General features: G+C 46.2%; 4 protein-coding genes across 4 annotated transcripts; 2 read left to right on the forward strand and 2 right to left on the reverse strand.

Annotated features, from left to right (window-relative positions):
• Positions 1-4,466: 4,466 nt before the first annotated feature.
• On the reverse strand, positions 4,467-17,072 carry SHBG (sex hormone binding globulin). The gene is made up of 8 exons (XM_030187728.1): positions 16,689-17,072; positions 14,657-14,772; positions 10,065-10,254; positions 9,335-9,496; positions 8,692-8,860; positions 8,212-8,345; positions 6,522-6,741; positions 4,467-5,519 (listed from the first exon to the last, which is right to left on the reverse strand). Exons 1-8 carry the CDS (start codon positions 16,785-16,787, stop codon positions 5,350-5,352), a joined length of 1,260 nt encoding a protein of 419 aa, XP_030043588.1. The 5' UTR covers positions 16,788-17,072; the 3' UTR covers positions 4,467-5,349.
• Positions 17,073-44,952: 27,880 nt separating this feature from the next.
• Positions 44,953-62,754, reverse strand: ZBTB4 (zinc finger and BTB domain containing 4). The gene is made up of 4 exons (XM_030187731.1): positions 62,659-62,754; positions 57,593-57,684; positions 49,990-52,693; positions 44,953-49,958 (listed from the first exon to the last, which is right to left on the reverse strand). Exons 3-4 carry the CDS (start codon positions 52,673-52,675, stop codon positions 47,851-47,853), a joined length of 4,794 nt encoding a protein of 1,597 aa, XP_030043591.1. The 5' UTR covers positions 52,676-52,693; positions 57,593-57,684; positions 62,659-62,754; the 3' UTR covers positions 44,953-47,850.
• Positions 62,755-71,411: 8,657 nt separating this feature from the next.
• SLC35G6 (solute carrier family 35 member G6) lies at positions 71,412-72,464 on the forward strand. Its single transcript, XM_030186424.1, has one exon. It carries the CDS (start codon positions 71,412-71,414, stop codon positions 72,462-72,464), a length of 1,053 nt encoding a protein of 350 aa, XP_030042284.1.
• Positions 72,465-97,627: 25,163 nt separating this feature from the next.
• POLR2A (RNA polymerase II subunit A) lies at positions 97,628-137,321 on the forward strand. Its single transcript, XM_030186343.1, has 28 exons — positions 97,628-97,896; positions 105,587-105,719; positions 106,775-106,911; positions 107,149-107,322; positions 108,398-108,841; positions 109,003-109,223; positions 117,689-117,821; positions 118,975-119,099; positions 119,628-119,838; positions 119,943-120,152; positions 120,264-120,432; positions 125,293-125,387; positions 125,505-125,708; positions 125,806-126,028; positions 126,499-126,682; positions 127,083-127,254; positions 128,679-128,784; positions 129,086-129,291; positions 129,999-130,223; positions 130,557-130,803; positions 131,077-131,177; positions 131,267-131,371; positions 131,483-131,665; positions 131,782-131,985; positions 132,338-132,524; positions 132,914-133,027; positions 133,142-133,291; positions 135,794-137,321. The coding sequence occupies exons 1-28, from the start codon at positions 97,810-97,812 to the stop codon at positions 136,990-136,992; spliced, it is 5,949 nt and encodes a 1,982-aa protein (XP_030042203.1). The 5' UTR covers positions 97,628-97,809; the 3' UTR covers positions 136,993-137,321.
• The last annotated feature ends 6,468 nt before the right edge of the window (positions 137,322-143,789 follow it).

The raw sequence follows: 143,789 nt of genomic DNA on the forward strand, positions 1-143,789 counted from the left end.
CAGAAAAAGACCTGCACGGTCCATCCAGTCTGCCCAACAAGATAACTCATATGTGCTACTTTTTGTGTATACCTTACCTTGATTTGTATCTGTCTTTTTCAGGGCACAGACCGTATAAGTCTGCCCAGCACTATCCCCGCCTCCCAACCACCAGCCCCGCCTCCCACCACTGGCTCTGGCACAGACCGTATAAGTCTGCCCAGCACTAACCCCGCCTCCCAACCACCAGCCCCGCCTCTGCCATCCAATCACCGCTAAGCTCCTGAGGATCCCTTCTTTCTGAACAGGATTCCTTTATGTTTATCCCACACATGTTTGAATTCCGTTACCGTTTTCATCTCCACCACCTCCCGCGGGAGGACAATTGAGGGAGGAAGTCCCAGAGCAGGCCACAGGCAGTCTATGAGTGCAGCTGCTGCTGCCCAGATGAAGACTAAGCCGAGAGGATTTTAAGGTAAATGTGGAGGTGGAGTGGGGAGGGGGAGACGCTCCCCCTGTAAAATGTTCCTGGCTACGCTACTGGTATGATCCTTGGAGTTTCAGTGACGAATAGCAAGATATGCCACTGAAAATCCGGGGAGAACACCACATCTCAAAAAAGATATAGTGGAATTAGAAAAGGTGCAGAGAAGGGCGACAAAAATGATAAAGGGGGTGGGACGACTTCCCTATGAGGAAAGACTAAAGCGGCTAGGGCTCTTCAGCTTGGAGAAAAGGCAGCTGAGGGGAGATATGATAGAGGTCTATAAAATAATGAGTGGAGTGGAACGGGTAGACGTGAAGTGTCTGTTTACGCTTTCCAAAAATACTAGGACTAGGGGGCATGCAATGAAACTACAAAGTAGTAAATTTAAAATGAATCAGAGAAAATATTTCTTCACTCGACGTGTAATTAAAGTCTGGAATCTGTTGCCAGAGAATGTGGTAAAGGCGGTTAGCTTAGCAGGGTTTAAAAAAGGTCTGGACAACTTCCTAAAGGAAAAGTCCATAGACCATTATTAAAATGGGCTTGGGGAAAATCCACTGTTTATTTCTGGGATAAGCAGTATAAAATGTTTTGTACTTTTTTGGGTTCTTGCCAGCTATTTGTGACCTGGATTGGCCACTGTTGGAAACAGGATGCTGGGCTTGATGGACCTTCGGGTCTGTTCCAGTATGGCAACACTTATATACATCACTGTGCTTAGTGCCAAGACAGCCCGGCATTCAGCGGCAGTGCCCACATTGCTCTCTGGTTAACTTAGGACAGCAAAATGGCAGTCCTACGTTAACCGGTGCCGTCACAGTGGCCACCTTGAGTCTGGACCCTTAATGCTGGTGCCCAGCTAAGAGAGTCTAATTTAGCCATCATTTAAAGAAATGCTGACCACTGCCGGCTGAATTTTGTCCCTTACATTTTATAGGGCAAATTCATGAAGAGAATGCGCACTTGAATACACATCCCTAAGAGGAGATGAGGTGGCCCTTCTGAATAATATCGTGGCTTTTTTCCTCTCAGGTTTCCAGCCTCAGAAGCGCAACTGGACTGTGATTAACCCGTTTGATACCAGGTGGCAACGTTTCAAGGTTGGCTTGAGCAAAGTCCCTTCTGCTGGTGAAAAATAACACCCCTCCCCCCCCCCCCCCCCCCCCCAAATATCAAATCCAGTTTGGAGTGAGAGAGACTATATTCCAATGTATTCTTCTGACCAGTTTCAGAGCGGTTTTGAGGGGAGAATGTTTGTAAGTCATTTTTCCCCTCCCTCTCGAAGTTTAAAAAATCATTTTGTATTTATATTGCACTCTGCCTATTTGCTGTAAAAGGTTCACCGCAGGGCATGTTTGATCTGGGTCCGCGGCTCTCAGGCATTTGGCATGTGGCTCTGTTACATATTAGCTGGGGAAGTGCACGGAAAAGGATGGAGCAGGGACAGCCCCTGTCTCATAGAAGGGCCCAGCTCCAGGCAGAGGTGTGCAGGAAAACTCAGAGAAGCCTAAATCACTACACAGAGCAAAAGCAGGCCGTGGGCAACCCCTTCCCAAACAACAGACATGAAGAGAAGCTGCCTCCACGGTCAATGGACAAATTTAAGGAGGAAAATTATGTGTCCGTCCAAATCGCCTTTATTAGTTACAAAGCAGATCTGCTTGAGAAAAGGTCTTTAGAAAGTTCTGAAACTGTTCTGTGCACCGCCCTAGGGGCCAGAGCCAAATATAGAGGGTAATTCTCTATAGGTCACCTAAAATTATATGCACATGCAGGACGTCAGACTCACAGAAACAGAAGCCTGCGCGGCCGCATTGCTGATCTGCAAGGGCAGGCTTCTACATGGAATGTTGCTAGTGGAGGAGTAGCCTAGTGGTTAGTGCAGTGGACTTTGATCCTGGGGAACTGAGTTCCATTCCCACTGCAGCTCCTTGTGACTCTGGGCAAGTCACTTAACCCTCCATTGCCCCTGGTACAAAATAAATACCTGAATATACGTAAACCGCTTTGAATGTAATTGCAAAAACCTCAGAAAGGCAGTATATCAAGTCCCATTTCCCTTTCCCCCTTTCCCTTATGACATCACAATATCAGAAGTGAGCCAAGTATCGGGCAATCAAGCCATTGTGACATCACTGATGAGGTTGGCTCTTATTGGTGGAATGAGTGGAGGAGTAGCCTAGTGGTTAGTGCAGTGGACTTTGATCCTGGGTAACTGGGTTCTATTCCCACTGCAGCTCCTTGTGACCCTGGGCAAGTCACTTAACCCTCCATTGCCCCAAGTCAGGGGCGTAGCCAGACATCCAATTTTGGGTGGGCCTGGGCCCAAGATGGGAGGGCAAAAGAACTCTGCCTTATCCCACAAGTGATTTGGTCTCTCCCTCTCTCGTCTGCATGCCATATGGTCTCTCAAACATCCCCCCCCCCCCCTCCCCTGCATAGATTTTAAATAGCAGATTTTCACTGGCAGCCAGAAGCAACTCCTGCTCACCTTGGCCTCGCAACCTTCCCTCTGATGCAACTTCCTGTTTCCAGGAGTACATCAGAGGGAAGGCTGTGGGGCTGGTGCAAGCAGTATGTATCAGTTGCTGCAAGCGAAGATCTGCTATTTACAAGGTATGCAGGAGGGACAGTTGTTGGGAGTTTTCAGCTGGTGGGGTTTGGGGATACCTGCCAGCCACATCATAGGTATGTTGCTACTAGGTGGGCCTTAGCCCAAAGTGGGTGGGCCTCGGCCCACCCGGGCCCACCCTTGGCTATGCCACTGACCTGTAGTTGCAAAAAAACCACAGAAAGTAGCATTCCTCATTTCCATGACATAGCAAGCAATAAAGGGCAAGAAGAGAAAAAAGACCATTAGCTTTTGCTAAAAGGAAGTCCCTCCCATTAATGCATGCATACTATAAGAATATCTTGGCCTATAAACACGGATGCTAATTTAACCAGGCTTTGTCATAGGGTAGTTCTCTTCTTAGGTGGATCCTAGGATTTCCACCTTTCTCCACGAAACCCAGCTTGGAAGAAATGTGATAAAAGTTCCTTTCACCCCACTATCTACATTCCCTGTCCTGGTGATTTCTTTTGGCTTCTCATTCCTTGGTGTCTCATAATGAGACAGAACTGCATCAGGTTAAGTAGATTTGTTCATCGGATTCTGTCTAGAGTCAGAGCAATTCCTGTTCTACAGATAGAGCTGGAGGTGCAATGATTTCCTGGTAACCTCATGCCTCTAATTGTCTGTCTCTCTTTGCCCTCTTCAGGCTCAACCTTCTACTGGGAAGGACACATAGAAGACCTCATTAATGACCGTTCTTCATCTATCTTCTGAGAGACCCTTTTCCCACCCATCTTATTCTTGAAGGTTGACCATCTCCAAGATTAACCTTGCTAGTCTAGAAACTATGGTGGCCATCACTCCTACATAATGGGTAAGAGAAACATGGATGTCAGTGCTGCCCAGATGATAAGGGACAAGAAGATTTGAGCCCAGCTGAAACTGCCTCACATCACCTAGTGAGAGCAACCGAAGAAAGGATGGGAACTGGACTTCCATAATCTCTGCATCCTGGACCCTTTTGGCCAATGCCTCTTCCAGAAGTTCCTGGAAGATACTAAAGATTTCAGGACAGTGGGAGACTTCTGGAAGGGCCTGGAAGACTACAAAACCACAGAGGAGAAGGACCAGTTGCAAAAGACCCAAAGGATTGTCAACAAGTACTTTTGACATGGCTTCAAAGCACTTCTATTAGTTTTTAGAAAGAGTATGTCAGGAATGGGTGAAGTGACTTACTCCTGCTGAGATATTTGGAGAAGCAAATTCTAAGGAGGTTTCTCAGGTTCCTCCAGTTTAAATGATCGGAGGCCCAACCGCAGATAGAGGGCAGGTTCCTAAATGTGCAGGTGCTGGACAAGGGGGGAAGGCGTTGGGGAAATCTTTGCCACAGAGATGAAGACAATGATGTGTAGCAACAGGAGGATGAACGAGAAAAGACTGAAGAAGTGCAGTGGGTATTTTTTATTTATTTATTAAAGCATTTCTATTCCACCTAAGGTACTAAGCATTTCACATTGATAACTGAACAAGGAATAGTAAACATACAAGATTATTACTCATATAAAACAATCTAATACAACTAGGACTGACCAGGACGTTTGGGCATTGCCATTGAAGTTCCCTCATCCCCACCTTTCCCTGGGAGTTTTCTCATTAGTTTTAGCCAGAGAGGGGCTCATAAGTGTGGTTTCCCTTGCCTACTTTGTCTCTGGCCATTGGGTGTGGGGGGGGGGGGGGGGCGGGGGGAGGGTTACAAAGGGCAAGGAAGTCCTATTAATAGTGAGGTGAGAAGGACAAATTCAACATTAACACCTGCAGCATTTGGGAGGGGGGTGCTGCTCTCCCATTCCCCTCTCCCCAACTAGGCTGGCTATAGGTTTAGGGTAAGAGATATACAGAACAATACAGTATATTACAGCAGGACCGCCAAGAGACAAAGCCGGACCCAGGGCAAACAAAGGTCCCACGGCCTCCCCCCTCATTTTTGTAAAAACTGAGGTCCCCCGCGTACTTTTTAAACCAGCAGGTCTTCGCTGGCAGCAAGCACGAGTAGCCAGCGACTGATACACACTGCTCCCGCTGGTCCCACAGACTTCCCTCCTGTGTGTTCCCGCCTGTGAATCACCAAAAATGAATTGGCAAATCGATTCGAATTGCGAATCGGTCAGTATTAGCACCGAGCCCGGGAAATCTTGTCCCCCCCCCCCCTCCCTTCTCGACGGCCCTGTATTACACAGTTCCAGGGGCAAAGATGAATTTATCCAGAGGTAGGGGACATGCAATACACACACATTCACACATCCTTTTAAGTCTGTGATGTCCAGGCCTCCTAAGAGTCCTCCTGGCCGTAGGAGGAGGACCGGGGGCAGCTGTGGGCCCAGACTGTATCGCTCTTGTACAGGGCAGAGTCCAGGTCCAGTGTACGCCCCTGTAGCCGGATTTCAGAGAGACAGCCCTCAAAGAACACAGCAGTCTCTGTAGGGAACAGCCGCTCCATGTCTGAAGAAGGAAGAGAACCATAAAATGCTGTAAGTGGGAAGGTCAACGGGTTTTAATTGAGAGTCCTGGTGCGCTTGGGTTTTCTGGGAGTGGTAAGGAACCCACACACTGAGCTCATCAAATAAGTTACTGTCGTATGTACCTCCCTTTGCATATTAGTTTGGATGACTGCCGGTTGAGCGTATTTTCAATCGCACGGGAGCTACGATGTATGGGGAATTTTCTCCAGTTCTGGGAGCTGTTGAAAGCTTTTCTATTTTCTGAAGCTTTTTAATGGTAGACAAATAGGGACCTTTTTACTGAGCCGCATTGGCGCCTACCTGCGCCTAACACGCGTCAGTCTGGAGTTACCGCCCGGCTACCGCGTGGCTCTTGCGGTAATTTCATTTTTCAAGCGCATCTGAAAAATAGTTTCTGACGCCCGTCAAATAGCTTTCTACGTGCGTAGGTCATTACCGTCCGTTTAACGCATGAGACCTTACCGCTGGCAGTAAGGTCTCAGACCCAAAATGGACGCACGCCAATTTTGATTTTGCCGCACGTCCATTTTCAGCCAAAATTTTTATTAAAAAGGCGTTTTTTTTACAGGCGCACTGAAAAATGTACGCGCCCAAATCCCGCGCCTACACTAGCGCAGGCCGTTCTTTTCAGCGCACCTTAGTGCAAGGACCCCCATAGTCACTTAGCCATCTGTACATTGATTTTGAATTGTAAGAATTAATTATGGGGTCCTTTTAAAAGGGCTACTGCGGGATGGCTGAGGTATCCTGCAGTAAATTCCAAAGGTGCACACGCTGTCTGCAGGCTAAAAAATATTTTGTAATTTTTTGTTGAGGGGGTGTGTCTGAGGGGTAGAGAGTAGGCGTGTCTGAGCTAATTACTTATGGCCATGTGCCAGAGGCAGACAGACCATTCAGGCTCTACCCGGTTGCCCACCGCCGCCGCTGCTGCTACACATTATAGCCCTCCCCGGTCGTACCTAGTACAAAATTGAGCACTTACTTGGGGGTCCCCCAAGGAAAATCCGACCTCCCTCCTCGTGCCAGGCGGTCTTGAGTGTCTGGTAATCCTGCATTTGGACAGGGAGCTCAATCTTTTCATCACCCAGCTTCCAGGTGAGGTGAGTAGGGGATATGGTGAGGAACAGCGGGAAGCCAAGACACATCTCATGGGGGAAAGGCACCTCCAGAGAGGTCTTATTGCCAAATTCCAAGGAAAAACCCTGCAAGACAAGCAGCAAACTCATTGGCAGCTATTTCTAATACCTTCGTCATCTAAGCAGGGCTAGCTCAACCATTAGGCAGTCGCCTAGAGCAGCAGCTTCTGTGGAGGGGAGGGGGGGGGGGGCAAAGAACAACTACAGTCTAAACAAAACAACAGGTCCCGACAATCACACAAACTCAAAGAACAATCAGCACTATAATTTTTAGGGTTATTGTGTTGTGATTATGATTACTGAGTGTAATTATCAAAATTATGGGGGGAGGCTGCAGGCTAGGATTCTGCCTAGAATGCCCCGCCACCCTTGCACTAGCTCTGCATTTAAGAATAAAAGCTTAGGTAAGTATCTCACTGGGCTTGGAGAGCATGACACACGTATCCTTGGGGATATGGATCCCACCATTTCCAGAGGCTGTGAGTCTGAATCTTGACATTAGTTTCCTGGGGGTGGGCACGAGATTCCTGGCACTAGTGCCCTGGGGCTGCAGATCCCACTGCCCTCAGAGGCTAGAAATATGAGCCCTGGCACTAGGGCACGTGGGTGGGTGGATCCAACTAGGTTCGTTGGCTAGAAGTGTGATTCCTGGCACTTGTGTGTCTTGATGTGTGTATCATAGTGCTTAGTGGCTGGGAATATGGCTTCTGACATTAGTGAATCTGAGTGTGGACCTCACTCTGCTCAAAGGCTGGGTGTGTATATCCTGGTACAATTGTACTGGGGTGTGTGGATCCCAATAATGTGTGGAGGCTGGGAGTGTGAATCCTGGTGCTAGTGTGCTAGGGTTTGTGGATCTCTTGATAATGGAGACTGGGAGTGTGAATCCTGGTGAAATTGCACTGGGGTGTGTGAATCCCATGATAATGGAGGTTAGGAGGTGAATCTTGGTACAATTGTACTGGGGTGTGTGGATCCCTTGATAATGGAGGCTGAGAGTATGAATCCTAGTGCGGTTGCACTAGAGTGTGTGAATCCCTTGATAATGGAGGCTGGGAGTATGGAATCTGGTACAATTGAACTAGGGTGTGTGGATCCCTTGATAATGGAGGCTGAGAGTATGAATCCTGGTGCGATTGCTCTAGAGTGTGTGAATCCCTTGATAATGGAGGCTGAGAGTATGAATCCTGGTGTGGTTGCACTGGGGCATGTGAATTCCATGATAATGGAGGCTGGGAGTGTGAATCCTGGTACAATTGCACTGCAGCATGTGGATTCCATGAAATTTGAAGGTTGCGTTTATGAATCTGGGCACTAGAGTGCAAGGAAGAAGTGCATAAGGAAAGCCTTGACACTAGGTCCTGCCTCACTGCTACAGTGGGAATGGGGTGGGATACTGGAGCCATGGCTTGATCAATATTTTGCCCAACAGCAGATCAGAAATTAGACAGCCTGGGGGCAGAACCAGAGATGGTTTGTTTGGCCTCTCCAACCAAGAATGTGTCCCACTGCCCTCGGCCTCAGATACCCTCGCACCTGTCCCTTCATCCTCAGCATCAGCAGTGGTCTGTAGTCCTCCACTGAGAATGCCACCAAGATTCCTGTCCTCTTTTCCATACGAATGAGCATCTCTAGTGTCAGTGCCCAGTCATCCTGTGGCATGATGCCCTCTATGTCACGCCCATTGCCAGACGGGGGAGGCAGGAAGGCAAAACCCAAAAAGGAAAAAGACAGACAGAATTACCCCATTGCATCACAACTAAGACCTTCAATATTAGCCTCTCCTAAACCAAACAGTGCATTCAGGCCTTTGTTAAAAGGCCTCGGAACCTCGCTTGAGCCTAGGATCTTCAGATTTCCCACTGCAAAGCCTCATGGAATTTGTAGTCCTGCCATCCTGTGCAACACTAGGGGACCACTAGTTCTCTAGAGAAATGGAGGGAGGAGGGGCAGAGGACAAAGAGATCTGTGGGGAGCCTTGAATCCACTCTTTCCTGCACTGGCCTATCAGATTACCTGAGGTGCGGAAAACAGCCACCCCTGCCCCAGAGAAGAAGCTTCCCCTCTGGATGAAGGAGAAACAGGGCTTCCTGCCAGGACCTTCAGCTGGGGGTCCGCTATGCCAGTTGCTGGTTTGATTCAGCCATTTCCACTTCCGAAAGCATGCGTCCAGAGCTGTGTTCATCTGTAATAGTCAGAAGACGACCCATGAGGGCTCATTAACCCTTACCTCATCCCTTCTAACACCTCTCATCCCGCTGTGACCCCCCCCCCCATTATAAACCAATCATCCTTTCTAACACTTCTCATCACACTGTGACCCCCCAAATATAAAGCAATATCTCTTCTAACACCTCTCATCTCTCTGTGACCCCATTATAAACCAATCAGTCCTTCCAACACCTCTTATCCCACTGTGACCCCCCCAATATAAAACAATCATCCCTTCTAACATCTCTCATCTCTCTGTGACCACCCCGTCATTATAAATCAGCTACCCCCTCTTCCTTCCAACACTCCTTACCTCTCAGTGACCCCCTCATGTCCCAATACCTCTCATCTCTTGATGGTCATCTAACTTGTTATATGGCTGGCAACCCCTCTTCCCTCAGTAACCTCTCATTAGAAGGTAGCCTTTGAGCTCCATGCGAAGCCTTACTGGGATCAGTAGATCACTCCGATTGGTCAAGATGCCCCCAACAGCGATTCTCATCTCCAGGATCTCTCCACTGTTGAGAGGTTCGGTGACCTGTCCAATGCTGAGCTTCACCTCCCCGTCCACCTCCAGCAGAACTGTGTCCCCCTCATTGATTACTCTCACCTGGAAACACAAGGGGGTCTCAAAGTCAGGTCTATACCAGCTGTCCTCTGACTCCTTTCCATCTGGTTCTCATCAGGGATCATCTTCCATGGAAGGCCATATTCCTTATTCAATTCCACCTGATTCTCAGCGGGGAACTTCCCTTATTAGGCCCCTCTCTTGCCTCTTAACTATCTGAATCTCATCAGGGATGCCTCATGACACTTCTCACATTACTACCTTTCATCGGTTCTTATCAAGCATTCTCCCAGTAAAGCCTCTCTCTTGCTCTCTTTCAACTGACTCTTATCAGATTCTCCCCTGCCAAGCCTCCCTTCTGACTTCATTCCATCTGGTGCTCATCAGGATCCACCCTGTGAAGCACCTTTCCATACTCCCTTTCATTCCACCCTCATCAGACATCCAACCCCCTGCCCCCTGCCAGGCCTCTCCTTTCTCTTTCTCATCTGATACTCATCCTGGATGTATGGTCTTGAGCTAGGAGGAATAAAGCTCTCATTTCCCATTTTGCTTATGTGGATTAAGCATCTGGGAGCCATACACAGATAGTGGTATAGCCTCCTCCTACCTGGTGCCACTGTCCGTCATTCAACATATCCCCTCCGGAAACAGTGATCTTGGAGATAAGGTTCCGAACCTGGATCTCCAGCTTCCCTTTCCTCATCCCTAGTAGAAACCAGTCCTTGCCATCTCTGGTGTCCCCATAGAAGATCACACCCTCTGGATCAAAGGTCCGGATTTCAAAGTGAGAGGAAGAGCTGTAGAAGGACAAAATAAAGAACTCGGAAACATTTTGTGGTGATCCCACCACCCATCCCATGCCAGTGTCACTCATTCTTGGGTAAAGATGGGATTGGGGAGACAGTGGAAACCTATTGCCCAGTAGGGGAGGAATAGCAGCAGTGAAGCAGTAGTACCTCCATTGCATGCAAATTTATCTCATGCAAATACATTAGGACTATCCTGACAAGAGATGGTCCAAGCATGTGATCAGATCTACAACTGAGTAATTTAAGGAGATGTGTATTAATCAGATGGGACATTTTGGTATGTTTCTTGGCTTATTTTTCTGACACAGCAGTTCCCTCTACTCTTTTGGGCTTCGGCCTCAGTTGGAGCTGGTCTTTCTTAGGCAGGTTCTGGCTCAAAGGATAGTGTCCAGCTTGCTTTAGAATGCCCCCCTCTGAATCACATTGCTTCCGGCTCCCTCCCCCTGTGGGTTCGGCATCAATCCTTCCCTTGGCCAGTATCTGTAGTTCCCTCCCCCCACAACAGTCCAGTCTCACTTTCCTCTTCCTCTGTCCCCCTCCCCATGGGTCTGGCGCTGCTCCCTCACCTCTCTCACTCCCCAGCGGTCCAGTGAGGGGGAAGGAGGAAAGATAACCTGTAGACCAAGTGAGGTCGGAGGCTGGGTATTTTGGCGCCCTTAATCTCTGGTGCCCTGAGCCAGAACCTCACCTGGTCCAATAGTTAAGCCGGCCCTGTTCCTAGGACTGCACCCAGGGCTGGATTTTGCATTCATTGCTGGGGACATGTGTCCAGGAATCAATCCGATCCGATCAATCAGTAACTATCTACCCTTCCGGAAATCACTAAAAACCCATCTGTTTAAGCAAGCCTACCCTAATGACCCAAATTAATCCTATGAACCCTATAACTCAACATATATCCAGGAAACGACGACAATGACTTAGACTACTTCTCCCACCAAAATTTCTTTGCTTATCCCGTATCCCGTCCCCCCTTCCACCTCCTCTCCCCCTCCTCCAGCCCTCACCTACCCTTGTTTATACCTCTCCTACTCCCTTCACCCTTTCCCTTCTCTACCTATATATTTTTTTTGTTATTCGACTATACTTAACTTATATTTTCCCTATCAATACTCTGTAATCCCTATTACTATGTTAGCCGCATTGAACCTGCTTCGAGTGGGAAAGCGTGAGGTACAAATGTAATAATAAATAAATAAATCCTGCACTGAACAGGAAGTTAAGGTTACAAATGGGTAGCTACATTTTTTTTTTAACTGGTAGATCTATCCTGCTCCTCGTTGAGATCCATTGCTGGTGCTATGAGCCCTCATTCACACTACCTGGGGATTGTTTCCTCTTTTATTATATTACATCCCACCCCCGCTCCCTTCAAACATACTCAATCGGGTCATTGCAATGACCATGTTGGGCTAGGGGTCATGTTGCCTGGCTTTGTTTGAACCCTTACAACCATAGGCCCTCACTCTGACCCCCCCCCCCCCCACCCCCCGGGCATTACTCCCTTCCTCCCAGGGCTGTGAAAGTTACTGACCCAGGTACCCTCTGCATGGCAGTGTGCAGCGCTTACCATCTGAGATACTAGGTCAGCCCAAGTACATTTATTTTATCGTGGATCTCTTTTTCCTGTTTGGCGGACAAATGTTTAAAACTGTTATTTCTTAAGATTTATTGGAATGATTATCTTTATTTATTTATTAGGATTTATTTACCGCCTTTTTGAAGGAATTCACTCAAGGCGGTGTACAGTAAGAATAGATCAAACATGAGCAGGAGGCAATTAGAGCAGTAAAAATATTCGAACAACAATACAAAGTATGGCATGGTATACTACTTGCAATGACAACACAATACGTAATAGAACATTATAATTAGTAGTGAGGGGTAAGGCAAAGTTGTAACATATAGATGAGTAAGAAAGTAGGAAGAATTAGAAAGTAAGGTGATTGATTTGAAGAAAGTTGGAATTCGTTGCCAGAGAACGTGGTGAGGGCGGTTAGCTTGGTAGACTTTAAAAAGGGGTTAGACAGTTTCCTAGAGGACAAGTCCATAAACCACTACTAAATGGACTTGGGAAAAATCCACAATTCCAGGAATAACATGAATAGAATATGTTTGTACGTTTGGGAAGCTCGCCAGGTGCCCTTGGCCTGGATTGGCCGCTGTCGTGGACAGGATGCTGGGCTCGATGGACCCTTGGTCTTTTCCCAGTTTGACATTACTTATGTACTTATGTACTTATGTACACATGAGGTCAGAGAGATGGTTTCATTTCTCAGCTAGGGTAGGAGTAGATAAACATGTCCCGCTGCAGTATGTGCAGCCCAAGTCAATCCTTGCATGTGTGTGTGAGTGAGACTAACAAGTTAGTTACTTCTTCCATTAAAGGCGTGGTTGAATCTTCTGTTATTTTCTAATTTCCTTTCTATCAAACATATATGTTTGGTGATAATATAAAAGTTAAATGCAAATAACTAAAAAAAAAAAAAAAAAAATTTTTTTAAACCTTATTTTAAAATATTTTTTTTTCCTAATTGAATCTCTCCCGGATGAGAAGGACAGGTGCCTAATTAATAAGCCGCAAAGGGGTGTGCTTAGTGCTAATTGTATAAGGGCATTAGGGCACAACTAACGCGTTATAAAATACAAGCACAAATCCAATAAGTCTATTCATACCTTGCAATGCACGCAACCAATAGAATTTTATATGTGGTGCAGATTGCTAGATGGAACATCTATGATTTATCCGCGGTCTCACCTGCCTGCGTCCATGGCTCCGGGCCCCCTGCATTCAAGGCGGCAGTCACAGATCACCTCTCTTCTGGCCTTCCCTCCCTGTGTCCCGCCCTCGTCTGATGTAACTTCCGGTTTCCGCGAGGGAGGGACACAGGGAGGGAAGGCCGGAAGGGAGGCGATCTGTGACTGCCGCTTCGAATGCAGGTGGCCCTGGAGCCGAGAAGGCAGGCTGGTGAGACCGGGAACTGCAGCGCCGGTGGCCTGACCCCGGCGCCGGGACCCCCTTGGAGGCACGGGCCCGGGGAATTTTGTCCCCCCTGCCCCCCCTCCCTCTCGGCAGCCCTGATCCTAGGAGTTGGGAACGCAGCCTCCACAGCATGCCTAGCCCTGCAGGACAGTGGGAGCAGAGGTCAGACCTGAGAATCCAGCACACAACACTGAGTATGACACTGATCTCAAAAACCCAAGTAGCCTTCAACTTCTACCCCTGATTGCAACACAGGTTAAAGGCAACCAGAGGAGTCCATGTCACCCAGGATAAGCTCAGGGCCAGGCAGACTAGGCATGTGCTTAGGATCCAAAGTTTGGGGCTCAGGGCTCAAAAGGCTAGGATTGCCGTCCGTCTGGATTTTTCAGGATTCTACAGATGATTGTGCATGAACTGTCTTGAAGCCAGAATGATAGCTAAAGTTCTGGGTATTTTTCAGAGTTTAGCCATTTATAGCTCTCTGTTCTTCCCCCTTTTCAGTGCAGAGACTGGTAGGATCCAGCCAATAGGAAGGCTGCTCTGGTCACAGGTAGAAAGGCACAGCAGGAGTTCAGAGAGACAGCCAGTGAAACCAGTAACCCATGGACGTAGCTAGGTGGGGCCACGGGGGCCTGGCCCCCCCAGATTTAGTCCGGGCCCCTTATTTTGCTGGCAGGGGTCCCCAATCCCCACCAGCCAAAGCCTTCTTCAGTGCTGGTGTCCGGCGCGCCGCGTTCGCTGATCTGTGCTTTCTTGAGCCCTGACGTCTTGCGTGTTCCTTTAAGTGAAACTGAGCATGCTCAGTTTCACTTAAACGAACGTGCAGGACATCAGGACTCAAGAAAGCACAGATCAGCGAACGTGGCACGCCGGAGACCAGTGCTGAACGAAGAAGGCTTCGGCTGGTGGGGGTTGCGGACCCCCACCAGCAAAGGTACTTTGGGCTCTGGAACCCCCTCCCGCCAAGGTCTGGCTATGTCCCTGCAGTAACCCCCAACTTCTCAAAATGGTGGCCAAAATTAGGCATGAGGAACTACAAATTATTCCCAGTTAGTGCTTGTTAAGACCAATAATTGATTCTTATTACCAATTAAGCATCAATTTAGCACTAATTAGCAAACTAAGTTATGCACATAATTACTCCAGTCTATAACTCCATGGCCAATTGTCTGTCTGACTTTGGGTTCTATTTATAGACCTTGAGGGTAAATGGCTACAAATAAATAAATATACCGTAGTTAGAGAAATTGCAACTATAGATCCAGAGAAGAACCAGGAGCTCAGGTTGCCCTTGAAGTCACTTGGAAGCCCTTGAGTGGGACCATTTTAGCCACCCAGGCCAGGAGCATCTTCAGAGTGGCCAGTGCCATAGCATGAATTATGCTGTTGACCCCTGTAGAGTGTTACCTGGTGGTCTGTCTAAGGTCGAGCATCACGGTGGCTGTTGGCTCATCCTTCCCCCACTTCTGGCCAATGTTCAGTGTGTCAGGATAGGCCAGAAAGGTTCGTTGGCTGAGGTTGCACTGACCGGAGCAAGAGGGAGAAGAGTTAGTTCCATCCGCACAACCTGGGTATCCCGAATGATCTCCTGGATCTAAAAGCTTGTCTGGCATTTGTACAGCTAGTACCCTGGGATGCAGGCCTGGGCCCCACTCTGTAGTTACTGTGAAGCTAAACCAAGGATTTGGATCTGAGCCTGTGAGTTCATATTCGACGGAGGTGGAGAAATCACAGGGTCAGCCAAAGGAGCAGTAGACCCATTATCTAAGGCCCAACATGGAGACACAAACACAGGTGTTCCTCTACTTGTGTGACCCTAGAACAGCCTGAGGTGACATCTTTCCCTCACACACAGAGGGGACCCCTCTTCCGCCTTATGACATGAACACAGAGTGTGAAACACAACAAGCATTGACTGAGGGAATTCCTTTCCCAGTGCTTGACCTTAGTCTAACACAGGTTACGAGACCCTTCACTTTCCCTCTTTTGAAACTGGCAAAGAATGGGGGAACCCCTCTTTCTGTATTTGACACCATCACAGACTAGGGGAACTCCTCTCCCTCTGTATGTCATTAGCACAGACAGGGGGGAGCCCCTCTCTATTTGAATGTGACATTAGCATAGGCTTAGCAAGCCCCCCCCCCCCCCCCGTGTTTGAATCTTTCACAGATTGAAGGAATCCTCCACTGCATTCACTATCCCATCCCCTCACTTATTTTTCTCTACGCAGGATTGCTTGCGTGTATCACATTTGGAGGCTCCATGTGTCCTGTATGCATTACCATACAGGACACATGGAACCTCCAAATGTGATACCGTCCGGGAGTGCTGTTGCATCAGTATAATCTGTTCAGCTGCCTATGCTGTATTCATGCTTTACAAGGGGGAAGGGAGGGGCTTTGATGACGATCAGGATAGCAGCGCCCTTCTGCTTCACTTGGGTTCACAATGACAGGAGAGTCTGCGTTAGAGGTGTCTTTTGGCTGTTATTTGGTGTTGGTAAGAACCAAGGCTGGCCGAAGGGTATCTGACACCCTAGGTGAACCATCCCCAGGGCAGCTTACGACCACACCCACCTTCCATCCTAGGTGTACAGTATCTCATTTCCTCTTCCCTTCCTCCCTAGCCCCCATGTCCAGCATCTCTATCTTCCCCTCCCTTTGCTGCTGCCGCCGCCAACCTACCTCTGCTCAGGTCCAAACGATAGTTCAAATGGCGCAGGACCTTGAGCACAAGTCCACATTCAAGGTCTCCTGCATCTCACTCCCTCCAAGATGGACTTCCTGTCAGAGGGGGTGGGAAACAGCAGTGCTAGAGCGTGGATCTAGGCCACAAAGCCTCATGCCATGTGGTCAACAAAAATAAAGTGCTGCTTACCTACCATGCCCACCAAATTCTGCTGTCTTAGCCATATGCCTAGTCCACTTTGTGGCAGAGTCAGTCCTGATAAGAACTCCTCTGAGCAGAGACGGACTGACCATTGGGACAATAGGGCATTACCTGAGGGCCTACAAGAGTAGGGGGCGTATTCTCCCCTAGGTTCCATCTAGGCAGCCACGGTCCACGAGGGCCACAATCCAGTCAGGTTTTCAAGATTTCCACAATGAATAAGCATGAGATTGATTTCAATGTACTGCTTCTATGATGTGCAAATAGAACTTATGCATATTTATTATGGAAATTTTGAAAACCCAATTGGGTTGTGGCCCTTGAGTTTAATTACTTTTGATAGGAGGTTAGGGAACCCATGACCCTTATTGCCCGGAGGCCTAGATTGCTGTCAGTCTGCCCTTGCTTCGGAGTCATTTCCCATTCAAGATCTGGTTTTGCTGGTCTACCAGTACAGGAAATAAAATGGGTTTCTTCCCATTGCTCCGCGTACCCGCCTTCCTACCTCTTCTTTCTCTACACCACCTATTTCCCCCCTGCTTTAACTTACTGTCTCTGAGTAAACAGGTCCTTTATGGTGTTCTTCCACATCTCCTCTGTTTAGCCAAAGAAGTGCCAGGAGCCAAAGAAATCCAGTGAGGTACTTCATGGCCTCGGAGGTTCCTCAGCACAAAAACTAAAATTCTCCACGTAGCCAGAGCTTGGGAAGAGAACAGGAAAGAAACTCTCAAAGCTTCAATGCAGAAACAAATGAAATCCAAACCATTCTCCAGTTAGAAGTGAAGACCACAGATGGGTTGACGACCTAGGGGCTCCCCAGTGAGACCACAACTTTCTAAAGTGACCTCAATGTGAGAAGAAAGGACCCCTCCCTCCTCCCTGCAGCCCTGGAAAAAATGAGGGCTTGGTCTGTCAGTGGAAGAGGCTCACAGCTTTTGCCTCTTGGCCTCTGAGCTGGATAAATATTGAACAGGGTAATTCTAGCTCGTCACTTGTTGACATTGGCTAAGTGGCAGAGGTTATCTGACTACTGAGGTGGGGGATGGACTCTGAGCTCCCCAGTGCCTCTCAATCCAAGAGGAGGCTGATTTTCAATTAATTAATTTTGTTTAGAAGATTGAGGAGACGGTGGAGGATTAGCTTGGAAGAACACCAGAAAAACTTACTCTTCATCTCCAGGTTTCCTGCATAATGTTGCAATAACGCACCTTGATGCCACCTTGATGCAAGACCATCTTTATATACTCTATGAGGGATTGAAGTTGCATTTTATCAACACATTTGCCACAGTATCTGTGCTGTAGAATAGAATAGTGGATTCCATCACAGTCAATCAACCCCTTTCTCACATTGTCCTTGCTATACAGTAGAATAACTGGCTTATTCTATTCCAAGCACCCGTTGGTTTGGTTTATGGTTTATGACGACCCAACATATGTTACAATCCAATCTATTACTCAGAAACTTATATGCAATACCATAACGTATTTTTCTCTACCATGTATGTATGCACCTTAATGCAGTACCACTTTAACCCTATGTCGAATAAGATCTCTCTATAATTGATGACATAACATAAGTTACAGTCCAATCCATCACTCAGGAACCTACCCTGTTTCCCCGAAAGTAAGACATCCTCCGAAAATAAGACCTAGTAGAGGTTTTCCTGAATTGGTAGATATAAGGCCTCCCCCAAAAGTAAGACTTAGCAAATTTTTGTTTGAAAGCAGGGCCGCCGAGAGCCGGACAAGGCCGCCCCCAGGCCGCCCCCCCCCACCCGAGGTTGCCGGGCCCCCCCTCCACCTACCCTCCGTCGCTCCCTGAACTAACCTTAAACGCCTCCTTTCACCTTCGCAGCAAGCAGCAGCAGGGCAGACCTCTCCTTCCTTCCATGCCCCACCCTCGCGGACATCATCTATATGATTCCACCATTCATATGTGGGATATGTGGGAAGTGTATCATGTGTAATATTATGGAGGAGACTAATGTGATCTGGGACAACATAAACAACAAAGGGATACATATGAATTGTACAACAAATTGTACCTCCAAGGCAGTAATATATATGATCACTTGTCCTTGTGGATTAAGATACCCAAAACACGGCATCCAGACTTATCTTTGGCAAGTCAAGATTCGATAGCACAATATCTCTTCGAGAGAAGCTTCATTGGCTCCCCATCAGAGAAAGAATAAATTTTAAAGTCCACACTCTGATTCATAAGATCATATATGGAGAATCCCCTAACTACATGAATAACCTCTTCGACCTCCAAACCAGAAATAGATCGTCTTCTTCTTGTACTTACCTCAATTTACACCTTCCCAACTGCAAAGGTATTAAATACAAGACCTCCTATGCATCCAGTTTCTCCTTTTTGGGCAGCCAGCTTTGGAACGCTCTGCCAAGATCCATCTGAACAGTCAATGACCATCTACCATTCAGAAAAATGTTGAAGACCCATCTCTTCAAGCAAGCTTACCCTAATGACCCAAGTTAACTTTTTAAGCCCACCCACATGATTCCTGCCCCGACGATTATTATACTTTTGACCATGTCTCACAATCTCCTTATGCTCATTCCTCAATCTCTTCCTCTCCATCCTTCCTACTCCTTACCCCTCCCGATCTCTTCTCCTTTTGCTCATCCAATCTTTGTTTACTTCTCCATGCTCAATTTACATATCCTCAAAACCCCACTACTACTATGTTTATTACAACTTGTAACATTCTCCTTCAAGACTTTGTAATTCTATTTACTATGTAAGCTGCATTGAACCTGCTATGTGTGGGAAATGTAATTAATAATAATAATAATAATACATTGGACAAACTAAACACATGTTAAAGACGCGTTTAACAGAACATAAACATTGTATCCCAAAAGAAAAATTGTATATGCCTCTAGTAAAGCATTGCGTCAATAATAATCATATATTTGATCAATTAGGCTGTACTGTAATTGAACATGCAAAAGATAATGGTAGAAGGGGTGACATCTCAAAGGTTTTGCATCAAAAAGAACAAAGATGGATATACCGTTTACATACGATATCTCCTAATGGCCTTAATGGCCCTATGGAATGGGAAGCGTTTTACTGATACACAGTGACAGAAGGAAATGACATCTCGTTGGATGATCATTTACTTGGAAGTGACGTCAGAATAATTAGAAGTTTAACCGCATGAGCGTCCTTATAAGCAGTCGCCATTTTGATATAGATTGTATGCAACAAGGAAGATGAATGTTGATGCATATCCTCTCCTGATGAAGTAGCGAAACAGAGAGAATTCTTTGACTGTCGAGAGAGACTGGTTACTACTATACTATGTGGATAAATTTGTGACTTGTTGTCGGGAGATATTATGAACAGATTTACATTTTATTGATGCTACACCAAGCTGGAAGTGGCCCGTGGATAGCGTGTCGCGTTTTTTCTTTGGATGAAGCTAAGTACTTCTTCATTTTTTGGTGGTGTTTTATGTTATCTTTTGGACATATATTCTCCCGTCAGTATAGTTTTGACTCTTCTGATAATCATTCTTCCGAGAATATAAATAAGATAGGCATTGCTTGTATATTTGGATAACTGATTTGTCACAATTACACTATTACACCCTCTGTTTTTTACTGCAGACTGTTTTCTCTAGATATAGAGTTGTTTCACTCTGCAGGTTTTTCGGAGGTGGTGGATGGCCTGTGATGAAAGCCAATGTAGGTGTGTCCACAGAGTTGGTACCCTTGGCTTATGAGGCCTAAATTTAGAAACATGCAAGAAGTGACCTTTAATATATGGACAAGCAATACCAATTCTTTAGCGTAAACATATGTAATAGTTTCTCATTCTATTGCTCTAAGCAGATTTTGCAATTTTTTGGAATCATCTATATGCCATCAGAAAATATGAAGAGTTTGCAGCTATTAAAAATTGCAACATCTCTAACTTCAAAAAACTATGGACTCCTTTCGATATATTCTATCAAAATACCTACATTTTATTTTCATTGTATTCATATTGCCTTAATCTCTTTGTAAAAATAGCACAGACGTTTTTATTCTAGCAAATCAGTACCAGTGATCTATACAGCATTGCAGTAGTTTGATTTTTCTTGCTTTGTTACGGTTACACGTTCATATCAGGGGGAAAGGGGAAGGAAGGGCAAACCAGGTAAAGGAAAGGAGAAGGGCAACAGGGAACAACCAATCTAACCTACTGTAAAGAAAAGGCCTTTTTAACGAGCCAAGTTTAAAATAAAAGTTTGAAAATTTTGAAAGACTGTTCAGCTCAAAAAGGAAGGGGAAGAGAATTCCACCGAGAAGGGAAAAATAAAATAGAAAGCATGGTGCCTAGTGGATTCAAGTTGTGCATTTTGTAGGACTGGGGAGAACGAGCCGAAAATCTAAGACAGCAAAGTAGACAAGCAGAGGAATAGGGAATTGTGAGATTTGCTAAGTAAGTTTCTCACGGCATTTCTGCTGTAGAACAGAATAGTGGATTATTCCTTCACAGGCACTGATCAGCCCGTTTATCATGGTAATGAAGGGAAAGTTATAACATATAGATGAGTAAGAAAGTAGGAAGAATTAGAAAGTAAGGTGACTGATTTGAAGAAAGTTGCACATGAGGTCAGAGAGATGGTTAAATATTATCTCAGCTAGCCCAAGAATGCGGTGCCCCACAGGGATCTCCTGTTCTCCCATCTTGTTCAATGTTTTAATGTAGCAGTCCAACTTTCTACAGCTGGCTTTCGAGCTTATGTTGGTCTTGCCTTTTACTGATACCATTTCTGATATCCACCATCAGAAATGGAACAGACACTTTGATTGAATGAGAGTCTGATATGTACGGACGGGGAGAGGGATCTTGGGGTGATAGTATCTGAGGATCTGAAGGCGACGAAACAGTGTGACAAGGCGGTGGCCATAGCTAGAAGGTGGTTAGACTGTATAGAGAGAGGTGTGACCAGCAGAAGAGGTTTTAAGGCCCCTGTATAAGTCGTTGGTGAGGCCCCACCTGGAGTATTGTGTTCAGTTTTGGAGGCCGTATCTCGCTAAGGATGTAAAAAGAATTGAAGCGGTGCAAAGAAAAGCTACGAGAATGGTATGGGATTTGCGTTACAAGACGTATGAGGAGAGACTTGCTGACCTGAACATGTATACCCTGGAGGAAAGGAGAAACAGGGGTGATATGATACAGACGTTCAAATATTTGAAAGGTATTAATCCGCAAACGAACCTTTTCCGGAGATGGGAAGGCGGTAGAACTAGAGGATATGAAATGAGATTGAAGGGGGCAGACTCAAAAAAAATGTAAGGAAGTATTTTTACTGAGAGAGTGGTTGATACTTGGAATGCCCTCCCGCTGGAGGTGGTGGAGATGAAAATGGTAACGGAATTCAAAAATGCGTGGGATAAACATAAAGAAATCCTGTTTGGAAGAAAGGGATCCTCAGAAGCTTAGCGGAGATTGGGTGGCAGAGCTGGTGGTGGGAGGCGGGGCTGGTGGTTGGGAGGCGGGGCTAGTGCTGGGCAGACTTCTACGGTCTGTGCCCTGAAAATGGCAGATACAACTCAAACTCAAGTATACACATAAAGTAGCACATATGAGTTTATCTTGTTGGGCAGACTGGATGGACCATGCAGGTCTTTTTCTGCTGTCATCTACTACGTTACTATGAATGGACTGCAGCTTTTAGATTATTTCTTTTTCAGTAGTAGTTCAAGGTGAGTTACATTCAGTTACAGAAAATATTTCCCTGTCGGGTTCACAATCTAATTTTGTATCTGAGGCAATAGAAGGTTAAGGGGCCCTTTTACAAAGGTGAGCTGAAAAATGGCCTGCGGTTTTGGGCGCGCGCAGAATCATTTTTCAGCGCACCTGTAAAAAATGCCTTTTTTAAATTTTTGCCAAAAACGGACGTGCAGCAAAATGAAAATTGCTGCTCATCCATTTTGGGTCTGAGACCTTACCGCCAGCCATTGACCTAGCGGTAAAATCTCACGCGGGCGGTAATGATCTACACGCATCAAATGCCTTTTGGTGTGCGTCCAATATGCATGTCCGAAAATAAAAATTAGTTTTTGGATCCGTGCAAAAAAAATGAAATTACCGCAAGAGCCAGGTGGTAGCCGGGTGGTAACTCCATTTTGGCGCATGTTGGGTGGGCATAGACACTTACGCAGCTTAGTAAAAGGGCCCCTTAATGACTTGCCCAAGATCACAAGGAGGAGCAGCAGTGGGGTTTGAACTGGCCACCTCTGGATATTAAGACTGGTGCTCTAACCACTAGGCTACTCCTCCATTATCTTAACAATGAAAAATCTAAGTTTCTGGTTCTAGGTACAGTGAAACCTCGGTTTTCGTCGATAATCCATCCAAAAGCAATCGGCGAAATCCGAAACTGATGAAAACTGAGGCAATTAATGAGGACGCCCAAAATTGGGAGAAAGACGTCCATCTTCCGATACAAATTGGGAGATGGACGTCCTTCTTTTTCGACAAAATCCGAGTCAACCAACGAAAACCAAGACAAATTTCTCGTTGAAAAAATCAATAAAATCCGAAACCGATGAAAACCGACGTCAACGAAAACCGAGGTATTACTGTAATTCTTCCAAGTCTTACTTAGAGAAAAGCCTCGTTATCAACAAGGTTGTATCCATACATTGTGTTATCTCTGTTACACACTGTTCCATTTATTGTAAGCCGCACTGAACCTGCTATTGAGCGGGAAAGAGCGGGGTATAAATGCTACAAATAAAAATAAATAAATAAATATAAGGTTATGTGTAACTTAGAGAAACAGTTGAAGATTTTCAGTGTTATATTTGATGAACACCTAACTTTCGAACAACATGTAAATTCAGTGATTAAGAAGGTATTTCACACAATGAAGAAATGAAGGAGGATCAGGTCTAGTTTTAATATTAATGCTTTTAGAATTATTGCTCAATCTTTACTTCTAGGTCATATTGATTATTGTTGCACTGTATTTGTGGGGCTATCTAAAGGGCTGGTTAAAAAATTACAGACGTTACAAAATACAGCAGCCCTGATTGATCATAAAGAAACTTCAAACCGCCCAAAACACAGCAGCCAGACTAATATTTGGAAAAACACGTTTTGACAGCGGCAAACCATTACGAGAAAAACTGCATTGGCTACCAATCAAAGAACGCATCACTTTCAAAATCTGCACGACTGTTCACAAAATAATTTACGGCGAGGCACCGGGATACATGACAGACCTCATTGACCTGCCAGTCAGAAACACCACAAAACCTACACGATCATACCTAAACCTCCACTACCAAGCAACAAAGGACTCAAATACAAATCCATCTACGCAACCAGCTTTTCCTACTTAAGCACACAACTATGGAACGCATTGCCAAAAGCAGTAAAAATTACGCTCGACCATCTTGACTTCTGGAAATCATTAAAGACAGACCTGTTCAGAAGAGCATACCCCACCGTCTCAACATAAAATACCTGGAGACCTACGTCATAATGAAAACAACAACCTTAATGAACATTACCTGACTCTTCCTCCCCTCTCCCTCTCTAAAACCCCCAATATGTACTCACCCCACCACAATATCACTTTGTATTATCCACACCATGTATTTGTTCATACCGGAATCGGCTTTTGCTGTTAATGGTAATATGTAAGCCACATTGCGCCTTTCAAATAAGTGGGAAAATGTGGGATACAAATGTAACAAATAAATAAATAAATAAATACATTTATGGATCATCTAGGTTTGATCAGCCTCTCCAATGTTATTGAATCTTCATTGGCTTCCGATCAAAGCTCAAATTATTTTTAAATTATGTGCAATGGCTTTTCTTGCTCTGTATCCGTTTGTCAATCTTTCTCACAGAAACAGAGCATTGTCAAATAGGCTTCAGCTATTACTACAATACCCTAGTCCAGGGCTTCTGAACCCAGTCCTGGGGACACACGTAGCCAGTCAGTTTTTCAGGATGCCCACAATGAATATGCATTGCATATCTCTAACTGTATGCATGGATTATTGGCCAAAAGAGAATCCACAGACGTGGAGAACTCAAGAAGTCCCACGGAGAAACTCAAGTGACGAAAGGAAGTGAGAATGAAAACCAGGATCCCCAAGGACTGGACCACAGAAGTTGTGAAAATAAAGCAAAGTTTATTAACCAATAAAATGACTCGACGCAACATTGAGTTTCGGCCAGAAGGCCTACATCAGGAGTCTATATTCTGGAGTAAAAATGAATATCCGAAACTGGCAATGATGGATTATGGTGGTCTTCGAAAAGACTGTTAGTGAGAACACTCTTGCTAGATCGCAGATGAATCAGTCTGATTGGTATTGTTGGCCATGCATACTGTTAGAGGTATGCATGACCAAAAAATGTTTGGTCCCTGTTCGCTTAAAACAAAATTGTTGGGCATTTTTTTCATGTTTGACCTCTTTGGGGCTGATACTGAGACCGCAGGAGGGAGCCTGGCCAACTCCCACGGTTGGCTGCAAACCCGTAAATTCAATGCCGGGGCTGAATCTGGCAACTGGCATTGAATTTCTGAGTTTTTTTAACCACTAAAAACATAGCCGGTTAAGCTGATATTGATCAGCTGATCAGCTATGTTATAGCAGGCCAAAGAAATACCTGCTATTTACGTGGTCTAGCTGGCCACTAAACATAGCCAGTCAGCCAATGAACACTGGTACTAACCAACTATCCTGCTTATTTTCGAAGGAGATCGCCGGCCATCTTCCGACACAAATCGGGAGATGGCCGGCCATCTCCTCCACCCGGCCAAATCGGTATAATCGAAAGTCGATTTTGGCCAGTTCCAACTGCTTTCCATCGCAGAGCCAGCCAAAGTTAAAGGGGGCATTTCCACAGGGTATGAAAGGCGGGACGGATGCAGGACGGGGGAGTTGTTAAGACATGGCCGGCTTCAGCCGATAATGGAAAAAAGAAGGCCGGCTCGGACGAGCATTTGGCCGGCTTCACTTGGTCCATTTATATATATATATTTTTTTTTTGTTACATTTGTACCCCGCGCTTTCCCACTCATGGCAGGCTCAATGCGGCTTACATATTGTATACAGGTACTTATTTGTACCTGGGGCAATGGAGGGTTAAGCGACTTGCCCAGAGTCACAAGGAGCTGCCTGTGCCTGAAGTGGGAATTGAACTCAGTTCCTCAGTTCCCCAGGACCAAAGTCCACCACCCTAACCACTAGGCCACTCCTCCACTAGGACTAAGCCTCAAAAAAGTGCCCCAATTGACCAGATGACCACCAGAGGGAATCGGGGATCACCTCCCCTTACTCCCCCAGTGGTCACCAACCCCCTCCCACCCAAAAAGAAAACCCAAAAAAACGTTTTTTGCCAGCCTCTATGCCAGCCTGAAATGTCATACCCAGCTCCCTGATAGCAGTATGCAGGTCCCTGGAGCAGTTTTTTGTGGGTGCAGTGCACTTCAGGCAGGTGGACCCAGGCCCATCCTCCCCCTACCTGTTACACTTGTGGTAGTAAATGGGAGCCCTCCAAACACCCCCCCCCCCAAAAAAAAAAAAATAACCCACTGTACCCACATGTAGGTGCCCCCCTTCACCCATAAGGGCTATGGTAATGGTGTAGAATTGTGGGGAGTGGGTTTTGTGGAGGGGATTTGGGGGGCTCAGCACACAAGGCAAGGGAGGTATGCACCTGGGAACAATTTTTGAAGTCCACTGCAGTGCCCCCTAGGGTGCCCGGTTGGTGTCCTGGCATGTCAGGGGGACCAGTGCACTACAAATGCTGGCCCCTCCCACGACCAAATGCCTTGAATTTGGCTGGGTTTGAGATGGCCGGCATCGGTTTCCATTATCGGCGAAAACCGATGCCGGCCATCTCTGACATTTGGCCGGGCCGGCTCCATTGAGACCTGGAATAGTTGGTGCCAGTCTCGCGAGGCTGCCCAGGAAGTCACAGCCGCCATTGTTACAGCACAGCTGATGGGGGCAGGAGCAATTCGTGATGCTACTGCCCCAATGACATCATTAGCCCACCAGGGCCTTTGCATGATTGGCCTGGAGAGGGCCAATGGGGGAGGGGGAAGGGAGAATGCGTTTTCTGTCAGGGGTGGTGGGAGAGACTGGCTTGCAGTGGCAGTGGTGGGGGTCAGGCCAGTTATGGTTATGGTTGTGGTTGAAACCAATCGGCCTTTAGCCTGGTGCTTCCACCTGGGGAAGAAAGGTGTTAGTGGCTGGGATTTCCCTCAATTCCCCCCAAGAAATTCAAAAAGACCACTGTGAACAAGGCTGGCTGAAAGGATAAACAGTTTATTGAACTATTTTAAAATAGTTGTGATAATCAACTTATTAAACATTCTGAGTGAACGGTATTTGATAATCAAACTACGAAACAACCCTTAAACAGTACTCTTGGGCCCAGTTAATCTCCTTGCCAAAATATCTCTTCCTGGTCTATTATTAAGTCTTTTTTATCGGAGTGACAGTTTTACCTATGTCACACTTCCTCCTTCTCTTTCCCCTGCCCTTCCCCACCAGGTCCCTCGGATCTCACCCTCCAGCTGGAGCACCCTGGACCGATGACTGCTGGACGTCCAACGAGGGCTAAGTCAGTCTGCTTTATTAAACCAGGGTAGCAAGGTTCAGACAAGGTTTTTGTTGAGTTTGTTCCATACATTTCAAGGAACATAAACAATGTTTATTCCCGAAGTTACTCTGGTATCAGATTCAGGTGTTGTGAGTCTAAGTTAAGATTGTAGACCGCGATTTTCATGGAATTAAAACCGGAGATCTGATCGTACAAGGTTAGCTGTTTTTTGAATGCTAGGAAAGGCTGTGTAAGGTTTGGTAAGAGAAAATAAAATGTCACCTGCAAATGAGGATGTTTATATCATTTGTGTATCAATGTTGAATTCTCCCCTTACCTAGATCAGACCTCGCCATGTGTTCTAGAGGTTCCATGGCTGGTACAGAAAGTAGCCGGGACAAAGAACATCCCTAATGTATTTCTTGTAGGGCTGTTCACTTAATGCGATTAATCGCGGTGAGATTTTTTTTTGTGTGCTTGCACTAATAATTTTAACTCGATTAATCGCATCATGCTGCTCTCTCCTATAAGGAGGAAGAAAACTGGCAGAAAGTTGAATGTGAAAGATGTTATAGGGGAAGAAGTGAAGGAGAGAAAAGAAAATAGTGAGGAGAGAGAGGAGGCCCCGAAAATAGAGTTCAGAGCACAGACAGAGGAACAGAACCAGAGACAGGGAAAAAGATGATTAGAAAAATAAAATCACCGGACAACAAAGATAAGACAAATTATTTTTTCAGTTTGGTAACTGAAGTACAATATGTCAGTTTTGATAATTGACATCTGCAGTCTATATTTTGCACTATACAGGTGAAAATGCCAGGGGGACACATTATGCGATTAAAAAGTTTGATCGCGATTGACCGTCCGATTAAAAAACATTAAGCGATGGACAGCCCTAATTTCTTCAATTTTCTTAAGGAAAGGAACATGTCCTCTATTAATTCTAGCACATGCTTAAGGATGTTTCTATAATTTTGTGTAGCCAATTTAGAAATTAAATCCCAGGCCTCTTTTGGTAAGAGCATTTTTCTGGAGAATTCCAGTGGAGCTTATCAAAGTTTTCATCCCTCTATTACCAGGAACATGGCAAAGACCTTGTAATGCCCACATTAGCCCTCTCCTCAAGTCACTTCACTGGCTCCCTATCCGTTTCCGTATTCAGTTCAAACTTCTCTTACAGACCTATAAATGCATTTACTCTGCCGCTCCCCAGTACCTCTCCACTCTTGTCTCTCCCTACGCCCCCCCTCGGGTACTCTGTTCTGTTGATAAATCTCTCTTATCTGTCCCCTTCTCCTCTACTGCTAATTCCAGACTCCGTTCCTTTTATCTTGCTGCACCTCATGCCTGGAATAGACTTCCTGAGCCTATACGACTAGCCCCCTCTTTGGCCGTTTTCAAGTCCAAACTTAAAGCCCAACTCTTTATCACTGCTTTTGACTCTTAACCATTGCTCACTTGCCCTGTCCTTTTATCCTCACCTCTTTATTCCCTTACCCTTAATTGTTCTGTCTGTCTGCCTGTCTTATCTAGATTGTAAGCTCTTTGGGCAGGGGCTGTCTTTTTGTGTTTGGTGTACAGCGCTGCGTATGCCTTGTAGCGCTATAGAAATGATAAGTAGTAGTAATGCTTTGTAATCTAGACAAAACTAATATTTCTACAAATGTTATCAGATGTCTGATGCCCTGAAATAAATCCAACTTGGTTGTTATTAATTAATGCAGGTAGCACCACTGATAACCTTGTGGTAAGGATTTTGGCCAGTACCTCGATGTCTGAATATAAAAGAGATATTATTTATAAAAATTCCATTCTGAAATATTTTCCCTTCTTTTGGCATAACCATGATCTATACTTCCTCACTGAAGGTGGCAGATCACATTCTGACAAAAAAACATCCTGAAATACATTAACCAAAGCCATAATCAATTTTTCTTTAACGCATTTGAAAATTCAGTTGATAGCCCATCAAGACCTGGTGCTTTCTTTGCTTTTAGTTCAGTTGCAGTAGTGAGCATTCCAATTTTAAACACTAAAGGGTCTGAAGTATATAACCTAGTCTAAGAAATACATCCATCTTTAACACTAGCCACATGACCCAGCCACGATAAATCAAACTTTGTTCCATGATTGTAACTCTCGAAAGACAGATCAGAAAGAGAAAGAAATTAACCAGGGATAACTTACTGCACATTCACCCCAAGATGTTTCTTGGCCCACTAGAATAGAAAATTTAGTTTAAAGTTTTCTACATAAGTTTCAGAGACCTTGACATTCAAGGTCATCAATTTACTCCTATTTATCTTAACGTCTGAAACATTCCCATTCATCATTAATTCTTTAATTAATACTGGTAAATAAATTAGCAGACTTGATATTTAAAATAAAACTGATATTGGGTGGATGGGGGGGTGGTGGATAAGGGGAGATTTGTTTAACGGAGAGCCTCAGGGGCTTCAAGGCAGAGGGTATTGTATACATCTTGTCTACTCCTCTGACAAGGAGAGGTAGGAGTATTTGAGGGGTGTGGGGGGCATGGAGGGGAAGATGGGGGCTGAGAGGGGGTTAATAAAAAGTATAGTTTGGTGAATTGTATTGAAACTGAGAGGTATGCATAATAATTCATAGTCTGTTGGTATGGTGATGGCAATGTAATATGTAACTTTTGCTTCTTTCACCAATAAAATCTTTAAATCATAAAAAAAAACTGATATCATCTGCAAATAAAGACATTCGATAGTCCTTTCACCCCGCTGTGATAGCAACCTTGCTTCTAATCATTTCTGCCAAAGGTTCCATAATCAAAGTAAATAGTACCAGGAAACTGTTCTGTCTGGTGCCCCTACCTACTTGGAATGTGTTAGAGTAACTACCACTGATTTTTAGACAGGCATCAGGGAATGTGTACCAACACCTAATCTATTTAAGTTGCTTCCAAAACCCTTGTTATACCAACGGGGCCGGCCCAAGGGTATGGAACACCTTAGGTGGACCTTCAACCATGTACTTTCCCCCTCTCATGAGCAGCATCTTGAACCTTCCCTTCTTTACCCTACCCCCCCCCCCCCCCCACAGTCCTTGTCTCCTCCCCTCCCCTCCCCTCCAGTGGCCAGCATCTCACCTCCCCTTCTCTACCTCCACCCCCCTCTTCCACCCATGCTTCCAAGCTGCTGCCACCTATCCCTATCTCCTCCCATGCCAACCTCTAATTAAAGAGGATTGAGCACTGCTCAGACCTCGTATACAGAGTCCAGTGGATAGAGTCCTAAAGTCAAGTGCTCCCCAGCATTGACCACTAGAAGCACAGACAGCATATTCTCCTTTTGCTTTACCCAAACTGAATTGAAAAGCCTGTGAATATTATCAGATGTTTGCAGTGGTGTGCTGGAGCAGGCTCTCACAGGCTCGCAAGAGCCGGTTGTTAAGTTTTTAAGAATTTTGGGAGCCGGTTGTTAAAGTAGGGCCCTCCATGGCTACTTTAACAACTGGCTCCCAAAATGTGGGCTTGGGCCCCCCTGCTGAATTCTCTTTTACTTTGCTGGTAGGTATACTGAGCCCTGCCAGCCAAGTCAATAGACTACTGCTGCTCCCCGCTCCTTGTTTCCAGCTCTGGGCAGCAGGCTGGGACTTCTCGAGCATGTGAGAGAAGTTCCAGCATGCTGCTGCTCAGAGCAAGACGTTGGGAGTGGTGGCAGTCCATTTATTGGCTGCCAGCAAAGGTATGCCTAGCGTGCCCGCACGAAGGGAGGGAGGAGAGAGAGTCAAGTGTTGCTCCCCCACCCCCCCGGCCACCCCTGGACCTTCCAACTGCAGAGCTGGCTACGTCCGGAGAAAGAGCCTGTTGTTAAAAATTTACCAGCACACCCCTGGATGTTTGCCATTAAATTAGGAGCCAATCCTGAAACCCCAGAAGCTAAAGTTTTAGACAAAATCTTGTTGTTATTATTACTAAGCAATAATATTGGTTCATAAGATCCACAGTTCATTGTATCTGTTCTCTCTTTAGATGTCACTATAATTTGGTTAACCACATGGATACACGGAGGACTCCATCTTCAAGCGGAGTGTTAAACAAACATACAAGAAAGTTAACGAACAAAGAAATGTTTGATGCCCTTATATAATCCCGCATCTCAAAAAAGATATAGCGGAATTAGAAAACGTTCAAAGAAGGGCAACCCTAATTATTAAGGGGATGGAACTCCTCTTACATGAGGAAAGGCTAAAGAGGTTAGGGCTCTTCAGCTTGGAAAAGACACGTAGTAAATGACGGCAGATAAAGACCTGTACGGTCCATCCAGTCTGCCCAACAAGATAACCTCATTTTACATGGTATGTGATACTTTATACCTGAGTTTGATTCGTCCTTGCCTTTCTCAGGGCACAGACCGTAGAAGTCTACCCAGTACTGTTCTTGTACTAAGTTCTGAAGATTCTGGAATCCTAAAGAGTTACAAGATTCTGGAATCCCAATTAGTAGCAACGTTCCATGTAGAACCCCAAAGAGTAACACAGTAACATAGTAAATGACGGCAGATAAAGACCTGTATGGTCCATCCAGTCTGCCCAACAAGATAACCTCATTTTACATGCTATGTGATACTTTATATGTACACCCGAGTTTGATTTGTCCTTGTCATTCTCAGGGCACAGTCCGTAGAAGTCTGCCCAGCACTCTCCTTGTACTAAAAGTTCTGAAGATTCTGGAATCCTAAAGAGTTACAAGATTCTTGAATCCCAATTAGTAGCAACGTTCCATGTAGAACCCCAAAGAGTAACACAGTAACATAGTACATGAGGGCAGATAAAGACCTGTACGGTCCATCCAGTCTGCCCAACAAGATAAACTCATTTTACATGGTATGTGATACTTTATATGTATACCCAAGTTTGATTTGTCCTTGCCTTTCTCAGGGCACAGACCTTAAAAGTCTGCCCAGCACTGTTCTGAGGAGGGGCATGATTGAGGTCTACAAAATTCTGAGTGGTGCAGAACAGGTAAACATGAATTGGATATTTAGCTGAGGGTCATCTACGCAGTGGCGTAGGAAGGGGGGCGGGAGAGGCGGTCCACCCCGGGTGCACGCGCTCGGGAGGTGCCGGCCCCGCTGGTTTCGGGGCAGAGAGAGCAGGGAACTAGTGGGGCCGACGCAGCTCCGAGTGACGTGCACTCGGGGTAGATCAGCCCTCCCGCAGGTAAGAATGCGCTCCGGGGGGGGGGGGGTTGCGCTCCGGGGGGGTGCGCCGCAGAGGGAGGGGGTTGCGCCGTGCTGCACCCGGGGGGGGGGTGCGCAGCGGTGACCCGCCCCGGCTGCCATTAGCCCTCGCTACGGCACTGCATCCACGGATAGCATTTGTCACCTGGTGGCCTGTAGATCTTGAGAGGGTGGAGGCATATGCAGTAATACTCTTTCTGCTTGGTTTTGATTTTGTTCTTTATTTTGGTGGGGTGTTTTTTTGCATTATGCAAATAGGTTACGAAGAATCACTTGTCCACAAGCTGCATCTTGTGTTGAGGAATGACCCAGACAGTAATGTTTGGTGAAGATATGAATGGAAGCCCATGTGGCTGCTTCAGTGGCGTAGCCACAGGTGGGCCTGGGTGGGCCAGGGCCCACCCATTTAGGGCTCAGGCTCACCCAACAGTAGCACACGTTTAGTGGTAGCTAGTGGGGATCCCAAGCTCGGCCAGCTGAAAACTTCCCCCTGATGGTAACGAAAACGCTACTCTCCATGATACTGGCACCTGAGCATGCTCATTTTTCAGTGCATACCTGCTGTAGACTGTCAAGGTAGAAAGAAGCGTTTTCCCACCAGCTGAGATATTTTTTTGGTGGTGGTTGGCGGGGGGGGGGGGGGGGGGGGGGGGGGAGAACACTTGGTGCCCACCCACTTCTTGCCAAGGCCCACCCAAAATCTGTTGTCTGGCTACGCCCCTGGGTTGCTTTGCAAATATCTGTTACGGATGTTGCTCTAAAATTTGCTACAGAGGCAGCCTTCGCACAAAGCTGATGAGGACCTACTTGCCCTGATAGTTGAAGATTCAAGAGTGAATAACAGAAGATGCAATATGGAACCCAATTGGACAGTGTCTTTTTTGACACTGGTGAGCCAGGGTTGTTTGGACTATAGGAAACAAAAAGTTACAAAGTCTTGTGAAAGTCTTTGGTGTAATACAAGTAATAGAGCAACACTTACCTACAGTCCAGAGAATGTAACATAACCTCTGCTGGAGATGAATGAGGTGGTGGAAAGAAGGACGGTAATACTATAATTTGGTTTAAGTGAAACGGTGGTACAGCCTTGGGTAGGAACTTTGGGCGAATGTGAAGAAATACCCTATTGTGTGAACGGAGGGCAATGCACCAAGGCCTAACATAGAACATAGTAAATGACGGCAGATAAAGACCTTACGGTCCATCCAGTCTGTGATACTTTATACCTGAGTTTGATTTGTCCTCAGGGCACAGACCGTAGAAGTCTGCCCAGCACTTTTTTGGTACTAAAGGTTCTGAAGATTCTGGAATCCTAAAGAGTTACACGATTCCAGAATCCCAATTAGTAGCAACATTCCATGTAGAACCCCAGAGTAACATAGTAAATGACGGCAGATAAAGACCTGTACGGTCCATCCAGTCTGCCCAACAAGATAAACTCATTTTATATGCTATGTGATACTTTATATGTATACCCGAGTTTAATTTGTCCTTGCCTTACTAAGGGCACAGACTGTAAAAGTCTGCCCAGCTCTGTTCTTGAAGTTTCCATATCTATTCAGTTACGATCGGGGCATAGACCGTAGAAGTCTGCCCAGCACCGGTTTTGCTTCCCAATTACTGGTGTCGCTTCCCAATCTCCGCTAAGATTCCGTAGATCCATTCCTTCTAAACGGGATTCCTTTCTGTTTATCCCACGCATATTTGAATTCCATGTTTACTCACCCTTCTTGCTGATGTGATTGCTATGACGAAGCTTTCCAGCCAAGGGCTCAAATAATTCTTCCAGAAGAATGGCGAGCATCACTGTGACAAAACCTGTTTAAGCCTGTAAATTGTAGTTCTTGAAGTGTATTTCTCTAGTTTGGCCAGCAGGTGGTGCATGTTTATGTTTAAAACTGTAACAGAGAAAAGACTGTTCCTTCTTTAGCACACAAAGAAGTTGTTAACCTTCAGAGAAGTGGCCAGCTACTTTTAAAATTTGCTGTTCTGGGCTCTGATTGGCCCAGGGGCTCAAAATTCAGCTATGATATACTGGCTTTTTCTCCACTCTTAGCCAGGGAAAAGAGAGAGAAAGATCTCTTTGCTGTGGCTTGCTCATCCTGTTCAGACTTCAAGGAGTATGAACTCCTGAGTCTTAGTCAAGAAATAAGAATTATGTTAATTCAATAATTGGGGCCCTTTTACTGAAGTGCACTAAAATCAAGGTTTAATGTGCAGATTGCACAGGCTGCTCGACTACCATCTGGTGGAGACTGAAAGCATACAGGCTGGCTGAGAGATGGCACAAGGCTACTGTACAGGTTTAGAAATTGTGTTCTGTCTCCATCTGCTGGTAGGCGAGCATAACCCCTGCGTCAGCAGCTGGACAAGGAACAAAGGATTTTACCATGTGTTAAGCCCAGATTTAACTCAGCATCTTTGGGGGGCATTCCCCCTTTTTTTTATTACATTAATGCGCAATACCTGCAGGATGTTAACATGAGATCACTTACCACCTTTTATTTCGTTGGTGCTGTGCTCTTCTGTTAACTCTTTAGCCAGTTTGTGCACGCTAAGTTAACACACTAACCAGCTAAATACCACACCCCCTCAGCGAAAATTTCAGACAAATACACAAATACAACAATGTGCAGTTTAACATATGGTAACAGGCCCTTTTACGCCGCGGTAGAGCTACTGCAGCATTGGCGTGCGCCATTCTGGCACTACTGCGGGAGCCGGCGGTAGTGCCGTTCCCATGTGCCATTTCCAGTGTGACCAGAAATATATATTTTTTTACTGCTGGAGGCTTACCTGGCAGTAATTGGCAGCACCCCAGGTTAGCATGGAAGCAGCGGCGTAGCCAGACCTCACAGTGGGAGGGGGCCAGAGCCCGAGGTTGGGGGCACATTTTGAGTGCCGCCCCGCTGCCCCCCCCCCCCACCGCCACGCCTCCTTGCCGCTTCCCCTCACAAACAGATACCTTTGCTGGCGGGGTTCCCCAACCCCCGCCAGGCGAAGCCTTCTTCAGTGCCTGCCCCCTGCTCTTCTTTCTGCTTGCTCCTCCTGTGCACACTTGACGCTGAGACCGGCACTGAAGAAGGCTTCGGCTGGTGGGGGTTGGGGACTCCCACCAGCCAAACCAGGAGCCCGGAGAAAATTGTAGCTATGCCCCTATGTGGAAGTCCTTACCGCTTTCTAAATAAGAGGCGGTAAGGGCTCCCCCAGGAAACGGCCACACATTTGTACCTATCACACTGCCATTTTGTTTTTAAACCCGCTGCAGTAAAAGGGGCCTCGATGTGCACCAAATCCATGCATTGATGCCACCATAGAAAAGGTCCCATTATGCCGTAGCCTATCATGTACTGTGATGTGCCTAACACACTTTAGAAAAAGGGCCCTTTTATTTCCACACATCAAAGTGGATTAACGTGGCACCATGTTATTAGTAAAAGCATTCAGTATATAATAAGGTTCTAACCATTTTATTTGGCAGGACCAGGGCTTTTTCTGAGGGGGTACTGAGTACCGGCACCTTTTCCATTGTCCGCTAAAATTGATCTATGGTCCCCAATGTTAATGAAAGAGCTCAGGCTCTACACACCGATTCTGCCTTGTCAGAGATTCTGTGACTGGTTGCAGGGGGCCTAGTTATTGTTGGGTTGGTCCCTCAGTGATCACCCCCTCCCCTGAAGGTAGGGTTACCATATTTTGTCCTCTCAAAAAGAGGACACATTTCCCGCCCCCTGTCCTTGTCACATATTCCCCTCCCCTGCCCCCTCCCCCGTCACCTCCCCTCCCCGGGGTCACCTCACCTCCCCTCCCCTCTCCTTACTATCTACTGCCCAGGTGGTCTAGTGACCTCTTCAGGGCAGGAAAGAGCCCCCTCTTTCCTGCCCGGAGCTCTGTCCTTGCCCTGCATCCTGTTGCTGTGACGGTCTTGGGATTCAAAATGGCCGACAAGAGTTGAAGTCTCGCGAGGCCGCTTCAACTCTTGGCGGCCATTTTGAATCCCAAGACCATCACAGCAACAGGATGCAGGGCAAGGGCAGCGCTCCGGGCAGGAAAGAGGGGGGTCTTTCCTGCCTTGAAGGTCACTAGACCACCAGGGCAGTAGATAGTAAGGGAAGGGGAGGCTAGGATAGGCCCACTGCCCACCCGTTTGTCCAGAAATCCGGACAAACGGGCAGACTGGCAAAACCCATCTGGACATCGGGTAAATCCGGACATATGGTAACCCTACCTGAAGGGTGGCCAGGCATTTGAGTACCGGCACCTTTTTTGTCCGAAAAAAATGCACTGGGCAGGACCACAAGAGCCCTCAAAGCTCCTCAGATCCTGATGTGAGCATTATGTTCCTCCAATGTTAAAGCCAAAACCAGCTGCAGGATTTTCTGCCATGGATCGGGGTTGTTCAGGAGTCTCAGAATCTCCCCTCGGACCCAAAGTATGTGTGTGTCTCAGTTCTGCTCCTCAATTTTCTCTGAATTTGTCAAGGTCCAACTGCAGCTCTACAAAGGGATTCAGTTAGATCCTGCCATTTCAACCCCGAGGCCTATGCTGTTTTCTCAGTGATCACAGCAAGAATATCACTTTCCAGTACTTATACTTATTTTCCATTCTTGGGAAGGAGCCCAGAGGGAAGGGAGGGTCCCTGATAAGAACCAAAGGGGAAGGAATAATGTGCAATGCCTTTACAGGAAAGATCCCTGATGACAGCCACAATAAGGTGTAAGTTACAAGGCCTTGTCAGAGAGATTTTCTAATGGAAGTGTTTAGGCAAAGTTAAACCGTGAAGCCTGGCAGACTAGTGTCCCTGATGAGAACAGGAAGGGAAGGAGTACAGTCTGCAGCTGGCAAAAAGGGCTGAGGAGTGGGGAGAAGGAAAAGATCCTTGAGGAAAATTGGAAAGGAAGGAGCAGCAGCAGCCTAATGGTTAGAACAGAAGGCTGAGAACCAGGGGAGCCCAGTTCAAATCCCACTGCTGCTCCTGGCCAAATCAATTAACCCAACACTTTTTTAGGTAGAAACTTAAGGCGTCTCAGCGTTTAGCACCAGCTGATTTTTTAGTGCAGACTAAAAATGCTAGCGCACCCCAGTTGTGAGCCCTCTAAGGACCAAAATTTAACTGTACCTGAACGTACACCAACAGCTTTTGGGCTTGCAAACAGCATATAAGAAATTAAAATAACGGGAAAGGCAGTGGTTCTCAACCCATCCAGTCAGGTTTTCAGGATATCCACAACGAATATGCAGGAGATAGATCTGAATGCACTGCTTCCTCGGTATGCAAATCTGTACCATGTATATTGACTGTGGATATCCTGAAAACCTGAATGGTTGGGTAGGCCCCCGAGGATTAGGTTGAGAAACACTGGGGTAGGATGCAAGGCCTTACAGTGGGGACGATCTCTGATGAGAATCAGAGAGTGAGGTGCAAGATATGGTAGGGGCAGATGACTCCTGATGAGAGCAGGAGGGGGACGGAGTATGGCCACATGATCTAGACAGGATGGGAGAGGGGGATGGTCCTTGATCAGAGCCAAGAAAGAAGACATGAGGCCTGGCTGCAGGAAGACACACACATGAGTTGTGACTCTATACTGGGTTTCTTTATTGTAAGGAGTTATCATAGTTACACATAGATGCAGAAAGATAAATACTTTTCTATGTACGTTGTTTTTATCCACACTGTCACACGGTAACAGAGACCGGGAGAAAGCTTCTCTAAAGTGCATAGCAGGACTAATAACAAGAAGGTGCATCTAAAAAATAATCATGAAACAACCAAATAAAATATCCACTCACTCCCTCCCCTCCCATCCCAATATCCCAGAATCAAAAGGTGCAAATACATTCAGTAGCAAAACTGACTCTTAACCGGTGGTGTCAGTCACAAAAGTGCAAACTCGGGGGACAGACAGATATCTACATCATTCGGGCCTGTCCTCTCCCACCCCTGCCCAACCACAGTCTCAAACGGAGATATCACCTCTCCCGTCTCCCATCTCGTTCTCCCTTAAATAAAAATAAAACTGATTTCAAAAGTTTCCAGGTGAACTGAGAGAGGCTAATTCCAGGCCTGTTTTACCCCAATGCATCTCTAAGAAGTATGGGTAGTAGTCCCAGAATCCCACTTGGATAAAGCAAGCCTGGCTCAACCTGTGTTTTGATAACCCAGAAACATTTAGCACAACCTACTGGGGATGGATCCAAACCTGCCTTCTCTCACCCACCCCTGTCTCCAGATGCAAGGGTTACCATCAACACCCCTCTCTTGATCCACCATTCTTAGGCCAATTGTCATGGTAATTGCCCCGAGGGTGATGGGTTGAGAGGTATGTTGAGAGCACCCCCTACACCTCAAAGTCAGTCGGTGGGCTAACGTCTCCCAATTTTACTGAACAAGACTAATCTGCTGCCCGCACCGTGATGTAATTCTCATCACCCCTAAGGACAGCAAGTTACCCTTCCACTCAAGCAATGAAATTAAAACCAAACCTGGTTGGGATTTTTTTTTAGCTAACCTGGAGAGGAATTGGCAACAACCCCAACCCTAATCATAGCATGAGGGTGGAGGAAGACGGGACAGGAAGACATCTGTAACTGGGGTACTGGTGTGGGATGTGTTAGATAAGGGACTCCCCACTCCTAAACATCAGATCTAGATGCACCAATAAGAGATAGTGAATCTTGGGCTAGGCCAGGTGGCAGCCCTTACCACACAACTTGTTAAGCTGTGTCATATTTAGGTCCCCTCTCCCTTTTCCCATGCAGAATCTCATAAATGGGGGTCCCTCACATCTGTGAACCAAAGTAAACTGTATGTATGTATTTGTGTGTCTACAAGTCAGGCCGAAGTCGTGTTCCAACCTAAAATTTCCAAACATCGAAAGACAGGGCCTCTTATGTCTACCCCTTACATCAGCTTTGGACCTCTAAACACTAGCTATGTGACCCCAAATTACTGCATCAGGAAACATGCCATCAGACAGGGAATGCATAGGATCTACAAAACTGACCATGAAGCCTCTGTTCACCAACGGAGGATTCTTGATTATGACTACAGAATCCTACCAACATCTGCAATAGGACACTCCCCTTCCCTCAAAAAAATGTTAGCTACAGTATCTGATCTTCCAATGACTGGACACCATTGGATCAGCAACAAAATCCCCTAGGTTTCCAACAAAACACCGTCTGTGGTGGTGTCAACAGGACTTCCCTTACAACAGCCACGAGGGTATGTAACAACATCCATAAGCCCCTCCTTCCCCATTTCCCCCACCTTGGACACTAGGGTGCCTCTGTTTAGGTGCCCTGACAATGCATGGTGAGAACCTATTATCTAACAACATCCAGGAACCCAGATTATAGAATACTAGCATAATCCAGTACTGGCACATCATACATTTGCGTGCCTTATTACACCAGCTGTAGACCTGATGTAACTATGGGTGTAAAGCAGTATTTTGTGAGTTACGTACGTAAGTGGAAGTCCTGCTCATACTCCTTCTCTTGCATTTACACATTATGGACTACATGTAGCTGAAAAAAGTCCACCGAAAAATATCCACGTGGAGCGCTATTCTATAAACGGCGCTCCGAGTTGCACGCCCTTTACAGAAACAGCGCTTAGAGCTGATTTTCATGCCAAACTTTGGGTGCGAGCATTTACACCAATTGAAACCTGGTGTAAATCCCGGAGCAAAAGTTAGGCGCAGATCCCTGGTAATGCCGTTGCGCATCTTCAGCGAACGCCTCTGATCTGTCCATGCTCCCTTTTGAGTTGTGTGCTATGATTTGCACGCGGATCATTACAGAACAGCACTTAGCAAGAGGCGCTCACAAATCCAAATTGTTGCCAATTAATGCCAATAATTGATAGTTAGCGCCCAGTTATTGATGCTAATTGGCTCATTAGCCAATTTAGTTGCGCAAGTTTCTCAAGAAAGCACGCTATTTATATACTCCGGGGGCATGCCATTTATGCACGCCCTTACCCATGAAAGTACTAGTATTCTGTAAATCTAAACACGACAATGATGCGTAAATTCAGGGGCCCAGTTATAGAGATGCCTTGTATGGATTCAACCAGTGATTACCAAGGAAATTCCTGTTGAGTGTTGACCTCCGTCCACTGTTCATGACTGAACTAGTGTGACCGTATAGCTAAGCCTCACTACCCACTACCACAATCCATCCCTTATTCACCAAGTACCTGCTGGTTCTCTATGAACTGGAATACTCAAGTTTGTTCAAGCATATATGTCCTCCACAGCAGCGGAGTTCCTTTAGATGCACAACTTAAATAAAGACTCTTGACTTTATGATGCCAATATCCGACACTCAACTAGACATGTCAAGGCTTCCCTAAGTCTTTTACCTTCTTTCTTTTAGTTCTCCTGCCGAGGGTCACCAGATGGTTCCAGGACAAACAAGGGATAGGCTGTACCAGACCTGGATTTGCCTCCATTGCAGTTTGGTGATGTGTTAAGCTTCCCTTGAAACACTAGGACCTTGGTCTTCACTCTCACTGAGGGCCAGTTTCAAGATATCCTTAATGCAGCATTTCTGAATCCTGTCCTGAAGGCACACTAGCCAGTCTGGTTTTTTAGGATTATCGCAATGAATATGCATGAGATAGATTTGCATATATTGGAGATCCATCATATACAAATCTACCTAATGCACATTCATGGCGTTAATCTTGAAATCCCAACTGGCTAGGTGCGCCTCCAGGGCAGGGTTGAGAAGTACTGCCTTAATGAATATGAATGATAAAAACTTGCATGCCTACTACTTCAACTGTATGGAAATCTCTCAAGCATAAGAGGTTGACCCAATGTCAAACCAACGTTAAGAAGTGTTGCTTAGGATACTTTATTAAAGGCAGCAGACACTTGACCTGACATGGGCCGTGTTTCGGCGGACATAAACCTCCTACCTCAGGGGTAACCAAAGTTCTTTGTAAGCCAAGATTGCCGGATCAAGTGTCTGGTACCTTTAATAAAGTTTCCTAAGCAACACTTCCTAAGTTGGTTTGTCAATGGATCAACCTCTACTTTACTTTGTTCTGACTGACATTTCCTAAGAGGTCTTTGCCCTGTTTGCTGCTTAATGTCTCACACATATTCACTATGAGTATTCTGAAAACTTGATTTGTTGGCAGCCATCGAGGACTGGGAACATTTTCCAGTCCTCTATTCCCGTTGCCTTTTTACAGTAACTCCTTTTTAAAATCTTCTGTCTTTTAATGCTGAAAAAAAAATGCAGGGTCATGCATTTGGGCTGCACAAATCCAAAAAGCAGTACAGTTTAGGTGTTGAAGAACTTTTGTGCTCAAAAGAGGAGTGGGACTTGGGTCTGACCGTATGTGATGATCTTAAGGTGGCCAAACAGTTAGAAAAGGCAATGGTGAAAGCCAGAATGATGCTTGGGTGCCTAGGGAGAGGAATGGCCAGTAGGACAAAGGAGGTAATGATGCCCCTGTATATAGAGTACTGTGAACATTTCTGGAGACCACACCTTCAAAAGATATAAACAGGATGTAGTCGGTCCAGAAGGCGGCTAATAAAATGGTCAGTGGTCTTCGTCATAAAGCGTATGGGGACAGACTTAAAGATCTCAATATGTATACTTTGGAAGAGAAGGGAGATATGATAGAGATGTTTAAATACCTTCCGTGGCATAAATGCACAGGAGGTGAGTCTCTTTCAACTGAAAGGAAGCTCTGGAATGAGGGAGCATAGGATTCAGGAGTAACTTGAAGAAATACTTCTTCACGGAAAGGACGGTGAGTTCATGGAACGGCCTCCGGTGACAGTGTATTTGGTCTCTCTTTTCTAGTTTCTTACTCCTACATAAGTATTGCCATACTGGGAAAGACCAAAGGTCCATCGAGCCCAGCATCATGTTTCCAACAGTGGCCAATCCAGGTCACAAATACTTGGCAGAAACCCAAAGAGTAGCAACATTCCATGTAGAACTGCAAACAAAAGCGAAATCCCGGAATCCTAAAGAGTAACAAGACTCCATGTAGAACCCCAAAGAGTAGTAACATTCCATTGAGAATCCCAAGTACAAAAGTATTGCCATACTGGGACAGACCAAAGCTCCATCAAGTCCAGCATCCTGTTTCCAACAGTAGCCAATCCAGGTCACAAATACCTGGCAAGATCCCAAAAAAAGTACAAAACATTCTATACTGCTTATCCCAGAAATAGTGGATTTTCCCCAAGTCCATTTAATAACGGTCTATGGACTTTTCCTTTAGGAAGCCGTCCAAACCTTTTGACCGTCCTAAAAGAAATAAGCTTGATAAAAGCATCCCAGCAAGGCTTCGCTTCTCCTCACTCACATTCTGTTGGTTTTAAGAAACTTGGAGCTTCGGGTAAAGACACTGTGGGGTAGAGTGAAGAAAGCGCCCCAAAACTTAGGTGCTGAGGTTATGCGTGCTAAGAGCGAGTTCTGTAACGTCGGTCCTGCGCAGATTTACCATTGAAGAATACTAGCGCAAGTCCGTAATTTTGCGCCTAATTTTAAGTGGAAGTGTGCCACGTCAAAGGCTGGCGTTAAGCGCTCGCGTCTGACAGTTGCGTAGCATACAACGGAGACGGTCAAAGTACACAGTACAGACGATCAAAAAAAAAATAAGCACAAAGGGCTCTCAAGAACGGACCAAAGTGTGTTGTGGCGTAAACGCACGTTTTTATGGAGGTTTATTCCGCATCAAGCCTGTGACTCTCCATTCCCAGAGCAGACTGTCCCACTCACTGAACATTACATTTTGAGTAACAGCTCATGTGATGTGCTGATCTGTTGAAAAGACCCTGAGGCAGGCGCTGTTTTACGCTGAAACGCGGCCCTTGTCGACTCATAAATAAACCACACTTGTAGCACTCTTGAGAGCCCTTTGTGCTTCTTTTTTGGCACGCCTGTTGGCAGTTAGGCGCGTAACCTCTGGTATTCTATAACCTGCGTGCCTAACTTCTAGGCCCACTCCTGACCTGCCAAAGTCCCTCCCACATCCACGCCCCCTACAAGTTGTGCACATTAGAATCGGCGTTTGCAACTTCTACAATAGCGACTAAGGACAGTAGCACATACAAATGATAACTGGTACCAATTAGCACCAATTTAAGCCGATAATTGGCTGTTAACTCCAATTAATAGACAATTGTTAAATTAAGTTGTGCAAGCAACCGCCCTCATTCTATAACTTTTGCACACAAATTTGCACAACTCAGCATAAATTTGGGCATGCAAGTTTATAGAATCTAGGGCTGTGTCCTCGCAGAGAAACTATATGCATATTCAAGGACAGCGACACCGCCTTCTGGTTGCCAGCTTACATATTTCTAACATTCTGTCAAAAAGAAGCTGGAGAGAGGGACAAGTGACATGGAACCGGAGAAAGCCTGAAAAGAGACAACATAAGAACATAAGCGTTGCCATACTGGGGCAGACCAAAGGTCCATCAAGCCCAGAATCCTGTTTCCAACAGTGGCCAACCCAGGTCACAAGTATCTGGCAAGATCCCAGAACACTAAAACAGATTTTACGCTGCTTGTCCTAGAATATGCAGCGGATTTTCCCAAGTCCATCTTAATAATGGTTTATGGACTTTTCTTTTAGGAAATTAGCCAACCCTTTTTTAAACCCTGCTAAGCTAACTGCTTTTACCACATTCTCTGGCAATGAATTCCAGAGTTTAATTACTCGTTGAGCGAAGAAATATTTTCTCAGATTCGTTTACTACTTAGTAGCTTCTTTCCGTGCCCCCTAGTCCTAGTATTTTTGGAAACAGCAAACAAGCTCGCATCTACCTGTTCTACTCCACTCAGTATTTTATACACAAGGAAGAGAAGGAAAAAGACTACTGTGAAACAGGCACAGCGAGAGAGTAGCAGAGAGAAAGGTGGCAGGAAATCTGGGGCAGAGAAGAAAGCAAGAGATAGTAAGGTGGAGGCTGAAAGAGGTATAAACCGAACAAACTTATCAGGCCAATAAAGTTTCCTGAATCTAAAGGGTGGGAGTAATGGAGAGAAGACAGGTGACAGGAAGGGGAACGGTCAAGTTGACAGACAGTGGCATGATGCCAGTGAGGGAGAGACAAACAGACTCTCCCTCACTAGAGGAATGGGGAAGGAGAGATAAAGACGGAAGGAGGGAGAAGGGAAAAGGAAGAGAAAGTGTGCATGTGAAACCCTTGCCCAAGCCCTGACTAACCTCCAGACGGTGTCACCTGAGCAGCCGCACCCAGAGACGTGCACGTGATCTGCTGTAAAGCAGTAGTGCTAGCTATAGTATTCCAAACAGTAGCTCTTATTCCATATTCCCCTTTCTCAGATTTGTAACGCAGGGGGCAGGTAAGCAAAAGGTCCTCACACAAAAATAATGAAGTATAAAACACATTAAAATCTCTCAGGGAATAAAATAAAAGGTCAGAAAGTCACAGGGCTATTTCCTAGAGGAGTTTAACTGCCAGACTGGGTAAACATAAAGGTTTCTTGTTCCTGCCAGGGCTGATGCTGACAGTAATTTGAGCAGGCCTACAGTTTTAAAATTCCTTTAAGCAGCTTTGCCAAAATTCCTCAAGGAGCAGCCATCTTTGGAAATCAAAGTCTATACCAGCAACACACAATGGTTCCAGGATGGCTTGACCTAGACCAGTCTGGAGTCCAACGTCCTCTGCTTCAGACAACCTACTAAGATGGCCAGCTACCTCTGAGCTAGCTACAGGACGGCCCAGTGATGACTTGAAACAATGCCCAATATTTGCTGCCCAGAGATTATTTTCGAAGTTTATTCCCTTTCAGCTGTAGGCAGAACTGCCAAGGGGGCCTGATCTTTGTGAAGGAGTTAAGCCGTACCCCATTCTGCCTAGCCACGCCCCACTCTGCCCAGCCATATACCCCAAACCCCACCCACTCAACCTCCTGGTTCCACCCCCTGACAAACCTCAGCTACGGTATCAACATGCTGCTGCCCCCCCCCCCCCCCTCAGCAGAAGATGCCTTAATAACACGTCATCTCCTGCTGCGGGACCAGTCTTGCGATAAGAGCTGCGAGATTTTGCAGCTCTTATCACGAGGCTGGTCCTGCATCTAATGAACCACATCTTCTATTACCGGTGAAGGGGGAGGCTGCTCAGCAGGAGTCCTTGGCTCCCTAGCGGAAAGTGCAGGAGAGACCCTTGAAAGCGTGGTCTGACGCCTCATTCACTGCAGCGAGCTTCATCCCCTGCATATAACATAAAGGAGCAGATCTCACTCCCTGTAGTCTCACATGCTGTAGGCCTCACTCCCTGCATCTTACATAGAGCAGCGTCCCTCACTCACTGCAATTTTACATGCTGCGAGTCTCACTCCCTGCTGTATCACTACTGAAAGCACTACTCCTTGAACTATCGTGTCCATCAGCATGCCTCGTTCCCTGCAATTACACTCTGTGGAAGGCTGAACTCCCTGAATTATCACAATAAGTAGTTGCCCTTACTCCCTGCCTCAACATCCTGTAGCATTACATCCTGAAGTAAGCATCTCTCACATCCAACAGCAGGCCTCACTCCCTACCTCATCACTCTACAGCATTACACCCTGCAATAAGCCTCTCTCACACCTAGCAATAGGCCACACTCCTCACCTCATCAGCTTGTAGCATTACAACCTGGAGTAAGCCTCTCTCTCACCCAGCAGGCCTCACTTCCTGCTTCATCAATCTGTAGTATTACTCCCTGCAATAAGCCTCTCTCATACCACCTAGCAACAGGCGTCACTCCTCGCCACTTCGCCTTGTAGCATTACAACCTGGAGTAAGCCTCTCACACACAGCAGCAGACCTCACTTCCTGCTTCATCAATCTGTAGTGTTACACCCTGCAAAAAGCCTCTCACACCTAGCAGCTGGCCTCACTCCTCGCCTCACCACCTTGTAGCATTACAACCTGGAGTACGCCTCTCTCACACCCAGCAGGCCTCACTTCCTGCTTCATCAATCTGTAGTATTACGCACTGCAATAAGCCTCTCTCACATCTAGCAGCAGGCCTCACTCCTCGCCTCACCACCTTGTAGCATTACAACCTGCTGTAAGCCTCTCTCACACCTAGCAGCAGGCCTCACTCCTTGCATTATTATAATCTGGAGTAAACCTCTCTCACATCCAGCAGCAGGCCTGACTTCCTGCTTCATCAATCTTAACATTACAATCTGAGGTATGCCTCTCACATCCAGCAGCAGGCCTCAATCCCTGCCTCATCAACTTGCAGTACTGGTGGCTGCAGGAAATCACACTTCCTACCTCCTCTATGCAAGCATAAGGTACCCATGATTAGATGAAGCCTTCTTGAACACCAACACTTTGGAAGAGATTTTTGAAGAAAGCCAGTAATTATTCCTATCCAAAAGAAGAGGACAGTAAGTCTGCATGAGTCCAGAGGAATAAGTTTGGTGGGAACTTCTGGTGCCATCTCTCTACCTCTTCATTCCAACCTCACATGGCTCTGGAAGTGCACACTAAACCTCTTGGCGGCTTACCATCTTAATATACAAGACATATGCGATAGGGAGTGAAAAAATTCCAGGTCTTCTGTGTTTGCACAAACATGACAAATAGCAGAACATTCTACACCCGGACAATGTCATCTAAACATTCTGTTGCCGACTCCTAGGGATGTCAGAGGCCTCCCTGTGTTAAGGGACAAGGTAAGCCAGCCCAATTATACACAAGGGTTTGTAGATTAGATGTCTCTAACAGCAAAGCCTGCTTCCCATGACATAGTCATCTGATGACCCCGCTTTCTCATGTTCCTAGATTTGCAACCTTTCTTCTCTTCATCGATCCTGCCCATGGATGAGGCATGAGCATGATCAAGAAGACCCAGTAGTGTTTTCTGTGACCTCTGTCCCCCTGCCCTCCTCTATTTGGAAGGGGGTGGGGTGGGGTGGGGGGGGGGGGTGGGGGTCCATTGCTGTGCCATGGGGAAGTTTATCATGAGGAAGTTTTATTGACAAAGAACAACAAATTAGTAACGGAATCTAATTCTAGGAGTGGTGAAACCAAAGAAAGATGGTGGTGGTGGGATTAGTGCAGGTTGGTGGCAGTCTCAAGATGAAGTATTATTAGGCTGATTGGAGCTCAGAGGTGGGAGATACAACTAGGGTTGGGGGGGGGGGGGAAGACTGTGATGGTGGTAAAAACACAACTCTGGCATAGCTCTGTGAGAAACACCAGGTGACTGGATTCAGCCATTCCAAGCCTGTTTCACCCAGAGGTGCCATGAAGTTCCATGTCAGAAGACACTGGCTGTGCCAATCCGGTTTTCACGCCTCCTCCAGTCCACCTAGAAGCTTCTAAATCCAATATCCAGAGCCAAGGTCTGTGTACTCTAGACCGAAACCATGACTAGCACAGCCTGACCCTTGTAAAATGGAACTTCTTAGCTACCCTGGTTCTTTCACACCTGCCCAGGGGCACGGTTTTCAGAAAGAAGCATTTGAGCCCATTCTTAGATTTTGGAAATCTACACTCCTCTCTCCCCTCCTGCAACAACTGGTGGTAGTTGGGCAGACTAAATGGGCTCTAAAAGTCTCTAACTGCCATGTATTCTACGCTTCTACATTCTCCACATCTTCCACTTGAACTCAGTGCAATGGAGATCAAATTTCACTGGCTGGGGGATGTCCAAAACCCAGGACTAGCCTAAATTCTTTTTCCAGAAACCACATCACCACTTGCCCTAAGGGGAGTGGAGACAATTTGCCATTGATTTGTCATTTCTTCACTTGCTGCTGTTTTTCGGTTTGAAGGAATATATCTATATATGCATTTTGTTAATCATTCCTTTTCTTTTTGCTTCCTCCCCTTTGGAAGAATCTTACAGACTCCTTCCTCTGCCCACCACAGCTCAAATCATGCTGCCCTTTTCAGTCGTTCCTGCTCAGCTGTCTCACCTATTCCATGGCTGGGGCTGCCATTTAACCCCACTGCAGCAGACTCCTGCAATTCACCCCGGCAAGGGTTGAGGGCATAGCCAAACATGCTGGGCAGAAAGGGCAAGGGTTGACCCTTCTCATCAGGGATGACCATGTTAAGGGCCACAGGGAGAGCTGTTAGATTGCTGAAGTTGTACGGGTAGGCAAGGAGCTGGTGCCCATACATCAGAGGATAAGGATCTGGGTAAAAAGTGACTTTGCCAGCATTGCTGTTGGGCACTTTACCCATGGGACTGAACTGGAGGGCGCTAGGGTAGGAAAATAAGGGCTTATCCTCCATTTCCTTCCTGGTCGCCCAGGGTCCCGGTGCTAGCAGTGGGAGTGGGTACTCCTGAAGAGGGAACCTGGGCTCTGGGCACAACTCATGCTGCAGAGTTGGTTGAAAATCTTCAGCCATCTTGGAAGGTGGGCATTTCCGTACCAGATTCATCCCAGCCCCACCCCCAGTGTGGGAAATAACAGGGTCCTGGAGGGAGAGGTCCTCTGGGGGAGGAACCCTTGCTTTACAGCTTGGCATTCCCATTTGGGCCTCAGTTGGCAGTTGAGTTACCCGCTCCAGAGCAGCAGCAGTATGATGGTTCATATGTCCTATTTTTGCCTCTGGCAAGGGGACACCTTCATCCACACAAGGCATCTTGACTTCCTGCTGCAGTCGTGGGGCGCAGTTGTTGGCTCTGTCAGCAGAAGGTCCAGAAATTGCCTCCATAAGAATTTCTTCACTTGTGTGAGACATCACTTCCTGTTGCATCTTTGGATCCTGGTTGGTATGTGGTTCTTGTGGTTCATTTCTCCTTTGAAGGGGCGGTGTTTGTGAGTGCACCAGCAGCTGGTCTGTCAGATGGTCTGTTGGGCTACTTCTGTTTGTATATGATATCATGGGCTCAGGATCTTCACAGCTGTTGACCTTCAGTATCATTGTCACTGGTGGTGTAGCACTGTGGGCCTCCAAGGGAACAGGCGTGACACCCTCATGCACTGGATCGTCAAGGCTGCTGGCTGAATGGACAATAGCAGTGGCTGGAGATGAGTACAGATGTTGATGCTCTGCCTCAGTTTCCATGGCCATAGGCTGGTCCTCACTTGAAGATGACACTTTCATTTCCTGTGGGTTTTCTTCCTTAATGATCCTTGATGGAGACATGCTACCTTCGCAGTCAAGCTCCTCCTGGGTGGTTGCCTCTTTAACAGGTGACCCTTCCTCACTTTTCTTGGAGTAGGTGATAACTGTTGTGAGGGCTGACACCTGGCCAGGACTCAAGTCTTGAGACTCCCCCTCTCTCCTTGGTGCATCATCCAAGTGGCTTGTTTCCTTTGTTTCATGGCGTTTCATGTGCCTACCCAGTGCAGCTGCAGTCTTGCATACCTTGGTGCAGCTGACACAGATGTGCTTGACTAATGGCTTCCTCCCCACCCTATGGACAGTTCTTTTTAAGGATGAAAACAACTCAACATCAGCTGAAGTGTTTAGCTCTGGGCCATTATCTTCCTTGGCTTGACGTGCCAACATTGAACTTGTGTTTGATTCTTCTGGACAACTCTCGCAGGCAGACTTGGGTTTGTCCTTGTTATGTGCCTTCTCGTGCTTCTGAAGTCGTTTCAGTGCCACAAATTGCTTTCCACAGGTAGTGCACTCGTATTTCCATTCTGCTGTGTCACGGTTCTGTTTCTGGGCAACCAGCTGAGGGCAGGATTCATCTTGGCCCTTGGTATCATCCTTGGAATTGTGCTGGTGGGTGGATCGTTCGGTGGAACATAAGTCAGGTGTGTTCTCTTCTTTTTCGGCCCTCTTAATCCAACGCAAGGATCGCTTATAACGGAGCTTCCTCCTCCAGTGGGACTTCTTGACCTTCTGGACGCTACAGGCCTTTCGTTTTGGCTTGTAGGTGTAGTATGGTCGCCATAGGTGGTCTTCAGTATCCCTCTCACTATCTTCATCACAAGTGTCCTGGCCTAGGGATCTGCTGGTCCTCCTTTCAGAGTCCTTGAGTGCTTTCTGTTTTCCTGATCCTATGCTCTGCATGGTCACTTCCAAAAGTGAATCTCTTGATCTTGCCACAAGGGCTCTTGTCCCTCATCAGGTCAGTCTCAGATATCCTCCTTTTCACAATGGCTTCTTCGCCAATTCGCACAGTGATCTGACATAATGGGGCACTCCTGCTTTCTGAGGCAGCTCCCACATAGGCTGGCTTGGCCATGTAAGTCATCGTCTTACTCCTTGCATACCTAAATCTGTGCTCCTGATCTTGTTCCTCCATCTCCTCCTCTTCCTCGTCACTCCCACTGTCCTCTGTGCTTTGGTCTGTGGATGCCACCAGTTTGGCAGGGTTTGGAGGAAGCGGTGGCACACAGTCTTTCAAGTTATGTTTCTTTGATTGTCGTGAGCACAGGAAAGAAGGCTGGCTCTGAGCAAGGGACGCACAACTTGGAATCTGAGAAGTGGATTTGCTGTTATATGTGATAACTGATGGCATAGCACTGTTGGCTGCCATTGCTGAAGACAATGCGGTGCTGTGAATAATGACAGAGGACGATGGGTGACCATAAGCAATAACACTAGAAACACCACTGTCCCCACCACTGCTACTGGGACCCCCACCACCCACTTTAGTAGTTATCTTAGGTGACTTCTCTCCCTGTGAGCTCAAAGTATGCTTGTTAGATGATGTTTCACAGAGACCCTGTAAAGCTGTTTCAATCTGAAACTCCCTAGGTGGGTGCCCAGTGGCTTCCTGGGGGCATGCCACTCCCTGCAGGCCTTCCTGTATGGAAGAGCTTGGATCTGTCTGCAAGGAAGCTGGTTTATCAGAAAACAGAAGTGAGCTGGCATCATTACCAGTCAACATTGCCTCTAAGCTACCATCCTGAGAATCACTGTTGCCTAGGGGTACAGGAAGAGACTGGGAAGACATCACAAGGTTCTCCGACAGTGACTGGCTGTAGGTCTTGTAAGGTCTCTTTTGAGATCTCATGGGCAGGAGTCTGTAGAGTTTCAATGCATTCATCTTGGGTTTGTACCCCCCATTGGGGGTCTTCTCACTGGAGATCAGACCTGGGTTGATTCCGTGGAAGGCCTTTTGGTGTGTCTTTAGATTATAGTAGGTTACAAAGGTCTCCCAGCAAAAGATACATTGGTAGCGTCGTTCTCCTGTGTGCCACACTTCATGTTTGGTCCTGTACTCTGCCAGGGCAAAGACTTTGTCACAGTAGCGGCACGGGTACTTCCGGCGCCAGGAGTGTACATTTGAATGCCGCTTGAGGCTGGAAAGTGTCATGTAAGACCTCTCGCAAACAGTGCAGAAATAGATGAGGTGACCATCCACTACCTTGACAAAGTGGTCCTGCTCAGGAATGAGGTCCAACCTTTGGAAGCTCCGGTGCCTGAAAAGAAGCCCAAGGTGATCTTTCTTGGATGAAATCTGTTTGGCAGTTGATGGATGGCACAGCAATTCAGAAGAGCATGCCTCTTCACCAAAGTCTTGTTCTCTAGGGCCAACAGAACCCTCATTCCCCATTGGGATCCTTTCTGTCTGCTTGCACAAGACCTCATGGGTCTGCAGGCGCTTGACATGGATGAAACTCTTGCCACAATATCTACAGGCCAGAGTCCTCCGAGGCCTATGCAGCTTGACATGGAGGCTTAAAGCAGTTGAAGAACTAAAAGACCTGTTGCAAAGTCTACAGTGGAATGTGCTACTTGAATAACCAGAAGAAGCTACCACACTTGATGGGTCATTTACGGAAAGTTCTGACCCATCTACTTCTAGAGCAGCATTCTCTAATGAAATATGGTCCCAGTCACTGTTTCTCAATCGTGCATCTTGATCGACTTCTACCTCGCTAGCTATGCTGCTAGAACTTAAAGATTCATTGACTGGGACAGTACTCAAGGCATATAAGATCTTGGCAGTTTCAGCAGTAGCTGCTTCAGTGTCCATTGGCAAACCTTGAGCCTCACTGTCTTTGTTTGGGGCAGCTGGGATTGGCCCACTGTCCATGTGGTTCATCAGTGGAAGCTTGCCCTGTCCCTGGATTAGTGGAGCAGCTGAAGGAATGCTCTGGATGGATTCTAGCTGAATGGAAGGATTCTGAAAACAAGGGGCCATTGGTGGGCTCCCAGACTCTGTCGATCTCCTGCTTGATGGAGATGTCAGGTCTACTGGAGATATGGAGCCACTTTGCAATGATCTGGAAGTCATGGTGGTTTCTGGTGTACATGTGCTATTGAGTGCTGCCCCAGAGGTGTTCCCCCATCTTCGATCGACTGAGTCACAGAAGCTGGTCTCTTTGGTTCCTTGGGAGGTTTGAGAGATATCAGCAAGAGGCTGCTGAGAAAGTTCTTCTGCAGGCCACAGGTCAGTTCTCCGGCACTCCTCTGTTGCCTCACCCAGGTTTTCTAAGCAAGAGATCCCTAAACGTCTGCTCACTGAGGCTATCTCTCTGGCCACAGCCAAGTTCTGTATGGTCAGCCTGGAGTTGTATATGAAGTTGAGGATATTGGAGAAGACTTCTGCTTGGATGTCTGGAAGCTCAAACATCTGATCTCGGAGCCAAGAAGCATTGCCCGAGAGCACCTCCTTGAAGTAAGGGCTGGAAGCTGCCAGGACATTCTTGTGGGCTTTGAACTTGGTATCTTCCACGATGACAGTAATATCACAGAACATGCCCTTCAGTCGCTGCTCATTCAGCTCCAGGAGCAAGGAGCTGGAGTGGTTCACGTCGGTCACCTCCACAACCGAAGCCATCGCGATGGTGCCTCAGATCTGCAACAAGAGACAGTGACGGTATGAAAGACTTTTGTGGCATGTTCATCACATGACTTGCAATCTAGACATATAGACCTCAGACCCACTTGTTGAACTAACATATGGACCTTCCTCTCAGTACCAACAGAGCATGCCCTAGCTTTCCAGTACCTAAAGAGTCAATTATTTCTGTCTACAGCAGAGAACATGGTCAGAGGTTTTACTCCCGCCCCTGCTGCCACAAAATAAAGTTACACTTCTTTCCCCCTTCTCAACCCCTTCTCCAAGAAACAAAGGGTTAACTGTCACTTCCTTCGCTTTCTGGCATGCAAGAGGTTAATCACTCTCGCCTTTCTCTGGGTCTGACTCTCTTTCTCTAAAATACAAGGGGTTAATTTAATTTCATTCCGTGGTATTAATTATATACTGCACCCCTAACAACAATACTGCTCAATGAAGATCACAATTACAAATGCATCCTTATTACCATCAATGTCCTTTCCCTAGGGCTTGAGGGGTTCATTTCTTTGGACTACAAAGAGTTAATCACTCCTTTCTCTGAGATATTGAGGGTCTCTCTCCTCCTGTGGGGCACCAGGGGTTAACCTCTAGCTCTTTCTCCCTCTCTCTCTCCAGGACACAAGGGGTTAATCTTTTCCTCCTATTTCTACAACAGTACATTACAGACCTGTCGGCAAATAAAGCCCACTTGCCCCCATGCTCTGTGTCTTTCTCCTCCAGGTTAGGAGGGAGTTAATCTCTTGTGCCACTGAGATGCCAGGAGGAGGAACCTATTATCCCAAGCATAAAGGAAATTAAAATCTTAGGAATCTCACTCTCTCCTTCATGAGCACCAGCTGCTGTCTCCTTCCATTAGGTTTCTCTTCAACTATCAGTGCTGTAGACTCTGGGTGTCTCAGGGTGTTGCTGTCTCTCTCCCCTGAAGCAGCATCAGGCCTCACTGACAAACTTCTGATGACTATCAGAAAAGCAACACCCCCTTCTCTAAGCATTCCTAAAGAAGGAGATTCAGTACAGCTGTTTACCCTCTCTTCAGAGATGAAACTTCTTCTTGCCATCATACCCACTTGCCCCTACTTCCCTTCAAGCCTGTGCTGGCTGCAGGAATCCAGGCCCTGCTGTTCTTTCTCTGTTGGTCCAGGCCCTACCCTTTTCTCAGGCCGCTGTTGGCAGACGGCTCAGGGCCTTGTGAGTCAGCGAAGCCTGGCAGGACCTCTCTCTGCCTCTCAGTTCTCTACAGCAGTAAGCCATTTTGCAGGCTGCAGTTTGCTCTACCACTGGTCCCCGTGGCTGGCACATAAAATGGCTGAAAGCAGCAGAAGAGCTATTGCCAGCCAGGATTAGTGGGGGAAGGGCTATATCTCCACTCCCCATTCGCACCCACAGTGCCTCTCTCCCCTACCCGTGTAATGTTCATTCAGCTCCCGGTGCTTGGTCTCAATTAAGCTGTCCCTTGCTTTGGCTCACTCTCTCAAGCCTTCAATTCCATATGGCTTTGTTCTCGTGCTTTTATCTTTATCCAGGGGTTCATTTCTGACCAACTATTAATCTCTACTGGACAATAAACGGAAACGAAGTACCAGCCATGCTCAGAGGGTACTGAACAGTGAAGGTTCTGCCTGTGGCCAAAAAACGTTCCACGGCGAGAGCTGAGGTGTGAATGGGATGGAGTAGAATGAGGCACTTTGAAGACAGAGGACTGAATTGTTTTAATTTACATTGGAATTTGAGGGTTTTAAAAAATTGTCTGATTATTGCAACTTCTACACTAACAACTTGAACAACATCGTAGAATCCCAATTAGCACATATAAATATCAAAGAAATCAGCTTCCCCACTCCCACCCCAAGTGCAGCTATCCCATCCAAAGTCCAAGCCCCCTATCATTGCCCTCTGCAAGTTAATGCTCTTCAATCTCACTATTCCCCCCAAAAAATAACCAGAAAAGATATAGTGGAATTAGAAAAGGTACAGAGAAGGGTGACAAAAATGATAAAGGGGGTGGGACGACTTCCTTATGAGGAAAGGCTAAAGTGGCTAGAGCTCTTCAGCCTGGAGAAAAGACGGCTGAGGGGATACATAATAGAGGTCTATAAAATAATGAGTGGAATGGAACGGGCAGACGTGAATCATTTGTTTACTCTTTCCAAAAATTCTAGGGGGCATTCAATGAAGCTACAAAGTAGTAAATTTAAAACAAATCTGAGAAAATATTTCTTCACTCAACGTCTAATCAAACTCTGAAATTCGTTGCCAGAGAACGTGGTAAAGGTGGTTAGCTTAGCGGGGTTTAAAAAAAAAGGTCTGGCCGACTTCCTAAAGGAAAAGTCCGTAGACCATTATTAAATTGACTTGGGGAAAATCTACTGCTTATTTCTGGTACAAGCAGCATAAAATGTATTGAACTTTTTCAGGATGTTGTCAGGTATTTGTGACCTGGATTGGCCACTGTTGGAAACAGGATGCTGGGCTTGATGGACCTTTGGTCTGACCCAGTGTAGCAATACCTCTGTACTTATATAACCACTGGGCATAAACTCCTCACACTCCCTCATACATTCTCATTCTCTAAAGAGAGTTTAAGTTTCAAGTTTATTATTATTTACTATACCGCCATACAGACATGCCATCCAGGCGGTTCACAATATTTAATATAAAAAGTAAAATACCGGATTAGGTCTTACATCAGGCAGTTCACTCAGCTTCCACACACTCGCCACTACCATGCAAGCTGCTGGCATCGTGATTTATGTTTAATCCTGGGCCTGTCCTATCTTTCTGCAGCTCACGCCTTAAGGAATTTGATTTTGTAATGTATGTATTGAAATTGTTTGATTTGCTGTGAACTGCCTCGTAGCTGTTTGGAAAACACAGTACACAAAACTGTTAAATAAATAAGATGGAATGGGGTGATGAAGGAGATCTTGCAGTCAAAGGATCCTGTGTACGGGAACAGACTTAAAAATCTCAATATGTATACTCTGGAAGAAAGGTAGGAGCCGGGAGATACGATAGAGACATTTAAATACCTCCGTGGTATAAACGCAGAGGAGGAAAGTCTCTTTCAATTGAAAGGAAGCTCTGGAACGAGAGGGCATAGGATGAAGATGAAAGGGGACACACTCGGCAGTAATCTGAGGAAACACTTTTTTTTATGGAAAGGGAATATAGGATCTCTAAGGGAAATGAAGGAATAGTAGATGGCATGGAAGGGCAGACTGGATAAGCCACATGGTCTTCGTCTGCTATATTTCTAAACCTGATGAGAGCCAGTGGGGTGGCAAGTTGAGATGCTGTATAGGTAATATTCTCGGTGGGGGCGGGGGAATCCCTGATGGGAACAAATTGGGAAGGAATAAGGAGTGAGGTCTTCCAGGGAGAGGATCCCTGATGAGAACCAGATGGGGAGAAATAAGAAGGGAACGTTTGCAGGGGGGATCATTCCTGCCGATAGCCAGCTGTGAAAAAGAAGGGGGGAAACATTCCTGATGGGCAAGTGGGGTGCATTCCTGGTGAGAGAGAAACCGAGGTGGTATGAGGACACAAACCTCACAGTGGAGGATCCCTGATGAGAGGCAGCTGGGTGGTCCTCGCTGGGGGAGTTGCAACCCAGCCCACGATAGCAGATCCTGCACCGGAGTGTGGATAATGAGTCGGGTTTTGTCCAGGATTAGGTCTTGCAGTCACAGAACGAGTAAGAGGTTGCTATGGAAACGGCCGTGGACAGACCAGAAAAACACACGTCAACCTCCCCCCCCCCCCCCCCACAAGAAAGCCACATCAGGGGAAAAAGAGATGCTTGATAAAGCGGTAGCAAAAGCAAGAGCGTGCTGTGAGTTGGGTTCCATTCCCTGCTCTGGCTCTAATGCCTCTCTGGGACGAGAACTGCTGGCAGCACCTGACGGGACAGTACCCCCCCCCCCCCCCCCACCACCACCACCATCAGTGACGGACCAGATAACATCACTAGATGCATCCCTTCCTGCCTTCCTTTCCAGCACAAAAGAGTGGGGCACAGTTTGGCCTTAGGTGCAAGGCAATGGAAAATATTGCGACAGAGGAAAGGAAGGTGTGAGGGGCAACAAAAAGGCAGCTGGGGGGGGTGGGAGAGAAGGCCAATAAGGGGCAAGAGACCCAGCATCAAAATGGAAGAAAGGCCTAGGAAGATCTGGAGGGAGATTCGTGGGGGGGAAAAATGAAGATGTGATGGTGGAGCGGTGGGGAAGGGACAGAGGGAAGTGGGGAAGGTTTCTAGGAGAAGCAGTAGTAAGCTGAATCCAGCAAGGCAATCTGCAGTAAGTACTGACGTGCCTAATATATTACCACTTACACGTAAGCCTTGGCTGACTGCCCAGTCCTGAGAGGAATGGGGGGAGGGACCAGGAAATGATTAATCTCCAGATGCCCATAACCTGCTTCTTGGAGGCCATTTTCAGCAGAGCTCTGATTTCCCAGCGGTGTCTTTAGGACTGCCAACAAACTCCAGGCCATCAAGCTCAGGCGGAGTTAGTCCCGGTTTTATACCTCTCTCCACTATTCCTCCTTCTCCCCTCCCACCTGTTCTGGCTTCCCCTAAGAAAATGCAGGGACTACAAATCCATACAAGCCATGGGGGGAGGGGAGGGGTAAATCAAGGCTAGCGCAGCCTGTCCTAGGTGAAAAACAGATCATATGATCACCCTCCCCTAAGGACACCCCCTGTACAACACTGGCCGTTCCCCAGGGGGTTCATGTCATGACAAATGCAGGTGCTCTGTGATATTCACAGGGGTAGATGGGAAGGAGGTTCTTCCTTCGGGCCACTGAACTTTGGTACAGCGTTCCTGATATGCACAGCTCTTAAGCAGTCATTGCACAAAGCCAGCAAATGTGAGATACAGAAAGTAAGCAGCTTACCTGACCCGGGACACCACATTTATTGCTTGACTTAGGTCCCTCTTTATTCCTCATTGGCGTTCTTTGCCAGAGATTCTTTTCACTGAAGCTGCCTAGGCAAAGAGAGCAACAAAGGGTTAGCAGAAAGGGCCACAAAACTCAAGACAGTGCAATCCAAGTCTGCTCTTTTAGCAAGGAACAAGGTTACAAGAAAAAGGCAAGGAGGAGGAGAATGGGCCAGGATGTGAGAGGAAGGAAGGTGGAACCAAAATGTGACATGCAGGTCAGTGGGCTGGTATGTGGCAGGGCAAAAGGTGGGCCAGAACACGGGAAGGGGGGATAGGCTGCAATCTAATAGGGAAGAAAAGGACGGATCAAGTTGTAGCAGGCACAGGGCAGGGGCCGGACTGGGCCAGGCCACAACAGGCAGTAATGTGGACCAAGCTGTGGCAGGCACGAAGGTGGGCCAAGAAGCAGCTGTGTAAAGGCATATAAAAGCTATAATGGCCTCTGGAGATGCATCTTCTGGAAGGGTAGGAGGGCAGCGATTGCTGAGGGCACAAGAACAGAGAATCTGAGGCCAAACTATCAATATGGCAAGATACAAAACAGCAGTTAAAACTGAGTTAACAGATGTGGAGGAGTAGCCTAGTGATCAGTGCAGTGGGCTTTGATCCTGGGGAATTTGGGTCCGATTCCCACTGCAGCTCCTTGTGACTCTGGGCAAGTCACTTACCCTTCCACTGCCCCAGGTTCAAATAAATACCTGTATATATTAAGTAAACTACTTTGAATGTAGTTGCAAAAACCACAGAAAGGCATTTCCCCTTTTCCATCAAGGGTGCACCCCATATGGTAATATCCAGTTCACCAAGGTAAAAGGTAGCACATATGAGTTTAAATACCTCGGTTTTCCTTGACTTCGGTTATCGTCGGTTTTGGTTTTCGTCGATTTTTTCCGCGAAAAATTTGTCTCGGATTTTGTCGGCGTGCCCACGTGACTTCGCTGCTAATTTTGCCAAAACAAAGGGCGACCCACGCGTTCTCCTGCTCAGTGTGGCGCTGTTTCTCGTTGCGTGAGCATTTCCCCCCCCCCCCCCCGCGCGCGTCTAGCCAAACGATTCCATTGCTTTCCAGTGTTGATTCATATGGAAATAACTGCCTCGGTTTTCGTCGGTTTCGGATTTCGCCGATTGTTTTCGGCCGGATTATCGACGAAAACCGAGGTATCACTGTATCTTGTTGGGCAGACTGGATGGACCGTGCAGGTCTTTCTCTGCCGTCATCTACTATGTTACCATATGCTACCAATTCTGGGAATGAGTGTGTGTCCACATGCTAGGAATGGAGAATGAGAGATGAATGTCTCCTGTGTGAGGAAAGAACTGGGTAGCAGCAAGCTTGGTAAATCTTTAACCTGGCTTCCGCCTAACAAGTATCGACAGGCCAGGTCACAGCGACCCAATGTGTGAAAGACAAGGCCAACCCTGCCAGAAGGCTGAGAAAACACATCCCGTGATCCTTCACCTGTGAAACATCACCTATCAACTGGACCTAAAGGCTACACTGCCTCTTCCCTTACCATCTATTATGTCCAGCACCCTGCGCCCCCCCCCCCCCCCCAACTGCACTGATACCTCTCATATATCTGTAGGACCCAGAACTGGAGCCCCAGGCTGGACTCAAATGACTTGGGCAGGGCTCTTCGCTGAAACTGTTTTTATAGGTAAAGGCAGAGTCCTCTGAATGTGAAATGAAAGTAAATCTAGAACTGGGCAGGGCTGGACTGTAACCCCAAACAAATCACTTCAGCATCACGTTCCAATGCACAATGTAAGCTCTCTGGGGAAGGGACTCTGAACCTGTCATTTTTCAATACAAGCTTTAATGTTATTTCTATACAGAAATAAGTTGTTTTAAACCATGCACCTTACTGAGTGCTGTGCAAAATTATGTGGTCTACAAATATTAATAACTAGTAAAAAAGGCCCGTTTCTGGAACGAATGAAACGGGCGCTAGCAAGGTTTTCCTGGGAGTGTGTATGTTTGAGAGAGAGAGCCAGAGCGAATGTGCGGGTGTGTGACAGAGTGAGACTGTCTGTGTGACAGTGTGTGTGTGTGAGAATGAGAGTGTGTGGCAGGGCCCCCTCCCCTGTTCCTAATGCCCCTCACCCCGTTCCCTCCCCTCCTTTTTCTCCTCCTTCCCACACTTTGGGTTCCTTAAGGCTTTCAAAAGTCTATGTACCCCCGTGGCCCTAACGCCCAGTATCCGGATACCCCACCGCTTTCCTCCTCACCCCTCCCCCAAGATGTAATACTTTCACGTACTTCATTTTTTTAAAAAAAGTGTCCTATCTACCCTGTGTACAAATGCCCGGCATTCAGATTGTGTTCCTCTCGTAAATTTTCATTTCTTTCATTCATTCAGAACTCCCCCCCCCCCCCCAAACACTTTTGGTTCCTTCAGTCTTTTAAAACTCTCCTATGTACCCTGTGTGCTAATGGCCAGCATTGAGATTGTTTTCCTGTCCCAAATTTGCATGTCTTTCAGTCATTCACAACTCCCCCCCCCCCCCCTCCAGTTTAACACTTTCGGTTCCTTCAGTCTTTTAAAACTCTCCTATCAACCCTGTGTCCTAATGGCCAGCACTCAGATTGTTTTGCTTTGCCAAATTGTCTGTCACTGATGTCACTGAGGTCAGAGCATGCCTGCCTAGCAGACCACTTCCGGCAGGCACGGTCCCAAGCACATCCTGTTGGAGGTGAGAATTATTATATAGGAAAATAAAGCTCTCTGGTCACTTAACCCTCCATTGCCCCAGGTACAAATAAGTACCTAAGCCGCATTGCACCTGCCATGAGTGGGAAAGCGCGGGGTACAAATAAAAAAATAAAATAAAAAATAAATAAAAATAATAAATGGGGGGAGGTGAGTGTCCTTACTTGTGCAAAATCTTAAGACAATAAGCCTATCATGGCCTAACGAAACCAGCAGCTACAGATCACATTCTAAACTGAAGACGCCATTTTCTCTAGGTAGTACCCAACTGAGTGAAACACCCCCCACCCCCACACCAGTAAGCTCTGAGCACAAAAGTATGAGCAAGGAGTCTCTGAGGGGTTCCAGTCTGTAGCATAGCCAGAGAGCACACGTTGGGTTGCACTAGGGGCAGAATGAGTGGGCAAGAAATGTCCTCTCCCCCTCCCCCCTCCTTCAGTTTTCACTTAAGCACAAGACGCATGGGAGGTGCCAGCTTGGGCTCGGGTGCACAGCATGGCGTTCTGGGCGCCTTCGAAGGACTGGAAGAGGTCTTGGTGGTGGAGCCTGGGGATCCCTGTCAGCTACATCAAGGGTGCGCCACTGCTGGGTGGGCCTGAGCCCAAGGTAGGTGGTTGGGGCCCCTGCCCACCCGTGGCTGCATCCCTGGAACAAGCAACAACATCTATCTCAGTGACTATAAAATCTACCTCCTCCATTGTCCTCTCTTAGACCATCTTCAGGTGGCAGAAGATAGAGAAGCCAGTACACTCCATCCTTTTCTGAAAGAAGTAGAGGAAGAGAGATTTGGTCAGAGAGCAGGGGGGAGGGGGGGGCTGCCTTAATGAATGGAAGGGGCTCTCCTTCTAGGTTTGTCCACAAGCACATGAATAAAAGGGTGGGGAGGGGTCCGTTTGCTTAAGGTCAGTGCTAGTTTTGGGAATGGGGAATGGGGTGACCACCTGAGATCAGATGAGTGGAGGAGTGGCCTAGTGGTTAGGGTGGTGGACTCTGGTCCTGAGGAACTGAGTGTTCGATTCCCACTTCAGGCACAGGCAGCTCCTTGTGACTCTGGGCAAGTCACTTAACCCTCCATTGCCCCATGTAAGCCGCATTGAGCCTGCCATGAGTGGGAAAGCGCGGAGTACAAATGTAACAAAAACAAAATAGATACTATTGGAGATTCTACATGGAATGTTGCTACTATTGGAGATTCTACATGGAATGTTGCTATTCCACTAGCAACATTCCATGTAGAAGGCTGCGCAGGCTTCTGTTTCTGTGAGTCTGACGTCCTGCACATACGTGCAGGACGTCAGACTCACAGAAGCAGAAGCCCGCGCGGTCACATTGGTGATCTGCAAGGGCCGACTTCTAGTGGAATAGCAACATTCCATGTAGAATCTCAAATAGTAGCAACAGTGGAGGAGTGGCCTAGTGGTTAGGGTGGTGGACTTTGGTCCTGAGGAACTGAGTTCAATTCCCACTTCAGGCACAGGCAGCTCCTTGTGACTCTGGGCAAGTCACTTAACCCTCCATTGCCCGCCACATTGAGCCTGCCATGAGTGGGAAAGCGCGGGGTACAAATGTAACAAAAATAAAAAATGTTAAGGTCTACTTTGAGAGGCCTGTTTGCCCCCAACTGTGGGGGAGGGGTGTTTGAGGTGGTGTACGTGTATTAAAGGTGCAAGCTCCCAAATATTCTCTCTCATTACCCCCCCTCCCCCCTTGAGCTGGCAGTCCCGTACTCCTGCTTCTTTCTTTCTGGGCAGCATCCTTTATGTTTGGGGTATATATTTCGGAGAGGAGGGGGTGTTTGTGTGTATATAGAACAATATATACGTATATATTATATGTATGTATGCACAGAGAACAACATGCACAGCCAGATACACATATATCCCTGGAAACACATTCATGCGTGTGAGTTGCAGGCACTAATTGCCTTCGCAGATCAGCCGATTTTTAAGTGCATCACAGAGGCTGATCGTCAAAGCGGCTCTGCCCCCCCCCCCCCAAAAAAAAAATAAAAAATTAACAAACCTTTTCCTATCCCCTGCTCGGACATCTCTCTCCGCAGCTGGCATAAAACCCAATGGGCCCCCCCCTCTTATTTCGTTCCCTTTGGGGATCACCCCATTTCAAACCACCAGCTGATCATCTCCCCCCCGGATTTGGAGAGAGGACGGTGCATCCCCCGCTGGTGCGCACATACACTGCTGAATAAACAGATCTGCTGGCCAAATCCGCCCCTCTCCACGCACAGGAGAAAGCTGCCTGGGGGGAGGAGGGGTGCAGGAAGCAGGGGTAGGGGTGCGGGGGCGCCTACCTGTCCTTCCTCCGAGGGGGGTGTTGAGGGATCTTGGTTCTCAGGCAGCCCAAAATGGAGTCCCCTTTTTTTTTTCTTCCCCTTCCTCTGGTGCTGTGCATGCTCACTGCCTTGGCACTCTCTCTGCACTCCCTTCCTCCCTCCCTGCCTGCTGCTGACATCATCAGCAGCCACCAGCAGCAGCCTGGCCAAACTTTCCGATCGCCTTACACACGCCGGACTCCGGGGAGGGGGAGAGGACAGAGAACAACCCCCCCCCCTAAACTTCTGCATGGGGCAGGAAACAGAGATAGCATCCTCATCGATACACCGGCCTCCACCCCCCTCCCCGTGAAAGAAGAAAGGGAGAGTACCCCCCCCCCCTTATGAAGATCAGCTTGCCAGGGGGGCTAAGGGAGGAGACAGCAGCACCTCCTTATGCAAATCGGTCGGGGGAGTGGGAGAGCACCTTCATGCCCACAGGGAATGGGGAGGGAAGGAGAAAGCCCAGTCCCTAGCACCCCTGCATGGATGGGGGGGGGGGGGGAGGGAAAATTAGAACCCCCATGAAAGCACTGGCCTGGCACCCTGTCAGAGGGGATGGCAGAGGGAGCAACCTTATACACATCCCCTCAGCCTGGCACCCTTGCATGATCTTGGACCCCTGTATGGGGGAATGCGGGGGGGGGGAGGGAGGGGGGACAGAACAGAGATCATCCCATCTATCTGGTACCCCTATAAACACACTGAGAGCTCTGGGAGGGAAGCGAGAACCCCAGTGAAGACTCAATGGATTGTAGACCCCCACCCCCACTAGCATCGGTGCCCTTCCTGGTCCCCCTTCCCCACCGACATTGGCTCTGCTACCCTTTATAGTGGCGAGGAGCATGTTGCATTGCTGTCACCGCTGGTCTCTCCTCCATGCTGGGCCACCAGCACCGCTCCGGGGTTTAAACATGGGAACAGGAAGTACTTGTTCTCTTACGCTTACACCTGCTGGGGTGTCGTTGGCCTAGCAGAGAAGAGAGCACAGCAGTGGGAACAGAATGTGTTCTTGACGCTGTGAAAACAGAAGTTTGGCGCCCTGAGCCAGTGCCTCACCTGGCCCTGATCCCATTTCACACCTTACACCTCTGCAGGGGAATGGGAAGATGGAAGAGAGAGCACTCCTTTTCACACACTTGGCATGGCGCCAATACCTAGAAAGATGGGGAGGGAAGACATCCCAGCAGAAGACCTGGAGATAGAGGATTTATTTTTGTTACATTTGTACCCCGCTCTTTCCCACTCATGGCAGGCTCAATGCGGCTTACATGGGGCAATGGAGGGTTAAGTGACTTGCCCAGAGTCACAAGGAGCTGCCTGTGCCTGAAGTGGGAATCAAACTCAGTTCCTCAGGACCAAAGTCCACCACTCTAACCACTAGGCCACTCCTCCACTGTTGCTACTATTTGAGATTCTACATGGAATGTTGCTATTCCAACATTCCATGTAGAAGTCGGCCCTTGCAGATCACCAATGTGGCCGCACAGGCTTCTGCTTCTGTGAGTCTGACGTCCTGCAGGACGTCAGACTCACAGAAACAGAAGCCTGCGCAGCCTTCTACATGGAATGTTGCTAGTGGAATAGCAACATTCCATGTAGAATCTCCAATAGTATCTATTTTATTTTTGTTACATTTGTACCCCGCGCTTTCCCACTCATGGCAGGCTCAATGCGGCTTACATGGGGCAATGGAGGGTTAAGTGACTTGCCCAGAGTCACAAGGAGCTGCCTGTGCCTGAAGTGGGAATCAAACTCAGTTCCTCAGGACCAAAGTCCACCACCCTAACCACTAGGCCACTCCTCCCCGTAGGACCACATCCTTAATTATGCCAGCCTGGAATCTGTGTATATAAGGGCACTTTAGCCTGGGAGCATGCAATTGGGGGAGTACAGAGCAGGCCTTTAAGCTAACACACTGGTCTGGGACCAATGGGTGAGGGGGGGCGGGGGGGGGGGGGGGGGAGGAGGAGATCCATGCATCCAAGATGTAGTACAGCAGGCTTTTAAACATGGCAGCCTAGAAGGAGCCATACATATGGAGGGGGAGACAGCACATCCTTGAACACGTTGGCATGGGACCAATGCAGGAGGAAGAGTGTGCACTTTTAAATAACCTGGACTAGGACCCATGGGTAAGGTTGATCCAGTCCTGGGTATAACTCATTGCATGCAGGGACTTGTAGTTCTGATTTCCCCAATACTGCTAGTCCCAGCACATAGTGGGATAAACCCAGGACTGGATCAACCCTGCCAGGCAAATCTGGATTCAGTTGGCAACCTTACCTATGGATCCAGGGGGTGGGGTGGGGGAGACAGAATGCCAGGCTCATTCATTTAGGGTGGGGGGGGGGGGGGAACAGCACCTGCTTAAACATGCAGGCCTGGAATGGATGTGGGGAGGGGGTGTCAGCAGGCCCTTACACATGCAATCTGGAATTTCTGCTTGGTTGGGTGAGGAGCCAGCCTGCTCTTAGACAGGACCTTCTGGGATCAATCCATCTGGAGGCTGGGGCAAGATGATATGAATTAGCAGAAGGAAGCGGGGAGCTGAAAACGCTGGCAGCAACTCCACCAAAATAAAGGGTGGGCTGCGGGTCATTGCTTCCCCTTTTCATCAAAGTTTGCTGCCGGAGGGGATCAGAAGGCGGTAGAACGAGAGGGCATGAAATGAGATTGAAGGGGGGCAGATTCAAGAAGAATGTCAGGAAGTATTTTTTCACGGAGAGGGTGGTGGATGCTTGGAATGTCCTCCCGCAGGAGGTGGTGGAGATGAAAACGGTAACGGAATTCAAACATGCGTGGGATAAACATAAAGGAATCCTGTTCAGAAGAAATAGATCCTCAGGAGCTTAGCCTAGAATGGGTGGCAGAGCTGGTGGTTCGGAAGGCGGGGCTAGTGCTGGGCAGACATATACGGTCTGTGCTGGGGCTGGTGGTTGGGAGGCGGGACTAGTGCTGGGCAGACTTATACGGTCTGTGCCAGAGCTGGTGGTGGGAGGCGGGACTGGTAGTTGGGAGGCGGGGATAGTGCTGGGCAGACTTATAGGATCTGTGCCAGAGCTGGTGGTTGGGAGGCGGGGATAGGGCTGGCCAGACTTATACGGTCTGTGCACTGAAGAGGACAGTACAAATAAAAAAGTAGCACATATGAATTTATCTTCTTGGGCAGACTGGATGGACTGTGCAGGTCTTTTTCTGCCGTCATCTACTATGTTTACTATGTTTATGAACACCCCCCCTCCCTGGCACTTTGCAGAAAGTCAATGGACTTTGGACATGATGTCACAGTACACACAGTCTCTGATTGGTCAGCAAGCACCTTGCATTCAGTGTTGTCATAATGTGCTGGGCCGTGATGTCACACCCTGCTGCTGGCCTTGTCGAGTGACACTCGAAGGGGGCTGAGGGTTTTAGTTTTTGCTCTTGCCCCCGGGGCTGTGTGTGCCTCCGCATGAGGGTGCTGGAGAGGTTAGAGAAGCCAAGCCTCCTCTACAGATAAATTCCAATAGGGGGTAAGTTGAAGGGTTACAGGGGTAGGGGGCAGAACAGGGAACTGCCCCCTAAGCCTGGCTGTCACTGGGAGTAGCAGGGCAGGCAGCAGTTGGGGTGGGTGTGGGGGGGGGGGCACAGTCTCTAGCTGGAGGTGCTCCAGGGCCACCACTCCCTCACCTAGGCCTTGGTGGGGGAAAGGAACCCTTCAGTCACTGAGAGGAAGGTGGCAGGAGGAGGGGAAAAAAAACTGATCGGTGCCTGCAAGATACTAGAGCCTGTTCCCACTGGAAAGAATGACTGTACAGAATTATCAGCAAAAAAAAAAAACACACACAAAAAAACATGAGGCGTCACAAGTGACTATGAGTCTTTCCACTGCTGGAGCTAATTCTTAAAGGGGACATGCACAAGCCTGTGCTGTACCACACCAGCCGCTGACAGGCACAGGCAGCCACCTCCTCGGGAGTCTGCCGGAATCTTCAATGATAAAGGGCCACGTCCTTTGCCCTAAAATGACAGTGGCCTGGTTGCCTTATTAGTGTAGGTGAGGCCTCTGTTGGACTGACTGAATACACATTTCAGTGACTGACTCAGCTCCTTTCAGCAGATCAGTGCAGAATGAACCTAAGAGGATGCAGAGCTGTCAGGTTAAGGAGGGAGACTTTTAGACCAGGCCTGGTTTTGAACTGAAAGCCTATTGCAGTCCCATAATGCACAGGAATAAGGTTGTCAGAAATCCAGGACTAGATAAAAAAAAATAGAGCAGGTTTCCAAAGCTGTACAGTTTGTTAAAGTATGGAGATGGAAAAGAGTGTTTTGTTCAGTCAAAGAGAGAGCAGAAGTTACATCTAGGGGAAGACTGTCAGGAAACGGAGGAGCAACTTAATGTCCTCTAGAAGTTCCTTTGGTGTTTATTTCAATGGCACTCATTTTCAAAAGAGAAATACGTCTCACAAGCAGCAGGAAGCGGCAGATGGATGTTTTCCTCGCCAAAACATCCAAGTTGTGAATTTCAAAACTCGGGATGTTGTACTCCAAATTTTGAAAATGCAAGGGGGCATTTTGGAGGCATGTTTTTGGCAGGACTTGGGTGGGCTTAAAATCTGGACGTTTTTCTGCAGTAATGGAACAGAAAAAAAAGGTCCAGAGCAGAAACGAAGTACGTTTTTATCTAGACCCGTTTCAGTCACAACTAAGTCAGAAAAAGGTGCCCTGACCAGCTGACCACTGGCGGCATAGGCACCCCATATAAAAGGCTTGAACCTTCCCCTCCTCTCTGTCAGCACTTGCTCGCTTGCCAGGTTGCTGCCTCCTCGAGTCCGAATCAGAAACAAGAAAAATCAATTGTAAGCTTCCTCTCTCCCCGCCGCCCACTTGTTCACTTCTTTGCAATACCTGCTTGTCTGACTCACTGCCTCCTTGACTGGGTGACTGTAAATAAAGAGAAATCACATGCGTGGCTGTAGAAGTATGCGCACCGCTGCTGCCTCTGCCAGTCCTCCTCAAATAGGAAGTTACATCATAGTGGGCAGGACCAGCGGAGACAACAGTGGCATTCACAGCTCTACAGTCCTGCATGCAGTATAACTTTATTTGCAGTCATTGAGTCAGGGAGGCAGTGGGTAAGCAAAGGAGTGAGTGGGTGGGGTGGGTGGTGATGTGGGGATGGTCACAATTACTTGTTGAGGCCAGGTGGAGGTGCCCATGAGTGAGTGAGTGACCAGGTGGGGAGGAAAGAGAGGGAGTGATGCTGGAGCTGGGGAATAAGAGGAAAGAAAGAGGTGGGATGTTCTGAAAAGGAAGGGCTCCACCTTAACTGGGATGGAACCAGGCTGCTGGCGCTAACATTTGTAAAGGAGATAGAGCAGCTTATTAACTAAAATGGGGATGGGGTGGAGCCAACAGTGGCCCAGGAGCGCATGGTTTGATGTGGAGTATCCTTGAAGGATACTACTGAAACACGATCTTTAAGGAATCCCATAGAGAGGTTTCAGTAATGGTGAAAGAAAGCCAGGAGTGTTCAATGGGAGAACAGAATAATGGATGCAAATTATCCCCATTAACTTCAAAGCAGCCTGTAGATGCAAGGAAAAAAAACATTTGTCTATATACAAATACTAGAAGACTTAAAAGTAAGATAGGAGAATTGGAGTATATAGCACTGAATGAAGAGGTAGATCTAATAGGCATTTCAGAGACCTGGTAGAAGCAGGACAATCAATGGGACAGTGTGTTAGCAGGGTGCAAATTATATCGCAATGATAGAGTGGATCAAATTGGAGGGGGTTGCACAATATGAAAGAGGGAACCGAGTCAAACAAAATAAACATTCTACATGAAACAGATAGCGTGGAATCTTTATGGATAGAAATTCCTGGTGCATGGAAGGAGTATACTAGTAGGGGTGTACTACCGTCCACCAGGACTAATGAAAAAATCTTTGCAGAAATTAGGAAAGCTGGAAAATTATCCTAATATTGACTGGATAAATTCTACATCAGGGAGCACTAGGGAGGTAAAATTTCTATATGCAATAAATGACTGCTTCTTGGAGCAACTGGTCTGGGAACCAATGAGAGGGGAGCTATTTTATATCTAATCCTCAGTGGAATGAGGGGATAGTACGAGAAGTAACAGTGTTGGATCCACTTGGAAACAGTGATCATAACATGATCAAATTTGAGCTGATATCTGGAGTGAGGTCACTAAGGAAATCTACTGTAGCAGCTTTTAATTTTCAAAAGGGTGACTACGACAAAATCAGGGAAATGGTTAAAAAGAAGTTGAAAGTGTTGGCCGTGAAGGTTAGGACTTTAAATTAGGCATGGACTTTGTTTAAAAATACCACCTTGGAAGCCCAGACTAGATGTATTTCACGTATTAACAAAAGGTGGAAAAAAAAAAAAGCAAACAGCCAGCATGGTTAAAAGGTGAGGTGAAAGAGGCTATTAGAGCCAAACGAACATCCTTCAAAAAATGGATCCAAATGAAGAAAATAAGAAGCAACATAAGCAGTGTCAAGCCAGATGCAAAGCATTGATAAAGAAGGGTAAAAAATATTATGAAGGAAAACTTCCCACAGAGACAAAAACTCATAGTAACACTTTTTTTCAGGTATATTTATTTATTTGTTTGTTTGTTTGTTTGTTGCATTTGTATCCCACATTATCCCACCTATTTGCAGGCTCAATGTGGCTTACATTGTAAAGTAATGGCGATCGCCAGTTCCGGATCATGAAATACGTAATGTTATTATTAAAATAAAGGTCAGAAGCTGGAAGCTTGTGAGGGAATCTGTGGGACTGTTAGATCAGGAAGGAGCAAAAGGAGCACTCAGGAAGGGCAAGGCCATAGCAGAGAGTTTGAATGAATTCATTGCTTTGGTCCTTACAGAAGAAGATGTAAAAGATCTACCTATACCGGAAACGGTTTTCAGGGGTGATGATGTGGAGGAACTGAAAGAAATCTCGGTGAGCTTGGAAGATGTACTGAGCCAAATTGACAAGTTAAAGAGTGGTAAATCACCTGGACTGGATGGTACACACCCCAGGTATTGAAATAACTCAAACATGAAATTACTGATCTGCTGCTAGCGATCTGTAACCCGTCGTTAAAATTGTCTATAGTACCTGACTGGAGGGTGGCCAATGTGACGCTGATTTGTAAAAAGGGTTCCAGGGGTGATCCAGGAAATTACAGACCGGTTAAGCCTGTAAAAAGTAACTTGCATCAATATAGTTAAAACAGAACGCTCTCCCTCAATTTGAATATGTGCAGCACACACCAAAATCAAGAAAGAAAGTTCTGTTTTGACTAGACCTTACTTCTGCACTATATTAGATTGCTTTGGTCTGCTCTCTTTTCTGTCAATGATTTGTTTTTGCAGGATATTTCTGGGACGATTAGTGCTGAGGTGATTATGATTTTGAGTTTAATTATCAAAATCTTGGGTGTGGGGGGGTGTTGGGTGGGGGAAAGCCAAAGGTTCACCAAGGGTGCCCAGGGCCGCCGAGAGACTGGGCCGGGCCCGGGGCAAGGCCGCCCCCGCTGCCCCCCCCCCCCCGAGGTTGTCGTAGTCATCGCCCCCCCTCCACCCACTCCCCACAGGGCGGGGCCCCCCTGAATTCAAATTATAGCGCTTCACCTTGACCTTGCTCCATGTGAAAGAAGCGCAGCAGCAGCAGTCTGCAGATCGCCTCCCTTCGGGCCTTCCCGCCCTGTGTCCCGCCCTCACGCAAGTTACGTCAGACGAGGGCGGGACACAGGGCAGGAAGGCCCGAAGGGAGGCGATCTGCAGACTGCCGCTTCTGCGCTTCTTTCACATGGAGCGAGGTCGAGATGAGGCGCTATGATTTGAATTCAGGGGGGCCCGGCCCAGTGGTGGATGGAGGGGGGTGGGTGGAGACTGCAGCGCCGGGCCCCCCTTGGAGGCCCAGGGAATTTTGTCCCCCCTGCCCCCCCCTCTCGGCGGCCCTGAGGTGCCTAAACACCTTACCCTGGCCCTGGGCAATCACCAAACCAGTCACAGAATTTAAGCAGGTTAGGAACAGTTACAAAGAGAATGACTAGAGTAGGCGGGGAAATAATAGGATTAAAAAAAGGGGAGAGGCCTAAAAGTGTGAAACTAGGTATCCAGGGCAGCTGCTGCTCAAAATGGAGCTTAGCTGCTCGGGGCAATGGTTACTTTCATCCCCCTCCCCTTCCTTTTGAGGCTCACTGGTTTGCAGACTCACAGACTGACTCAAAAGGGCAACATGGTGCTCCTCCACCTAGGCTTGACGCTCAAGGTAGTTGCCCTGTTTGCCCACCCCTGGCAACAGCCTGTAGGTATGGAAACGTTTATGTTCACCTACCCAGAATAGCAGAGGGTCAAAAAGAGGTGATGACAACACTGACCTGTACATGGCAGCAGGAATTTCATAAGTTGGGGAGAGGGGATGAGCTAAAGAATGACCTAGCAAGCTATACATCAACTAAGGCAAAGGGACCAATCTCCTAAGAGTGGCCACAATAGTAGGGTTGGTAGCTTAGCAAACTGGATGATGGTTAGTGCAAAGGAAGATGATCACAGCTAGACAGTATAGGTGATAAGGCTCACTACAGTAGTGTAGGCAGAGACAGCCAGGTAGGTCAAATGATATTTATTCATCAGTATCTACTATGTCATTTTCAACATACAAGTGATCTACAGTGTGTCTCTTACTCTCCCTTGTAGGAGTCACTGGGATTGAGAAGTCATGGCAGATGAAGTGCTGGATTCTATGAGCTGCACCATGAAAATCCCTTATCAGGACCCCCGATGGAGCACCAGTGACACCAACACGTCCAGTACTTCCCTTCCTCCCCTACCCTGGTGGAAGTACCGCCTGTCGGACAGCATGAAGGGGTTGCTTGTGGCCCTGTTTGGGGGTGGAGTCCCCGCTGGCTTTGTAGGGCCTTTTTCCCACATTGCCAACAGTACATCTCAAATGCCTTCATTGGAGATCCTCTTCTTCCGCTGTTTCCTTCATCTCTTCTTTGCTTTCTGGCTGCGCTGGAAGAAGGTTCCCCTCTTTGGGCCCCCAGATGTCTGGAAGCGTGTTCTACTGCATGCTGTAGTCAACGTCATCTCCATTGGCTGCGCCTACAGTTCCTACATGGTAGTGCCCACTAGCAATGCAGCTACAGTGAGGAAGAGTTCCTCCACCGTTAGCTCCACCCTCATTGCCCTCTTTATAGACAAAGACAAGCTGACTGGTTACAACTGGTTAGGGCTTCTAGGAAGCACAGTTGGACTTCTTATCATCATTGTGCCTGGCCTAATGAAGCTGGATGAGAAGACCCGGATTTATGACATCTTGGGATACATTCTAGCCACCATGGGAGGTTTGGCCTTAGCCTTGGGTCTGGTAATATTTCGCACCTTTGACTTCAAGTCCAAGTTGGTGACAACCATCTTTGTCTTTGGGGCTGTGGGTAGTGTTTGCAGCACCCCAGCCATGTGGCTCCTGCAGAACCCTGTTATTCCCCAGGATCCACTAACCTTGAGCTGCGTGTTGGCCATCAGTGTCCTGGCAATGATCTCCTTCCTGTGCGCCAGCTATGCTGTCACCATATCCCATCCAGCACTGGTGTGTGCTGTTCTGCACTCTGAGGTGGTGGTGACCATGAGTGTTCAATATTATGTGCTCCGTGAGACCGTCTCGCCATTTGACGTGGTGGGTGCCGGCGTGGTCATAGGAAGCATTGCAGTCATCACTGCCCAAAATGTCAGCTGTAACAGGGGAGACCTTTTAACACAGGGCCAGTAACCCTCCAATGATCTCCTGATTCATTAACAAGAGCTCACTTCCTACACCCAGTTGTCTCAGGTTCCTCAGACTCCCGTGGGCTTGTAATGCAGCAACAGAAATCACTACTCTGGTGAGAATATTTCAGGAGTTGATACCAGAACAGAAATCATCAATCTCCATCCTGAACCCGTCTCTATGTGGAATGGCATGATCTTGGCTTTTAATTTGGACTGCGTGGTCACTAAGTTTGTACAAATAAATATAATTTTTTTTGTAAAGCAGTATAAACTCGGCAAGGTACTACCCAAAAAGCACAGAGCACATGCCCCTGGGCCGCTAGTAAGTTGTTGGATTTTTTTGGTTTAAAAAAAGTGACTTTTTATCATGAAATAAAACACTGTAGATACTGTGTGGCTGAGAGAGATGTACAAAAGATCACAGGTGAGAGAAGGTTGAATGAGAAGGATGGGAGGGGAAGGGCAGCTTTGTTTTAACTTTTAGGTTTGAGAAGAGACTCTTCCAATAAATAGAAAAGGCAAACACATTTTTTGTTGGTGTGGACCTCATTAGTCCTTCTATCTCTAACACCTTCCCATCTGACTCTCCCGACCACTATGAGACTTAGTCCTTATGGCTTAGCATCTAGCTGTCAGAGATCCTTCCATCTGAGGCCTAGCACATTCCCGTCTGTCTTTCATTGGGGGATCCTTCCAGTGAGATCTCTTGAATCTTTCCCTGTTCTATGGTGAGGCCACCCCTCTTCATCATAATGTCCCTGCTGCCTAGGAGCAGTAAGCTGTGAATGGCTCATGGAACTGTCATGGACCTGACGGATTTGAGGGTGGGCCCTGGATGGGGTAGGGTTTCTGGGGCCATCCCAGGGTAATGGAGGGTTGGGTGGCTTGCCCAAGACCTCAGGGAGCTGCTGTGGGATTTGAACCTGGGCCCTTCTGGTTCCCAGCCTGCTGGTCCTCCACCACATCACCTCTCTTATGTCTTATCTGTTATCAGAGATCACACCTCTCCAAATAAGTTAGTTTTGCATATACCCTAACAGTAATGAACCTCATTCCTAAGCCAGGGTATATGGAGTATGTTTACAGTTGCTCAAATTTACAGCATTCACCCTAGTACTTGCATCATGCCAACGAGAGCTTCCTTCTGGAGTTCATTTTCCTCTTTCTTCCATTTTTTTTGGCAAGCTGTCTTTTGGGGGGGGTTGTGGCAGAATCGTAGCAGTACATTATTTCCTTGTTATCATCAGGAGTCCACCTAATAGTGTTTTAGTCCTATTAACGTTTTCACTAGTTTCTATGGGTACTGGCCTATTGCCACACTACCTTCTCCTGATGGTTTTGCACTACCGCTGCCAACATCATTAACCTTAATGATTAAGCAGCCATTTTGTATCCTTCTTCCTTTCTGACCTCTCGTGTGGAAACAGGGTAACTTGTAGAGTCTTCTCTTAAATAAATAATATTTTAAATATTACTACTACTACTACTACTATTTAGCATTTCTATAGCGCTACAAGGCGTACGCAGCGCTGCACAAACATAGAAGAAAGACAGTCCCTGCTCAAAGAGCTTACAATCTAATAGACAAAAAATAAAGTAAGCAAATCAAATCAATTAATGTGAACGGGAAGGAAGAGAGGAGGGTAGGTGGAGGCGAGTGGTTACAAGTGGTTACGAGTCAAAAGCAATGTTAAAAGAGGTGGGCTTTCAGTCTAGATTTAAAGGTGGCCAAGGATGGGGCAAGACGACCCTCGGGGAGGAATGCTGGCTTCGGCCTAACCCCTGGTAAGCCTTTTCTCAGCTGAGAGGTGCCCAGCTCTACCATCGGCTGCCTTTCAGGTGCTGTGGAGGACTTGCAACTCATCTGCATATCCTTACAGCCTTCTCCGGGGTGACACCCAGGTCCACTCCGATCCACTCAGGGCCTCCGCTCTAGGTGCCCAGCGCTCCCACAGGTGCTGTGGAGGACTTGCAGCCCTTCTGCATTTCCTCACAGCTGTATCCGGGGTGACTCCAGTTCCACCCCGATCTTCCCAGGGCCTTCGCTCCAAGTGCACAGAGTTTCCAGGTGCTTTTTGGCTAGGATCAGGCGACCCTCAGGGCGAGGAATGCTGGCTTCGGCCTAACCCCTGGTAAGCCTTTCCTCAGCTGAGAGGTGCCCAGCTGTACCACCGGCTGCCTTTCAGGTGCTGTGGAGGACTTGCAGCTCATCTGCATATCCTTACAGCCTTCTCCGGGGTGACACCCAGGTCCACTCCGATCCACTCAGGGCCTCCGCTCTAGGAGCCGCGCGCCGGGGCATTTTTGGACGTCTCCGGCTTTCTTCTTGAAGAGCCTGGTTCAGTTCCCACTCCTGTCTTTGTTTCTGTGATTCTCCATGGGACACCGATGTTCTTTTCCACCTTTTGGTTTGTTGCTTCTGCCTCCTTTCTGCCATATTTCTACTCTAGGTTCATCTTATTGAATTTGGTATAGATTTTATACAGTGGGTTCACCACAAGAAGGTCCTGAGTAAGACTTTGGAAGAAAAGGTTATTCCCTTCACAGATACATAGCAATACACTAAGTTGATGATGAATTTTATGTTGACCTCCTTTAAGTTTTCGGATGTGTCTTTACCATTCAGCTCATCAAGATCTCTTACATCTGAGGCCTCACTACTAGTTATCCAGCTCTCACCAGGGATTGTCCCTCTACCAGGCTTTGCTCCTTCCTGGCTCTCAACATGGACCCTCCCCTCCCCCTTTGAAAGACTTCTTATTTCATCTCATCTGGCCTTCATAAAGGGTCTTTCCCAGTAAGGCATCTATCATTATTCCTTTAATTTTGGTTCTCATCAGGGATTCACCCTCTGCAAAGTTTCTTGTGCTTTTTCCCATGTACCTGTTATTAGGGATCCCTCTCCCCCTGCCCTCTACCCTTATACCTCATCATTTCATGCTCGACAAGGATTTTCCCTTAATGTGTCTCTTCTTAATATTTAGCTCTTATCACTCCCCCTGCTGTGTCTCTCTCCTTTCTTCCTAGCCAGCTATTATCAAGGATCCTGCCCTGGTACGGTTGCCAGTACTGAAACAAACAAAACACAGGCCTCTCAGCCTCATCTCTCCTCCTATCCTCTCTAAACACATTCCCCCCTCTCTTCCTCCACTGTGGACCTTTCCTCATGAAGCAGGACTGATTCAAGGCCTACGTGCGACAGTGATAGCTATGAAGAGCACAGGCCAGGAACTTAATTTGTGCATGGCCTGACTACACCAAGAACTCCATTTAAGCATCGACAACATAGCCAGTTGGTTTTGGGGCCAAATTTTGATGAGAACCAGAACATCATCGCCACTGCTATGCTTCTGTCTGTGCCTGCATAGGAGCCAACTTTTTCAAAATTATTGGGGGTGCTAAGCCCAGTGGAAATAACCCCTCCCTGGATACAAACAAGGAATTTTCTCAATATTGGGGGGGGGGGGGGGCCTCAAGCACCCACACAGCCTGCTCCTGCCACAGTAGCATCATTTGTCCTAAAGAGCAGCGCCATCCTGCAGCATGGCCTGCAAGGCCTCACATCCTGACAAATCCCACCCCTCACATTGGTTTCCAAGGCAGAGAAGGAAGGCCTGTCAGCACTTGAGGGCTTGCAGGCTGTGTTGAATTACCAGAGCTGCTGTTGCTGCAGGATTTGGTCCATTCAACAGGCTGGTGGCCATAGTGAGGGGGTTCACCAGGATGGGATGTGAGCAGGGGAGGATGAGGGTGTCTGCTTCCAATAATTTCTAGGAGGACCTCTCTTTTCTTTGGCTATGGGTGCCCCGGCTCCACCTAGCTTCCCAACAAGAGGCTGTGGGCTGGTGTGGAGCAGAGAGTGGCTTGGTCATGCACTGCTTCACATCCTACTGCTGCTGCCTTCAAAGTCAAGCCTAACCTTAAGACTGGCCCCTATGTCATATGTGAAGATCCATGGCAGTAGGGGAGAGGTGCTCTCTGGGGGAGTGCCGAGTGACTGTAGGAGGAGAGCCAGAGACGTCAAGTTACCCAGTTCCAGGCTGGATTTCTGAGCACCCCATCCCATCCTGGTGTTGTATGGAACTTGGCGGCACTGATTTCAATGGGCAGAGATCAGGCACTACAAATCCTACACCGCTTTGAATATGTTCAAAACCAGGCCTGGCTAAAATGTCTCCAGTCTGGAACTGGGCAACTTAAGAGCTTTGGAGGGTGGGCTGTGGAGAAAGAAAAAGCCACACTGTGTGGAATATGGGTGAAATGCCATAGGCAACAGAGCACCAGCCTCCTTGAGTTTAAGTACGCTACTTGGTAACCCCAGCAATTCACACTAGGAAAACTGGAACTGCAAGTCTGAGTATGACCTGGGGGAGGGTTACCATATGGCTCCAGAAAAAGGAGGACAGATGATTGAGCCAGTCAGGGTTTTTACTTCAGAGTTTGGAAGTAAAACCCGGACTGGCTCAATCTGTCCTCTAGCTGGAGCCATATAGTAACAAAGTGGCTGACTTGGGTGAAGTGGCAACCTATGCTCTAGAGCAGGGGTAGGCAACTCCGGACCTCGAGAGCTGCAGCCAGGTCAGGTTTTCAGGATATCCACAATGAATATGCATGAACTTGATTTGCATACACTGCCTCCATGGTATGCAAATCTATCTCCTGCATATTCATTGTGGATATCCTGAAAACCTGACCTGCCTGTGGCTCTCGAGGACTGGAGTTGCCTACCCCTGCTCTAGAACAATGTTTCTCAACCCATTCCTTGAGGTGCACCTAGTCCCTTCAGGTTTTCAGGATATCCACAAGGAATATGCACGAGATAGATTTACATGCCATGGAGTCAGTGTATGCAAATAGATCTCATGCATATTCACCGTGGATGTCCTGAAAACCTGATGGGACTAGGTGTGCCTCAAGGAATGGGTTGAGAAACACTGCTCGGGAGTTCTCAACCCAGTCCTCAGGACATCACAGCCAGTCAGGTTTTCAGGATACCCACAATGAATATTCAAGAGAGATTTGCATGCACTGCCTCCATTGCATGCAAATCTCTCAAGGGCAGGTTTGGAAACCACTGGCCTAAGCAGGGAAGCCAGAATTCATGTTACCTTGTAGAAGCCATTAAAATTCCCCATTGTCTTTTGGTGCAAAACATGCAGCTATACATTTACAAACATTTTCCCCTTAGTCATACCAGGAGAAAACCTTTAGTAAACAAACCACTTACTAAACCCTCTAGTCAGGGAAATGCTTGTACTGCACCAGTATGTAACTTGGCTTGAATTTGGAAAGCTAATTAAAAAAAATAAAACAAAATAATAGAACCAACTATTAGAAATGAGGCACTGGCGACAGACAACAGGACAGCTGGTGGAAGAGGCCTAGTATTTCCTACCTATGTCCCTTGTATGTGAAGCAATTTGCATTGCAGGGGATCCCAAACCTGCCCTGGGGGAACCCCTGCCAGTCAGGTTTTCAGGATATCCACAACAAAAATGCATGATAGATTTGCATACCAAGGGGGCAATATATACAAATCCATCTCATGAATATTCATTGTACATATCCTGAAAACCACTCAAACCTGTCCTGGGGGAACCCCAGCCAGTCAGGTTTTCAGGATATCCAGAAAAAAATGCATGATAGATTTGCATACCAAGGGGGCAATATATACAAATCCATCTCATGAATATTCATTGTACATATCCTGAAAACCATTCTCAAACCTGTCCTGGGGGAACCCCAGCCAGTCAGGTTTTCAGGATATCCACAATAAAAATGCATGATAGATTTGCATACCAAGGGGGCAATATATACAAATCCATTTCATGAATATTCATTGTACATATCCTGAAAACCATTCTCAAACCTGTCCTGGGGGAACCCCAGCCAGTCAGGTTTTCAGGATATCCACAATAAAAATGCATGATAGATTTGCATACCAAGGGGGCAATATATACAAATCCATCTCATCAATATTCATTATGGATATGCTCAAACCCATCCTGAGGGAACTCCAGCCAGTTAGGTTTTTAAGATATCCACAATGAATATACATGAGATAGATTTTAATCCCAAGCAGGCAGTGTATGCAAAATCTCTCTCATAAATATTCATTGCAGATGTTGCTGAAAACCACTCCCAAACCTGTCCTGGGGGAACCCCAGTCAAGTATTCAGGGTACCCACAATGAATATACATGATAGATTTGCATACCAAGGAGTCAGTGTGAGCAAATTGATCTCATGTATATTCATTGTGGATATCCTGAAAATCTGACCCTGGGGTTTCTGCAGGCCAGGTTTGGGAATCGCTGCTGTGTTGTAATAAGTGATACACCTGGTTTTCTGCTCCATGTGTCCCTTGAATTCTGGTACAGAAAAGGTAAGGGAGGGCAGTGTCAGAGATGCCAAATTACCCAGTTCCAGGTTGGAGATTTTGGGACAGTGCTGAATTTCTGATTACCCACATCCTGGTGCATTATTTATTTTATTTTTTATTTTTGTTACATTTGTACCCTGCGCTTTCCCACTCATGGCAGGCTCAATGCGGCTTACATGGGGCAATGGAGGGTTAAGTGACTTGCCCAGAGTCACAAGGAGCTGCCTGTGCCTGAAGTGGGAATCAGTTCCTCAGTTCCCCAGGACCAAAGTCCACCCCCCTAACCACTAGGCCACTCCTCCACTGTTGCTACTATTTGAGATTCTACATGGAATGTTGCTATTCCACTAGAAGTCGGCCCTTGCAGATCACCAATGTGGCCGCGTAGGCTTCTGCTTCTGTGAGTCTGACGTCCTGCACGTACGTGCAGGACGTCAGACTCACAGAAACAGAAGCCTGCGCAGCCTTCTACATGGAATGTTGCTAGTGGAATAGCAACATTCCATGTAGAATCTCCAATAGTAGCAACATTCCATGTAGAATCTCCAATAGTATCTATTTTATTTTTGTTACATTTGTACCCTGCGCTTTCCCACTCATGGCAGGCTCAATGCGGCTTACGTGGGGCAATGGAGGGTTAAGTGACTTGCCCAGAGTCACAAGGAGCTGCCTGTGCCTGAAGTGGGACTCGAACTCAGTTCCTCAGGGCCAAAGTCCACCAACCTAACCACTAGGCCACTCCTCCACAGCTTTCAATGGGCAGGATCAGGCACCACAAATCCCACACTGCTTTGAGATGCAAGTTCAAAACCAGAACGGCCCAAACTTTTCAGCCTGGTATTGGGAAACTTGGCATCTCTGTAGTGTTAGGGGGCAGCGCCGATTTATATTTACAGTATACCTCCATACTGAGAGCCAAGGGGGTGAGAGCCCAGCTCCCTCTTTCACTTTCATTTGATAGTGCTTCACTTTCATGCCAGCTTTAAAGTTCATTTTGAAATACATGGATACCAAGAAAGTCTAAATGGAGGACACCTATTGATGATGCGGGGAAGTGAGGGCAGAATCTGGAAGGGCCCTTTACTGTATCATTCGGGCAGTGAGCTTTGTGTGTCCAAGAGAGAGAATTTCCTTTTCACTGCTTTCAGGCTGGTATGTCTGCAGAATTAGGAAATGCTGCCCTCGGCTGACAGCCTAGCAAAATTACAGGACCAAGGACTGCAGCAGCCCCAGGGAAAATCCAACTGATCTCATCATCAAACGCCTTTCACCACCAGAGCGGACCTCTAATTCAAAAAGTCAGAACATTGAAGGCTGTCTGGTTTCCTCCTTTAGTACAGCAGTTAGCGGAATTCAAGTATGTGTGGGATAAACATAAAGGAATCCTGTGCAGAAGGAATGGATCCTCAGAAGCTTAGCCGAGATTGGGAGGCGGGGCTGGTGTTTGGGTGGTGGGGCTAGTTCTGGGCAAGACTTGTACGGTCTGTGTCCTGAAAATGGCAGATACAAATCAAGGTAAGGTATACACAAGAAGTAGCACATATGAGTTTATCTTGTTGGGCAGACTAGATGGACCGTGCAGGTCTTTTTCTGCCGTCATCTACTATGATACAGTGATTGTGGACATAGGTATCACCTTTTACTTGCTATGTGGCTGTTCTCTGATGTTCTTGGTTATGTTTTCCCTACTGGACCTGTTTATTTCTACCACTTTTCACACACTGCGTTATTTTTAATTCAAAGGTCAACAAAAATAAAGCTCACGCCTGTTCTCTGCTGACAGCAGCAGGGTACTTCCACACAAACAAGTGGGATCATCCTGTGGACAGGAGAAGGAAAGGAGTGGGAACGGAGTCAGGCTTTCCTTCTCCTGTTATTCTCCACGGGACAATTGTGCTCTTTCCGCTTTCTGTGGGTCCGATCAGCCTCTGTACAGCAGCTTTCCATGCGGAGGCTTTCACCTGCTATCTACGGAGACCCCTGCTACAGGTAAGCAACTTTACTTTTAAGCCAAAACAAATAAAAGCAAAGAGGCTAGCACCGGAATATATCGAAATTATTCAGATTACATGGCAATGATGGGAGAAAGCTGGGGGGGAGTTTGGTGTATTAACCAAGTGGGAATAGGGCAGAATTATATCTGGGAAGAGGTAAAGAGGCCTTGGTCTGTGTAACACCGATTTTTAAAAAGACTTCCAGAGGTGATCCAAATTACAGACTAGTGACGGGCAAAATGGTAGAGACTATTATAAAGAACAAAATTACAGAGCATATACATATCATGGATTAATGAGAAAAAAGCCAACACAGATTTAGTGAAGGGAAATCTTGCCTCACCAATCTACTCCATTTCTCTGAAGGGGTGAACAAACATGCAGATAAAGGTAAGCCGGTCGATATTGTGTATCTGGTTTTTCAAAAGGCATTTGACAAAGTACCTAATGAAAGACTCCAGAGCAAATTGGAAAGTAATGGGATAGAAGGTAGAGTTCTATTCAGGGGCGCAGCCAGGTGGAGCCACAGGGCCATGGGTCCCTACAGATTTAGGGACGTGCTGGACGTCAGGACTCACAGCACAGATCAGCGAATGTGCCCGAGACCGGCACTGAAGAAGACTAAGGCAGGCAGTGGTTGGGGACCCCCACCAGCAAAGGTACCTTGCGGGGGGGGAAGGGGGTCAGCAGCAGGGGGAGGCGGGCTAAAATGTGCCCCCTCACCTTGGGCTCTGGCCCTCCCTCCCGCCCGCCGAAATCTGGCTACGCTCCTGGTTCTACTGTGGATTTAAAAACTGGTTAAAAGATAGAAAACAGAGAGTAGGGTTAAATGGTCAGTTTTCTCAATGGCGAAGGGTTGACAGTGGGGTTCCGCAGGGGTCTGTGCTGGGACCACTGCTTTTTTAACATATTTATAAATGATCTAGATACGGGGATAACTAGTCAGGTAATTAAATTTGCTGACAACACAAAGCTATTCGAAGTTGTTAAATCGCAAGAGGATTGTGAAAAATTGCAAGAGTACGAAACTGGGAATCCAAACAGCAGATGACATTTAATGTAAGCAAATGCAAGGTGATGCATGTGGGAAAGAGGAACCCGAACTATAGCTAGGTGATGCAAGATTCCACATTAGGAGTCACCAACCAGGACAAGGATCTAGGACTCATCGTCAACGATACGTTGAAACCCTCTGCTCAGTGTGCGGCGACAGCAAATAGAACGTTAGGAAAGGAATGGAAAACAAAAATTGAGGATGTTATAATGCCTTTGTATCACTCCATGGTGTGACTGCACCTTGAATACTGTGTGTAATTCTGGTCATCGTATCTCAAAAAAATATATAGTGGAATTAGAAAAGGTATAGAGAAGGGCAATGAAAATGATAAAGAGGATGGGATGAATTCTCTATGAGGAAAGGCTAAAGTGGCTAGGGCTCTTCAGCTTGGAGAAAAGATGGCTGAGGGGAGATATGATAGAGGTCTATAAAATAATGAGTGGAGTGGAACAGGTAGAGGTAAATCGCTTGTTTACTCTTTCCAAAAATACTAGAACTAGGGGGCACACAATGAAGCTACAAAGTAGTAAATTTAAAACAAATCAGAGAAAATATTTCTTCACTCAATCTGTAATTAAACTCTGGAATTTGTTGCCAGAGAATGTGGCAAAAGCAGTTAGCTTAGCAGGGTTTAAAAAAGGTTTGGATCTCTTCCTTAAAGAAAAGTCCATAAGCCATTATTAAGATGGACTTGGGAAAATCAACTGCTTATTTCTAGGATAAGCAGCATAAAATGTATTTTACTGTTTTGGGATCTTGCCAGGTACTTATGATCTGGATTGGCCACTGTTGGAAACAGGATACTGGGCTTGATGACATTCAGTCTGTCCCGGTATGGCAATGCTTATTTTGAAAAGTTGGCTCCTTATGTCTCATCAAAGCAAACAGAAACTGCCTTATTTTAACATTTTTGGGTTATTCTGAATTCCACTTTTAGGATCCTCAACATAAGGATAGAAGTCAACTTTTCAAAATGATTGGAGGTGCTAAACCCAATGGAAATTACCCCTCCCTTGACATAGTCAGAGTTTGCTTAATATGGGGGGGGGGGGGGGGAGGGGTGCTCAAGCACTCACAGTGGAGAATGACGTGAGGACAAAGTATGCCCTCATTCCCACCCTGTCCCTACCCCATCCCTGCAGGTTCTATCTCCATCCCGTACCTTCCCCCGTGGGCCCCGACCCATCCCATCCCCATGGGCTCTATCCTCATCTGCAGAAGCCTCAAACACATGATTATATATTTAAATCTTTTTATTAAAGTATAAAAAGGGACATGTTGTGCAACTGTTTATAGATCATAAATAGGAAACAATAATAATGAGCAACTATATTAACCCACCACCCCCACCCTTCCAACCCCAACAATAGCTGACTTCTACTACCCCAAGGAATCCTAATCCCTGTTAAAATGTCCAGGGGTACAAAATACAACCCACTCTGTATGCCCTAGCTTGGAAGAAATGTGCCCTATGAAGCACTGTTATGATTTTTTAATCTGTGATTAAGTCATCAACAATCTCAGGATTCAGTCTAGCTCTCCTGACTTCCACAGTCCTTCCTGCAATAGACAATGTCTTCTTAGCAGATGAGCTGGTAGCAGGAATGTACAGAGTCCCCCATGCAAATTTTGCTAGTTGTGGCCAGCATGTTTGCTTAGTTTTTTTTTTTTTGTCCAAAAAAAAATCAAAATATCGTCATCTACATCACTCAAACATAACAGTCCAGTTCATTTAACAGGCATCAAGTAGAAGATGACACGGGGACAAAGTTCATCCCCCATCCCTACAGGCTGTGTCCCCATCCCTGCGGGATTTGTCCCTGTCCTCATCCCGTCCCCATCCCAGCGTTTACTACAGGTCCATGTCCCTTCGTCATTCCCTAACCCGCAAGCAAGCCTTCTCCGGAGTAGCCCCCACACTCTGGAATGCATTGCCTGAAAGGCTCCGCTTAACACAAGACTACCTCTACTTCAGGAAGCAGGTGAAAGCTTGCCTCTTCAACCAAGCCTTTAACGGAAGAAGCAACTAACTCCCCTCCGAAGGGACACCACCTTGTAAGTGGTGGAGGGGCTTCCGTGTTTCAATGACTCAGAGGGCTATGCTGAAGGGTTACCCATATCAGACAGGCCTCTGAGGAGAAACCAGACAAAGAGTGTCCCAAATTAGGGAGAGAGGAAAGATGGTGACCTGAAGCTCGTACACTCAACGGCCCAGCTGTCCTCTGAAGTTCAGTTTTTGTTCACTTGAAATTTCCTCTCTGCATTGCAGTTGCCTTAACAGAGGAAGGGGACAATGGGGGGTCAGCCGCCGATGACCAGCGTTTTGTCCCCTGTGCAGCAAGTGTGGGACCGCTGTGTGACGAGCTGCCCATAGATGACTGGGTTGATGAGTCCTTTGATTAGCGCCGACGAAGGAGCGTCGATGCTCTTGGACCTAGAAACAACTTCATCGCTCAAAAATCATTTAACCACCATGCCCAAAGGAGTGGAGGAGTGAGTCAGGAGTGTATGCTGAAACGGAAGTCGTTTGCAGCTGAACCCGTGTCGGCGGTGCTACTCCTAAACCCTTAAGAGTTATCAGCTTGGAGTTTTTGGCTCCTGTGGAGGTTGCATTGAATGTCATCTGGAGGGTGCTCCAGGACCTGACGGTGGTAGAGAATGACTTTGCTTCAGATATAGTCTTGTTAATGAGCCACATGGATAATCGAATCCTTTGAGAATATACAGCAAATGAAGTTCTACTGAAGTAGGAAACGGTTAAGATTTGAAAATGATAAAAGACCAGAAAAAATTTGAACAAAATGAATATTGTTATAGATGATTAATATCGAGATTGTTGTTTTCCCAGAGTTCCGGGTATGACTCCTAATGTTTTTTTTCCTCTGAAATGATTCCTCTTAATATATTAATTCAAAAGGAGTGAAGCCTGTGAAACTGGGATTACTTTAATCAGCGGGAATTGGATTGGAGATTCAAGGGTTTGTATTGTTAAACAATTTCTGGTTTTAAAAGGGAAAAAAAATGAAATCAGGTGTATTACTTTCACTAATATTGGACAATAAGTATGTTTCCAATGAAATTGATGGACTATGCACCGTTATGGTCTTGAAGAAACCAACCAGATGATCAATGTGGAATAATGATTTAGATAAATAATAACGGGGGCTAATCGGGTTAATACCACGTTTTCTTTGTTTGCTGTTGCTTAAATTGATCTCCTTGTCTTGTTTCACTCTCCCTATTTATTTTGTGGTCTAAGAAAGAGAAAGATTGTATAAAATCCATTTATCTTGTTGAGATTGTTTTTTTCTTCTAATATTGTTTTAATGTACAATCATCTCTGTTTTACTGTTTTGCAAGTGATCCTTGTAAAATGAAAAAATTATAAATAAATGATTAAAAAAAAAGGAAGAAGCAACTAACTTGTTACTCTCACTCACACACACAAGGATTGACTCGGGCTGCACATACTGCAGCGGGACATGTTTATCCACTCCTACCCTGAGATAATATTTAACCATCTCTCTGCCCTCTTGTGCAACTTTCTTCAAATCAGTCACCTTACTTTCTAATTATTCCTACTTTCTTACTCATCTGTTACAACTTTGCCTTACCCTTCACTACCAATTATAATATTCTATATACAATGAGGCTCATTTTCAAAGCACTCAGACTTACAAAGTTCCATAGGTTACTATGGAACTTTGTAAGTCTAAGCGCTTTGAAAATACACCTCCATGCCATACTTTGTATTGTTCGAATATTTTTACTGCTCTAATTGCCTCCTGCTCATGTTTGATCTATTCTTACTGTACACCGCCTTGAGTGAATTCCTTCAAAAAGGCGGTAAATAAATCCTAATAAATAAATTACCCACAGCACCGCCTATGATCATAAAGTCATCGATGCAGTAAGTGATCTGGTCCCAGTTTCTGTACTGAATCGCATATAAAGGAAGATGATTTCTTTACATTAAATGTCTTCCCAGGTGAGTAACTGGCATGGGGACCAGTTTCAAAGTTTCTGATTGAAGCTTGCTCCTTACCTTGTTTTTGCTTCAAGACCTGCTTCTTTGGTACTGAAATTTGCACGTTCCTATAGGAGAGCCAGGAAATGGAGTTGATCGAAGGCAGGATTGCTTTAAAAATACCTAGGAAGCCATTGGCAAGGTAACTTTAGAAATGCTCAGTGGCATAACGCACTGACCACCCTCCAATTTGAACCTTCTATAAGCACGGAGGTGTGTCAGGGGCACATGGAATTTATGAGTTGAGTATCTAGAGTGCAAATGCCGCCGCTTTCTTTGTTCTGCACGCAAACATGGCCATGTCACTCCCTTTCTCATTAAACTTAATTGGCTACCAATCAAATTTTGGATTCAATTTAAAATATATAGACTAGCACATAAGGCTTTCTGTGTGTGTGTGTGGGGGGGGGGGGGGGGGGGGGTGGGTCCCATCTTATATTTCCTCCTTGAGCATTCTGTACACTTCCTCCCACAATCTTAGATCTCTTAACGTGCACCAAGTTGTTTTGCCAGCACCTTATCGGGGCTCAGTTTGAATCCATGAGATATTCAGCTTTCTTCTTCCTGGTTCCAAGTTTTGGAAGGACTTGCATTATCCCTTTGTCAGAACAAGAGTTTAGAGTCAGTATAAAAACCTCTTTTTTTTTTTTTTGAACTTGCATTTGGATGTTAGTTTGCACAAATAAAGGTTTACTTTTGTTACCTGCTCACAACATATTGTTGTCTCTTTGTTGTTTCCTGTTACCTGTCCCTAGTTTGCAATTTTGTGCATTGCTGTTTTAGCATCAGAATGTTTATTGATGTCCTAGTCATTCTTAAGAACACAAGAATAGTCACACTGGGTCAGACCAATGGTCCATCTAGCCCAGTATCCAGCGTTCAACAGTGGCTAATCCAGGTCACAAGTACCTGGCAGAAACCCAATTAGTAGCAACATTCCATGCTACAAATCCCAGGGCAAGAAGTGGCTTCCCCATGTCCAGAATACCACTAATTGCAGACACATTTACACTTGCCACAGACATGGTTCACGTGGTCCTGACTAAATGCTGATTTACACTAGTATCTTATCATGGAAATTATGCACTCAATTCTCAATCTAGAACTCACAACTTAGGTAACCTTTCTTGAGTTCACCCTCTTAAATGTACACATAAAGGGTAACTTTGCAAAGGACTGCGGTGTGTAAAACCTGTTTGATATGGGGACAAGGCCTTTTACAAAATGAAACCAGCATTTGTGGTTACAAAACCGTATAGCAGGAAAAAAAAAACACAAGAGTCCGCACAAAGCCAGCAAACAAAAGACACAGCAGAGTAGATAAAAATGGCTGGAGATCTTTCATTAACAATTCTTCAATCTGAGTCTGACTGAAGAATTGTTAAGAAAAGAGCTCCAACCCATTTTCATCTACTCCGTTATCTTCTTTTGTTGTATAAAACTGTATATATTTCTACACATGTAATGCTAGTATGCTTGGTCTTGCAATATGTGTGCGTACTTTACAAAACATGCATAGGCACGCGCGTTAACAGCTCCTTCAGAACGTGTGTACTTTAAAAAAAACACACGTTACAAGACGTATGAGGAGAGACTTGATGACCTGAACATGTATACTTTGGAAGAAAGGAGAAACAGGGGTGATATGATACAGACATTCAAATATTTGAAAAATATTAATCCGCAAACGAACTTTTTCCGGAGGTGCGAAGGTGGTAGAACGAGAGGACATGAAATGAGATTAAAGGGGGGCAGACTCAAGAAAAATGTCAGGTAGTATTTTTTCACGGAGAGAGTAGTGGATGCTTGGAATGCCCTCCCGCGGGAGGTGGTGGAAATGAAAACGGTAACAGAATTCAAACACGCGTGGGATAAACATAAAGGAATCCTGTTCAGAAGGAATGGATCCTAAGGAGCTTAGCCGAGATTGGGTGGCAGAGCCGGAGGCGGGGATAGTGCTGGGCAGACTTATACGGTCTGTGCCAAAGCCAGTGGTGGGAGGCGGGGCTGGTGGTTGGGAGGCGGGGATAGTGCTGGACAGACTTATACGGTCTGTGCCCTGAAGAGGACAGGTACAAATCAAAGTAAGGTATACACAAAAAGTAGCACATACGAGTTTGTCTTGTTGGGCAGACTGGATAGACCATGCAGGTCTTTTTCTGCCGTCATTTACTATGTTACTATGTTAAAAAACACACAGACACACGCATGTTCACAGCTGCATCAGAGCACAGGTTCTGAGCTTATTTAATAAAGGCACATAAGCTTCAAATAAACATCTTTTTAGACTTCACATATAGGCATCTTGTTAAGAATCAGGTGCCCAATGGGGGAAGGCATGCCAATAACAAAGACACACACAGGTTGATACTGTATTTTAAGTCTACCATGTAAACCACTGGGTAACACAAAATGCTATCCAGTTTCCAAAAGAAAAGAATTTTAAAAATGTAAGAGTGACTTTGTTAGGGCTGGGCCAATGGCAAGTACAGCAACTGCTGTGCTAAAAACCTGGGTTTTTTTTTTTTGTTACATTTGTACACCGCGCTTTCCCACTCATGGCAGGCTCAATGCAGCTTACATGGGGCAATGGAGGGTTAAGTGACTTGCCCAGAGTCACAAGGAGCTGCCTGTGCCGGGAATCAAACTCAGTTCCTCAGTTCCCCAGGACCAAAGTCCACCATCCTAACCACTAGGCCACTCCTCCACAGGGTTTGAATCCTGGGCAAAGCTTCAGCTCCCAAGGCAGTGGTCACAGCCCTTGGCCTCTGTTCAACTGCAACAGGAAGCAACCAGCTTCAGGGTCCACAGAAACCAAGCTCAGGAAGAAGCCACAATTTGTGATCCTTGGCTGATGACAGACTGTGTTGAGGTGGGGGGAGGGGAGGGGAGGGGAGGCTATAACCACAAAAAGGGAAAATAATTCCTACATAACTGTAAATGCTCTGGCCACCATTCACTCACTTATAAAAAGTGATATACTCTCTCCTTGGCAAAAATACCAATCAAGATGGTGTACGTATAACACACTAAAAAGCTCATCACAAGAGACAGAAATTCAAAATTTCACAAAAATGAGAGGAAAAGAAATGTCTTTAGGTCTGCACTAAATCCTAAGAATGAGGTTTCTTCCATCAAATTATTAGGCACCGTATTCCATTTTACTGCAGCCTTTGCCCAGGTTTTCTTCCTCCAGCCTTATCTACGCTTGGAACTAATTTATCACTCCCATTTCACCACTGAAATCATTGCCGAGTCCACAACATCCCAATTAGAAATTGCCGCAATCAGAATGCATAGTAAACTCCTGGTCGATCACCTAAATTGTATCCTATTCTATAGACCACCCCGCAACTGAAATAAATGTCAGTCTAACCTTATGGACTTTGTATCAAACATCTGTGTATCCAATCCTAACATCCTAATACTAGGTGACATAAATCTTCATCTAGAAGACATCAACTCTACCAATACAGGAGATTGCATGGATTTCCTCTACACTTGGGATCTCTTACTCCCACAATTGTATGCTACCCATATTAAAGGGCACACACTGGACCTCTTCTCTCACAAATTATCCAATAATCACAACATATTAGTGTCAAATTTTATGTGGTCAGAAATTCCTTGCTCTGATCATCGTAAATTAAACCTCTCATTAAATTGGCGGAAGAAGGGATTATGTCTTACATCAGTACAAAGAACTTACAGCACAAGAGGCCAAATTGACCTGATAGAAAATTTGGCAACAGATTTATGACAATGAATGGAAAGCTCGAACGGATTCCACACATTACCTCTCTGACTGGGATGATAGATGTAGTAGGGTATTAGATGAAATTGCTCCCCTTAGTACAAGAATTTCACAAAGACATAAATGTTATCCATTGGTTCAATAATGAACTAAAAAAACTCAAACACTAAGCAGAAAACTCGAACGAGCATGGAAAAAAATCTAAGGACGAGCCTACACTTAATGCATTTATTTACTTTATTTGTTACATTTGTATCCCACATTTTCCCACCTATTTGAAGGCTCAATGTGGCTTACATAGAGGCGATCGCCAATACCGGTTATAACAAATACAAAGTGAGGTTGTGGTAAAGTTCATGTGTGACAGATACATTGGGGAATCGTAAGAAGAAGAGTTAGGTAATGTCCAGTATGAGCTTTGGTTTTGTTGTGTTGCTGGGTTAAGGCATTTGAGTTGGATCGTTAGGGTATGCCTTTTTGAACAAGTTAGTTTTTAGTAATTTCCGGAATTTCAGGTGGTTATATGTTGTTTTCAGGACTTTTAGTAATGCGTTCCATAGTTGTGTGCTTATATACGAAAAGCTGGATGCATAGGTTGATTTGTATTTGAGTCCTTTGCAGCTTGGGTGATGGAGATTTGGGTATGTTTGTGTTGATCTTGATGTGTTTCTGGTTGGTAGGTCTATGAGGTCTGTCATGTATCCCGGGGCTTCTCCGTAAATGATTTTGTGAACCAGGGTGAAGATTTTGAATGCGATGCATTGTTTGATTGGGAGCCAGTGCAGTTTTTCTCGTAGGGGTTTGGCGCTTTCAAATTTCGTTTTTCCAAATGTCTGGCTGCTGTGTTTTGAGCAGTTTGGAGTTTCTTTATGATTTGTTCTTTGCATCCTGCATAGATACCGTTACAGTAGTCTAGATGGCTTAGTACCATAGATTGCACCAAGTTGTGAACTATTTCTCTCGGGAAAAAAGGTTTCACTCGTTTGAGCTTCCACATTGAGTGGAACATTTTTTTCGTTGTAGTTTTCACTTAGCTCTCTAGTGTGAGGTTTCGGTCGATTATGACTCAGAATTTTCAGGCTGTCTGAGATGGGGAGGGTGTAGTCTGAGGTGGTTATGTTGGCGGGTTTGTTCGTGTTATATTGGGATGAGAGGATGAGACCTTGTGTTTTTTCTACATTAAGTTTTAGTTGAAATGCTTTTGCCCATGAGTTCATGATGTTTAGGCTGAGATTGATTTCTTTGGTGATTTCTGTAAGGTCACGTTTGTATGGGATGTAAATTGTGACATCATCTGCATATATGAAAGGGTTGAGGCCTTGATTGGATAAGGACTTGTCCAGTGGGGTCATCATTAGGTTTAAAAAGAGTGGTGATAGTGGTGATCCCTGAGGTACTCCACAGTCTGCTTTCCATGGTGGTGATGCGTTCGAATTTGATTTCACTTGATATGTTCTATTGGTTAGGAAACAAACACAAAGAAAATACAAATATACAATAAGACGAACTAAAAGATCCTATTACAAATCTAAAATAGGACCATACTACAAAGATCTGAAGAAATTATTTAGTAAACAAATTACTAGATACCACTCAAATCACAACAGAGACATCCCATCTGCAGATGAAATTGTGAACAACTTCAGGGAAAAAATAATAAATTTACGTAATACACTTCCTCAACACACCATTGATTTTGTTAACTTCATCAATGTTCTGAATCCAATGTTACTGGACTAAATTTGCTCTGATCACTGTTGAATCTGTTACCCAAGCGATTCGGAAATTCTCCAATAAACATTGTAAATTGGATGCTTGCCCCAGCTACCTACTTAAATCTGCCTCCAATTGCTTCATTGAAGACCTTACATCTAAATTGCATGCTCCAACAGGGTCTGTTCCCCAAAAAACATGGCAACATCTTACTTACCCCAGTACCTAAAGACACAAAGAAAAAAATCGAATGACCTTACCAATTATCGCCCAGTTGTATCCATCCCACTAGTAGTAAAATTGATGGAGAGCATGGTGTCCAAACAACTAATGGAATATATGGATAAGTTCTCATTATTACATGAGTCAGGATTCCGCCCCTTCCATAGTACGGAAACTGTACTAGTCACTCTTCTAGTTAAATTCAAACATGAAATTGCCATAGGTAAAAGTATATTCTTCCTCCAATTCGACATGATAAACCAAAGTATACTTTTGGATTTACTTGAACACCTCAGGATTGGAGGTAATATACTTAATTGGATCAAGGGTTTCTTAACCACCAGAACATACCAAGTTAATTCAAAAACAAACATTTAATCACCGTGAAATGCACATTTTTTTTGTAACATTTGTACCCTGCGCTTTCCCAGTCATGGCAGGCTCAATGCGGCTTACATGGGACAATGGAGGGTTAAGTTACTTGCCCAGAGTCACAAGGAGCTGCCTGTGCCTGAAGTGGGAATTGAACTCAGTTCCTCAGTTCCCCAGGACTAAAGTCCACCACCCTAAACCACTAGGCCACTCCTCTGTGGAGTACCTCAAGGTTCCCCATTATCACCAATACTCTTCAATATAATGATGTCCCCTTTGGCCAACTTCTTATCCAAAGACGTCACTCGTTCATTTATGCAGACGATGTCACAATTTATATCCCCTTAAGACATGACCTTTCTGAAATCTCCAATGAAATAACTCGCTGTCTGAATATCATGGATTCATGGGCTAACTCATTTCAACTGAAACTAAACACCGAAAAAACCCCACATTGTCTTATCCTCTCATCCCCATACAATAATTATAAACCCACAACCCTAAGCACTCCTGTTTATTTTCTTCCTATTTCTGAAAGCCTCAAAATCTTAGGTGTTACTATTGATAGCCATCTTACACTTGAGAGCCAAGTTAACTCCATTATAAGAAGATGTTTCATTCTATGTGGAAACTTAAACGTACTGTATAAGACTTACTTCCCGAGGGAAATATTCAGTAACTTGATACAATCAATGGTTCTGAGCCACGCAGATTACTGCAATGAATTATATGCGGGATGTAAAGTACAGCTTATGAAGAAACTCCAGACAGCCCAAAACACAGCTGCCAGGCTGATATTCAATAAAACATGATTCGATAGCGCTAAACCTCTCCGATTAAAACTGCACTGGCTCCCAATCAAGGAACGCATTACCTTCAAATCTGCTTGGTCCACAAAATTGTCTATGATGATGCCCCAGGATATATGATTGACTTGATAGATCTTCTTACAAGAAACAGGACCAGAGCGTCACATACTTATTTGAACCTCCACTATCCAAGCTGCATTGGACTCAGATACAAATCAACCTATGCATCCAATTTTTCTTAAGTACACAAATGTGGAATGCACTACCAAAGAGTGTGAAAGCGATTCATGACAATCAAAACTTCAGGCGATCATTAAAGACCTGTTTTGCAAGGCCTACCCTACTGGCCCTACTTAAATGCATCAATACCTTACATCGCATTGGACATTATATATTCCTTTATTTCCTTGTCCCTTTTTGTACCTGTTTACTCTAACCTTACCTAACCCTTATTTTAAATTGTATTTAACACCTACCGGACTTGGCGATCGCCTTTACGGTATTATGTAAGCCACACTGAGCCTGCTAATGGGTGGGAAAATGTGGGATATAAATGTTACAAATAAATCTCTTCACCAGGGTATATTAAAAGACTTATGAGAACACCAAAGAACCACAAGTATAATATTTTAGGAGCATCATAAAAGTCTGAATGTCATCACCAATAATTTGCACATACTCTGTTCCCTTACAGGCGACCAGTTAAGTGACCACAATGAGGCTACACTACATCCTCCTGGAGCTTTCAAAAGAAATCTTGCCAACATATTTTGTCCAACTTGTAGTCTTCTAAGCGCCCAACTTGGGAGACTAACGCCACAGATCAATAGCGGCCAGTTCCAATGGACGTGGAAGACTTAAGAAACTGGAGGATTGTATGAGACCAAAAATAGAAGAGAGAGACGTTGTTGGAAGATTTTAGGGTTTATATTCCATTTTTCCTTAACACCATGGTTGGAGGACAAAAAACACTTCTGAAAAGAACAAAGGCTACATGGTCTCAAAGTAAAACTTTTTTATTTTGTGTCTATGAAAAGATGACCAAGTAATGTACAAACAAGCATGGCCAACTGTGTCTTTAAAAAGAATTAATAAACACGGTTGTTTGGTCCAATTCCACAGGAAAGCGATTAGTCTAATAGAGCACCTACAGTAACTTTCCTCAAATTTACAGGACCGGTGTGCCTTGCAGGACTTAATCCCATCCTCTTGTAAATGCGTCAGTGGATGAGAGAGGCAAAAGATAGAATGAACAACTCAACAGGTAAGGCACAAAAAACAAGCACAGTTTTAAACATATTCAAATGTTTGCCAGCCAACAGACAATAAAAAGAAATAAGTGAGGAGGTCACGAGACATGACGACAATCAAGCTGGAGGTGTCTGGCTTTGCTTTTAGGCCAGCCTTGCTCACTGGACCTCTCCTTAGTGTACCTGCATCACTGAGATTATGAAAAAAATGTAAAGCACAACCGGTGTTGGTAAAAAGTCTGGAAATTGACAAGTAGAGGGGGCGGATCCCAGAGCCTAAAATGGCAGATCCTCCCGTTGCTACATCAGTTGGCTCTGCCTGGGTGGCAGAAATCTCCACAGCTGTGGTGGTGAAAGCCCGTGACCCCCCCCCCCAAAAAAAAAGCCGATTAATTTACAAAAAATTGGAACTGATGCACAATCACTTAGAGGTCTTTAGTGTGGTATTTAGTGGATACCAGTCAAGCTGGCATCTTAGGAACAACATGGAATGCGGCAGAAAACAGTTGCTAGACGATAAAACTGACAATTTAGAAAACTGTTCTAGAGGAAGGAATCTAAGATTAGTGGGTCTTCCCAGAAAATAATCGCTGAAGTTGCGAGGATTCAAGTTTTCAGCTTGTCAGCATCACAAGACCTTTATTGAGAGAACTCCATTGACTGGGTCAAAGGAGAGATAATACTGGTAGGTCCCATTATCATAAAACAGAGACTCTACATGCACTACGAGATGAAAATCGTTTGGAATATAATGGTAAATGAATACTTTGTTTCAAGGATTACACCACCTCCCCAGTTTTACAGCAAAGAGTTTGCTCCACTGTGTTCGAAACTGATCAGTATGAAGATGAATGACCTGCATCTTGGCCGGGTACAAATCACATTGTTGGGAGGTGGGGAAGATAATAATAAAAGGACATGGAGACTGGTGCACAGATCCTAGGGGGTGCACGAGAGGTATTGTTCTATTTTGCTGTATAGAGTGGTTATGTTTTGGAAATGTTATTCTTTGGTGGAACACTTGTCCTCATGTTCAAATAAAGATACTAAAAAACAAAAAAAAAAACAAATCGCATGAGGGCGAGACTTAGGCAGAAAATGCAAAAACCTTTGCGGACAGCTTCAGTTTGGGGTCTGACAAGGAATAATGTGTGCTGCCCTGCTGTTTTTGCACTTGCAAGATGGTTGATGAGACAGCAGTGGGATATGGGGTGAATCAACTACCTCATGGAAGGACCAGATGTTCTGTTAAACAGCCACTGAAAATTTTGGAGCTTTTTCTGGTATACTGACAGAGGATGTCTGGTACAAATACAACTGGTTTTGGATACGCTGACAACAGTCTCAGATCGCTAACTGAGGAGGCAATGTCAAATGGCCTGTAAGTCCAACTACAGACCTAGGTCATGAAGCTTGACCCGCCTCACTAAGTGGCAACTTCAGGGAAAGAGAAAAGGGATGAGACGAAGGGTTAAGTGACTTGCCCAGAGTCACAAGGAGCTGCTGCAGTGGGAATCAAACCCAGTTCCCCAGGATCTGAGGCCACTGCACTAACCACTAGGCTACCTTGTTAGGAAACAAGAACAAGGCCGGGCAGACTGTCTATGTCCCAGAAATGTCAAAGAGAAACGGTAATCAAGTATTTTACATCAAATTCATTGCTGGTTTAACTATGACTTGATAATCAGTGTGACTGTTGGGCAGACTTGGATGGACTATTCAGGTCTTTATCTGCCATCATTTACTACGTTACTATATTCAATAAGAAAATGACATATAAGCTACACAGTACTGGGGCTCATTTTCAAAGCACTTAGCCTTCCAAAGTTCCATAGGTTTCTAAGGAACTTTGCAAGGCTAAGTGCTTTGAAAATATGCCTCACAGTATACCAAAGGGTGTCCCAAAAAAAACAGGTCATGAAGCAGATCGATATACTTGATAAAGATGATTTCAGAGATATATAGAGATGTAAGAATAAATAATAAATCCATCTATAAAAATAAATTGAAAACAGTGCAACAGGTATAGAACATATATATAAATATATATATATAAAAGGATACTCAAGCAAAGATCTGTAATTAAATAAGGAAAAAACATGCCACTTCTCTATTTTCAAGCTTAAATGTATACGCAAAGGTTCAGACATACTTAAAAGGTTCTTCCCCTTTCTGGAGTCTGTGAAAAAAATGTTTAGTACACAGGCCACAAAAGGGGAAAACAATTTCAAAGGAACCACTGTGGAAAACCAGAGGGAAAAGACAAATTAGGCCATCATGACTAACAGCTACCTACACATCAACCCCTGTACATATACAGAAGTAAAATCAAACACACACCAAACAGGAAACTGAAACAAAGAAACAGATCACAGCAAAAATTAAACAAGCCAAGACAGAAATAAAAACACTAAACAAACGTATTTCTGGCCACAGATAAGGTGAAACATAGGCCAAATAAAACAAAAACATGACAATTAGTGTTTACAATGCCAATATAACCAAATTGAGAATAAAGGAGTACGTTACCAGCAAACTGCGTATGACAACATGGCCGAGTGTAGGAAAACAGATGCAACATATACGGAAATTAAAAAAAGCCACGTATTAAGTTCCACAAATACACGTAACGTATATTTTCATTTTAATTCAAATGTTAATTTCTCAGATACATAGGGAAATAAATACAGAACCAAACCAGGAAGTAATAAAACACATTTACGCCATCGATCAAACAGACCAAGGACGAATTGAAAAAAAAAAAAAAGCTTACAAATAACTAAAATAAGAATGAAGTTATATATTGAAAGAAAAGAAAATATATGCTGGTCGGAGACGTTTTTGTCCTCCGGCTCCCGGGTCAAGCTATTCACCTCCGCTTCTTCCCGCTCCCTTCCCTAAGGCCTAGTCATCCACCTTCCCACGACACAGCCGGGGATTTTCCTGCTCGCGCCTGCCCCGCGCCATCCCGCCCCGTGGCGGATAGCCGAGCACCAGAGCTCCGCTCACTGAACTTAGGCCCTAGCGGTCTCCTAGGAGAGAGACAGAGAGGGTGAGCGGGCGGTAACGAGAGAGCGAGAACTCGAGCAGGCGCAGAACGCAAGCGCAACTCCATCTTCCTCTCTGCTCTAGCCGTAGCTGCTCATGAATATTAAGCAGGCTTGGCCAAGTTTTCACAGGAAGAAAAAAAAAATCGCTTTCGGATTTACAACGAGCATTTCATAACGCAAACTGGGCAGCTTAAGAAAACGTTAAGTTTTAAACATCACTAGATTTCTAATTGTCGAAGCTCAGCAGCTTCATTTTCCCTTTTTCTCCTTACTAGTGACGTCACTAGCCCTACTTCTCATTAGCATTAAACATTCCTCTTCCGCCACTGTCTGCTCCACCTTTCGCTTGCGTCTGACGTCAACGTAGACCCGCCTCCTCCTTTTCCTGCTAGCTAGTAGCGGCGAGCCACTCTGGTTGGCTCGTCGTGTTCCTCCCTCTGCCGGAAAGGGCAGGAAACCCCGTAGCAGCCACTCGGGAGCTTATATAAAGGCGCGCCGCGGCGGCTAGCGCCTCAGTAGCGCTGAGAGGCGCGGAGGAGGCGGACTGGAAAGGGAAGGGAGCTCGCCTCTGTCCGCGACGCGCTCGTTTGTTTTCCTGTTTTTACGGCTGCTGGTGGTTCATTGTAGTGACCGAGAACCCCACTGTGGGTTTCCGAGTGACAGAGAAGTCGGTTTCGGAACCCTTGCCGCAGTCAGCTGCTGTCTGAAGCCGCGACGATGCACGGCCCGCCCTCGGGCGACAGCGCATGCCCGCTGCGCACCATCAAGCGGGTGCAGTTTGGCGTCCTCAGCCCCGATGAGCTGGTGCGTGGCTCCGGATGAGCAGGGGCGCATGGGGAGTCTGGGAGCGGGGAGGGGTTGTGTCTTTACCCTTTGACCTGGGGCAAGGGGGCAGCAGAGTTACCTTTGATGCACTAGTTAATTTGGGCCCACCGTAGGGAGTGAGAGTGTTGGGATGCTTCTGGGCTGTTGATATATTGGATCTGTTTGGAAGAGAATCGATATCTCGCATCCTGGTTATTTATCTTTGCTAGTGGGGGTGTTGGTACTGTTTTTGCTCATTGGTGGTGGTGGGAAAGAGGGCTTATGGGGGGACTTTTAACTTTTCATCAGTTGAAGATGGGTGGAGTTTCTTTGCCCTTTAACAATTAAAGAGCAAAAAACATGCCCCCCCTGCCATGTGTGAAAGAGGGTTATATGGGCATCCTATCCACCCCCTTCCTCCTTTTTTTATGCATCAGACACTACCTTCTGTGAATTAAAGTTTGGCCTGTGTGGGTTGATGAGGGAGAGAAATGGGATGCCAGATCTAGTGTGTGATGTATTGACACAGGGAGGGAGGGAGGGGGGGATTCTTTTACCAATGGTTATGTTCAAATTGGGCCAGAGCACTTTCTCCAAAAAGTGTCACTTGAGGGGGTTTATTTTGATCTGTTCAGTGCACAGGGCTTGAATGTCTTACCCTTTGGCACCTTGGGAATGGGTGTATGGTATAGTGTCTCTTCCTTGTTAGGGAGTTAGCTGTAGCCTTAAATATGTTTTTGGTGTTGTCTTGCCTATGACTAATTGGTGACATGTTTGCTTGTTCATCTCAGTTTAGAAGTTTTGGTAGAAATGTTTTATCTCTGTTTTTACAGCTTTAATTAAGTGTAGTTATAATTGTAAACAATAAAACTGATATAACTAAAGCTAATCTTTAAATTTAAGCACCTAAGCCAGGTGCCTATGTTTTCATTTGGGAACTAATTTAAGTCTAAAATTTTGGCCATTTACCTATATGTAGGGCAAGGGGAATTCTGCTTCCCCCTTTCCCCATGGTAAACATTTTTAGGCTCCAATAACCTGTGATAACTATCCTAAATGTGATTGACAGCTTCAGTTCTTGTTTCAAATATCTATCTTTTTTTTTGTCTTTGTGTCATGGTATTGCTATTTATTTATTTTTGTTAAATCTGAGGACAAAGAGGATACTAAGAATCTTGCAAGTGGTTGATGTCGTCCAACAACATTTAGCACAGCAAGCGTCCCTTTAGGAGCAAAGAGCTTTTGACCCTGATATAGTGTATATGCAGCACTCTGCCTCCTTTCACTTTATTACAGTATTTAAAAATCTTTAACGTCAACTGGATAAAGAAGCAGCATACTGATAACGCAGCACTTATAAAAATTACAGTTTGAAAGGTATTACAGAACAAATAAGTCATTTTCAAATAAGCGTAAACTGGCGTGAAGTTACAAGGAGGTAGAATCAAAAGCAACCTCAAGAAATATTTCTTCATGGATACCTGGAATGCTCTCCGGAAAGAGGTGGTAAAGGCCAGAATTCAAAAAAGGAGTGGGATAAACACAGTGGACCCCTAAAGGCTAAGAGGGTGGAAGCAAAGAATGGACCATCTAAATGCAAAACAGCAGTGGAATACCTGTTATGCCTAACCTAAGAACCACAGGAAAAGTAACCTGCACTTCTTGGCAGGTACTGGCAACCCCACTTCACAGACTGGATGCACCATATTGGTCTTTTATCTGCCGTCATCCACATAATATCTGCTTTTGGGAAAGACTAGAAGAAAAATCTCAGGCATCCTATAAGCCCACCAGCGTGAGGGAAACCAGTTAGGAAATAAAGCTGGTATTAAACATTTACACAAAAAAGGAAAAATGCATCAAATTAAAAAAAAAATTGTAGCTATCTTCAATCAAGATATAATTGAACTACAGAAAATGGATCTTACAAAGACTCTTTGGCATTATAAATACATATTGATTTTCACACTTAAACATTTACTTGGAAAAAAGGTCAAGGATCTCTTTCTCTCTCTTGGCATATTAAAAGACCTTGTTTACTCTTAGCTTGTATAATATGACATGTCAAGAAATACCCATATCCAGTATCCCAAAACCTCCCTCATGAAAATAGTCGCAGGATCCAAGCTTTTTCTGGCTCTAATACCAGTGTAAACAGATGTATAGTTCTTCTCATCCCCTAAATATCATGTAGGGCTTGTCTATGTTCTGAAAGTTTGGTTTGCTGCAGGTCTTCAAGCCCCACCTCATTTGTTTGCAGCTAAATAACATGGTAGCATTCAGTGTTGCTACTAATTGGATTTCTGCTAGGTACTTGTGACTTGGAATGACCACTGTTGCGGGCTAGATGGACCATTGGTCTGACCCAGTACGGCTATTCTTATGTTCTTATCTGGTAGTGGGGAGTAAAAGTAGGAAGGTTTGTGATTTTTTTTTTTTTTTTTAATAACAAATTATTCCCACAGGCCTACACACAGGAAGAGCTATAGAAAATCTAGAAGAGTTGGTAAAATTTCAAACTGACACGCTTGAAAAATGCTGGAGAATTATTGTAATATTAGAAAGTACGCTATTATTTTGTTATAGCCGGACCCAGTTTCTGGCTTATAATCGCAACACATTACCACTTGACCTAAAAATATTCACTACCTTATCAACTTTCAAAAATCACTAAAGACCTACCCTTTTAACAAGACTTATCATGAAAATCAATAATAGAAACTCCAACACATCACTACTTACTAGATAATCTGTCTGTTTTCTGATTTATTGAATTGATTATATCCATTGTGTTACACTTGTTCTTTAGTAACCAATTGTTTTATCTATTCTTGATTGGCGATTGTCAAGATTTATTATTGTAAGCCACACTGAGTCTGCAGATAGGTGGGAAAATGTGGGATACAAATGCAACAAATAAATAGTCTCAAGCAATCGGCACAGGCCTTCTGGTTTTGAATTCTGCAGACTCTCATTTCCCAAATTACTGGAAACGGTTCTTTCCAGCTGTACTATGGCAGTCTATTTATTGCATTTGTATCCCACATTTTCCTTTTTTTATATATTTATCATATCAATATTTCAATAATTAAACAAGCAAGAAAAAAAATCTGCTTGTACCGAATAGTATGGTAACATTAAACATATAGCAATATTAACTAAAGCATTACAAAGTAAATAGAAGAAAAAAATTATTTCCATTACTCATACTCAAGTCCACAAATTGATTCGTATCCCACATTTTCCCACCGTATGGCAGGTTCAATGTGGCTTACATATTGCTAAAAAGGCGGTTACAAAAATCTAGATTTGTAGAGTACATAATACAGAAGTACAATAAATGCTTAGGTTGATATATAAGGGAAAGGGAAATGGGACTAGGTTTTTGCAACTACATTCAAAGCGGTTTACATTTATTCAGGTATTTATTTGTACCAGGGGCAATGGAGGGTTAAGTGACTTACCCAGAGTCACAAGGCGCTGCAGTGGGAATCGAACTCAGTTCCTCAGGAGCAAAGTCCACTGCACTAACCACTAGGCTGCTACTCCATATTGTGAGAGAGGTTAATAGTTTCCATTTCTGAACTTTACATGATGTATGGTGGTGTGGGATTAGGCAGATCTAGTGTTGTCGTTGAAGGTTTTAACAAGCGTACTGACCTTCTGCAGTGCTTCTGGGGTAACTGTTATTGTTGATGCATCCACAATGTTGGCCTGGTTTTGCTCAGCTCCACCAGCTCTCAACTTCACCCACTGAGGCAGGGCCTCTGAAGTGTGTCTCACCCCTTCCAGTTACCAGCTAATATTGCTGGTGATCTATTCAGCCCTCCTCCCCCTCGCTCATTCACTTGCACCAATTTTCTGTGGACATGCCAGATAAAGCAGCCATGCGTAGCTGAAATTGTTACGCTGCCTGTTAGATCTGCTGTACCAGAGCCCAGAAAACTCAAGAGAACTTTCTGGGCATGTGCAAAGGCGCACTCCTCATCCTCGTAGAACGCCCTGTGACAGTTAAGCAACCAGTGTGTCAGCAGCGTCCAAGCGATTGGTGGTAGGTACTGTCATCCTAGTTCATTGAGAGTCATTTGCAGATTGGGGCTCAAACTTGAATTCAAGGTTGGAAAGTCACTGCCAACCCTGATATGAGTTCATAGGGTTAAGAGATTAATTCATTCATCTGTGCTGGGAAAAAGGAGACTAAGGGGGTAAGCCCTGATCTTTCCCTTGCACGTCACTGTTTTAGTAAGGCAAAACACACAACTGAGGATATAGAAACACAGCAAGGCTGACAAGTAATTTGGCAGCCTGCAGAGCTGTAGCTTACACTTCATGCCAGTGCCATTAGGCAGGTTTTTGGATGTTTTTCTATTGTCACTGATCCTGGTGTACCAAGGCAGTTTGGGACTGATTTTTGGCCTTCAGCATCAAGTCATTTGATTTTTGCTTTGGCCATAATTTTCAGCACATCCCAACTCCCCAGTGGCTTCAATAAATGCAAGATGAACATCTGGAGCTGATTCTCATAATTCGTCCTAGATGTGCCTGGGCCCAGATCAGGACATTACACATAGAGGTCTTCTTGGTTTGTGATGAGCAGAAGCAAAGGCTCTTCAGTTAGTCTGATATAGAAGGTACCCAAAAGGTGCATCAGATTACTGAGGATGCATCTACATTGAGGGGACCTCAATCTCCATTGATATCAATGAGCTTGTTGGGATCAAACATCTACTAAAACCCACCCAAAGAAAGAAAAGGATTCCACCTCTTTTGGACTTATGTCGAAGGATGTTGATGGTATACATGGAATGGAGGTGAATAGGTATCAGTCTTTGGCAGAGCGTGATTCTGGAAGCAGATATTTTTTGCCAACTGTTGGGTCGACTCCTCAGGTGACCCAAGTATAATGTGTCTTCTACTGCTGCACCCCATCTAGTGTTGGCTTAGGCAGTACTACTGAAAACTTATCTCTTTGACAAGATTTATCACAAAGATCAACACATGTAACTGTATAATCTTTAATATAAACAGGAATGTCTTATAACGTCTTTTGCTGTAATACAACCATGTACTTCACCACCATGTAAACCTCCATAAACCAAATGTATATTCTTTTCTATTTCCAATATCCACGACGAATTGTAAGCCACATTGAGCCTGCAAAGAGGTGGGATAATGTGGGATACAAATGCAATAAATATTCAATTCGGCAACTGAACAAAAGGATCGAGGAGAGGCTTGTCCAGCGTTTAGCTTGATTCCATGTTTTGGCAAAGGCAGCATCTTCTTCGAGACAGCCTGAAGTAATATTAATCAAGATGCATTATGTACCTGGAAATGTATCACTGATGAGGTATCGGAGGGTCTTAGAATCAGTAAGCTGACCTGATGTTGGTATTAAGTGCATCAGGAGAGGAATCTACCCTAAAGTGGCATTGACTTCAAGGTCTAGGGCCAAGTAGTCAAGAGGAACTCTTGCTCAGGCCTTGACTGCTAACTAGGTATGTACTTTTCCGATTTGGAATTTGAGTAGTCCTGGAATTTGCACAATGAGACAACAGAATTCTCTGAAGAGATGGGCTCCATAGGTTTACGCCTTGGATCCTCTCCACCACAAAAAGAAGATAATCCTCCAGACTATTTCTCCATAAATTTTGCCAAGGAAATGGCATGGTCCATTCCTTTTCAGTTAAGGAACCCAGGGCTGAAATGCTGGATATTTTACATAAGTACATAAGGATTACCACTTGGGACAGACCAAGTCATAGTAAATGACGGCAGATAAAGACCTTACGGTCCATCCAGTCTGCCCAACAAGATAAACTCATTTTACATAGTATGTGATACTTTATATGTATACCCGAGTTTGATTTGTCCTTGCCATTCTTGGGGCACAGACCGTAGAAGTCTGCCCAGCACTCTCTTCTTGCACTAAGTTCTGAAGCTAATGTTGAAGCCCCTTAAAATTTACACTCCAGCCATCCCTAGCTATTCAGTCACGATCAGGGCATAGACCGTAGAAGTCTGCCCAGCACAGATTTTGTTTCCTATTACTGGCTTTGCCACCTAATCTCCGCTAAGATTCCTTGGATCCATTCCTTGAAAACAGGAGTCCTTTGTGTTTATCCCACGCATGTTTGAATTCCATTACCGTTTTCATCTCCACCACCTCCCGCGGGAGGGCATTCCACATATCCACCACCCTCTCCGTGAAAAAAAAACTCCCTGACAGTACTCCTGAGTTTGCCCCCCTTCAACCTCATTCATGTCCTCTAGTTTTACCGCCTTCCTGACTTCGGACAAGGTTCATTTGCGGATTAATACCTTTCAAACATTTGAACATCTGTATCTTGTCACCCCTGTTTCTCTTTTCTTCCAAGGTATACATGTTCAGGTCAGCAAGTCTCTCATACGGTTTGCAACGCAAATCCCATACCATTTTTGTAGCTTTTCTTTTACCGCTTCCAAACTTTTTACTTCTTTAGCAAGATACAGCCTCCAAAACTGAACACATCGTTCCTTAGCATCCCTCCGGACCGGCCCAGGATTGGACTGATGGGTTGTGCTCACCTTCCAGCAGGTTGGAGACTGAGAAAAGACTGTAGCGAGCCAATGGGAGCCCTGGTCGCGTGACCTAACCTCAGTATTTTCTCAGTCTCCCAGCAGGTAGGAAGTGAGCCCACTAGTCTCTCTTGGTTGCTTTTTAGCCTTTTCTCTTCTATTTTGGCTTTTGTCTGCTTTTTCTCTGTGCCACAGGAATTCTTTGGAGGCTTGTTAGAACTTTCAGCTTTATTAGCTTTCAGCTGAGATTCATTATAAATTACCCAAAGTCGAGCTTAAGCCTTTCATTATAATGAATTCATTGGCCCACTGTGCTAGACATAACTTGGGCAGAATCGCCCCGTTGGGGCACTTATTTTCATATATGGTGGACCTGCCCTAAGAGACGTTTTGGAGGAGTGTCTTTTCTTGTATTCATTTGTAACTGTTACTGAGAATGCAGAGGTGGCCCTGTTCAATAGACAGGTTTTGGGTGTAGTGGGATTCAAGGATAAACTGATGCTGTTAGCTTTCACTGCAGGGAAAAAAAACAAAAAAAAAAAGGAAAAGAACCTCACGCAAACGTGAGCAACAAAACAAAGTAAGGCAGACTCGATGAGGATATCAAAATATCAGAGTCTTTATTACAAACGTCATAAAACGACCCAACACAGCCGTGTTTCGGCACAAAGAATCTGCTGGAATATTGTGAAAAGGCTTGGCTTAGAGAAGATTTTAAAATCGTGGCTGTTTAAACCACTGTAACTTCCCAAATAAAGTACCGCTCGGCGATGCAACAACGTCTTGCCGAGAAACTGGTGACGTAATAGAAAACTGGACTGTCAGATGTCCCCTCTTGTGAGGATTTCTGTCCTGCTGTCCATGGGGAACACTTGTTACAGGGCTATGTTTGATGCCATCTATCTCCCCTCCATAAGTTTTGCAATTTCCTCTGGCTGCCCCTTTTTATGTAACTCTCGCCTTCTGCTTTTCCCTACGTTTACCTGCTCTTCCTCTCCCCATAGCAGTTTCTCTGGTTGTTTCCCCTCTTTTTAAAGAAAGCTGGTAAATAAGCTGCTTTAACTTAATCTTCCAGGACGTGCTTTAACCTTGGTGTGCCTAATCTGAGTATGTCTTGTTTTCGTTATTCCAGAAACGGATGTCTGTTACAGAAGGTGGCATAAAGTACCCCGAGACTACTGAAGGTGGGCGCCCCAAACTTGGAGGTCTGATGGATCCCCGTCAGGGTGTTATCGAGAGAACAGGCCGCTGCCAGACATGTGCAGGTAACAAGTTGAAAAGTGATTTGGGAGGGGGGGGGGGGGTCTTTTTTTTTTTTTCTAGGTGCAAATTAGCATATACATCTCCGGCCTGTCATCTCAGTATTATGTAAATCTTGAGAGCAGACCAATTTTATTTATTTCAAAATTTATATTCCAGCTACAACTAAGTGGATTACAATATCGCATACATAAAGTAAAAACAATAAAATTCAAATCAAAACAAATACAAACAAAGATATAACAGCCCCAGGATAACATACAAAAGTAATCTCAGCTATTTCAAATAAAATATTTTATTGCTCATTTACTTTAAACTTTAAACACACAATAAAAACCAATAGGTAATGAATAAATACAACACAAAGAAAATCAGAGTACATAGTAATCAAACATATAAACGGCAAGTGACCGTACTCACTTGCAAATGCGCAGTACAGATGTCAGAGGGCGGAACAGAGAGGGAAACGGAGTCGAATTGTCGGACGTTGCCGCCTGGAAAGGAACATCGCGCGAAACAACCTCCGCCGCTCCCGCCCCCCCCCCTCTCCTCATCAGGCCCCCTGCACTGACCTGACAGCACCTCTCACCTCCGTGTGGAAGCGCTGCAGGCAGCAGCAGAACGGTCTGCTGCTGCCTGTAGCGCTTTCACACGGAGGTGAGAGACGCTGGCAGGTCAGTTCAGGGGGGAGGGAGCGGCGGCGATAAGGGTAGCTGGACATGGGGGGAGGGCAGGGGGGAGAGGCCATGGCTGCTGGACTTGGGGTGAGAGCAGGGCACAGAGGAGGGTTGCTGGACATGGGGGGAGGCCAAGGGAGAGAGGAGGGTCGCTGGATATGGGGGGGGGGGGGATCGGTGGACGGGGTGAGGCCAGGGGAGAGAGGAGGGCTGCAATACTCGCCCGTTTTTACAGGCTTAACGGCTAGTATAGCATAAATGGCTAAAACAAATGGCTGTTGACCATAGTTATGGTTACAGAGGCTGTGGGCTCAGTGGCTATACTGTCTGAGGTCTGTGTTAACTTTTTTTTTTTTTTTTTTTTTTTGTTCCTTTTTACTTAGGGAACATGACAGAGTGCCCAGGTCACTTTGGACACATTGAGCTGGCCAAGCCAGTTTTCCATGTCGGTTTCCTAGTAAAAACTATGAAGGTGCTCCGCTGTGTTTGCTTCTTCTGTTCCAAGCTGCTGGTAGATTCGGTGAGTAGAAAGTTCCTCGTTTTGATGTTGTAACCCACTGGTATTTGCCTTTTCCCCAGTCAGTAGGTCATTGGCTCAACTAAGGGGCCAAAGTGTGACCACCTTAACGGTTTTTCAAAGCAGCAATCCATCCTTGGTAGTGTTCTGGCTGTGCGCACTAAATCCAGGGGCCTGGAGAGATGTCCCTTCTGAGCACCTGTTCTAACCGTTTTTCTTCTATTATCTCCCCTTTCTCAGAACAATCCCAAGATCAAGGACATTCTGACCAAATCGAAAGGACAGCCCAAGAAGCGGTTGACCCATGTGTATGATCTCTGCAAAGGCAAGAATATATGTGAAGGTGGCGAGGAGATGGACAACAAGTTTGGCGTGGAGCAGACGGAAGGGGATGAGGACATCACCAAGGAGAAGGTGAGATGAAAAGAAGGCAGGGGGAGGGGCAGGGGCAGATGAGACCTGCAGCAGCTCTAGCTTGACTAGAGAGCATTTGACTTCAACCACACATGAGCAGAGGTGTCGTACTGCATTTTCAGAATATCCCTATTTAAATATACATGCATGCACTACTTCCATTGTACAACAAAGCAGTGGGTAAAAAAACAGGTGTCCCAGAGTGAAGATGAACCAAACTTTATTAATCAGTATATTGACTCGACACAACGTTGTGTTTTGGCCAAAGGGCCTACATCAGGAGTCTAAACACTGGAGTTGAGAACGATAGTGATGATCCAGATTTAGCAATGTTGTAAAATAGTCTGTATTGTAGTGGTCTTAAAAAAAGACCTTTGTACTGAAGCGTGAGCCGGATCGCTAGCATGTTGTATTGTGACTATCCGTGGGACTTCGTTGAGTTCTCCACGTTTGTGGATTCTCTATTACTTCCATTGTATTCAGATATTTTCTGAATGTTCGGTAAGGATGATATGAAAACCAGGCTACTTTGCAGCCTCACAGGATTGCAGTTTTGACAGCTGTAATTTGGTGGCTTGGTAGATTTTGTGTCCTGTTTACTTTCTTATTTAACTATATTAGTAGTGTATGTTGGGGCAGTGTTCAAAGGAGCACTGCTTAGTTTTTATCATCTCTTGAGGCTTCTGCAGGGTGAATTTGCAAGATTAGTAGTGCTGGAAGTGGGGGGGAGGGGGGCTTTAGTAAAATTTTCCAAGTACCTGTACATATGGAACTTAAGCAGAAATGCATCCTGAGGACGGTGGGGCAGCAGACATGGAACCACATACTGTTTTTATTGTTGTACTTGATATACTGTCATTGCTAATAAAAGGTCACAGCTGTTAACGTAAAAATATCATACATTTACTTTTGAGGACCTTGGGGTGACTATTGACTGATTTTTGTAGTCCTTGGTGTGTCTGTAGGGACGGTGAAATAACCAGCAGCAGCTGTTAGGATGGTGTACTCAATTACTGTCTATGGAATAGGCATTCCTTATCTGCACTCTCACCCAAACCCCATGCTTTCTTCCTAGGGCCACGGTGGCTGTGGTCGCTACCAGCCCCTCATCAGACGCTCGGGCCTGGAACTGTACGCAGAGTGGAAACACGTGAACGAGGACTCTCAAGAGAAGAAGATCCTTCTCAGCCCCGAGCGGGTGCACGAGATCTTCAAGCGCATCTCAGATGAAGAGTGCTTTATTCTGGGTATGGAACCCAAGTACGCCCGTCCCGAATGGCTCATAGTCACTGTGCTGCCGGTCCCTCCGCTGTCTGTCCGACCCGCTGTTGTCATGCAGGGCTCTGCCAGAAACCAGGATGACCTGACGCACAAGCTGGCCGACGTAGTGAAGATTAACAACCAGCTCCGCCGTAATGAGCAGAACGGTGCAGCGGCTCATGTCATTGCAGAGGACGTTAAACTCTTGCAGTTCCACGTGGCCACGATGGTGGACAACGAGCTGCCAGGCCTGCCCAGGGTAAGGGAGAAGCTGATACGGGAGCAGTGTAGTTGCTTCTCCTGGATGTAGTCTATATTTCTGTGCAGTTTTGTTGACTATGGTTAACCAAAATATTAATAGCTTTGCTATTAATACAGCATAAGACCTAGATATAATTTTGATCTTTCATACATCCACAGGCCATGCAGAAATCCGGTCGACCCTTGAAGTCCCTCAAACAGCGGCTGAAGGGCAAGGAAGGGCGAGTGCGGGGTAACCTGATGGGCAAGCGTGTGGATTTCTCAGCCCGGACAGTTATTACCCCAGACCCCAATCTTTCCATCGATCAAGTAGGGGTGCCGCGCTCCATTGCTGCCAATATGACCTTCCCAGAAATTGTCACACCCTTCAACATTGACAGGTGAGAGAATGACAGCTTCTTTGGGGGTGGGGGGGGGGTGGAAGGGATGGAGGTCTGGAGCATACATGGTGTCTCAATTCTCACGTTTCTAGTCTGTCATGGGTTAAAGTTTACTAGTGCTTTAGAATGTATAGTAACGTAGTAGATGACGGCGGATAAGTACGGTCCATCCAATCTGCCCAACAAGATAAACTCATAAGATATGCTAACATATATTTGATCCTGATTTGCCCTTGCCATTTTCAGGGCACAGACCATAGAAGTCTGCCCAACACTGACTTTTGCTTTCCAGTTACTGGTGGTACTGGATTTATAATCAATACTAAATGTGTTTGATTTCATGCCTTCTATACAGGATTCCTTTGTGTTTGTCCCATGTATTTTTGAATTCCGTTACTGTTTTTATCTCCACGACCTCTCGGGGGGGGGGGGGGGGGGGGGGAGAGGGGGCATTCCAGGTATCTACCACCCTGTGTATGAAAAAGTAATTCCTGAGACCTGTCTTCCCCCACCCCGCAACCTCTGTTCATGTCCTCTAGTTCGGCCACCTTCCCATCTCCGGAAAAGGTTTGTAAATTTAATACCTTTTCAAATATTTGAGCGTCCGTATCGTATGTACCGCCAGAGCACAGCTGGAGCGTACACTTCATTTACCTTCTTCACACCACCTCTGTGATGTATGAAGCGTACCCAAATGATTCTCTCACAACCGATTATCAAGTCAGCAACTTCTCATTTTTTTTCTTCACTCCAAACAGCAATTAATAAGGGAAAGCAGAGTGCAAGCAGCTACTAATACTTAGAAAAGATTAGAATTGGGAAGAACTAGCAAAAACCTGGCTCCCCAGAGGATCACCAGATCCTCCCACAGGGGCTAATGTGTTCTCTCATTTTGTATTTTTTTCACCCATCTCTCTATCATAGTAACATAGTAAATGACGGCAGAAAAAGACCTGCACGGTCCATCCAGTCTGCCCAACAAGACAAACTCATATGTGCTACTTCCTCAGCGACCCTCCAGACCGGTCAAGACGCGTGGGTTATGTACTCCTACCAGCAGAGGGAGACTGAGAAAACACTGAGCTTTGAACACTGCCTATATAACCTGTGCAGTACATACAGTAGCCAGTATTTTCTCAGTCTCAGCAGAGGTAGAAGGACAGCCTGTGCAGTCTTCAATAGTCTGGTGAGGTAGCTTTGATTTTAGGAATTAAGGAGTTTGGTTTTCTTTCAGGGGAGTTTTATCCCTTAAGGATCCTGTACGTGGTTTGCCGGAAAAAAAAAAAAAAAAAAGTGCTTCGGGGCCCTGGGTCCGGTGGGGCCCAGTAGTTCCCCCTGGGGTGTTACACCTGCTTTGGCGGGTCCCTCCCCCTGTGCTGCTCTCCAGTACTGGGTTACTGGCAGCTTTGTGCCTCGGCTGCTGTCTGTGTACTGCAGCCTTGAGAGCCTTGCAATTTTCAGCTGCCAGACCTGTTTCCTGTCTCTTTAAGAGAGATATATTTATTTATTTGGTACGGAACGAACGGCAGTTCTTTTCCGTCATAGTAGCGAGAGAGCAGTGTTGCTGGAGCCTGTCTGACATTGGGGCCGGTAAGGGGAAGCGCTGGCTTTACCTTTATAGTTATGGCGGGCAAACTACTCCGTTGTCGCGCGTGCTCGCGCCGGGGCATCGAATCGCCGGGTGGTCAGTGTCGGTTGTGCGGCGAGCCCAAACGGGTGGAGGCAGTTCCTCCGGAGTTAACCGCGGAAGTCCCGGCATTATCGACGGCCCCTTTAGCAGCGGCAACTCAAGCGGGTCCGGCATCGGCGCTTTCAGTTTCGGCGGGAACGGCCGCCATTTTGAATTCAGCACGATGTGCAGAGGCTTCTGTGGTTGAGACAGTTTCTCCCGTGGGGACAAACAAAGTGCCTAATGAGGGTCCAGGAGGGGTTAGCTTTCCTCCAGAGTTTGTATGGACTCTTTTCCAGGCTTGGAAATCGGCCCCCCCCCCAGGGAGTGGAGGGGGTTAGTCCCGTGCTGCCTAAAAGACCCCGGATAGAGTGGACAGAGGATGAGGAATGTCTGTCTCAGGTGGGCACGGAAGGCCCATTTAGTGATGGGGGAGAGTCTGAGGGGTTTGAGGGTCCGGTAGATCCGGTGGACTCCCTTCCTGGAGAAGATCCCTCAGTAGTTAGGATTTTTCATAGGGATGAGCTTTCGGAGCTCATTGATCAGGTCACAGCTACCCTTAAATTTAATCCTGAGGTGGCGTCAGGTGAATCTGGGCAGGATCCCTTGGTGAAAGGCATTCAGCGTAGAGCGCGGACCTTCCCTATGAACAAGGATCTCAGGGAGATGATTTCCCAGGAATGGGATTCGCCAGATTCGCCGTGTAAGGTTTCTAAGGCGATGGCGAGACTTTATCCCCTGCCGCAGGAGGATAGGGATTCCCTTAAGGCTCCTACGGTAGATGCAGTGGTTACAGCGGTTACTAAAGCGACGGCTATCCCAGTAGATGGTGGGGCCGCACTCCGTGAACCCCAGGATAGGAGATTGGAAGCATTTCTTAAGCGAAGCTTCGACTTGTCGGCGCTGGCTCTCCAGGCCTCGGTGTGTGGGGGCCTGGTGGCGCGGGCGTGTTTTCGCTGGGCCGAGAAGCTCCTGGATGATCCCGGGGAGTTTGGGACCTCGGGTTTACAGGATTTAGCCAAGTTGGAGATGGGTTCGTCTTTTTTGTCCTACGCACTGTATGATTTGTTGCGTGCGTCGGCTAAAAATATGGCTATGATAGTGGGAGCGCGTAGGGCTCTATGGTTAAGAGGTTGGGTCGCGGATGCGGCCTCTAAGGCTAAGTTGTGTTCTCTTCCCTTCAAGGGTTCTAGGCTTTTTGGCGAAGAGTTGGATAAGTTAGTGAAAGGCCTTACTGAGGCAAAGGTGCCTCGACTCCCGGATTTTCGTCCCAAGCTGGGAGTTAGGGGTAATTCCTCTCGAGGTAGATTTAGTGAGGCTCGACGGTATAGGCCTGGTAGGTTTAGTGGGGCCTCTAGAGGTAGGTTTTTCCAGCGCACCCAGTCCTTTCGCGGGAGTCGTCGCGGAGGCCGGGGCTCGTTCGGGGGAGGTCAGCCCTCGGGGCGGATTGCCCAATGAAGGTGTGCGGACCCAGGTTCTGGTGCGTGTAGGAGCTCGGCTGAGTCAGTTTTACCAGAACTGGGTCCACATCACATCAGATCAGTGGGTTCTCGAAGTGGTTCGAGATGGTTATGCCCTGGAGTTCGAGACCTCCCCGCCCGAACGGTTTCTGGAGTCCCCTTGTCACTCGAGGCTCAAGAGAGCAGCAGTACGAGACACGTTGCGTCGTCTGCTCAGTCTGGGAGCAGTGATCCCTGTTCCGCCCGCTCAGCAACGCTCGGGGTGTTACTCAGTTTACTTTGTGGTGCCAAAGAAGGAGGATGCCTTTCGGCCTATTTTGGATCTAAAGCGAGTCAATGCAGCGCTCAAAGTTCCCTCTTTTCACATGGAGACCTTGCGGTCGGTCATTGTTGCAGTCCGGCAGGGAGAGTTTCTAACGTCTCTGGACTTGACGGAGGCGTATCTTCACATTCCCATTCGAGCGGCACACCAGCGTTTCTTCGCTTTGTAGTTTTGGGGAAGCACTTTCAGTTTTGTGCCCTGCCCTTCGGTCTGGCAACTGCGCCCCGCACCTTTTCCAAGGTCATGGTGGTGGTGGCGGCAGCGTTGCGTCGGCAGGGTAGTGCACCCGTATCTAGACGATTGGTTGATTCGGGCCAAGTCCCGGGAGGAGAGCGAGGGGGCGACGTCGCGTGTGGTACAGTTTCTCCAGTCTCTGGGCTGGGTGGTGAATTTCAGCAAGAGTCAGTTGGTACCTTCGCAGGCTCTGGAGTATCTGGGGGTTCTCTTCGATACGAGGTCGGGCCGAGTGTTTTTGCCTCCCCCGAGAATCAGCAAGTTGCAGGACCTGATTCGGCGGTTTCTTGCACTGCCGTCCCCGACGGCCCGGGCTTACCTGCAAGTTCTGGGGATGATGGCGGCGACCATAGAGGTAGTTCCTTGGGCCCGGGCGCACATGCGTCAGCTTCAGTCCTCTCTCCTCAGTCGGTGGGCTCCCCTGTCGCAGGAGTTGGAGGTACGGCTGCCGATGTCGCCGGTTGTCCGCCGCAGCCTCCGTTGGTGGCTCAGAACTTGCAATCTGGAGAAGGGAATGCCGTTGGAGTCCCCTCAGTGGGTGGTTCTTGTCACAGACGCAAGCCTGCTAGGATGGGGAGCGCATTGTCTCGGTCAGGTAGCGCAGGGGCGGTGGTCCCAGGCGGAAGCAAGGTGGTCCATCAACCGGTTGGAGACTCGGGCCATTCGGTTGGCTCTTCAGAGTTTTCAGTCAATGCTTCTCCACAAGGCAGTCAGAGTGCTCTGCGACAATGCCACAGCCGTGGCCTATGTCAATCGGCAAGGGGGCACAAAGAGTCAGGCGGTCGCGGAGGAGGCGGCACTGTTATGCCACTGGGCGGAAGGTCATCTTCAGGCGCTCTCGGCGGCTCATGTGGCCGGGGTGGACAATGTAGACGCAGATTTTTTGAGCCGGCATACTCTGGATCCCGGAGAGTGGTCTCTGCATCAGGCGGTGTTCGGCCGAATTGTGTCGGTTTGGGGTATGCCAGTTATGGATCTGATGGCCACGGCGCGCAATGCCCAAGTCCCCAGGTTTTTCAGTCGTTGGAGAGATCCGCGTGCGGAGGGTCTCGACGCTCTGCTGTTACCCTGGCCGCAGGGATTGCTGTATGTGTTTCCTCCGTGGCCGTTGGTAGGTCGAGTAATTCAGCGCATCGAGCGGCACTCAGGCCGGGTAATTTTGATAGCTCCAAACTGGCCGCGTCGACCGTGGTACGGAGATCTGGTGCGGTTGGCGATCGCGAAGCCCCTTCAGTTGTCGGAAACGGTACTCTTGTGTCAAGGTCCGATAGTTATGCCAGACCCGGCTCGGTTCTCACTTATGGCTTGGCTCTTGAGAGGCACAGGTTGAGGAAGAAAGGGTTTTCTGCCAGAGTCATTGATACAATGTTGAAGTCCCGCAGAACCTCCACCTCTTTGGCGTATGTTCGCGTTTGGAGATTGTTTGAGCACTGGTGTGCAGAGCGGACGGTGATGCCTTTTCGTTCCTCGGTGGCAGAGGTGTTGGAATTTTTGCAGGATGGTTTGGACAGGGGTCTGGCCTTGGCTACCTTGAAGGTTCAGGTGGCAGCGTTGTCATGTTTTCGGGGGAAGGTTCAGGGGAAGTCCATTGCTTCTATTCCGGAGGTTGTTCGTTTTTTGAAGGGTGTGAAGTTGTTGCGGCCGCCTCGTCGGCGGTTGGTTCCCCCGTGGGATTTGAATCTCGTTTTAGATGCCTTAGTCAGTCCTCCATTTGAACCTTTGGTTGCGGCTTCCTGCAAAGATCTTTCCTTGAAGGCGGTTTTTCTGGTAGCTATTACCTCAGCTCGGAGAGTCTCGGAATTGCAGGCTTTGTCGTGTAGAGAGCCCTTTCTGTCTTTTTCCAAGGAAAGGGTGTCTTTGAGGCCGGTGCCTTCCTTTTTGCCAAAGGTGGTATCAGAGTTTCATGTTAATCAGGTCATTTCGTTGCCTGTTTTAGGTAACTTGGAGGGAGATTCGGAACAGCGTCGGCTGGCGAAGTTGGATGTTCGTCGCATCTTGCGGTGTTATCTGTCTAGAACTCAGGAATTCAGAGTGTCGGATCGTTTGTTCGTGCTTCATGGTGGCCCAAAAAGGGGCGCAGCGGCGTCCAAGGCGACTATAGCAAGATGGTTGAAGGAGGCGATTGCGTCGGCCTATTTGGTGAAGGGCCGTGAGGTTCCTAAGGGGTTTTCTGCTCATTCTACCAGAGCAGTTGCGGCCTCCTGGGCGGAGAATAGTATGATTCCGCCTTCAGATATTTGTCGGGCGGCGGTTTGGTCTTCGTTGCATTCGTTTGTGAAGCATTATAGGATTGATGTGCATGCGAAGGAAGAGGCGAGTTTTGGAGCAGCAGTGTTGACCTCTGGCCTTCGTAGATCCCGCCCATAAGGTATTTACTGCTTTGGTACGTCCCACGCGTCTTGACCGGTCTGGAGGGTCGCTGAGGAAGGTGAAATTAGATCTTACCTGCTAATTTTCTTTCCTCTAGACCCTCCAGACCGGTCAAGGGCCCGCCCAGATATACTGTAGGCCAGGGGGTAGTTTTTCGGTGAGCATTTCTTGGCAGCTGATTGTCATAATCTCAGACTCTTGTTACCAGGTTTTGGCTGGTCTGGGTCTGGTGCAGGTGTGGCGTTGCAGATAGTCCACCTGTGGAAGCACGAATTGACAGTCTTTACAATGCAAATAAAAGAAACAGTGATTGTTCTTGCAGTTGGCGGAAGCCATGTACAGGGTTGCTAGTTAAAGTTCAAGTTGTGTTTTTTGTTACTCTGCTTTGTGAGTGGCATACTGGCTACTGTATGTACTGCACAGGTTATATAGGCAGTGTTCAAAGCTCAGTGTTTTCTCAGTCTCCCTCTGCTGGTAGGAGTACATAACCCACGCGTCTTGACCGGTCTGGAGGGTCTAGAGGAAAGAAAATTAGCAGGTAAGATCTAATTTCACCTTTTTGTGTATGCCCTACTTTGATTTGTTCATGTCCTCTTCAGGGCACAGACCGTATAAGTCTGCCCAGCACTATCCCCACCTCCCAACCACTAGTCCCGCCTCCCACCACCGGTTCTGGCACAGACCGTATAAGTCTGCCCAGCACCATCCCCGCCTCCCAACCACCAGTCCCGCCTCCCAACCACCGGTTCTGGCACAGACCGTATAAGTCTGCCCAGCACTATCCCCGCCTTCCAACCACCAGCCCCGCCTCCCAACCACCGGCTCTGGCACAGACCGTACAAGTCTGCCCAGCACTATCCCCGCCTCCCAACCACCAGCCCCGCCTCCCAACCACCGGCTCTGGCACAGACCGTACAAGTCTGCCCAGCACTATCCCCGCCTCCCAACCTCCAGTCCCGCCTCCCAACCACCAGCTCTGGCACAGTCCGTATAAGTCTGCCCAGCACTATCCCCGCCTCCCAACCACCAGCCCCGCCTTCCACCACCGGCTCTGGCACAGACCGTATAAGTCTGCCCAGCACTATCCCCGCCTCCTGCCACCGACTCTGCCACCCAATCTCGGCTATCCCTCCTTCTCATCTGCCTATCTATACTTTCCACCTATCATCCTTCCCAAGTTTCAGAATAATCTTTCCCACTTTTTACCCCGTTTCTTTGTCCTGTCCAGCTACAGCTCATTGCTCTAAATTCCTAACGTTCCTGAGTCAGCTCCTGGTACCTTCCTTTATCTCCTTAAAATACAACTAAGGGCCAGATAACGTCACTCTGCCTCCTGTCATTAAATCACCTTGTGCAAAACTTCCTAGCCCACGCACTCAGCAGATGCCGCAACTTTCATGAGTGGGTTCTCGAGCTCACATTTGCCAGAGATCTTTCAGTGCTGGAGTTCCCTGGAGATTGACCTATTTGCGATGGCTGACCATACCAGATGGCCACAGATTGGTCTGACATTTTTGCTATCCACTGAGGCAGACGCTATGCTACCTTTTTTTCCCTCTATACAGCTAATTCCTTATTTCTTTTGTCCAAACAATATATTTTGGTGCCCGTGGTCTATGGTCTTGGATCCTTAAATAAAAAATCAACCTGTTTGCAGTTTCTGGGTTCAAGGGGTTTTCCCATAACCTATTTCTCCCTTTTTACCCTTGGCTTGGCCATCAGTGTGGCTGCCTTATGCAACTTGTCCGGGGGAGAAAGCTAGGTTACCTGTAACAGGGGTTTTTCCATGAACAGCAGAATAACCCCGCCACATAACCCCTCTTTAACCTCCCCTGTGGTTGAATTCTCTACTGTTCTTCAGCAGTGGGAATGACTGGTAAGTAGGGTGACAAGTGGTATTGACCACTGAGGTGCCCTCTGCACATGCCCAGAAAGATTTTTGGATCTTTTTGGGCTTCTCTGGACCAGATCCAGTCGGTGCTATCAGGTGGTGACACCACCTGTGTGGCTGGCTGGAGTGGAGGAGTAGCGTAATGGTTTAGTACAGTGGCTTGAGAAACAGGGGAGCCGAATTTGATTCCTACTGCAGCTCCTTGTGACTCCGAGCAAGTCGCTTAACCCTCCATTGCCCTGGGTACAAAATTATGTATATAATATGTAAACTGCTTTGATTTTTAACCACAGAAAGGCGGAATACCAAATCCCATCCCCTTTCCCTTAGCCTACTGTCAGTGGAGAACCTCCATTACAAGTGAGCAACCTAGCTTGCTCATGGCTTTTTAAGTAGGGCAAAATTTTGCTCTTGAGCTTAAATGTCTGAACTGAGTTATGAGCTTAAGCTCCCTTACAGTGCTTTTTAGGCTGGTGAGTTATTTGCATTGACTGTGGTTTGTGGCACGTTTCTTCTCAGGCTTCAGGAATTGGTGCGCCGGGGAAACAGCCAGTACCCAGGAGCCAAGTACATCATCCGGGACAATGGCGATAGAATCGATCTACGCTTCCACCCCAAGCCAAGTGATCTGCACTTACAGATAGGCTACAAGGTGAGCAACAGATGTCATGCAGAATAGTGCACAGTGCAGCACGTCACCTGAGACCTCTTTTAGTTAACACGGGGGAAGGATGTGAGCCCCTAGGCAGTCGCCTACACTCTGAATTCTGTGCACAAACTAATTCAGTCTCTAGGGCCTGCCAGTTACACAGCCTCTACTACAAGCTCTGAGCTACAGCCTATCTCGCCTGCCCAGTCCGGGTCGTGAGGCAGCCCGCTGTAAGCTCTTCACTGCGTACTGTTGCTCCATGGCTATTACAGTTGTTTTGCTTTCCCATGGACATGTTAATATAGTAATTGAAAAAAAAAAATCAAGCTGGAGGCCAAGTCCATACACTCTCTAACTAGGTATCACAAAAAAGTATATGCAGTGTTTTTCCATACTCTGCTTATTAGAAGACTATACCTTGGTAGATGGACAAACATAACCATTATGGATACTCTTGTGGGAAGCTCCTTGTAACCTCAGGCAAGTCACTTAACTCTTCCACTGCCTCAGGCAGGGGGGACAAAATTCCCTGGACCCAGGCCTCCAAGGGGGGGCCCGGCGCTGCAGTCCCTGGTCTTACCCGCCTGCACTCGGCCCTGTCGACAGCCCCTCTCCGTCCGCCACCAGGCCCCCTGCATTCAAATCGATTCGGCAGCGCCTCACCTCCGTGTGAAAGCGCAGCGGCAGATCGCCTCCCTTCGGGCCTTCCCTACCTGTGTCCTGCCCTTGCGGAAACAGGAAGTTACATCAGACGAGGGTGGGACACAGGGAGGGAAGGCCTGAAGGGAGGCAATCTGCCGCTGTGCTTTCACACAGAGGTGAGGCACTGCCGAATCGATTTGAATGCAGGGGGCCCGATGGCGGACGGAGAGGGGCTGTCGACGGAGCCGCGGGCGGGTGAGACCAGGGACTGCGGTGTCGGGCGGCCCGAGTAGCAATTGGGAGGGGGGGGGGGGCGGCAGCGGCCCGGGCCTGGCTCAGTCTCTTGGCGGCCCTGGCCTCAGGTACTGCAAAGTTAGATATAAGCTTTGCATGTCTGAATATAATTTGCTTTGATCGACTACTGAAAAAGCGTGAACTAAATAAAAACGAAAATCTTGAGAGTTTTGGTTGCTCCTCATGACTTGTAATCGAATCCTTTTTTGTCCCTCTGCAGGTGGAGAGGCACATGTGTGATGGGGACATAGTTATCTTCAACCGTCAACCCACATTGCACAAAATGTCTATGATGGGACACAGGGTGCGCATTCTACCCTGGTCCACATTCAGGCTGAATCTCAGGTAACAACAACCCTCTCCTCTAGGTGGACATGAAAATACTGGGTACACGGTTAATATCCCAATCAAACCAGCTTACATATTAAGCTCACATCATTGGTGTGACTTAACCTAATGTGTTCTGCTAAGTCTTAGAGGGGGTGCGTAATCTAGATTGTTACTGGATTTGCTTTGATATGGATGGAATCCGTTGCTTTAGTAAAGGTGGTTCTACAGTATTTTTATTCTTTGTAAAGGAATATCAGAGCGGTTTACATCAAATTACACCTAAAAATAACAATATCAGGGTTCTGATCTGGGGTATTCGGTGTAAAGTAGGTGAAGAACCTGGAGTCGAGCCACAGTTTTGCTTCAAGAGGTGGGGTATTTTTGTACCTGTAACTGGAGAAATCAAGTGTATCTGTGCATCTTCCATGCAAATGATTTAATAAAAGTAAAAAATAAAAAGTTTAGAATGCAATAAAGAACTAAAATAGAGAAAGGACACATGAAGTATGCTCGCTGATTGGCTTGTTTTCCTATTGTGCGTAGTGTGACGACACCATACAATGCAGATTTTGACGGGGATGAGATGAACCTCCATCTGCCACAGTCTCTGGAGACACGGGCAGAGATCCAGGAACTGGCCATGGTGCCCAGGATGATCGTCACACCCCAGTCCAACCGGCCTGTCATGGGTATTGTGCAGGACACGTTGACAGCTGTTCGTAAATTCACCAAGCGGGATGTCTTCCTGGAGAGGGTGAGGAAAAGGGAGAGCTTAACACACCAGCCTTTAAAGTTCTAATGGAGGGGCTGAGGGATGGTCCTAGGTTTACTGTTACCGTCTTCGCTTGATTCTTACAGGGTGAAGTGATGAATTTGCTCATGTTTTTGTCCACCTGGGATGGCAAAGTTCCTCAGCCTGCAATCTTGAAGCCACGTCCACTTTGGACAGGGAAACAGATCTTCTCCTTGATCGTACCTGGGCATATCAACTGCATCCGAACCCACAGCACCCACCCTGATGATGAGGACAGTGGTCCTTACAAGCATATATCCCCTGGAGATACCAAGGTAATATATTACTGCTGTATTCCCCTCTTCTTTGCAGGTTATCTGAGCATATTCTGAGTCTTTGTCATTTCTCTGTAACTGAGGTTTCCCCATTCCATGCTTCATCTCCAGGTCATTGTGGAGAATGGTGAGCTTATCATGGGTATCCTGTGCAAGAAGTCCCTGGGGACATCAGCTGGGTCCTTGGTCCATATCTCCTATCTGGAAATGGGTCATGATGTGACTCGCCTTTTCTACTCCAATATCCAGACTGTCATCAACAACTGGTTGCTGATTGAAGGTTAGTACCTGGAGTGGTTGCAGAATGCAATCATTTTTTTACTACTACTAATTTCTGTAGTGCCGCTGAATGTGTGTAGCACCGTACACATATGTGGATAAATTAAATCTTGCTTGCTAGTTTTCTATAGTCGCCCCAGAACTTGCAGGTGTTTTGACCATTGGCTGGCAGGTGGTGATAGGAAAACAATGTAGTGTGCTAAAAGGCCACTGTGCAACTCTGGCATGTCAGTATTTTTCTATCTCCAGCAGGTGGAAGTTGGTTTGCAGTGCAGATTCTGGACTAAGGTTGTTGAGGCTATACCTGGACCAATTAGCTGGTGGCCAGTTGAGCTCAGGGGTCCACTGGGCAAATGGTAGTCTGCAAAGGATACACCCAGCGGTCTGGGTCATCTTCCACCCCCCCCCCCCCCTTCCACCTTCATTCTGCTGGAAATAATTAAAATTTGAGAAGTTTCAGTTGGAAAGAGGGAGAAGGTCTTTCAGCAGACAACCCATCTGGATAAGCCACTTGCCTTCTGTCTCCTGGAGGGCTCCAGTGGAACACAGTATGCTCCCACCGGCGTGGAACACCTGTTTCCATGTTGCTTCTCTCCTATTTTCTTCAAGGGGAAAGGATACAGTGTGCTGCTGGCTGAGTGCAGTTGCAGGCACCTGTTTCTACGTTGCTTCTCTTACCAATGAGGTTTCAGTTGCCGATGCTTATTTGTTCACTTTGCACAGTGGTTTCCTTTTTGGCCTGGCTGGTCTCTCTGAGGCACTTACTTTGATGTTGGTTCTGGCTGAATCTGTGAAGCAGGGATCATCCTATGTGTTGTGCTGGACCATGTCAGGACTTAACATTCCAACCCTCCACAGTCATAGCTGGAAGCCCCAAACCATGGGAAACATTGGTGGATAACGATTCTTTGGCCTTGGAACATGAGATAGGTGGCCGGAACAGCTAGTCCTGCCCATGACTGTCCCTTGGAAAGCACAGGAATGACAGCCATTTTGCCTTCCTGCATTTCCTCAGAAGCTGTGCACCATGCAAACCAGGCTTCCCATTCATGTAGGAGGGGGAGGGGGACAGTCTGGTTACAATACAGTCTTCAAAGGTGACTGAGCCTCTGGGAGGGGATTTTCCATTCTTCCTGGGCTTTCCTTCTGCATCAGCTTTTTTTTTTTTTTTTTTTCAGGTTACCAGATAAAGGTTTTTTTTTTTTTTTTTTGTCTTGAGATACCTCCAGTCCGTTTGTAATTTTCTGGCCTTCTCTACTCACCACATTTCTTGTTTCCCTTTTGGATTACTGCAACTCCTAAACATCTTCATTTACAGATTCTTCAAAATTTCTGCTGCTCGCTTCCGGTGTAATTCCCAAAAGAGATCACGTGTCTCCACTTCTCAGCAGACTAAACTGGCTCCCTATTAATTACCATAGTTGGTTTGAAGTACTCTGCTTGACCCACAAAATGCTTCATGTAGGAACCCCTCTATATATCTCCTCGGTCATTATCCCTTATGCACCTAATTGCCTAATAAATCTCCGTTTGTTGGATGCCCACCGTTTAATTCTTTCCTCAGCAAAAAAAAAAAAGAAATCATGTTATGAATCTGTCCAAGCTGCCTTTATTCATTGGTCCAGAACGGGCCTACATTTAAAACTGTTTCAACAATTTTATTGATGTTGACAACAACATTCATCATAAGTCAACAAATTCAGCTTACAGCCATGTCTCATAATTAACAAGTAAAGCTAAGGAATACACCAAGTTCGCCATCAACATTTATCCCTCCCCCCCCCCAACTTCCCTGATTCCTCCCCCTTCCAATTATATAAACACTCATTGGAGTTATTTAACAATAACAGCTTCCAACACCTTCTGTCCTCTAAATAGAGGACCCTAAGAGAACTACTTTCAAACTGCAAAACTACTACTACTACTATTAAGCATTTCTATAGCGCTACAAGGCGTACGCAGCGCTGCACAAACAGAAGAAAGACAGTCCCTGCTCAAAGAGCTATGTAATAAAAGTGAGCCAAGTATAGGACAATCAAGCCATTGTGACATCACTGATGAGGTTGGCTCTTATTGGTGGCCTGAGGCATTATGACATCACAATATCACCTCTGATTACTACTACTACTATTTAGCATTTCTATAGCGCTACAAGGCGTACGCAGCGCTGCACAAACAGAAGAAAGACAGTCCCTGCTCAAAGAGCTATGTAATAAAAGTGAGCCAAGTATAGGACAATCAAGCCATTGTGACATCACTGATGAGGTTGGCTCTTATTGGTGGCCTGAGGCATTATGACATCACAATATCACCTCTGATTACTACTACTACTACTACTATTTAGCATTTCTATAGCGCTACAAGGCGTACGCAGCGCTGCACAAACAGAAGAAAGACAGTCCCTGCTCAAAGAGCTTACAATCTAATCAGGACAGACAGGACAAATAAGGGAAAAAAGGACAAAGAGCAGCAAGATTCCGGAATCTCAAAGACTACTACTACTACTACTATTTAGCATTTCTATAGCGCTACAAGGCGTACACAGCGCTGTACAAACATAGAAGAAAGACAGTCCCTGCTCAAAGAGCTTACAATCTAATAGACAAAAAAATAAAGTAAGCAAATATATCCCCACCTCCCTAAACCGGCACTTCTCCGTAGCCCAAGACCAACAACCCAGTCGAACCCCACCCCCACCTGTCTAAACCATTCCTAATAGCTTCCAGGTTCAACATTTAAAACTCTAAACCCCCTCCCTTTTTTTTTCTTCAAACTAATGTTTGGAGTGATTGTATTCTGTCCTTTCAATAACTGGTATTCCTTTTCTAATTAACATTAATTTTATTGTAAACCACTTTGGCACGTCTTTATAGAAAAGGTAGTAAATCAAAGCTTTTAGTAAACATGAACGTTGCATACCGAAGAGATCAAAGTCGGCTCTGTAAAAGTCCTTGGACAGCACTGTTTCTGATAAAGCTTCTACTGTTAAGTACTTAAGATTTGCACACTAAATAACTGGGATTTAGTCCTTTACGTTCAGCTTCCTCTGAGCTGGCACGGTCAGTGGCATTATAGTGTGATCTAATCGCTCTTACTTCATAGGGAAGATGTGGTATACTGTGGTTAGCAAAAAGCAGAATTACAGTGATTTAAACAGATCATTACACAGGAGAAGATCTCAAGTATCGTAAAATTTCTGAATTAAGAAAGTCTTAAGATTTTTATGAAACAAATAGGAGAATGTGTTTTTCACTCAAAGAATAGTTTAGCTCTGGAACTCATTGCAGTTAGTGTATTGAGTTTGAAAAAAGTTTGGACAAGTTCCTGGAGGAAAAGTCCATAGTCTGCTATTGAGAGATACATGGGGAAAAACACTGCTTGCCCAGGGATTGGTAGCATGGAATGTTGCTACTAACTGGGTTTCTGCCAGGGGGATTCACCACTATTGGAAGCAGGATAGTGGGCTAGATGAACCATTGGTCTGACCCAGTATGGCTATTCTTATGTTCTAAGTACTATTTTGAATAGCCTCCTCCACCCAATGATGGGGTCCTGGTCCATTCCTTGACACTTCGGATCAGGGGTTGGTTGGCCTTTTTTTGAGGAATGGACTGGAATCGTGTCTCGCCAGTGGATTCTGGACGTTATCAAAGAAGGATACAAGCTAGAATTCTCTTGCCCTATCACTGATTTCTTCTTGGAGTCCCCTTGCAGAGATCCTGTAAAGCAACTGGCCGTAGACAACTCTGAACCTGCTTGATCTGGACACAGTGACTCTAGTTCCAAGAGAGGAATGGGGAAAGGGCAGGTACTCCATTTATTTCATTGTGCCCAAGAAGGAAGATTCTTTTCATCCTAAATCTCGAAGACCAATCATTTCCTGTGAGTCTCACTTCAGTGCATCCAGAAGAAATTTAGAAGGCACCGAAGGCCTACTTCCATGTACCAGTTTGGCCTCCCCACCAATGATTTCTACGATTTGCAATTCTAGGTGGTCATTTCCAGTTCCGGGTGGTGCCCTTGGTCCGGCCACAGCTCCCAGATCACTTTCTAAAGTTATAGTACTGATGGCAGCCATAGCACACTCGCTAAAGGATATGATATCTTCAGCTTATATTCTTGTGGGTAGACAGCCCTCCTCATCTTTGAAAGCACATTCTATGAGGGGAGTGACCACCCCTTTGGGACTAGTATCTTCATTGGATATTGTAGAGCGACAACACGGTCCTCTTTGTACACCTTTTCAAAGCACTATTGCTCAGATGTTACAGCAAAAGAAGCTACCTTTTGGGAATTCTGTGGCTAGTGCTGGGGGGGGGGGGGGTGTCTCTGAATCCCTCTCCTCTTGAAGACTGCTTTGTTGCATCCCACAAGTTTTGGATTGATCTGGTTAGGATGCTAAGGAAGGATAAATTAAATATTACCTGCTAATTTTCTTTCCTTTAGTCCTACCAGATCAATCCAGATTGCCGCCTTAATTCAGAGAGACAATTTTGCGATAAAGCATCTTGTCTAAATTTTCAATTCTGGTTCTTTCTGGTTGAATCTTCAAGTGTATGATAACTCTTTTCCTTTTACAAGAATTTTAAGGACTGAAAAGCACGTTGGCTTCAGTAGGTGCAGAGTGTCCTTATATGACAATAGAGTTCTGTTTTTCTGTCTCCACCTGCTGGCCAACAGTTACAACAACTGCAAATTCTGGACTGATCTGGTGAGACTAAAGGAAAGAAAAGTAGCAGGTAAGATCTAATTTATCCATATGGTGCTGCAAGGTGGGAAAGGGTTTTGAGTGGGAAGCTGATAATGGATTATTATCAGTACCAGAATGTAGAATAATATGTATCTCTTCTCCCCTTCTCAGGTCACACAATTGGAATTGGAGACTCTATTGCTGATGCCAAGACCTACCAGGACATTCAGAACACTATTAAAAAAGCCAAACAAGATGTGATAGAGGTAGAAGAGACTTTTCAAAATCTCAAAATAATCTGGGTTGGGAAGGTCTCTAACAGCTGAAAAGTGAAACCCCAGAAATGTTTCCAGTATACATGAAAATATTTGTTCTCTTGCCAGGTGATTGAGAAAGCACACAACAATGAGCTTGAGCCCACACCAGGGAACACGCTGCGACAGACCTTTGAGAATCAGGTCAACCGCATTCTGAACGATGCTCGAGACAAGACTGGTTCTTCTGCCCAGAAGTCCCTGTCTGAGTACAATAACTTCAAGTCCATGGTGGTGTCGGGAGCCAAAGGCTCCAAGATCAATATCTCACAGGTGAGCCTGGAGTTTGGGCACGCACGCGATTAGAAGTTTGTACAATCCATCGGAGATAGCAGGCCTATAATCCTACTTGCTCATGTCTCGTTGCCAGGTTATCGCTGTGGTAGGACAGCAGAACGTAGAAGGCAAACGGATCCCCTTCGGCTTCAAGCACCGCACCCTGCCTCATTTCATCAAAGATGACTACGGCCCAGAGAGCAGGGGCTTTGTGGAGAACTCCTATCTGGCCGGGCTGACCCCCACAGAGTTCTTCTTTCACGCCATGGGAGGCAGAGAGGGACTGATCGACACAGCTGTGAAAACAGCTGAGACAGGTGAGCTGGTGTTTGCAGAGGATTCTTTGTGTTGGGTTTGTTTCACGCCGGGTGAGGAAGGGGGGTTGAGTTGATGTGAGTAACTTGTAAAACCTTTAGTGGACTGTTGTTGGGGGTCACAGGTATCTAACTCAGCTTAGATGAACCTCCCATAATTAAAACGTTGCCTCAAAAGACCACGTATTTAAGAATGTAAGCATGGGTAGATTTGGAGCATCTTAATCGCAGAAGCCAGTGACTGTCTACTGTAGCATAGTGGCGGCCTGGTAACTCATACTCCCTGTAGTAGGCCGCCTCAGTTGGGTCCCCGACACCTTTTCACGTTTGCGATTGCAGTGGTTTGTATCTTCTTTGAGAGTGGAATCCAGATGGCAAGGGAGGATAGTTTCCAACGCAGGGTCTGAAAAGTTACTGGAAACAGGCTGGGGTTTTTGGTTGTTTTTTTTAACCATGCTAGTCTCATCCATCAGGTTACATTCAGAGGCGTCTGATCAAGTCCATGGAGTCTGTGATGGTGAAGTATGATGCCACTGTGCGGAATTCCATCAACCAAGTAGTACAGCTACGTTACGGGGAGGATGGCCTTGCCGGGGAGAACGTTGAGTTTCAGAACTTGGCAACACTGAAGCCCTCCAACAAAGCTTTTGAGAAAAAGTGAGTTTTGAGAGTGTTTGCACTCCCTCCATTCTTCTTCCAACACGTATAGCAGCAATACTTGTTTCCATAGCATCCCACAGATCGATCCAGAGACGAGAAGGTTATTTCCCTCTACCAGCAGTGGGATATAACCCACTTGTCTCTGGATTGATCTGTTGGGACTAATGGAAAGAAAATGATCAGGTAAGGACTAATTTTACCATCTTAACTGGTGCCCTGTCCCCACCTTGGCTCCTAAACATCCTGGGAACTTCTGTGACATTACATAGGATGTGAGCTTGGCCCATTCCAGCGAACAATGTCATTTAGAAAGCCCATGCTTTAAATAAAATAAAAACCCTGCCCCTAAGTGTCCTAAGCTGTGGATGTTAACCCCTTGGCTTTTTCTTGTTTGCAGGTTTAAGTTTGATTTTACTAACGAACGAGCCCTGCGCCGTACGCTGCAGGAGGAGTTGGTGAAAGACGTTCTCAGTAATGCCCACATCCAAAACGAGCTGGAGAGCGAGTTTGACAAGATGAAAGAGGACCGCGAAGTTCTGCGGGTCATTTTCCCCACAGGGGACAGCAAGGTTAGGAGTTTGGCGGGAGAAGATGAGGTTGCTTTGTGTAAGATGGACAGGAAGACTTTTTGTTGCTGCTGTCTATCATAATTGAAGCTTCCAGGGCATGAATGTCAACTATTGGGTTCCAACTTCAGCAGCCACCCTTGCATGAACATTGGTTTGTAAAGCCTGCGGAATCTGGGTGTTTTGTGACTCCCTTGTTCACTGTGTTTTGCATTAGAAGAACTGGAGGGTGAGGGGGGCAAAAGGTTGAGGTCTTATTTATAGAAAGACTTGTCCATCCATTCCCCCCCCCCCCCCCCAAATCCCCATTATGTACATGGGAGAGAGGCATCTTTTCTGTTGTGCATATTCTTTAGATGTGGAACGCAGTTCTTAAATCTTACTTTGTCACTGTTAACCTTCCACTTCTACACAGATTACAGGAAAAAGAAGCCAGACATTGTCCAGGAAGTTACAGGGAAGAGAATTTTATGGTCAGAAATCAACCGTTATCCAGGAAGCTATGATAAGAGTTCATCAGAGAGCCAAGGGTATCTAAACCCTTTAGATGATATAAAAGTGCAAAATAATAACAGTAAACAAAATTAGTTTCTTCTTTCAAATTCAGAACTAATTTCCTGAATAAGTGTTTTAGATTTTCTACAATGCATATAATTTTCAGCTGATAAAAGCTTAATCTAATCTTGCTGCTTGAAATGAAAGTAGAAAACCAACCTAAACCTCTTTATTTTTCAGTGAAGGATATGCAAAATAGATTAGAATTCCTAATTAGTCTAGATGGTACCTTGATTATAAAATGGTGAGATAAGTATGGTGACACAAATCCAAAAATAGTTTTGCAAATTAAACGGAGAAATTTGAACATAATACTTGCATATACTGGTAACCAATGGATCTTTTTATTAATAAGATGATAAACTATCCCCTTTCTTTAAAGACTAAATCGGGTGTAAAACATAGTTTTGTATAGTCTGAAGCTTTTAAAATATTTCCTTAGAACAGCCCAGATAAATGATGTTGCAATAATGTAAGAGACTCAGAACAAGGGACTGGATTAATAACTGAAAACGTTCTTAAAATATTTACACACCCGTCAAAGATTATGCAGGACAAAAAAAAATTGCCCGTCTATGGGAAGAAACTCCTGGATCAGAGGGAGGTATCCACTTAGACTTGTAAGCTGGCTGGGACAAGGATGTGTTGTCTGCAGTCTGCTGGAAGCTGCTTTGCATGTATTTGGAAAGGCAAGCTAGAAATCCAGAATTTTATATGAAATATAATTTTGAGTTAAAATACTGGCTGCAAATTAGCAGTAGCTAAGCAACTTATACACTGGAAAAGACTGCTGGGGAGGGAGGGTGCTTAATCCTCAAGTGCAGTTTCTGCTGTTTGTCTGTCCTATGTAACTGCATTTTCTCTTCACGTAGGTGGTTCTGCCCTGCAATCTGATGAGAATGATCTGGAATGCCCAGAAGATTTTTCACATTAACCCCCGAGTACCTTCTGACCTACACCCTATTAAAGTAGTGGAGGGTGAGCATTCTTCTGGATTCCTGGGCGCTACGGGGAACCGTGCATGCTTGTATGCTGTGGCAAGATCCTAGGACATTATTGAGCGACGGGAGGTTAAGTGACTTGAACGGTGGGGGGGGGGGGGGGGGGAGATTCATATGGTGGGTAGTAGAAGTTAAGCTGGGACTTAGGGCCTACAAGTGTCAAAGCTTTTTCGGCCTGAGTTTTTGTGAAATCGGTGGGAGAGGTAGGCCTGGATCCTGGCTCCGCAGGGGCACATCTTTCTATCCTTGGTTCTGAAACGCTGTCTGTCCCCACACAGGCGTAAAGGACCTGAGCAAGAAGCTGGTGATTGTGAATGGTGATGACCCACTGAGCCGGCAGGCCCAGGAGAATGCCACGCTGCTGTTCAACATCCACCTGCGCTCCACGCTTTGCAGCCGGCGCATGATTGAGGAGTTCAGGCTCAGTAACGAGGCCTTCGACTGGCTACTGGGTGAAATTGAGTCCAAGTTCAACCAGGCTATTGTAAGCATGTGTTACAATAATAACCTTTCTATTATGAGAGAGAGCAGGGAGATGCAGGGGAGGAGGTTGTATGTTTCTTTAACGTGAACAGTCGCAGCCAACCGCATTTTAGATCGTGAGTCCACGGCCTATAGTTATGTGTAAACTGCTTTGGTTGTAGTACAGGAAGGTGGTATATCAAATCCATGACCCTTTACCCTTGAAGGGTCCAGTTTAATGCAACATGTTGCTTGAAGGTGCACAAAAAAAGTGAGCCTGCTTCCCTTTAACTGGACAGCAGGATGAACAGTCCTACACGTGGGTGACATTGCCCCGTTACTGTATACTGTGTCATCTCATTGGCTAGAATAGCTTAAAAGGCTTTGCACACCTGTGACACAGCACACTAATGAGGTGATTAGGAGGGGAACGTGGAACTGCTTTATCCTGCCTTCCATGGAGACTGTTTCATTTATAAACCAATATTGCTCACAGTTAGCATGATAGGGGAAAGGAGGAGTTGGAGGGGACAGAAATTTCTAGGTAGGTACTTCTCTGAAAGAGAAGTATGGCATCAAAAATTCATTTGAGAAAAAGAAAAATGCAGTCCAGCAAGGATCGGAGAATGAATGCACGTAACCAGAAAACGAGAGTGCTTGGAATACCCGAGGTTTCTTTTATAATGCTTGTGGATCATTCTAACCCTGTCTCCCACTGTGCATCCACAGGCACACCCCGGCGAGATGGTGGGTGCGCTGGCCGCCCAGTCTTTAGGTGAGCCTGCCACCCAGATGACCCTGAACACCTTCCACTACGCTGGTGTCTCAGCTAAGAATGTCACCCTAGGAGTGCCCCGTCTGAAAGAGCTGATCAACATCTCCAAGAAACCCAAGACCCCTTCTCTAACTGTGTTCCTGCTGGGACAGTCTGCCAGAGATGCCGAACGAGCCAAGGTAAAGATGAGTGAAGACACGCAGTACCAGAGGCACTGGGGGGGGGGGGGGGGGGGGGGGGGTTGATGGATTGGACTATTTATGGGTAAAGTCCCTTTTAGACAAATTAGGCATTCCCCATTTTATTTTGTTAAATTTTTTGTTTTAAATTTTTCAAGAACAGGGTATAAAGTGACTCCAGAACGTTTTCTAGTGTTCTGTAAAATTTGCTTTGAGACAAGAGAAATCGAGAAGCTTCCTGTGGTCCCCAAAGTTAACATATGGAGATTCAAGTTACCCAAGAAACCACTTGGTGCTCGTAACTCAGCATTTTCTGTCTTTATCCCTTCGCAGGATATCCTGTGCCGACTGGAGCATACAACCTTACGAAAGGTTACTGCCAACACTGCGATCTACTATGATCCCAACCCCCAGAACACTGTAGTAGCAGAGGACCAGGAATGGGTAAATGTCTATTACGAAATGCCGGACTTTGATGTGACCCGCATCTCACCCTGGCTGCTGCGTGTAGAGCTGGATCGCAAGCATATGACTGACCGCAAGCTCACCATGGAGCAGATTGCTGAGAAAATCAATGCTGGTGAGCAAACTTGAGAGGGAATGGGGATGAGATACATGTCAGTGACCACTAGGTGGAAGCAATGCTCCATAGAAAGGAGGCCTGTATGCAGGAGATGGCAGAGTACGTTTTTTTCAAAAATTTATATCCCGCCAATCTAATCATCTTGGCGGATTAAATCAAACGTATACTTGACCCAGTGGTTGAAGGCTCTAGTCATGGGTGATGGAACGGTATCTGCATCTGTTTTAATGTTCACTGATGACCCTTTTGACACTTTCCCCTCCTCCTTAGGGTTTGGCGATGATTTGAACTGCATTTTCAATGATGACAACGCAGAAAAACTTGTCCTGCGCATCCGCATCATGAACAGTGATGAGAACAAGATGCAAGATGTGAGTAAGCACCACCACCGCTGCCACTTCCTGGCCAGTAACCACACCCAGATGCTGACCAGTTCTGTCTCTTCCATTCCCCCCCGCAGGAGGAGGAGGTTGTGGATAAGATGGACGATGACGTGTTCCTGAGGTGCATTGAATCCAACATGCTGACGGATATGACGTTGCAGGGTATAGAGCAGATCAGTAAGGTGAGGCACAGGCTCGTATTGTGGGGGAGGGATTTGAGCTCCATGCACCCCATGATCCTAACATTCTGTATCTCTCCTTCCTATCCGTCCCTCCACCCCCACGTTTCGTAGGTATACATGCACTTGCCACAGACAGACAACAAGAAGAAAATCATTATCACCGAAGATGGGGAGTTCAAGGCCCTACAGGAGTGGATTCTGGAGACAGACGGCGTCAGTCTGATGCGGGTGTTGAGTGAGAAGGACGTGGACCCCGTTCGTACCACCTCTAATGACATTGTGGAGATTTTCACAGTAAGTCATCGGTGGGAGTGGGAAAGGAGGTAGTTGCCCGACAACGTCTGCCCTTATGTTTTTCGGTTCTTTGATGCCTGAACTCGTACCTTGTTTTTTTTTTTTTTTTTTTTCAGGTGCTGGGTATTGAGGCTGTGCGGAAAGCCCTGGAACGGGAACTGTACCACGTTATCTCCTTTGACGGCTCCTATGTCAACTACCGTCACTTGGCACTGCTGTGCGACACGATGACCAGCCGTGGTCACTTGATGGCCATTACCCGTCATGGTGTGAACCGGCAGGACACAGGACCTCTCATGAAATGCTCCTTCGAGGAGACGGTATGCATTGCCTGCCATTGGCTAGTGCTGGAGAACGGGAGCTGTTCAGGAACTTGGGGGGGAGGGGAATTGGCAAATAATTTTTAATTGATGCATTAAGTCATTACAGAACTCTAAAAGATGTTGCCCTGACACTGTGGTTAACATAACCTGCAGGGTATTAATGCGGAATAGCTGAGAAGCTGTCGCATGCATCTTGGGGTTTCTGTGATCTGTAACAAAAGCCCTTCCACTCCTTCCCACCCTTTGAATGTGCTTTAATATATGTGGTTCTGGGAGAAGGGGGGGGGTTGGTGAAGAAGAGGGTGGGTGGGTGTCTTCTTTGCCCAACACTTGTCAATCCTTCCTACAGGTGGACGTGCTGATGGAGGCTGCAGCCCATGGAGATTCAGACCCCATGAAAGGTGTGTCGGAGAACATCATGTTGGGTCAATTGGCCCCTGCTGGCACAGGCTGCTTCGACTTGCTGTTAGATGCTGAGAAATGCAAATATGGCATGGAAATCCCCACCAATATCCCCGGCCTGGGAGCTGCTGGCCGTAAGTACCCACGTATTCTCTACTGGCGTGAGAGGAAACTGATGCACGTTAATTAGTCCTAGCCCATCACTGTTCACTGCTAAACATTTTACATAGCTCTGTAAGATGGACACAGCACTGTACAGATAAATACCGTCCTTTCCCAATCCAGTTGTTGATTGGAGAGGTTGCATTTGGCTACTGGGGCAGTGATTCTCTTCCGGGAAGTATTGTCCTTCAAAGAAGTGATGTGTAGAGTTTCTTTGTCTAATTTCCCTGGTCTTAAAAATAACATTTGTCTAATTGTCTCTTGCACCACTGGTGCCCATGAGAAAGATGGTCTGTTTGGCTTTGCAGCGCTGGCCTTTGGAATATGTATATATGTAATATGTTCTGTGTTCTTGTAACAGCGACCGGCATGTTTTTTGGCACGGCACCCAGCCCTATGAGTGGCATGTCCCCAGCAATGACGCCATGGAATCAAGGGGCCACACCAGCCTATGGGGCCTGGTCCCCCAGCATTGGTGAGTAATGTCCATAAGTCCTTAAAGACTACGGAGAAGAGAGGCTTGCAAATACAGATCGGCAGTGCTCCATAATGACAAGTGTAACTGGAATCTCGTGTTTGCTTTCCACAGGTAGTGGAATGACTCCTGGAGCTGCTGGGTTTTCTCCCAGTGCTGCCTCTGACGCTAGTGGATTCAGCCCTGGTTATTCCCCAGCCTGGTCACCCACCCCTGGCTCCCCAGGCTCTCCAGGACCATCCAGTCCTTACATCCCTTCTCCTGGTAAGTTCATCTCTGGGTTTCCACTAGCTCAGGCATATGGGGTACTTGAGCTCATTGTAGGTTTAGGTTTAGCCCCAGTTTAAAGGTGAATTGGCCCTGTCTACAGATTATATAAGCACATTTCTAGAGCCTCTGAAGTTTTATTACACACTCCCTTAAGTGGCATCGTGTAGGCCTTCAGACTATTGAGGATGTGGTGAATGCAGAAGGTGAAATGCTGGCAGCAATCAGTACCTTAAATATTATTATCGACTACCCGGGTGAACCTAGCGCAAAGCTGGAAATCCCCGTTGGTTCCTCCAATGGGTGAGATGGATAACTAAGCTCAGATAAATTTGTGAAATGGAGAGATTGACGGCTCTGAAGAGAAAAACACTGCCTAAATGGCAGAGAATCTGGGACCCCTTTTTGAATAAGTGTTTGGAATAAAGAGAAGAATGTATTGGATGGCAGACTGGGAGGACGGAAGGGAGGGTGGGAGGGAGGTGAAGAGTTCGATAAGGGGAGGGGAGGGGATTAGGATTAATAGAAGGGGAATGTTAATATATAAAACTAAATATGTTTGAAGTATACTAAGTTCTGGACATGCTATTGTTATATGGTTGGCTGAACTGTTTGGTACACAATCTCCATTGGATCTGAGGGGGAAGCAGAACTATATAATCTAGTTGTACTATGCTGAGATGTGTAATGTTTGTTTGATTAACAATGTTCAATAAAGACTTCTATAAATATATTATTATCGACTAGATACAAGGGGCACGCAGGTGGTGCTTTCAATATCTGGACTGCATAAAATCCTCTTGGAGCTAAATAGCAATGACAGACCTAGGAAAGCGCAGGTTAAATGGGAGAAACTTGGGGTGGGGGGGAAGAGAGGGTCCACAAATTATTAAGCTCATAGAGTCCCAGAGCTTATGCCGAATGCAGACTTGAGGGAATGTCAGTATAGGGTGGCATACAGAGCTTGTTTTCTATCAAGTACAAGGCCCATCTAGTGGGGTGAGTGCCTGCTGCGGGGTCCCTAAAGGGGAAGGAGGGGATCCGTTTCATACGTTTGGGATTTTCCCCAAGACTTGGTGCTTCTGGCAAGCAGTTTTGCAGTACCTGGGCATGCTAGTGGGACAGCAACCGGCTCTGGATCCAAAAGGGGTACATAGAATAGCCATACGGGATCAGACTGGTCCATCTAGCCTGGGAAGGCGGTAGAACGAGAGGACAGGAAATGAGATTGAAGGGGGGCAGACTCAGGAAAGATGTCAGGAAGTATTTCTTCACAGAGAGGGTGGTGAACGCTTGGAATGCCCTCCCGCAGGAGGTGGTGGACATGAAAACGGTAACGGAGTTCAAACATGCGTGGGATAGGCATAAAGGAATCCTGTGCAGAAGGAATGGATCCACAGAAGCTTAGCTGAAATTGGGTGGCGGGGGGAAGAGGGGTTGGTGGTTGAGAGGCTAGGATAGGGGAGGGCAGACTTATACGGGGTCTGTGCCGGAGCCGGTGATGGGAGGCGGGACTGGTGGTTGGGAGGCGGGAAATACTGCTGGACAGACTTATACGGTCTGTGCCCTGAAAAAGACAGGTACAAATCAAGGTAAGGTATACACATATGAGTTTATCGTGGGCAGACTAGATGGACCATGCTGGTCTTTTTCTGCCGTCATCTACTATGTTACTATGTTAGTATCCTGCTGCCAAAAGTGGCCAATCGGGCCACAAGTACCTGGCAGAATCCCAAAGAGTAATAACCAGAAAACTGAGAAGTCCAAACCAAAATTATGTGCACATATATCTGACTACAGGGTTTGAACAAGAAGAGATCATAAAAATGACCTACCATTTTAGGATGGAGGAAACGACCTCAGTAGTGACCAGCCTACCTTCTTAAAACTGCTAATAAAGGGGGGAAAAAATCTCCTTGGGTGGGGTACAGGTGGAACTTGGGCTGGACTGTACCTGTTGGCTTCTTGTGCTGCTTCAGAGGTTTGGGGGGGGGGGGGGGGGGAGAGGAGGGGTGCTGCATTGAGCCTGCTTCTATGCATTTGATCAAGCAGTCCTTCAGGTATTTTTAGTTCAGAGATTACCTTCCACGCAGAAAGTGCCATGTGTTTTACATAAGGCACAAAGACTCTGCCGTCGACCGAGTAACTGTTAGCTGCTCTGCGTGGCTGATTGATCCTGCTTTATTGATGGAGAAAGCGCTCTTGCTTACCTGTAACGTTCCCTAAAGTGTTAATGGCTGGGAGGGAGTGGAGGTGCGTCAATTTACAGACCCCATAATTTTATGTTTTTTCTGAGCGTGCCCATACCAGTGCTGTTGGGGTGATGTCACCTACACATATGATTTATCCTGTCTATGGCAAACCCCCTGTTGCTGGTAAATTAGCTTTCTTTTCTGCTGCTGCTAGACACACTTTGTGCTTATGCTGTGCCTAGAGAAACTTTTAGAAGGGAAAGTGAGTGGTGTCGTTTTTAAAATGTTTCTTTTTCTTTTCCACTAGGTGGTGCTATGTCTCCAAGTTACTCCCCAACTTCCCCAGCCTATGAACCCAGATCTCCTGGCGGGTACACACCCCAGAGCCCCAGCTATTCCCCTACCTCGCCATCCTACAGCCCTACATCGCCTTCATATTCTCCCACCAGCCCTAACTACAGTCCCACCAGTCCCAGCTACTCTCCCACTTCTCCCAGCTACTCACCTACCAGTCCTTCATACAGCCCCACCTCCCCCAGCTACTCTCCTACCAGCCCCAGTTACTCCCCCACCTCCCCCAGCTATTCTCCCACTAGCCCTTCATATAGCCCTACATCACCCAGCTACTCTCCCACCAGCCCTTCCTATAGCCCCACCTCCCCCAGCTATTCTCCCACCAGCCCTTCCTACAGCCCCACCTCCCCCAGCTACTCTCCCACCAGCCCTTCCTACAGCCCCACCTCCCCCAGCTACTCTCCTACATCTCCATCTTATTCTCCCACCTCGCCCAACTATACACCCACCTCGCCCAACTACAGCCCCACCTCACCAAGCTACAGCCCCACATCTCCCTCCTACTCCCCCACTTCGCCCAACTATACCCCTACTTCGCCCAACTACAGCCCCACCTCCCCAAGCTACAGCCCCACTTCTCCCAGCTATAGCCCTACTTCCCCCAGTTACTCTCCTTCCAGTCCTCGCTACACACCACAGTCGCCCACTTACACCCCCAGCTCTCCCAGCTACTCGCCAAGCAGCCCAAGCTACTCACCCAGCAGCCCCAAATACACCCCAACCAGTCCCTCTTACAGCCCCAGCTCGCCAGAATATACTCCCACCAGCCCCAAGTATTCCCCAACATCTCCCAAATACTCCCCTACATCTCCCAAGTACTCCCCTACTTCCCCCAAGTACTCCCCAACATCTCCCAAGTACTCGCCCACCTCCCCAACCTACTCTCCAACAACTCCAAAATACTCGCCCACCAGCCCTACCTATTCTCCCACCTCTCCCGTTTACACACCCACCTCTCCCAAATACTCCCCGACCTCCCCCACCTACTCTCCCAGCTCGCCAAAGTACTCGCCAACATCTCCCACCTACTCTCCCACCAGCCCCAAGGGCTCTACGTACTCTCCCACCTCGCCTGGCTACAGCCCTACCTCCCCCACCTACAGCCTCACCAGCCCAGCCATCAGCCCCGACGACAGCGACGACGAGAATTAGAGCCGGCGGCAGCATGGAAAGCTTGGGCAGTGAAGACCTAACGCCGTACCTTTCTTCAGATGCCCTAGAAACGCTTCCCGACTCCTTAAGATATATCGACACTGGCCGCGCTCTCGCAAGGACCCGCTGCTGTTCAAAACGGGGTTAAAGGACTTTTCCAAGACTATTCCCAGCATCCCTGTCTGCATCACGGTTCATCTAGAGAGGGGGGGTGGGGCAACGTTCTGTCTGTGTTAAACATGTGTAGGAATTTCTTGCTGACCCTGTTTCTTTTCCTGTAAATATTTGTATTTTATTAGAGGGAAGTAGGATTATTATCCTCAAGGACAGACTGAAAACCATCAATCTGAAACTTGTACCAGAGCCTGGAGCTGGCGTTAGGAATGTTAGTCAGAACTCTGTGCAGCTGTGATTAGTGAATTGTGGGATGGGGATTGTATTTTAAAATGGGGGAGGAGGGGGAGTGGGATGTAATTCACTTTAATTGCATAACGTTTGTTTTATGGGTTGGTAAAACGATCACTTGCGGGACCGGGGACCTCAAATGTCACACTTTTTTTTGCAGCAGAGGGCCCCGGAGAATCCACCACTGCTTCGCACACCCTTGCAGGGTGGTTTAAGCAGTTTGCTTGACTCTTTCTGGTATTGTGTTGAAAAAAACACAGTGTAAAAATACAGAGATAAAAATATTAGAAAAATTTCTAATAAGGTATATATGTAAAAGCATTTTAAGGTAAGAATGAATATTGTATATTCATACTTCTGTTTTTTTTTTTTTTTTGTGGGTTTAGAGGGGTTGTGTTTTTTGTTAGTGAACCATAGTTTAAAGACCAGAAGCCAGATGAAGGCAGTATTTCTGCCTTATTTTGAGTGGGGAGGTGGGTGGGGGGGGGAGGTAAAAAGTGTTTCTCAATGCCCCGTGTTTCAGTAGAGGAGAAAGTAGAATGGTGAAAACTTGCACGGCAGGAACGTCCTACGTCCTGTTCTGCAGTGCCTAGAGGCCAGGATAAGTCAGTGTGAGCGTGATAGCTTTTGGGGGAGGAGGGAGGAATACCACACCTGTGGCTCCCCCAGCTCTGATCCGCTCTTACACTTCCATTTTAAGTGTATATTCTACTGCAGAGAGAATCTGATCTAAGAAGCTCAATGTGTGTTCAGTGAATATTTGGAAGCATTTTTGGCAGTCACTTCATTGCATCTGTCAGCAGTGTTGGAACACAGCCTGAGCTCTTCATTCTTTTGTCACTCTGCAGTATGGAACATGTAAACTAAGGCAAGTTTGTTTTTCTTTCTCTGTTGTAAACTACTGTGAAAACACTTTGATGTCGGTTTATCTTTCTAATTCCTTTTTTTTTTTTTTCATGCATTCAACATGTTGGGAGTTTTTGAAGGGGGAAAATAACTTGGTGGGTTTTTTTTCTTTGAAAACATGTTAAATAAAAATTTTTCTAATTTTGAGGAAACTGTCTCTTGTCTTTTTTTTTAGACAAACAGGAATGGAAATTGTTTTTGTAAGAGACTGATGCAGGTCTTTTATGCAGAGGACTAGTCTCACAGGTGCCGTGTCCCCTTTACACCCTTCTTTTGGAGAGGTCAGGCATCCCTTACACCTTCATGCAAGGAAGGGGTGGGGCATCCTTTACAAAGTCGTGGGTGGTATAGTGGAAAGATGGCTTTGTACACTTTTGAATGGTCATTTGTTTGGCCGAGTGTTTATTTCTCTTGACTCTACAGTCCATCAAATCGGTTTACAGTTAAAAATGATCAGAAACGGAAGGGAAGTCCAATAACGTTGCCAGAAAAGCATGAAGACAGGAGAAAATACTAGTATAGGACTGGTTTGCTGGTCATGTACAACCACAACGCCTTAACCAGTAGCTCTTGCTATGGGGGGGGGGGGGGGGAAGAACAAAAGAAGGTTTTAGACTTTCCCTAGACCGTTTCTAACAGTTCAGCTCTAAGGGAAGAAGGAAGCATGTTCCTCAGAAAAAGGCATAATGAAGAAAGCACATTGCCTTGTGAACTCCAGTTAAGCATGTGGTCCAGCCAGTAGAACAAACTGATTAATCATAAAGAGAGCGGAGAATTAAAGCAGAAATGTGTAGGATAATTACAGAAGACAAGAGGGGAACCCCTGTGTGCAAGACCTTAGGCGCCAAGACTAGAATTATGAATTGTACTGGGAAACCAGTGATGCTTAAAAGAGTAACGTGATCAGACTCGGCATGACTGGCTCCCACTTAAGGAACGCATTACTTTTAAGGTATGCACATTAGTCCACAAAATTATCCACGGTGAAGCTCCAGCCTACATGTCCGACTTAATAGACCTACCACACAGGAACACTAAAAGATCGTCTCGAACTTTTTCTTAACCTCCACTTCCCTAATTGCAAAGGCATAAAATACAAGGCGCTGCACGCATCAACCTTTTCTTACTTAAGCACGCAATTCTGGAATATACTACCACGCAACTTGAAAACAATCTACGAACTAACCAACTTCCGCAAACTACTGAAGACTCATCTCTTCGATAAAATTTACTGTAAGGAGCAATACACATGAAGTCCACACTCACTATTCCAGAAATACACCAACACATTCTTTTCTGAACTCTCATCCCCTGTAATCTCATCACACTTAAACCTTCACTCACAGAAAATGTTATACCGAATGTTCTTTTGCTAAGGTTCTATCACCCTACCAATTTCCCGTTGTCTCTTTCCATTGATCCATTGTTCTTTTCCTTGTCCTATTCCCTAACGATACCTTGACTTTGTCTCGCTTAACTTCTCACAATGTAATCCATAACTGATTGTAACAAATTGTATTTCCATTATTTACAATGTATTGTAAGCCACACTGAGCCCGCAAAGAGATGGGAAAATGTGGGATACAAATGCAATAAAATAAATGACGTAGCAGACTCATGGCTGTGTTTTTTTTGGATGGCCTGGAGACGTTTGATCTCCAAGGAGTTGACACCAGCATAAACAGTATTGTAGTGGTTGAGACTTGAAGTTGGGCTGCATTGTTGAGAGAGAGCTCTGGAGGGCACAGAAGTGTTGCAAACTGCAAAAAAAAAAAAAAAAAAAAAACAGGCTTTTGCAACTGATACCAGCTGAGGAACAAAAGAGTTTAATCAATAATGAAACCTGAACATCTGAGTTTACTAAAGCGATAAGAGTTAAGGACAGAAGGGGTGAGAGAGTAACGATGTGGTCTGCCAGTAAGCCATGAGGGATTTACGCCTGGCAAGTTATCATGAAACTGACGCAACTAGGCAGCGTTACAATTGGGTCAGATTAGGGCTGAGTGGGTTGGTCTTTGCTTCCGATCATCCTCTTAGAAAAAGGTGTTTCATCCCCCAGATCTTGTATGATAGTAGTGAAAGGGTTGAGAAAGATGTTGAACATGAAAGAGACCAACACCAGATGTCTAAGGAACACCCCAGGTAAGAGAATGTGGTGATGAGGATACAGAGCCAGAGAACTGTAAAAGAGCAACCTTGGAAGAATAAGGAAAACCATTGAAGAAGAACTGGGCCTAGAAAGCAAGATGGTGTGGTCTACGAGATGAAAAGCTATTGGTAAGGCCACCCATCCTCTAGCATACTACCGACTTTAGTCAAGCTGGATTGGTGGGGATGGAGACCCCCCCAGAGTGCTCGACAAGGACAGGAAGCTGGGAGAGAACCAAATTTTCAGTCAGCTTGAATAGGCACTGGCAGATCAAGTTGGAAAGCAACCTGTAATGAAAGATGAGGGAGAGGTCCAGAGGCTTTTTTTAAAATTTGAAATCGGTTTGTTGAAAACTGGTATAAATGACACATACAAGATCTGCACGATTTGTGCATAAAATCATTTACGGAGATGCCCCAGCCTACATGTTAGACCTCGTGGGCCTACCTCCCAGAAATGCTAAAAGATCTGCCCGCCCCCAGCTGTAAAGGATTAAAATACAGACTAAGACATGCATCCAGGTTTTCCTACATGAGCACGCAGCTGTGGAAAGCACTACCAACAAACTTGAAAATAATCAACGAAATAACTAACTTTCGCAAATCTCTGAAAACCTATCTCTTCAATAAGGCCTACCACAAGAATCCCTAGCTTAATCAAAACACTTCAACACCCTACCCATACTCGGAAAGGCCTCTCGCTATAACTGATGCTTAGCTCTCTTCTTTCAGCCTCCATCTTGTTGTAACACCAATTGTATCTTTTACCCTGGAATGGCGTTGCCATAACAGGTCTCTGTAAGCCACATTAAGCCTGCAAATAGGTGGGAAAATGTGGGATACAAGAGTTCTCTTGCAGTATGCCTTCTAAACCTTTTTGCATTTTTAACACTCTCCCATTGGGGGTTTTTTTTTTTTTTGGTAAGCTGGGAACTTGGATCCTTATAGCCTTCCCCCCTCCCTTTATTCGCCTTCCTTCCCCCTCCCATCCCTAAGTAACACAAGGTCAGACAGTGGCCAAAGGTCACTCTGCCAACCCAGATCCCAAACCAACAAAATCAGTTTTTGACATTTAGGTCAAGCTCTACAGTTTATGCCTCCATTATCAATAAGAAGGTGGTTCATCCTGCACCCAATGCATGAGTGTTCTTGGGTTGGGTTTTTTTTTTTAAGATGGGACATATGGGAGTCTCCTTCCATGTAATAGAAACCATCCCAGAGGATATGCTATGTTTAATGGAGAGTGCCAGGAGAGGTGAGGTCTAGGAAAGATTTGTGAAGAGAGAGGATCCAGTGTACAAGTTGTACATCCAGTACTTGTAATAACCTTGGACAGTGTTGTGCTTCTATATCAAGAAGATATCTGGGTGATGGATGGGACAGTGACCATGAGATGGGGCCTCAGAAGAATGTGTCAACCAGGGCCCAGCCAACAGCTGTGTGTGGGGGGTGGGGAACCTTGCTGTAAGAAAATGATGCAGGTCCTGGATTTTGGAAATACTGAGCAAGGTCCTTGGCAGTTGCTTATGAGTCAATAGCTGTGAGTTTTGCCAGTACAGGAAAGTGTCAGTTAACAGACTCAATTACTATATACTATTACTATATATATTATTAGATTGTAAGCTCTTTGAGCAGGGACTGTCTTTCTTCTATGTTTGTGCAGCGCTGCGTATGCCTTGTAGCGCTATAGAAATGCTAAATAGTAGTAGTAGTACTATATGTCAGTGTAACAATGCAGTTTACAATCTTTGAAAAGAGGCAGATTTAGAAATTCAGATTTTAAGAAATCTCAGTGCTTCTGAGGCCTGTGTGGGAATAAGTATTGTATCCCCTCTAGTAAGGGAGATGCAGGGTTTTAATTTGTAGATGTTATCAACGGAGATAAATAAAACATGGAAAAGAAAATAAGATGATACCTTTTTTTTATTGGCCATAACTTAATTTTATTTGTTGCATTTGTATCCCACATTTTCCCACCTCCTTGCAGGTGGGAAAATGTGGGATACATTTCTTGAGTAGCCCTTTTTTGTCAGATCGGAAGTACGCAAATGTTGGTAGATGACAGTATATATAACTGAAACATCAAAGCATTTCAGTGACAGTCTAACAGGATGGGAGGGGGTGGATAGGTGAGAGGAGGATGACAAACAAAGCAGTACATTTTTAGGGTTTATAATGGGCTTGAAAACCCAGATCTTTAAGTCCTGTCTGGTGGGTGTCAAAATATTTAATCATTCTGACTTCAAAGGTCTTACGCTCCTGTACTGTTTCAAAGTTACCTTTCAGGATTCTTACTATGAAATCACTGGTACAGTGTTCTGGTTTTGTAAAGTGCTGCCCCACAGGTGTGACATCCTGGTTGGCACTGGCATTTTTCATATGATGTCTATGTAAATTAAATCTTGTCTTTAGCATCTGGCACGTTTCTCCAATATAGCACCCTTCGTCACATTTTTTATACTGAATGATGTAAACCACATTGGAAGATGAGCATGTAAAGGATTCCCTTATGTTGAATATTTTTCCTTTGTGAATGACTGTGGGGTCCTGTGAAATGTTTTGGCATAGCTTGCAGCTGGATATATTGAAGTATATTTCTTTTTGTAGGTGAAAAGAAAGTGGAAGGGGGGGGGGGGGCAAGAGAAGGGAGGCTGAATTAGGAAGCAGCCTGCCTGGAAAGGAGGGCTGGAGCTGAGTATCCCTGCTGCTCTGGAGTCTGAAAAGCAGTGGTGGACCTGCATTCCAGAATGTTCCCCCCCCCCTCCCCCAGAAATTAAGCCCTGGGCCGATGTCTCTTGTGGCATGCTTGGGTGTCACTGTCACACAGCAAGCAGTGGGAGATGGTATGGAAAAGGAGAAAGCAGAAGAATGAAGATGGGGGGGGGGGGGGGTTAGGTAATCTGCAATGTTTGCATTTAGACACAGCATCTGGGAAGACATTTTGAAGGGTAGATATGCTTAGATCATGATCAGTGGGAATGATAGAGATTTGGCTACAACATCAGTTACAGGGGGAGGTGCCTTCTCGCTCACAGATGGGGCAATTGCTCTTAAATTAGATAATTAACAGGAAGTGTGTCTGCCGTTGCATTTCCACCCTCAACTAGAGGATCAACAGACACAGTGTGGGGGAGGGGGGGACAGGGAGGATTCAGAGTGGATCAGCTTTCAATACCAGAGGCCAAAATCACAAAAGGGCTTCACCATGATACAGAGGTTCAAATATTTGAAAGGTATTAATCTGCAAACGAACCTTTTCCGGAGATGCGAAGGCGGTAGAACGAGAGGACATGAAATGAGATTGAAGGGGACCAGACTGAAGAAAAATGTCAGGAAGT

This window comes from Microcaecilia unicolor, chromosome 14, assembly GCF_901765095.1.
Source record: "Microcaecilia unicolor chromosome 14, aMicUni1.1, whole genome shotgun sequence".
Taxonomy (NCBI): Eukaryota; Metazoa; Chordata; class Amphibia; order Gymnophiona; family Siphonopidae; genus Microcaecilia; species Microcaecilia unicolor.

What these genes read in the sequence shown, in the direction of transcription:
- ZBTB4 (XM_030187731.1), bottom strand. Translation starts at nt 52,675, where the DNA reads ATGGCTTCGGTTGTGGAGGTGACCGACGTGAACCACTCCAGCTCCTTG. An exon ending in GATGAGGGACAAGAGCCCTT is followed by an intron (nt 49,959 to 49,989) that starts GTGGCAAGATCA and finishes CACTTTTGGAAG; the next exon opens with TGACCATGCAGAGCATAGGA.
- SLC35G6 (XM_030186424.1), top strand. Translation starts at nt 71,412, where the DNA reads ATGGCAGATGAAGTGCTGGATTCTATGAGCTGCACCATGAAAATCCCT.
- POLR2A (XM_030186343.1), top strand. Translation starts at nt 97,810, where the DNA reads ATGCACGGCCCGCCCTCGGGCGACAGCGCATGCCCGCTGCGCACCATC. An exon ending in ACATTCAGGCTGAATCTCAG is followed by an intron (nt 119,100 to 119,627) that starts GTAACAACAACC and finishes TATTGTGCGTAG; the next exon opens with TGTGACGACACCATACAATG. An exon ending in ACATTGTGGAGATTTTCACA is followed by an intron (nt 131,666 to 131,781) that starts GTAAGTCATCGG and finishes TTTTTTTTTCAG; the next exon opens with GTGCTGGGTATTGAGGCTGT.
- SHBG (XM_030187728.1), bottom strand. Translation starts at nt 16,787, where the DNA reads ATGAAGTACCTCACTGGATTTCTTTGGCTCCTGGCACTTCTTTGGCTA. An exon ending in GACCTGTTTACTCAGAGACA is followed by an intron (nt 14,773 to 16,688) that starts GTAAGTTAAAGC and finishes TGCTCCGGTCAG; the next exon opens with TGCAACCTCAGCCAACGAAC. An exon ending in ATGACGGACAGTGGCACCAG is followed by an intron (nt 9,497 to 10,064) that starts GTAGGAGGAGGC and finishes TTGTGTTTCCAG; the next exon opens with GTGAGAGTAATCAATGAGGG.